General features: G+C 44.4%; 2 protein-coding genes across 2 annotated transcripts in view; both read right to left on the reverse strand.

Moving 5' to 3' along the window:
• Nucleotides 1–17,876: 17,876 nt before the first annotated feature.
• On the reverse strand, nt 17,877–110,118 carry Pfdn6 (prefoldin 6). The gene is made up of 4 exons (XM_068389911.1): nt 109,911–110,118; nt 67,334–67,404; nt 51,239–51,363; nt 17,877–19,241 (listed from the first exon to the last, which is right to left on the reverse strand). Exons 1-4 carry the CDS (start codon nt 109,990–109,992, stop codon nt 19,127–19,129), a joined length of 393 nt encoding a protein of 130 aa, XP_068246012.1. The 5' UTR covers nt 109,993–110,118; the 3' UTR covers nt 17,877–19,126.
• A 28,938-nt stretch (nt 110,119–139,056) lies between these two features.
• LOC137655065 (trypsin-1-like) overlaps nt 139,057–144,179 on the reverse strand; it is a 21,393-nt gene continuing 16,270 nt past the window's right edge. The window contains exons 13-14 of the mRNA XM_068388967.1: nt 139,482–139,602; nt 139,057–139,370 (exon numbers count right to left, since the gene is read on the reverse strand). Coding sequence (XP_068245068.1) covers nt 139,312–139,370; nt 139,482–139,602 — 180 coding nt within the window. The 3' untranslated portion in view covers nt 139,057–139,311. The remainder of the gene's footprint in view (nt 139,371–139,481; nt 139,603–144,179) is intronic.

Below are 144,179 nucleotides of genomic sequence, written 5' to 3' on the forward strand. Positions count from 1 at the left end.
CAATATTTCTTTGGTCTGATGACCACAGAGACATGTGGCATATCCGTCACATGCCACCTCAGATAAGCATATACAGTACCATGTTACTACTTCCTGCCCCCCTGGCAGGGAAGTCCTAATTAGACAGAAGGAACATCCTGAAGTTGCTTGATAGAGGAACTCGCCTAGTTTCGGAAATACCTGCCGGTCCCAGGGCCAGATAGAGAAGGTAAGTATACTCATGTTGGAACAATTCACCTTAATCTAGATGAGTTTGCATCAAGAGAACAAAATTATAAGATTGTTCATAATGATATCAAAATAAAAGGGTAATAAAAGTCTGTAACAGTGTTTTATTTCATGAGAGAGAGGGCGAAATGAGACACACAGGGTAACCTAATACTCTTTTATTCATTAAAACAGAATTAGCATGAAATAAGTAAAATTTTTTCAATAAGCAATGCAATTAAATCATAGACTAAAGACATCAAAAGAAGTGGGTGTGGGATCTTTAAAGGAAAACTTGCCATTACGTGTACACATAAGTTCCAGAGAAACTATAAAGTCTTTCTAGAAAGTCTTGTATACACTTCATGTTAAAACATGTGGCACACGTGTTACTGTCTATGTGACTTCACCTTTGTAGAAGAACAGTCTTTAGTGTCACTAGGTGGCACTCAAAATCACCATGTTTCGCACTAGGGTCAACAGGCACCCGTAGAGTTAGAGTCCCGAATAACTCACTGTTCTACTCAGCACTAAGCAGCAGGTTTTAGCACACTACCTGCTGCCACTACATAGCGCAGCAACTCTTGCACCTGCTTTGCTTAGTGTTTGAAAAACACTCTTGAGGATTTCCAGCCCGTGAAAGAGTGAAGACTCTCGAAGTCCATCGACTGGAAGAAATTCAGGGAAGAGGCAACTTTCCTGGGATCATGACCTGCGGGTGTACTGTCAGGATCCGCTCTGCGAATAAAGTAGGTGATCTTAGCTCTTAATTGTTTGAGTGACAAATCAGACCCTGATGTTTCTCCTTTAAAGAGCTGTCTTCCACCAAAGTCTGAAGTTCTTCGAAGATAGACCTTTAGACTCTCCACTGGGCATAGAGACACATCTTCCTTCAGGGGGCAGATTCTCCCGGGGCCCCACCGTTTGGTGGGAAGCTCGTTCTTGGCGAGAAACGTTGGGTCAGGAAAGAGGGTAAGTTCGGCTGTGTCAGCAAACTGTATCTGGCCCTCTTCTCTCGATAAAGCCACAATCTCACTGACTCGGGCTCCCGAGGAGAGAGCAAAAAGGAAAATAACTTTTTGAATCAAATCTTTCTGAGGGCAAGACTCGTTGTCCAGACTTGAGGCAAACTGGAGCACTTTGTCGAGAGACCAGGAGATGGGTCTCGGTGGAGGTGCAGGACGAAGTCTAGCACATGCCTTTGGCAGCTAGTTAAAGATGTCGTCGGACAGGTCGATCTGGAAGGCATAGAGTAGTGGTCTTGTCAAGGGCGATTTGTAGGTAGAAATCGTGTTGGCTACCAAGCGCTGTCCATGAAGGTGAATAAAGAAGGACAGACAAAAATCTATAGAGATTTTCGTAGGATTTTTAGCCTTGACGAAGGACACCCATTTCTTCCAGGAAGACTCGTATTGCCTTCTGGTAGATTTAGTTTTGTATTCCTCTAGGAAGTCCAAACTTTTCTTCGAGAACCCAAACCTCTTCTTAATGGCTAGGGAGAGAAAATCAAGAGATGTAGGTCTCGGGTTTTCCTTGATGAAGCGAAGACAGTCGACTTCTGAACTTTTTGGGATAGAACTGGGTCCGACAGGGGAATTATCTTGGGTTGTAACTCCAAGATTAGAGGGCACCAGTTGCTCCGGGGCCACTTGGGTGCCAATAGGGCTGCTGTTCCTTGGGAGGATCTCAGCTTGGTGAGGACTTTCAGCAGAAGGTTGGGTGGAGGGAACAGGTAAATCCTGAACCATCTGTTCCAGTCCAGAGACATGGTGTCCACTGCTTCCGCTCTGGGGTCCTCGTAAGGGGCCACGTAACGAGGAAGTTGTTTGTTGTCGCTCGTCGCAAAGAGGTCAATCTGCAGTTCCGGGACTTGGAGAGAGATGAAAGAGAATGAGTCTGGGTCTAGGGACCATTCTGACTCTATCGGGGTTGTCCTTGATAGAGCATCCGCCGTCACGTTGCGGAATCCTTGAAGGTGAACTGCTGAGAGGTGCCATCTCTTCTTGTCTGCTAGGCGGAAGATGGGCAATAACACTTGGTCAAGTTGGGGCGATCTTGAGCCCTGACGGTTGAGACATCTGACCACAACGGCGCTGTCCAGAGTTAGACGGATGTGGGACGAGGGTCGTGGAGACAGCCTCTTCAGAGAAAGAAGGACTGCCATGGCCTCCAAGATGTTGATGTGGAACGTCTTGAATAGGGGAGACCCTGTTCCTTGAACTTGTCGTTGAGGGAAGTGACCCCCCCCCCTCCTTCTAGCGATGCATCCATTTGGATAACGACCGACGGAGGTGGTGGTTGAAGGGGGACTGATCTCTTCAGGTTCTTTGCCTCTGACCATGGGTTTAGGAGTGAACGAAGCCTGGTTGGTAGAGGTCTCTTGAGATCTCTTCGAGCGATGGATGCGTATCTTCTCCAGACTCCGGATGGATCCTTTAGCTGTGCTCGTAGCACTGGGTCTGTCACTAAAGCGAACTGGAGGGAGCCGAGCACCTGCTCCTGTTGACGTCTTGAAATCCGTTTGGATTTTATGAGTCTCTGGACAGATCCTGCTATTTCCTTCCTTTTCATTTGAGGGATGGAAAGATGGTGTGACTGAAGGTTCCAATGGATTCCTAGCCATTGAAACTTCTGAGCTGGAGAAATTCAAGACTTCTTGGTGTTGATTTTGAAACCCAGATGTTCCAGGAATTGGGTCACTTTTCTTGAAGGTTGCAAGCATTCTTCTGAGGATGCGGCCCATACCAGCCAATCGTCCAGGTATGCCATCACCTGGATGCCTTGAAGACGTAGCTGTTGGACGATCGTTTCTGCGAGCTTTGTGAAGATCCTTGGAGCTATGTTGAGTCCGAAGGGTATGGCTCTGAAGGCATATTGCCTTCTTTGAAGCCTGAATCCTAGGTAGGAGGAGGCCTGACGATTCATTGGAATGTGTCAGTAGGCGTCCGCCAAGTCTATCGAGACTGTGAATGCCTTTTGGGGCAGTAGGGCTCTGATGTGCTGAAGAGTTAGCATCTTGAATTTGTTGTTCACGATGAACTTGTTGGGAGGGGACAAGTCCAGAATGACTTTGAGTTTGTCAGAGTCCTTCTTGGGAACGCAAAACAGTCTTCCTTGGAACCTAGTGGACTTTACCCTCTTGATCACCTTCTTGTTCAAGAGTTCTTGGACGTATTTTTCCAGGACCGGGGTGGAGTGTTGGAAGAATTGATGGAAGGTTGGAGGTGGTGTTACCCAACTCCACCCTAGTCCATTTTTGATGATGCTGGGAGCCCAAGGATCGAAGGTCCAACGATCCTGGAAGAGGCAGAGTCTTCCTCCCACTAGAAGCATTTCATTGCTTCTTATTTCTCGAGGGTTTGCCACTTAGGCCTCCTGCTCCCCTCCCTCTTCTCCCTCTGGAAGGGCGTCGAGAGGAGTCTCTGCCGGAGCCTCTACCTTTGGGAGGAAAGGTAGTTGACTGTCTTTCATAAACAGATGTGAAGACTGGTGACTGAGCCACCATCGGCTGAGGGACCAACTGAAAGGTCTGTTGGGGCTAAGCTACCAACTGGGGAGTAGCGGGTGCCGGAAACTGGCGCTTGGCCTGTCGCTTCTGGGGCCTAGGCTTGTTAGACTTCTTCTTAGGTTGGGGCCCTCATCCTGAGAAGATTTCCTCTTTCTAGACATGCCCCACTTGTTGAGAAGATTCCGGTTTTCAGTGGCGGCTCTGTCTACAATCTCTTTCATAAGATCACCGGGAAGAGGTTTTTCCCCCAAATGTTGGAGATCAATTTCCGGAGTTCGTGTTTGACGGTAGCGTCCGCAAACACGAATTCCCTACAGGCTCTCAGAGCCCTGAAGAAGCTGTAGAAGTCCTTCGTCAGGGTGGGGATATGGGTCTTAGCTAAGACCATATACATGTCTGGGGTCCGAGTGTCCCCGGCCATTGTCTCCAATTGCACTTGGAGAAAAAGCTCCCTACGCAGAAGGTATTCGGAGAGCTTGGGGAGGTTCTCAATAAACTGACGTCCTGCTACATCAGCCTCCAACTTTCCTACCATGAAAGTTAACTGGATGTCTTTTCAGTTCTTGTCGTCAGGAGGTAGGGTGAGGGAGAGGGGCCTACATTCCTCCAATGTTGGGCAAGGTTTCCCGTCCTCAACCACTTTCAACACTACCAGCAAGGACTTTTCAGCTAAGGGAAAGACTATAGTGGCAGGAGCAAGAAAGGATGGGTGTTTCTTGCTAAGGGCCGGCACCTTAGAGTTAGTGTAGCCCTTGCTCCTAGCATGGCCGGCCAAAAGAGACCGAGCCTTGGCGTGGTCAAAGACTATGACCTTCTTAGGCTCGGTTTCCTCCTTGGAAGCTGGCTCGGACTTGAGACGGATGTAACAGTCCGGATACGACTCAAAGCTAGGCCAAAACTCCACCTCTTCAAGGAGGACGGCGCCTACCTTGTCATTGACGAAGATTCGTCCACTTGTAATTGGCATGTGCTCGGTATACCTCCAGGGGTTGGTCACTGAGCAAGGTGGAAGATCCTTGACGTTGATCTTCTTGACCGACTGCTTCGACAGACGGAGAATCTCCCTCTTGAGGTCCTCTTGTCCTTTTCGGAACCTCTCGTTCAGGAGGGCCAATAGGGCCTGGAGACTGTCCTGGTTCTCCAGTAACGACGGAGTAGGAGTAGTAATAGGAGAGGTAGAGGGGATCGGTTCCGTTACAGCAACGGAAGTAACAGAGGGGGCGCGGGAGACTTCACCCTCGGAGTCCGGAGCCTCCACACGCTCCTCCTCTTCTTAACCCTCGGCCATCAGGGTCCTTTCGGTGGTGTAAGACACTTCCGACATCCGTTCCACCTCGTCAAGATGGAAGTCTTGCAGTGCATCCGATACATCAGGTTCGACCGTCAGCTGGACGCAGGGGATCTCGGCCTTGGGAATGACAGCATCTGCAGATGCCTTTGGGAAGAGCAAAGCTCTCATCTTCTTGCTCGGGACATAGGGCCCCGTGGCGTTCTTTTTGAAACTACGCACCCATTTGCACAGTTTCTCTCGGGCAATGTCCCTGGCCTCCGCAGAGGGAGGGTCCTCGAATGCCTTGTGGAGCAGGTCCTTGCAGATGGTGCAGACCTGCGGGTCCCAATACCGGAGAGTCCCCTTGGTGATGGAACAGCTGGCGTGGGTTTGGCACGCCAGGTGGCTGTAGAAGTCCGGGCTCCGAACACTGCAGAAGGCGTTCTCTCACCGAATATACTCCTCCTGTAAAAGAAAGGCGGAATGAGTCTGCGGAAGTCATATACAATGACTTTCAATAAAGACTTAAAGTAATCTTAGATTATCATTAAAATTATTTAACTCAATATGATTCCTTTTCATGAGTAAGCTTAGGATACGTAAGCTGGAAAAGAAGCAGAAAAGACACATACATGTGCATCCCACCCAGCCAATTGCTGTGATCCCACACCAAAACTAATTCTAGGGGCTCTTAAAGAGCCTAAGAGATGGAAGGGATATCCATAATGGATTACGCACAGCTTAGACGTCCTCTGGAGAATTAGTCCTGGTAGGGGGGTGGAAACTGAATTCATTCAGTTTAGGATAAAAGGGAGAGAATTGATCCCTCCCTATTCAGATGGTTCCCAGCGAGGGACTGCGCATGGATGCAGGGTATGCTGGAAATATTTTTACTGCATAACTATACATCACAGTTTTCTGTCTAGGGTAAGCACTGTACCATAGATGTACTGGCTACCGTATATAGCTATACAACAGTCACTGCCGGCACAAGGCCGGTAGGGGAGAGGTAACAGTCTACTGAGTAATAGATTAGGTGGCGCCAGCAGCGTGGCGGCATGCCGGAAAAGCGCCGGGCCCCGGCGAACCTCCATCGAGGGTGGTAACCCTTCCGTGTCATCAGTCCATGTGGCAGAGAGAATAGGAGTTTCTGGATGATGGCAGATAGCCGGCCCCCGGCAGTCGGCAAGCGACCGGCGAAGGTATTCCAGCACTGGTGTCAATCTATGAGACAGAGTGGATACTAGGGTACCCTGACAGCTGTTGCCGGCAGGGTAGCGGCAGTGGACCGGCACTGATAGGTAGAGAGAAAGGGTAGGGGAAGATGGAGGGAAGGGTAGTTCGTTACCCTGACCTCATCTTCCCCCGGAAGGAGTGTTCAAATGAAAGAGAGGGGGCAAACTTTCATCCAGCCGTAACGGAGCCGGCAGTCGGCAAGAATTGCAGATGGCGGCCCAAGGGACGACCGAAGAACACTCTAAGATAGGGGAGGTCCCAAGCCGGCCGACCGATTCGTTAAGGCTATCCCATAGTTCTACTATATGCGGGATGCGTAGCAGCTCGGACTAACCCACGAAGGGACCAAGCCGAACCCACAACCCGCCGGCACACGGTGGAGTTGTAGGACGGTGGACAGGGGTGTGATGGCTAGGCCAACACAAAAGGGACAGAGGGGGGGAGCGAGGGTCCTGAGTGGGAGTGTGGGGGGAGGCGTAGCCTTCACCAACACTCCAGGGGCAGGGTTGTCTGTTCCAGAACCAGCCCTATCCCAGGTGTAGGAGACTTCATTCTCCAGCCTAAGGTAGGTTAGTTCAGAGAAGGTTCAGCACTAGTGTACTGTCCTAAACTATAAAGAAACAGAAACCCCCTGGCCTGCCTAACCTAGGCTAGGGAAGCGAGTCCCGAACCAGGGAAGGCAGGTGTAGGACAAATCACTAGGCCACAGGGAGGAAAGGGTCGAAACCCCACCAAGTGTGGACTAAGGGGAAAGGCAGAGCCCTTCCACCTACGCCAACCAGCAGGGCCCCAAAAGGAGAGTTCATTCACCTAGAGGGGGAGCTGGGGGCGAACGACTGGTACTCTGAGGTTCTGTCCCAAACTCAAAGCTCATGTGCTATGGCTAAGAGTGGGGAAAGAAAAATCCTAGCCTAACCCTATCCGAATGCGATTCAAGGTAAGGAGGGCTAGGATGTAGCATAGGCTACCTCAGAGGGAGGAGATACCTTGGGTAAGATAACTGGGGAGGATAGGAAGTATACCACGGCCCTACGTTAGGTTAGGGGCAAGGGAGTCGACTACCAAGATCACTGAAACCCTTAGTATACTTCCTCGAAGGCGAAAACATATGTGCAATCACTGAATCTTATATGTATAAATGCCTAAAATCTTCATTTCATAAATTAACACTAGGAACACTTATTATATCATGCATGAGTAAACAAAAACCACCTAGGCTATCGAGTCTAGGGGCTAGGCTAGAACACTAGCATACGAATCGGCTACCTACGCTCGCCGAAAATGGATACTATCGGCATAATATAACTAATTCCTAGCTATGAAGACTAAATAACTAATGCTGATAATTCGTTATAAGACTGGGTAGGGTTGTTCTGGTTAACTAAATAAAGCATGCGAGGCGAACAACAGCGTCCAACATGACGCCTCCGGTTAAGGCCAGCTCCGCCACAAAACACGGTATTTTAAGAGAAAAAAGCGTTACTTTACAGCTAGAGCTTATTTATACAATACAAGAATATGGTACTCAACTTTCCAGAAGAAGACGAGGCTGAAAATTGCGACATACTGGATCACTTAATGAAAAACTGGGAAAAGCACCTTGTCATAAACGCTACGTGTAAAGGAATGACAATGGTGCGCTACGGCGGCGTCATCTAAGATGGCGGGCAACATGGCAACTGGATGTTGACGTCGCCGAGTACCAAAACAGTAACAGAGGAGTAGAACTTTGTAACAGCTCCTCCTATAACTTGCAACCATTCCCCTCGAAGCGTAAATGCTATGTGGGGTACAGATAGCTATGTGGCGTGTCGAGCATACGTCCCGTTATTATACAATATCCTAAAGGGAAACCTTATGGGTACTCGCGCCAGAAGTTAGAATTCTGTGAAACCTTAAGTTTAATTCTCTGGGAATATCTACAGTAGTCATATAGCCCCTTAGGAAGCTACTGAAAGAACCTTCCATCAGGACGACATGGCTTGAGCCCAAAAAATAACATATAAAAACTCACTGGTGTTAGCAACATCAACTAAGAGAAAACAAGATGTTATGAAGGTCATGAATTGGATGTCTAGGTTATGTATGTTGGAATTGAGAACTTTTCATCTAATTTATGGAGCAGGTCTCCCTTTTATGCAGGGGGAGACTTATTGTATACAATATACAGTACAGTGCTGTAATCTCAAATCCCCGGTACATTACATTCAATGCAATCTTTCCTTTATTCACGACTTAAATAAGCAATTTCCCACATAAATCCAAAGAAAAGCAAGAAAATGTTATTTTCATTAGTAAAATAAATTTTTGAATATACTTACCCGATAATCATGTAGCTGTCAACTCTGTTGCCGACAGAAATCTACGGTCGGGATACGCCAGCGATCGCTATACAGGTGGGGGTGTACACAACAGCGCCATCTGTGGTCAGGTACTCCAGTACTTCTTGTCAACACCACCTCAATTTTTTCCTCGGTCCACTGGTTCTCTATGGGGAGGAAGGGTGGGTCAATTAAATCATGATTATCGGGTAAGTATATTCAAAAATTTATTTTACTAATGAAAATAACATTTTTCAATATTAATCTTGCCCGATAATCATGTAGCTGATTCACACCCAGGGTGGTGGGTGGAGACCAGCATACATGTTAACAAAGAAGCTAAGTATCCCGTATTTTATTTTATTAGTTATTCAAAAATAACATAAAATAAATAAGTACCTGGTAAGGAAGACGACTTGAACCATTACTCTGCCTTTATTAAGTACGTCTTCCTTACTGAGCGTAGTGGTCCTCTTAGGATGCTGAACGACTCTTAGGTGCTGAAGTATAAAGGGCTGCAACCCATACTAAAGGACCTCATCACAACCTTTAACCTCGGCGCTTCTCAAGAAAGAATTGACCACCCGCCAAATCAACAAGGATGTGGAAGGCTTCTTAGCCGACCGTACAACCCATAAAAAGTATTCAAGAGAAAGGTTAAAAAGGTTATGGGATTATGGGAATGTAGTGGCTGAGCCCCCGCCTACTACTGCATTCGTTGCTACGAATGGTCCCAGGGTGTAGCAGTTCTCGTAAAGAGACTGGACATCTTTGAGATAGAATGATGCGAACACTGACTTGCTTCTCCAATAGGTTGCATCCATAACACTCTGCAGAGAACGGTTCTGTTTGAAGGCCACTGAAGTAGCCACAGCTCTCACTTCATGTGTCCTTACCTTCAGCAAAGCAAGGTCTTCTTCCTTCAGATGAGAATGTGCTTCCCTAATCAGGAGCCTGAATTAGTAAGAAACTGAGTTCTTAGACCTTGGAAGAGAAGGCTTCTTGATAGCACACCATAAGGCTTCTGATTGTCCTCGTAAAGGTTATGACCTTTTTAGATAGTACCTAAGAGCTCTAACTGGGCAAAGTACTCTCTCCAGTTCGTTCCCCACCAAGTTGGACAGGCTTGGGATCTCGAACGACTTAGGCCAAGGACGTGAAGGAAGCTCGTTTTAGCAAAAAACCGAGCTGCAAGGAACATGTAGCCGTTTCAGATGTGAAAACTATGTTCCTGCTGAAGGCGTGGATCTCACTTACTCTTTTAGCTGTTGTCAAGCACACGAGGAAAAGAGTTTTTAATGTGAGGTCCTTAAAAGAGGCTGATTGGAGAGGTTCAAATCTTGATGACATAAGGAACCTTAGGACCACGTCTAGATTCCAGCCTGGAGTGGACAACCGACGTTCCTTTGAGGTCTCAAAAGACCTAAGGAGGTCCTGTAGATCTTTGTTGGTGGAAAGATCCAAGCCTCTGTGGCGGAAAACCGCTGCCAACATACTTCTGTAACCCTTGATCGTAGGAGCTGAAAGGGATCTTACGTTCCTTAGATGTAACAGGAAGTCAGCAATCTGGGTTACAGTGGTACTGGTTGAGGAAACTGCATTGGCCTTGTACCAGCTTCGGAAGACTTCCCCTTTAGACTGATAGACTCTGAGAGTGGATGTCCTCCTTGCTCTGGTAATCGCTCTGGCTGCCTCCTTCGAAAAGCCCCTAGCTCTTGAGAGTCTTTCGAAAGTCTGAAGGCAGTCAGACGAAGAGCGTGGAGGTTTGGGTGTACCTTCTTTACGTGAGGTAGACGTAGAAGGTCCACTCCTAGAGGAAGAGTCCTGGGAATGTCGACCAGCCATTGCAGTACCTCTATGAACCATTCTCTCGCGGGCCAGAGCGGAGCCAACCAACGTCAGCCGTGTCCCTTTGCGAGAGGCGAACTTCTGAAGTACCCTGTTGACAATCTTGAACGGCGGGAATGCATACAGGTCGAGATGGGACCAATCCAGCAGAAAAGCATCCACGTGAACTGCTGCTGGGTCTGGAATCGGAGAACAATACAACGGGAGCCTCTAGGTTATCGAGGTAGCGAACAGATCTATGGTTGGCTGACCCCACAGGGCCCAAAGTCTGCTGCAAACATTCTTGTGAAGGGTCCACTTTGTGGGGATGACCTGACCCTTCCGGCTGAGGCGATCTGCCATGACATTCATATCGCCCTGAATGAACCTCGTTACCAGCGTGAGCTTTCGATCTTTTGACCAGATGAGGAGGTCCCTTGCGATCTAGAACAACTTCCACGAATGAGTCCCTCCCTGCTTGGAGATGTAAGCCAAGGCTGTGGTGTTGTCAGAGTCCACCTCCACCACCTTGTTAAGCTGGAGGGACTTGAAGTTTATCAAGGCCAGATGAACCGCCAACAGCTCCTTGCAATTGATGTGAAGTGTCCTTTGCTCCTGATTCCATGTTCCCGAGCATTCCTGTCCGTCCAAAGTCGCACCCCAGCCCGTGTCTGATGCGTCAGAGAAGAGACGGCGGTCGGGTTTCTGAACAGCCAAAGGTAGACTTCCTTGAGAAGAAAGCTGTTCTTTCACCACGTGAGAGTAGACCTCCTCTCTTCGGAAACAGGAACTGAGACCATCTCTAGCGTCATGTCCTTTATCCAGTGAGCAGCTAGATGATACTGAAGGGGGCGGAGGTGGCGTCTCCCTAACTCGATGAACAGGGCCAGCGATGAAAGTGTCCCTGTTAGACTCATCCACTACCTGACTGAGCATCGGTTCCTTCTCAGCATGCTCTGGATGCATTCTAGGGCTTGGTAGATCCTTGGGGCCGACGGAAAAGCCCGAAAAGCTCGACTCTGAAGATCCATACCCAGGTAGACAATGGTCTGGGATGGGACGAGCTGGGACTCCTCAAAATTGACCAGGAGGCCCAGTTCCTTGGTCAGATCCATAGTCCATCTGAGAATCTCCAGACAGCGACGACTTGTGGGAGCTCTTAAAAGCCAGTCGTCTGACGGAGCAGGACACAAGATCGTGGTACTGCTGCACAGTCTGTGAACTGTCAACCATGGGGAAGCGAGGAAGTACAGCGACAACCCGAAACTGTCTAGACTGTCTGGGTCGTACAGACAACTCCTTATCGGGTTGCTGAGGTTGCCGCACTGCGTCACAACAAGTCACTTCTGCTGGTTGTTGAACGTCTTCCCAGTGACACACTGACTCCGTAAACAAAAAATCCTCTAACAAGGACTAAGCTTGGACTGCATGTCTTGCAACAAAGCTCAAGGTCTATGGGAGCAGGTGTGGTAACAGACGGGGTTAGCGACTGAAGTGGAACCATTACCCTCCATGGAAGCATGTTATGCTTAAATAAAAGTCCATAGGAGGCTAAGCAGCTAAAGGCTCCTCTCCAAATGACAGAGTCCTCAAGGGAATATCAGAAGGAGGGAGAATAGCACTTTCTCATCTACAGGAACCATATCCGAGAAAAGCTAAGTTCTCTCAGTGAGGGTTTCACTGGTGCAAAAGCAGCAGACCAGAAGGCAACGTAATGAAACTGCTTGACAGTCTTGTGAGTTGGCAACAACCAAAGATGTGTGACTGAGGAGCATGCGGTAAGGTATGCAGAGCATGCTGTATGCAGAGCATGCTGTATGTAGAGCATGCTGTAAGGTAAGCAGAGCATGTTGCATGGCGTGCGGTTTATGCTGCATGGGATGAGGCTCATGCTGCATGGGATGAGGCTCATGCTGCATGGTATGAGGCTCATGCTGCATGGGATGAGGCTCATGCTGCAAGGGATGAGGCTCATGCCGCATGCGTTGAGGAGGATGCCGCATAGTATGAGGCTCCTGCCTCATGGGTTGAGGCGGTTGCCGCATAGCATGAGGCTCCTGCCTCATGGTTTGAGGAGGATGCCGCATAGCATGAGGCTCCTCATAGCATGAGGTCCCTGCCTCATGGGTTGAGGAGGATGCCGCATAGCATGAGGCTCCTGCCTCATGGGTTGAGGAGGATGCCGCATAGCATGAGGCTCCTGCCTCATGGTTTGAGGAGGATGCCGCATAGCATGAGGCTCCTGCCTCATGGGTAGAGGAGGTTGCCGCATAGCATGAGGCTCCTGCCTCATGGGTTGAGGAGGATGCCGCATAGCATGAGGCTCCTCATAGCATGAGGCTCCTGCCTCATGGGTAGAGGAGGTTGCCGCATGGCATGAGGCTGCTGCCTCATGGGTGGAGGAGGTTGCCGCAACGCATGAGGCTCCTGCCTCATGGGTGGGGGAGGTTGCCGCAACGCATGAGGCTCCTGCCTCAAGGGTTGAGGAGGTTGCCGCATAGCAAGAGGCTCCTGCCTCAAGGTAAGAGGAGGTTGCTGCATAGCGCTGGTACCTGGCAACTCCCAATGCGGCAGCTCACGCATGGAGGCAGGAGGAGCCTCAACATCATACGTCTAGCAGGGTGGACTGCGCAGAGGTGGAGGAGCGCTCGCAGGAGGAGGTGTGCTAACCTTCTCTGCCTGAAACTCCTGCATCAAAACCGCATAGCTGAGACTGCATTGTCTGCAGCATAGACCACTAGGGTCTATGAAAGACAACAACAAACGGAGCTACTGTCCGTTGAGACTGAGGGTCTAAAACAGCTGGTGCGGCAACAGACGGAGTTACTGCCTGTTGCGGTACCACCTTGCCTCTCTGGGAGGTGTGCAGTTGTCGTACTGCAGCAAGTCCGAACTGACCCAGTGCTAATGGCTACACCTAGGAGTTGGACTTGCGCGGAAGGGACCGACTTGCACTTAAAAGCTGCAAGATTGGTCCATGGTTTCTGCGAGAAACCTCTTCCGCAGACGAGGAATAAATGGGCTCTCTCGTCTTTGTGTGGGTGGGGTGATCACGTCGGCTACGTGAGTTGGTTACACCCGAAACCACGGAGGGAAACGTCTGTTCGTCGATCAAGGCCTGATGAACCCATAAGTCCTTCGACGTTACTTCTCCCCTGGGCTTGGGAGCTTGTAAGAGGTCCCAGACTAGGCGAACAACTGGCACGAACAGACGAACCCTCGAACGCAACACTGTAACACTTTGCGCTTATCACTTTATCACTTTTGATTTTCTGTTTGCACTTATTTCACTGAACTCGAAACTTTAAGTGGTTTGTACCTGAAACACGCAATTCTATCCTTCATTAAAAGTTAGTAATTGCGAAAACAGTATTACAATGTAACAGAAAAACATAATGAAAGATAAATAATTCAGTGGCTGGAAAAGAGACTAAACACTAGATCAAATAGACTACGTTTAAAATCTCTCACCGCATAAAGCCTGGGAACAAGAATAAAACTCTAGAAACGTTTACCTTCTTCCCCTAAAGAGACTAGGGAGAAGAGCAAAAACGATAACAACGTTACCCGCTTGAACGAAACGTTTACCCTCCTCTCTCTCCCTCCGTCTCTATCTCTCTCTCTCTCTCTTTTGACTTAGAACCTGAGAGATGAGCCCAATTATATATATCGTTAAAACATATTATTGTTAAAGGAAAAAAACTGAAAGATTTCCCAAATAAAAAGTTCCTTTATTAGAATTAAAACCATTTAAGCTAAGAAAGAATGAACAAAACGCTAGAATCGGTTTACTCTTACTGCAACGTGAAACCGTGAATACTCTCTCTCTCTATCGTAACGATAGAGCGCAAGTTGAACGTTCTGAACGTCAACAACTGCAGAGACAAAACAAAACGTTAGTTCAACTTTGAAAACAGTACGAGACTATCAAAGAAATTCTTTCAAAAACATTAAAATAGCATAAAATGTTAACAGGTAAAAACGAAATGACGGGCTCAATGTTAATTAACTTCGGTTCCAAGAAAAGACCGCCTACTATTAGGAAAGGTCCCATATAAACAAATATAAAAATTAATTTTAATAAGTTTATAATAAAAGGAAGTTAATCGAAGAGGCCTATAAAAGGCGGAGAGATATAAAATAAATCTATAACTTTGTTAACCCTGGATAGGTACGGTGGGTCGTTTGCGACCCCGAGCGTCAAAAAAAAACAGGTTTTTCTCACGTGACTCACCCCTGTGACTGAATTTGTGGGTGATCGACCTGCAGGAGGTGTCTCCCCTACACGCTCTAGTAGTGTCCAGATGTGCATTGCTGTAGCTGTACTCCTTCCCCGATTTCTGAGACGCGTCGGGGTCGTTCGCGTCCGAGTTTACCCTTCTGAGGTAGTTTGCATAATTATCAAAGTTATTACGTATTATGAAATTGTCGTAGAATGGTGCAACTTGTATAGGTTATCAGTTGTGGAAAGTCTTGGTGGATTGTTTGGCTACCATGTGCATGTTTTTTTTTTTAGTTAAAATGTCGTTCATCACCACGAGGACCATTTTACCGCGAGTGCCCCTTTTTCATTTTTTTTCATTTTTTTGCCAAGTCATTTTTCCGTAAGATATTGCCAAATAGTGTCGTAAAACTTTTGCTTGTTTAGTGTTGGAAAGTGTGTCTAGATGATCTGGCTACCCATGCATGACTTTGTTTTTGTCAGATACGACGTAGTTATTGGTATATTGGGTATTTAACTGCGGTTACCAATTTCTGTTTTTTTTCAATATTTGTAAAAATTACTACGTAGTAAGGAATTGCCGTATATTATTCATTTTTTTTTCATGTTTATGTGTTAGAAAGTGTGCCTTGATGGTTGGGCTAACACGTGCATGTCTTTTTTTTTATCTGAGATGTCGTATATTAGAATGTCGGGCATTTTACCGCGAGTGTCCCTTTTTAATTTTTTTAAATTTTTTTGCCAAGTCATTTTTCCGTAAGATATTGCGAAATAGTGTCGTAAAACTTTTGCTTTTTTAATGTTGGAAAGTGTGTCTAGATGATCTGGCTACCCATGCGTGATTTTGTTTTTGTCAGATACGACGTAGTTATTGGTATATTGGGTATTTAACTGCGGTTGCCAATTTCTGTTTTTTTTCAATATTTGTAAAAATTTACTACGTAGTAAGGAATTGCCGTATATTATTGATTTTTTTTTCATGTTTATGTGTTAGAAAGTGTGCCTTGATGGTTGGGCTAACACGTGCATGTCTTTTTTTTTTATCTGAGATGCCGTATATTAGAATGTTGGGCATTTTTCCGCGAGTGCCCCTGTTTATTTGTTTTGCATTTTTTTGCTTAGTCATGTTACCGTAAGGAATTGGCAAGTAGTGTCGCAAAACTTATATTTTTATAGTGTTGGAAAGTGTTTCTAGATGATCTGGCTACCCATGCCTATTTTTTTTTTAGCCAGATATGGCGTATATATAAGTATGTGTTCGATTTTCCTGTGATTGCCATTTTTTCGTTTTTTCCCATTTCTTTCAAAATTACTACGTACTAAGGAACTATCACAGAGTAATATTTCATTTATATGTTTATTTGTCGGAAAATATGCCTTGATGGTTTGCCTAGCACGTGGTTGAAATTTTTTTTTTCTGAAATGCCGTATATTAGAATGGCCATTTTTCCACGAGTGCCCCTTTATATTTGTTTTGCATTTTTTTGCTTAGTCATGTTACCGTAAGGAATTGGCAAGTAGTGTCGCAAAACTTATATTTTTATAGTGTTGGAAAGTGTTTCTAGATGATCTGGCTTCCCATGCCTATCTTTTTTTTAGCCAGATATGGCGTATATATAGGTATGTGTTCGATTTTCCGGTGATTGCCATTTTTTCGCTTTTTCCCAATTCTTTCAAAATTACTACGTACTAAGGAACTATCACAGAGTAATGATTCCTCTAGATGTTTATTTGTCGGAATATTTTGTTTACTTTTTTTTTGATTGAATATCATCAAATTTTTTTAGCTAAAATATTGTTTTACATTTTTTTTCGATTTTATTTCCTTTCAAAAAAAATTTTTTGGGTCAGAATTTTAATTTTATAGTGTAAAATAATCGACAATTATCCAGCAACCCACCATACAATTTTTATGCATATCCAATAATAATTAGATTAGTAAATAACACCTTGAAATTGACATACCCTTCCTACATTTCAAGTGGCAGATTAGGGAGTCTGAGTCAGTGTGGTTGGCGGCCATTTTGTGGACATATCCGAAGCGTAAGCTGCCCTATCTATATATATTCTTGTTCCCTATAGAATTTGTGATATTTTGGTATATTTTTACCTGCATAAATATCATATTATATATTAAATATATGTATTTTTTTACGAAATTTCCAAGTACTCAAAAAATTACCTTTAGATATGGCCCCTGATATAAATGTAATTTACAAAATAATGAAGATTTTTTTACATATTTCTATTTTAGGATAACATATGTATATTCCCTAAAAAAATTAGCCACTTCCTATTTCATTTGGGTACCCAAAAAAATTCATGAAATTTGGACAACTTTTTTGGGCCAAAAAAAGTTACCCTTTTTTTCTCATTTCAGATCTTCACCTCCATGGGTCTGACTTCATCCAAAATACATCAAGATGTGTCCTAAACATTCAAGAATCAATTCCTAAAAGGATTTGTGTATATATGTATAAACTTTTTTTTTATGAATTTTTATGTCAGGTCTTTTTTTTTTCTACTTAATTTTTTAAAATATTTATAATAAATAGTTTTTCTGCAGATGAGTAGTATTCATCTTTACAGTTGTTTTAAGCATTCATTGAAGTTTTTTTTGGCAAAAGAAAAAAGGAGGTTACTGCAAAAACTGATTTTTCATGAATTTTTTTTGACGTCGGGGTCGTTCGCGTCCGAGTATACCCTTAAAGGGGTGTCCGAGGACCGTACCTATCCAGGGTTAAGCAAAATTAAGAAAGAGAGTCTATACTCTCTTCGACACCAACACTTCCGTCTAAGGGAAGGGTCGGCCATTTAAAAGTGAAAGAGAGTTCATACTCTCTTCGTCACCAAAATTAAATCAAATTAATTCCAAAAAACTTGCTAAGCTAATGATAAAGCTTCCTGAATAGCGAAGGCTAAACTCTAGAGCAAATACATCACCAAATCGTGAACAATAACTCCAGAATCAACAGCGTATCCATGTAGGTCTAGCCGGAGGCACGACAGAGGAAAAATTGAGGTGGTGTTGACAAGAAGTACTGGAGTACCTGACCACAGATGGCGCTGTTGTGTACACCCCCACCTGTATAGCGATCGTTGGCGTATCCCGACCGTAGATTTCTGTCGGCAACAGAGTTGACAGCTACATGATTATCGGGTAAGATTAATATTGAAAATTATATTTTTTTTAAGTCATATGGAAACCCTACTTAAATTAGATACTTCCCTATCTCTAGAACAAAGCATATTTACTCACAATGATTATGTAATAAAACAAACAAATAAGTTGGAGGATGATATATTCATGAAAGCTTTAAGGTAGAAACAAAATATTCCAAGTAGCACATGCAGCTTTGAAATAGATACATCACAAAATCAAATCTGCAACAAGACCAAAGAATTTCAAACCTGACACAGATAGACTAGTAGTTATTAATTACAACACTGTATAAGTGTTACAGGTTACCGTACAGTTTCAAAAATATCTGCAGAAAGCTTTGCTTGTTAATCATAAAATACATTTGTCAGAAGTTGATACTTGCAAATTTCAAAGCACAATACTGTATTCAATACAGTAATTAAAGAAATGCAATGATAATATCGGGTTACCTTAGTTGTTACAAAAAATATTTTGAACCTGGCCTTTGGAACTTCCAATGCATAAATGCATTAGTTTTTCATTAGATAAAAAGCCTGATCACACTGATCTTTTCACTTATTTGTTTTCCTTTCAACACCCCTGCTGGGAATAAGCAACCAATTGATCATCAAACAATATACTGTAATTGTTAAGTTTAAATTATTGTATTTGAAATATCTAGATGTCTGTGCCTTTACCGTTACTTCTGAAGCTAGAATACTATATTCACAAAAATTGTAGAACCTATCTTCACTGCATACAAGCCTTGTGTAATGTAATATTCAATTCATGGGAGCAATGCACAATATACCACTGGTAATCATACTAGACATAAAATACAACCTTTTCAGGCTCTATTTGTCTATCTTCATTTATAATAACAAACAAAACCACACTGCACAATTTACAGTATGTCCAACTAAAGGTCTACATTCTTTTTAAATAAAAAAAAAATGTTCACAAAGAATTTAAAAGACTCCAACAAATTAAACATGTCACAGCCATTTTGAGGAACAAAAACATCTGCTAATTCCAAAAAGTAACATAGTTGAAAGTGTATTTTAATTGGTTGTGCAACATATATTAGATGAAAAGACTATAGCAACAGGCAGTAAAAATATCCTGGCTCAACAACCAAGACACTAACATCAGAAACAAAATATTAAGGATAGGAAGATCTCAGAATTTCATAAAGAACTTGAAGGGGAAATATTTTAATGTTAAATTTCGGTCTAGCTTATCCTTTTCCTAGCAGTCATCACCTTTATATTTACTTCATATGTTGAACAAAAACATAGAAATAACAAAGTGTAAGCTGCAAGGTTACAAAATGATGTTCAAAGCAGCAACAAAAGACATTCGGAAACTACGAAGGATAGCCAAATCAACGAGATCATTGAGCTTGTTTCAACATGATTTGCTGCATCTGCTGTTGGAGTTTGGATATACTTTCCCGTTTTTCTTCAGCTTTCTTTTCTAACTCTTCCATTCCACTTTCATGACGCTTTCTGAAAAAGAAAATATCACTTCTTTAACCGAAATGGTTGGGAAAAAGAACTACAGTACACATTGTATGGAGTACGAAAGTATATAAGTCACAACTCCAGAGGTTTCCAGTTACTGCAACTAAAAAAAGGATCACCAAAATCATATTTATTAATTTACAGTCCCATAGAATCTTCATCAAATAGCCACAGATCGAATAAGCAAGGACAATCAAAGTTAAGACAGTAATTCTTCAATATGGCATTTCACAAACAATATGGCATTCCTCTTGGAATGAAGACAAACACAATTTAATCAGGCGTCTGGTCTACTTAATTTGTTATGGTCAGAATCATTACTGCATGAAGCCTTCCACTAAATAAAGATGATACTGTAGGTGTTCAAGATTGTCAAGAATCACAGAAATATGTGGTGTTTTTGAGAAAAACTCACTTAAAAGACACGTTCATATTATTTCTAGTCATAGTAGTCGCAGCTTTGGTTACTTTATAAGGATTTTTATTCATTTAATACCTACATTGTCTGAAAGCAAAATACTTCAGCCTAAATCTGTTGGGAAAATTAATCTTTTATGCAATAACTTTTAAGGCCTTTTGAAACACAGCAAGAGCCACTAATACAAACAACAAATTAATAATAAAATTTAATTTCCTAGTGGATGGTATAATCTAAGAAGATCTGAAAGTAAGGGATGGTTAGTATCATGGTCAATCTTATACAGCATACACGATAAGCTAATTGAACAACATTGCTACAGATTAATATTCAAAGCAGGTGTAAGACATTTGATAAACCTCCACATCCATTCAACAATTTAAGATTCAGAAGACCAAACAGAACATCATTATTCAGCTCAGCATATTTATAGAACAGGAGTCAAGTTAAGTTGATATTGTAATATAAAGTTCATTTAATTTTGAAGCCTTTATCTAATAATAGATTTGCTTCTCTTCTATTGCCGCAGGGGCATGACAACAATTAGAATAACGCCAAAGTATCCTTGCATATCGTAAGAGGTGACTAAAATGGACGGGACAAGGAGACTAGGAATCCCCTCTCCAGTATAGTTACTTCCTGCGAGATATCAAAGAGAAGGAGTTGGAGGGGGCAGAGTGACTGTTTCATGCACTCTAGTTTAGGGGTATCTGAATGTAGTACGATAGAGAATAAAAAGATGTGAGATTGGAAACATACTTTGGAAAAGAAGGATGGTTGTAGTGGCCTTTTGTGAGAAAGATAAAAGGGAAGAGTGAAGTGATATTTGGAGATGCTTGGTGAAGTGACAGGTAGACTGTCAGGGATTCAAAGGTGAAGAACAAGAGACGGTGTGGCTTTATTGGTGTGAATAGATGACAGGTTAAGGGGACTAGGTTATCCTTCTGTGTTGGACTTGCCAGCAAAGTTTATAAGTGTTTTGCCCAGTGTTTTTCGAAGTGATTGTCGTTAATTCAACATGACTGACGTTGATACTTCACCCTTACCAATGTTAAGTACCATAGTTTGTTTTGGCAGCTTTTGACAGTACCGGGCATTTGTTCTGTTTCCAATATGGTGGTTTTTAGTTTTGGAAGCGATTGTCCTGCCGAGGTATCGGCAGCCATTTTGGGTTATGTTCGCTTCGGTAAATATTCTAGTTAATTTTGCCCATCTGGTACTCTGTCATCTTGGTTATATCACTTACGTTTTATGGCCTTTTATTGTTATCATTAATTTTTACTATGGTATTTATTTGCTTGCAAGTCCAATTTGGACCTACGAAGAATAGCGATTTAAAGAATAGCGAATTAAAGTTTAGCGATTTAGTCTGTTAGTTTGTTCTCGCCTCAGAGGCTTCGATTTAGACTATATCCTTGTTTTTTTGTTACGTTATTCTTCGTTCTTGGTTATTACTAAGAAAAGCAATAAATTTTATTAATGTTCTTGTTTTATTGTGTGATGTTAGTTTTTTATTATGTAACCTTGAGAGCGAAAACAGAGACTGCTCGTTCCCTGTTCTACAGATATGAGTTATCCCTTCTCTCGTTTTCTTTGTTAGCTCGAGTAAGAGAGGTGAATTTCCCGTTCTCCGTTTTTATACGATCACGAGTTATTCAAGCCTCCTCTTAGTATCAGAGTTGATGATAGTACGTTTAATATTATAAACGTTTTTTTATTGATGTGGTTACTGTTAATATAGCTAACACTATTAATAGGTACGTTAGTGTATGAGTCATTAATTGGGGTCGTTTTATACCGACACCCTTAGCTCCGGAGTTATGCTTAGCTCCGCCTTGAGTTATGCTCCGCTATATGGATACTCATTGGGTGAGAACTAGTTAACGTTCAGGAGCAGATTTTTGGAGTGCAACGGTGTAATCCGGCACTCGGACTCCGGCTGAAGCCTTTTACACACGAACCTTTGTCATGTTTGATCATAATTACACCGTTACGGCCGGCTTCACGGGAGATAACACAATCATTCATTGAGGTTAATGTTATCGTACCGGGAACGGTCACGATATCACGGTGACGGGCCTTTGCTACCGGATCTCTGGTACAAACAGAGATCAAGCAGACGGCCAGAACCGGAGTTAACAATGTGATACCGATGAAGACTTCACAGTTTCATTATTACGGTCCCTTTTTCATCGAATCTCCGGCTTCACTGGAGATAACACAAACATTCAGTATTAGAGAATGTTATCGTACCGCTGAGGATCACGTTTTCACGATGACGGACCTTTGTCACTAGTTCTCCGTTACAAACAGAGATCAATCAGACGATCAGAATCAGGGTATGAACCCCTTTTTCATAAATAATCACAATATCGTTATTACGATCCTTTTCATCGAATCTCCGGCTTAACCGGATATCGTACAGGCGATCAGCATTGAGGTTAATATTAGTTTTCCTCTGGTGTTCACGTTGTCACTATGACGGACCTTTGTACCGGGGATTGTTACCGGAGCTCCGGTACAGACAGAGCTCACTCAGACCACGGGTGGCCAATCTCTTGTTTTGCTGTAAAGGAAAGGATTTAACATGAATACAAAGTAAACTGTACTTACTTTAATGACACTTTGAATTTGCGTTGGTAATATTCATTAGTTATTCTTGAAAGTCCAAATAAAAATATATGAACATAACTATGCCTATATTTATGCATATATTTAATTCTAACTATGTATAAATATGGATAAATATCCATACAACATCGTGTTCAAATAGAAATAAATTGATTATGCCTATATTTATGCATTTTCAATTCTAACTATGCCTAAATATGAATAAATATCCATACAACATAGTGTTCAAATAGAAATAAATTGATTGTGCCTATATTTGTGCATATTCAATTCTAACTATACCTAAATATGAATAAATATTCATACAACATCGTGTTCAAATAGAAATAAATTGATTATGCCTATATTTATACATATTCAATTCTAACTATGCCTAAATATGAATAAATATCCATACAACATAGTGTTCAAATAGAAATAAGTTTCCACTCAGTACTGGGAACCAAACGTTGGCCCCTTCTAATGAAGGGCCGGGTCGAGACTAACCATGCCATGAGAGGCTATCTACTGTTCCTTGAAACTCTGGTCAGTGAACAGATGAATCAATAGAATACTAATAGCCAGTAAATAATGTTAGACCCGGTTCTGAACGTCTGAGTCAGGGGTGGCCAACCTGTGGCGGATGCGCCAACAGTGTCACATTTCATGAATACAAGTGTCGAACTATACCCCAAAAGATAGTACATTAAATGATTTTTCTTTAAAATTGATTTTTATGAGTTATACAGCTGATCCCAGCCTGTGAATAGGATCACTAACCAAAGTTCAAGGAACATCCAGACTTATGTCCCCTTTCTTTTACAGAAGGTTCGCCTACATGGTTCCCGTCAGGATGATGATGAATCTCTCTGGCCTGCAAGAGAGGCTCTCCGCCCTTGGTTATCAAGGTTGGGAAGAAATGCTCCATCTAGAGGTCCCTATCTCCTCAGAGTGTCCTCTCTAAGGTTGGACGACGACCCCATGGACGGGCAGGTAGGTGGGGATGAATTTTGAGCCTTCAGCTTTGCAATTACCTACGTCACCGACCTAGGACCCTTAATGGATCCTGATGTTCATGTTACCCTGCATAAACCGTGACTGCTAAAAGCAACACATTCTAGGGAAAACCAAGGGGCTATGACGGAGCTCAAAAGTATGGTAGTGAGTCAGATCCGTTCAGGAACTCAGAAGTTTCCCCCTACAGCCCCAGGCATATCGAAGTAACCTCCTTCGATAAAAACAACGCATAGAGATTTGCCTTACATGTTCCATATATAGATGGTACCATAAATCTGGATGGCATAGACATCCTTCCTCTGGGGGACCTAGAATTTACTCCCAGGTACTAGAATTCCCGTTCAATGGATTCATTCGATTGAAAGAGATTGCCTTGGTTAGGTTAGACAAGGTACCGAAGGTAACAGTATTATTTCCTAAAGGGCAGGCCCGATCTGTCTGGACCAGGATGTTGTCAGTCTGGGGGTTACGATAATTCCAAGATCTGCCCTTCCAATTCGACCTACACGTTTGATGGTCTGATCGGGTTAGTTGTGGGAAATACGTTCTGTCTGAGGCCTCTATCAGACAGGAATCGATAGTCGGTTACCCACTCGTCATCACAGCCTCCCTCCGATTCGACGTCTATGCATCCAAATCCCCCTCATCAGGTGGTCTACCTCACTGATTCCCCAGGTACACAGCCCAACCCCGTTGGGATGTTTTACCTGCATACAGCCCTAGATCCGAACCCTCAGGCTCCTCTCGTGGACACCAGAGAGGAAGCTACAGGAGTAGAAGACAGTCTCGCCATCGAGACGGACCTAGAAAAAAGGGGGCTCGGAGAAGGAAAGTACCTAGATTCACCCCCTCACAACGCGGTGGTCCCGGTAGGGGGTAGACTTTACCACTTTCGAGACCATTGGACCTTCGGTCTGTGGGCTCATAGCATAATCTCTAAAGGTTTGAGGTGAAAATGGCCACAAGGTCCTCCTCCTCCACCAGTGACCTTCTCCCAGAAATCCACTTCCATCCTGGAAGAGTACACCACAGGGTTACTCAAGAAGAAGCAATCAAACGGGATCAATCACTGAAGTTCCAAAGCCACCTGTTCACAATTCCGAAGAAAGGCTTGGCGGCATTGAGAGTGGACCTGGACTTGTCAAGCTAAACTCTTACATTCTCTGCGACAAGTTCCGGATGTTGACTATCTCTCAGGTACGGACCTTACTTCCCCGTAGGACCGTCACCACCTCTGTCGATCTTACCGACGACTATTATCTTGCGCCTTTAGCCCGAAACTTCTCTTCTTATCTGGGTTTCCGCCTAAGCAGGAAAGCCTTTGTGTTCAAGACATGCCCTTTGGCCTCAACATTGATCCCAGGATATTCACAAAACTAGGAGAGAGAGTGTTAGAACAACTCAGGAACCAAGAGATACAGATCATTGCTTATCTGGCCGGTTGGCTCATTTGGGCCCGGCCGGTCATAGAAGGCAACAGAGCTACGAAGGAATTATTCCAATTTCTCGACAACCTGTGATTTCGGGTCAATCTCCAAAAAATCTCGCCTGCAACCATCAGTCCGCTTAGAATGGTTAGCCATTCAGTGGGACCTTTCGAAGCACACGTTGTCTCTCCCTTCCAAAAGGTAAGAGGAATAGTTTCCAAGATCAAAAAATTTTCTCAAACACAAACAGGTGTCCGAAGAGCCTTAGAAAGTATCCTCGGACTTTTCCAATTCACTTCAGTAACAGATCTAATAAAAGCCAAACTCAAAGACATCAATCGAGTTTGGAGAAAGAGAGCTACAGTACCTATAAGAGACATGGTCTCGAAGATCCCCTCTGTCTTGAAAATGAGACTACACCCATGGTCCGAACCGAAGGACCTCTCCAAATCGGTTCCTCTACAATTCCCACCTCCACAAGTGACATTCCATACAGCCGCGTCTCTAAGTGGATGGGGGGGATTACTCCGAACATCAGATGTTTCAGGTTCTTGGTCACTCTCCATGAAACAGTCCCATATCATTGTTCTCAAAGCCATGGCAGTGTTCTTGACCCTGAAGAGAGACTCTCCTCCGAGGTCGACCCACATCAGAGTAGTGTCAGACATACAGACGCAGTACACTACGTCAACAGGGGAGGATCCAAGTCACCCAACCTGAATCAGATCCTGGTCACTATCTTCGCCTGGGCAACAGAAGAGAACTGGTTCCTGTCAGCACCTCACCTAGCGGGAGGCCAGAATGTGAGAGCGGACTCACTATCCAGGACGGATCCACTGGAGTCAGAATGGTCTCTAGACATAATTTCATTCCGGTGGATACTCAGGCTCGTTCCAGGCCTCCAGGTAGATCTATTCGCAACTCAGATGAATCACTAACTTCCTTGTTATGTGACCCCAACCCTGGACCCTCGGGCTTATGCCATGGACGCATTACCCCGGGATTGGAACCATTAGAAGAAGATTTCCCTATCTCCCCCAGGGAATCTTCTAAAAACTTTTACACAAACTACGCTCCTTCCCGGGCGCAGTGGCTTTAGTACCACCTCACTGGCCAAGAACAGTTGGTTTCCTCTCCTCCTCGAGTTGAAACTCAGTCCCATCCGGATCCCGTTCCTCAAACTGACCCGAGTATCCAAACTCACTGTGTCAGATTACTCAAGGATAGCCAAAACTCTAACTTTGTGGACTACAGGAAGTTGGCAGCTCGTAGAGATGCGAACATTGAACCGGAAACGATCTCTTCATCGAATGGGACAAAAAGGGACTCGACAATTCGCCAATATGATTCGGCCGTTAACAACTAGTAGGTCCCCTAAGAGTGCAGACCATACTCGTATGTCCCCGCATTTAGCCATCTCTTTCTTGAGGTTCCTATTTGACAAAGGCCTAACAGTTAGCACTTTAACCACCATCAAGTCAGCTTTGAAGAAGATCTACCTTGTTGGGTTCAACATTAACCTAGCTGATTCCTATTTCTCATCAACCCCAAAAACATGTGCTAGGCTTCTACCTTCGGTTCGGCCACAAAAGGACTCTTGGTCTCTGAACGGTGTTCTCAAACTTGCGATGGACACGGACAATGAATCCTGCTCTTATATCACTCTTCTTAGGAAGACTTTATTTCTAACGGCTATGGCCTCAGGTGATGGAACATCAGAACTAGCAGCTCTCACGAAACCCGGAAAACATAGATTTCCTCCCTTCAGCCGAAGTACTCCTTTCCAGACAAAGCTTCCCTAGCTAAAAAATGAGGATCCGCAAAATAGGTGCTCCTCTCGGAAGATTATTCTTCATCCCCAGGATTTTTCTCCGTGTACAGTCACACTCTCAAGCCCCTTTTTAGCTAGAACTGCCACCCGCTCGTCTGGCTCCTTGGTTATCAGGGAACAAGGAGGTACTATTTCCATTCACGGTATCAGGCAACAAATCCTCTACTTCATTAAACATACTAATCCGGAATCATTTCCCCAGGCTCATGATATACGGACAGTAGATGCCTCCAACAATGATTTCCAGAACAGGGACTTTGATGATTTTAAAAAATATACGGGTTGGAAATCCCCTATGGTTGTCAAACGCCAATATCTAAAGATCTTACTGGCCCTTAAATACCCAACGATGGCAGAGGGGAGCCTTATCTCTCCCCATTAATCTCCTCTTCTTCCTTTCTTCCATCTCTTCTCTTCTCCCTCCTACCCGCCACTCACACCATGTCGCCGCTCTCCTTGGTAGTTCGTTAGCCCTATGATATTTGCCATGTTTAATTCCTATGGTTTAACTGTTATTGTAGTTACCGTTCCTTTAATGTTTAGATATACTTAGACATGTAAGGTTTGATGCCTTTTGCGATTCGACACTCAGTTGGTTCCTTGTCGTCATTATTATTTAACCTTACGTTCCCTATGTCATTTGGCTGGTTGGTAATTGGACAATTACTTTATTATATCATAGTATTGTCGTACATGGTGATTGTATTCTCCTCATTATGTTATTAATTTATTGGGCTTGGAAGGCATTCTCTGGTACTTTTTCGCCGGCCGTCACAGGTTCGACCCAGAAAAGGGATTTTGACGAAGGAAAAATCTATTTCTGGGGAGAGACCTGTGACGCCCGGCGAAACCCTTCCCGATTATTTTTGTACGGACCCACCCTTTCCTTGCCAAGCCATATGTTCTTGCAGAAGGATGACCTAGTGAGCGCGAGTGGTGGGTGTCGGTAGGGTAACCCAACTGTATTCTCTAGGGCCTGTCACGGCCCTCCCCCTTTGATGAAGGGATTATCTAAATGGAAGACAGCCTGTGAATAGTGTTTTACAAACGCCCTTGTTAGATATACGACACCAACAAGGTGCTCGCGCGAGGGTTGTAACCTCTGCATTCCATGCTTTTAATTTTCTCTGGTATATTTGGAAGATTTATATCAGAAAAAGTACAAAGAAGGACTTTTTCGCCGGCCGTCACAGGTTCGACCCAGAAATAGATTTTTCCTTCGTCAAAATCCCTTTATTGCGTCTATGTATGCAAAAATCAAAAATTTTAAGTAATTTTTATTTTTCCTAAGATACTTACCGAGAATTATTTTCTTAGGAGTTACCTGTAATCTCCTCTCAACCGACCAGAGTTTTGTGTAGTATACCCTAAAACCCGTTTTCTATGGAGGGCTATCCCGGGCATAAGAGAACGTGCCCCGAGGGTAGCTTTGGCGCTAGGTCGAGGTCCGCCTGGGTCGTGAGCGTCAGTAAGTTCTTTGGATGTTGCACAATTCTCGCAAGGGCAGAGAGGCACTCGGGGAAGGTAAGGAGGGCCATTACCCGAAAGTAGTTCTCGGTAAGTATGTTAGGAAAAATAAAAATTACTTAAAATTTTTGATTTGTTCCAACACGAATACTTACCTCGAACTACTTTCTTAGGAGACTTACACTTTAGGAGGTGGGAGTGCCTTTCTGACCTTCAGACCCAGCAAGCGGAAGCCAAGAGGACTAGGTATAAACAAAACATACTAGGAAAACGGACGATAGGGTAACTACACAAAGAGCTCACGTTAGTGTCTAAGTACTCACCCTTTGAAAAACTTCTTCTGATGTTGAATCCAGTAACGTAGTTGCCGAGAATGTGTTATCCAATGGTTAAAAGAGGGTTATCTCCGATAAGGATAGGGAAAAAACGGGGAATAGGGTGAAAGGGAACGAACCTGTGTCTCCCGGTTTGCTATCCACGATTGAGCCTGGGGCTTTTACCGTTAAATCACTTGGAGCGCGGAGATGACAGTTCCAATGGAGAACCCGTCTAAGGACTTCCTTGAGTAGTCCTTGAGGTAATGGGCAGTAAAGGTTGACTGGTTAGACCAGGTACCTGCCCGAAGGATCTGACCCACTGCCATGTTTTTCTCAAAGGCTAAGGACGTACTCAGACCCCTGATGTCATGGGGTTTGGGGACGCCTGGTAAGGCCAGAGCTTCTTCCCTGTAGGCCCTGGCAATAACTTGTCTCAACCAGAAGGAAATGGTATTCTTGGATACCTGTTTCTTAGTAACACCTGTGGAGACGAAAAGGCTCTTGATGCCTGGCCGGAGATGAGCCGTCCTTTCAAGGCATTTTCTAATGGCACGGACCGGGCATAATCTCAAATCTTCAGCATTCCCCGTCCTAGGGATAGCTGGCAGAGAGAAACCTTCGAATTTTGGATCCCAGACAGCTGGGTTCTGGGTCTTCGCCACAAAAGAAGGAACGAACTTGAAAGATATCTCTTTCTACCCCCTCGAATGAGAGAAGTCATAAGACAGCCCATGGATCTCCCCTACTCTTTTCGCGGAAGCCAAGGCTAGCAAAAAGACTGTCTTGAGAGTGAGATCCCTGTCTACGATATCTTTCATTGGTTCGAAGGGGGGGGCCACTTAACATCTTCAGGACCCTAGCTAAGTCCCACTGAGGCACCCTAACTGCTTGTGGGGGGCAGGACTGCTCAAAGCTCCTGACAAGCATCGAGATGTGCCTAGAGGAACCCAGGTCGATGCCTTTCAGGAGGAAGACTTGACCCAAGGCGGCCTGCACTCCTTTTATAGCTAGGATTGACATTCCTATTTTGTCCCTGAGATATACCAGAAAGTCCGCTATGTCTGGAACCGAGGCTTTGCGGGGTTTAATGCGCCTCGAAGCGCACCACTTCGTGAAGGAGGCCCACTTAGCTTGGTAGACCGCTGCTGACGACCTTCTCAGGTATAGCGACATCCTCTTAGCAGTAGCTGATGAATACTCCTCCTTCTTCAGGAGTCGCTCGATAGTCTCCAGGCGTGAAGACGTAGAGACTGTGGGTTGTCGTGAAACCTGAGAAAATGCGGCTGTCGTAGAAGATCTGACCTGTCGGGGAGTGGCCACGGAGGTTGACTCGCCAGGTCTTTTAGGTCTGCGAACCACTCTCTCTCCGGCCACCAGGGCGCTACCAAAGTCATCCTTAAGTTCCGGGCAGTCCTTACTCTGTTGAGTACTTGCCTTATCAACGTGAAGGGGGGGAAAAGCGTACACGTCTAGGTTGTCTCACCTGTGCTGAAAGGCATCCTCCAAGGCTGCCTTCGGGTCTGGGACAGGAGAACAATACACGGGAAGTTGTGCGTTCAGTTTGGTTGCAGAGGTCCATCACCGGGGAACCCCAACGCTGGATGATGAGCTTGGCTACTTCTGGAAGGAGGGACCATTCTGTCCCTACTATTTGACCCATCCTGCTGAGACCGTCGGCCAGCACGTTCTTTTTCCCGGGGATGAACCTTGCTAATAACACAACCTGGTTCGTTTCTGCCCAATCTAGGATCTCTAGGGCGAGATCGCACAATTCCCTTGATTTCAAACCTCCTTGTTTCTTTATGTACGCTACCACTGTGGCGTTGTCGCACATCAACGCCACAGTGTTTCCCCTTAGTAGATCGACGAAGTGTAGGCAAGCTTTCTGGACTGCTTTCAACTCTAGGACATTGATGTGTAGGTCCTTCTCCCCGTCCATCCAGGTTCCTCTCGCTGTCTCGTCGAGGAGATGGGCTCCCCATCCCTGGTTGGAGGCGTCTGTGAACAGAAGTAACTCGGGAGGGTCGGTCGCGAAGGGCATCCCCTTGAGCGAGTTCGATCGGCAATGCCCCCATTCCAGGGAGGGCATTGTGTTTGACAGGACTGGGATTAGTTCTTGTTGCGAGTCCAGTTGGCACCAGAGGTTCTTAAGGTTCCATTGGACGGCTCTGAGTCTGAGTCTCCCCTGGGGAACCAGTTTTTCCAACGACACCAGATGCCCTATTAGTCTTTGCCAGTCCTTCGCCCTCCTGGGTTGCACCGACAGGAACGGACGAAGGATGAAGGATCTCCATCAGATTGCTTATTCTGTCCTCCGAAGGAAATGCTTTTCCCAGAAGGGTATCTAGTATCATCCCCAAATAGGTCATTCTGGTGGAGGGGGATAGGTTCGATTTTTCCGGGTTGATCATGATACCCAGATCCTTGCAAAACTGGAGAAGTTTCATCCCTTGCTCCTTCAAGACGTCCTTCGAGGAGGAAAGAAGCAACCAGTCGTCCAGGTACCGGATGAGGCGAATGCCTCGTTCGTGAGCTCAGACTGAGACTGTCTTGAAGACTCTCGTGAATACCTGGGGAGCTGTTGACAATCAGAAGCAAAGGGTCTTGAATTGCAGGATCTGGGTACCCCATTTCACCCAGAGAAACTTTCGACTCGAGGGGTGGACCGGAATTTGGAAGTAAGCGTCCTTGAGGTCTATGGTCATCATGTAATCTTTCTCCCTCAAGGACAGCAGGACTGACTTCGGAGTGTCCATTTTGAAGTCTGTCTTCCTTATGAACTTGTTGAGAGCCGACAGATCTATAACCGGCCTCCAACCCCCTGTCGCTTTTTCCACTAGGAACAGTCGACTGTAGAAACCTGGACCTGGTTGTAGGATCTCCTCCATGGCGCCCTTCTCCAACATGGTGGACACCTCCTCTTGAAGGGCGGCCCTCTTCAACGGATCCTTGGGTACCAGCCACTCCGACCGGATGGCCGGAATTAGAGGGGGGGGGGGTTCTGCTAAGAACGGTAACCTGTAGCCCCCCTTCAGTACGGACACTGTCCAGGGCTCTGCTCCGTGAGCTTTCCATGCTTGCCAATATAGTCTGAGGCATCCCCCAACCTGAGGCTTGGGCAAGAATAGGGGGCCTTCCACTATCTTCTCCTGGAGGAGCGGCCTGAACGGACTCTCCTGGAGGCAGAATAACCTGTCCTAAAGGAGGCTGAAGCTGCTGGGGCTCCTCTACGGGGGGGCTGAGGCGCTGAGGCCCAGGAGGAAGAAGGAGCTTCTCTCTTCGTCAGGCTAGGCGAGGCCTGAGACGTCACGGCATTGTCTGAGACTGACCTCTTGTAGGGAGGTCTCCTTACCGGCGTAGGCCTGGGCGCGTTTAATTCTTTCCTTTTAGACACCTTCTCCATGATCGCCTCCAAGTCCTTTAAGGGGAACAAGAAGTCACCCCACAAAAGGAAGGCTCCTCATGGCCCTCGCCTCTCTGTCTGGGACCTTCCGGGACACCTTCGCCAGGATGGTGTCTCTTTTGCGAAGCACCCAATTCGCTGTCAGGGCGAGAGACTGGTAAGTGAGGAACTTGAGAGTCTTGCCCCTGGAGGTGATAAGCTCCCTCAGGAGGCTTTGCTGTTCCGGGTCTGTCGAGTCATAAGTAGCTTGCACCCCTACTAATGTGGAAGCCCACCAGTCTGGCCAAGAGGAGACGTGTACTAGGTCCCTAGACATTTCCTCCATCACCGCAGCCTCCGATGGAGAAAAACAGACCGGGGCTGAAGAGGCTCTGTCCTCCGAGGCACCCTGTCCCAGAATGTCGAGAGAAGGTTACACTTTGCAGGCTTCCGGCCATGGTCCTTCTGGCACATAGAGCCTGCTCTGCGTTTTGAGCCCCTGGAGCAACTTAGAAGAGCTCTGAGTCTTGGGAGCTTCGGCATTACCTGCCACCACTCTATCCACGTGCTCCTGTCCAAGGACGAGATCCCGGGCCACAGGAAGAGCCAGGGAGGCTTTTGGTTGGACAGGAGCCTGCATCAACCGGATAAGGCTGGACCTCCAATAGTCCTCATCGGTAGCAGCCGGTTCTTCGATCTTGTGATGTCTCCTGATCAGGCTAATTACTCTTCTATAGGCCGAGTCCTCCGTCGGGAAACCCTCTCTACCGTCGGCCGAAGCCTCGGCTTGAGTCCGGGGAGCCGGGTCACCGGGCACTCCCACCGGGCGCCTTGGTCCTGGCACAACAGGCACTCCCCTGCGGAGGTACTGGTCCTCCCCGGCGGAGATCTCCGCACTAGGGACGGGGGTTAGGACAGGCATCGCCGAACCGGCGAGGACTAGTGTCCGATCATGTTCCCTGGGGTACGAGGACGCGGATCCCGTGGGCTGACCTGACAGCGGGAACCGTTCCTTAAGGTCCGAGGGCCGCACCAGCTGGGCTGGTTCGGCCAGGCTGCCCGTAAGGAAGCGCGGTTCCCCCCGTTGGGCGGGGTGAACCGGAGGCTTTGCGGTCTTATGCCTGCCTGCAGAGGCCTTCTCGCGTTTCTCCCTGCGAGGGTCATAACCATGTCTGGAGGATGGTCTCCTTGGCGAGAAATCCCTAGACCACCGGTCCGGGGAACACTGTATCTCCGACTTACGGGGTACGAAAACCCAATCGCCATCGGGTGACCTACTCCTCCTGTGTTTCCTCCGTGGAGAACGGGAGCACCTCCTGCTGTACCTGGAACGTGATCTTGAGCGCGAACGCCTGCTCCTGGACCGCTCCCTTCGACGCCGATGTTTCCTCCTGGTTTCTTCTCCCGACGAGAATGACTCCTCCGAAGAGCCCGACGTCACTGTACCTACTGTACGGGAGCGGGGGCCGCGGGGGACTTCGCGACTCGTTGCGTACCCGAGGTAGAGGGTTGCAGGAAGGCTTCAGGAACTTCCGTGAGAGGGGTTGGAAATGAGGGTTGGCGCCCAACACTAGGGAACCAGGAATCCAGGCCCTCTTCCATCCGCATAGGGGACCTACCTGGTGTCTTAGGAAGCTTCCATCCGAAGGCATCGCTCCCTGCGGAACCTAACTTACCCTGGTTGTCACCGCCTGCCGAAGAACCTGAAACACAGGCCCACGAAGGGGGCGAAGACACAGAAACAACATTGCTACACCATAAGGGGTCATCAGAGGAAACGTGCCCCCCAAGCACAAGGGCTGAGTCTCCAGAGCTCCCTGACACAGCACTATCAGGCTCCTCACTAGCCCGAGAAGGTCCCGCAACTCCCACTTCACACTCACCAGACTCCTGGGGAAGAACGCCCGGCTCTTTCCCCACGATGGACTTACCTCGTCCCCTACTCTGGGTAGGGGAAGGAGAGACAGAAGCCCCGTCGGACCGTTCACTGGGCGACGGTAGCGGCGAAGAAACACTAGCTTTCCTGGGTGAACGTTTCGATGATTTCTTTTTCTTCGTGCCGTAACGCACCCACTGAATATCACTCCAACCAACACACTCGAGGCATGTATCCGAAGACAAACAAACTTTGCCCCTACAGGAAGAGCAAAGGGAGTGAGGATCCACTTCAGGTTTGGAGAGGAACGCTCCACACGATTTTCTGGCTCTAGGCCCAGGACAACGGCGGATCTGCTCCATAACGCACAAACACAAGACACAGGAACGCAGGGAATCAAAGGAATACCCTTGGGAAGCACGAGGAAGGGTAGTGAACACACAGGAACACAAGGGATAAGCACAAGTTACCACGCGGTAAACACGTGGGAGACATGCGGCGCACACAAAGGGTCGAGAGAGACGACCACGTCGCAACCAGAGAACTTACCGACGCTCACGACCCAAGCGGACCTCAACGTAGCGCAAAAGCTACCCTCAGGGCACGTTCTCTTACGCCCGAGATAGCCCTCCATAGAAAACGAGTTTTAGGGTATACTACACAAAACTCTGGTTGGTGAAGAGGAGATTACAGGTAACTCCTAAGAAGGTAGTTCGAGGTAAGTATTCGTGTTGGAACAAACATGTATATGATCTCCAGAAGTTTCAGTCAATTATTTTGACACATACGTTAGATAAAGCGGTCTTTAAATGATGACGTCATATTTACTGCGTCATCTGCATGACTGAGTTTGACAGAATCATCTTTGTGTGTTTATTTTTACATACATATAGAGATTTTTTCTGCTCGTGTTTTCAATTCTCATACGTCTGGCGGAGATGGAAGGCACTGATCTACGAGAAGAACAGCCAGTTTCGAAAGACGTATAAAAGTTACGTTGCATGTGTGTTACTTTACTTGCAGTTCGTATGTACAATTGTGTTTTCACAACACCATTTTGAACTTTATAGCAAGATCAATGTAACTTAAGGTCAAAGAAAGAACAAAAAGTAAGTAGAGAGCAACAAACGAGAACCAATGAGAGAGGGAAACATGAAAAAGAATATAAAGCTGGAACATTCTAACTAAAACTCTGGCAACAATGAGAGGCAGCTGGCAACTCATGACACCCTTACACCAAGTGTACTGTATTAGTAAACTTAGGGTTTAAATACCTTGTTTAGGGAGCCCTCATGCAGGAATAAACAATAAAAGCACAAAGTAAGGTTATAATAATAATGTTATCTTGATTTTTTTAATAAAAAAAGCAAAAATTTATAGCAAGTCTTTAGGAGCTCACCTTATAAACATACTTATTCACACTTAGGCACATTTTTATCACATTTATTGTTCAGTTTTAGAGAGAAAGATATCATTGAAAAGAGGAATAAATATCCGACAATTTTGTGTACCAGAATTTTTATTTTCCTTTTTCTCTTTTTTCATGATTATTTTACGTCTAGACGAAGAAAATTAAGAAAAATTCATTAAAAAAAAGAAAAGGAAAAATATAAAATCTGTCACACTCAATTATATGATTTATAAAGTTCTGATGGTACTGTATGATTTTCAATACAATTCGCATCATATTAGGAGAAAAATGTATCAATTTTTTTTTTTTTTAATCTGAGTTTTTCTAATATATCAAAAAGTTTTTGATCAAATGTCTTGAAATTTTTATATGATGAAGGTATTATATATGCCTAAAACATATTGTGTATTTTTAATCATTAGAAAAAAAACGCAGGACATAGCGGACAGTCCCCTTGAAGTGGCCAAATGGAAGGTGTCATCTAGGTTAATGTAGGTAAGGTTTAGGTTGGGTAGGGAATTCTGGGCATTTGTTAGTGAGTATGGGGCATGTTGTCAGGAAAGTGAATAAGAGCGGAATGAATTCTGGAAAGAATTAACTAATTGTGTAGGACTTGGTAGAAAAAATTATGTAGTTGGGATGGGTAACTTAAATACCAGAGTGGGTGCTAGAGCAATAGAAAGTGTTATTGGGAAGTATAGCATTTCAGGTGAAAATGAGAGTGATGAGAGGCTCCAAGAAATGTCTGTTTAACAAGAGCTACAGAAGTATTCTTAAGAGAAAATATAAATAAGTATACATGGGTAAAACTGGCTAATGAAGGAGTTAGAAAGGGCATTGATGGATTATGATCATTATGAGTTGATTACAAGAAAGATGTTTGGAAAATAATTTTTGGGTTGAAGGAAAATTAGTTGTAGCAAAAGTGTGTGGAAATAAAATAAGGGGATGTAAAAGGGAGGTAGTGAAGGTGGAAGTTTAAAAATGTTATTTTCATTAGTAAAATAAATTTTTGAATATACTTACCCGGTGATCATATAGCTGTCAGCTCTGCTGCCCGACAGAAAAACCTACGGACGGAATACGCCAGCGATCGCTATACAGGTGGGGGTGTACATCAACAGCGCCATCTGTCGAGCAGGTACTCAAGTACTCGATGTCAACACAGAACCAATTTTCTCCTCGGTCCACTGGGTCTCTATTGGGGAGGAAGGGTGGGTCCTTTAATTTATGATCACCGGGTAAGTATATTCAAATATTTATTTTACTAATGAAAATAACATTTTTCAATATTAAACTTACCCGGTGATCATATAGCTGATTCACACCCAGGGGGGTGGGTAGAGACCAGTATATATGTTAACATTAAGAGCTAAGTATTTCGTATTTCATTTTAGCAGTTATTCAAAATAACAAACATAAAATTAATAAGTACCTGGTAAGGAAGTCGACTTGAACAATTACTCTGCCTTTTTAAGTACGTCTTCCTTACTGAGCCTCGCGATCCTCACAGGATGCTGAGCGACTCCTAGGAGCTGAAGTATCAAGGGTTGCAACCCATACTAAAGGACCTCATCAAAACCTCTAATCTAGGCGCTTCTCAAGAAAGAATTTGACCACCCTCCAAATCAACCAGGATGCGAAAGGCTTCTTAGCCTTCCGGACAACCCAAAAAACAACAATAAAAAACATTTCAAGAGAAAGATTAAAAAGGTTATGGGATTATGGGAATGTAGTGGTTGAGCCCTCACCCACTACTGCACTCGCTGCTACGAATGGTCCCAGGGTGTAGCAGTTCTCGTAAAGAGACTGGACATCTTTAAGGTAAAATGATGCGAACACTGACTTGCTTCTCCAATAGGTTGCATCCATTACACTCTGCAGAGATCTGTTTTGTTTGAAGGCCACTGAAGTCGCGACAGCTCTAACTTCATGTGTCCTTACCTTCAGCAAAGCCTGGTCTTCCTCATTCAGATGGGAATGAGCTTCTCGAATCAAAAGTCTGATATAATAAGAAACTGCATTCTTCGACATAGGTAAAGAAGGTTTCTTAATGGCGCACCATAAAGCTTCTGACTGGCCACGTAATGGTTTAGTACGTTTCAAATAGTACTTAAGAGCTCTTACAGGGCATAGTACTCTTTCTTGTTCATTTCCAACCAAATTAGAAAGGCTTGGAATCTCGAACGATTTGGGCCAAGGACGAGAAGGAAGTTCGTTTTTGGCTAAAAAACCAAGCTGTAAGGAACATGTAGCCGTTTCAGATGTAAATCCAATGTTCTTGCTGAAGGCGTGTATCTCACTGACTCTTTTAGCTGTTGCTAAGCAGACGAGGAAAAGAGTCTTCAAAGTGAGATCTTTAAAAGAGGCTGATTGAAGTGGTTCGAACCTTGCTGACATAAGGAACCTTAGTACCACGTCTAAGTTCCAACCTGGTGTGGCCAACCGACGCTCCTTCGAGGTCTCAAAAGACTTAAGGAGGTCCTGTAGATCTTTGTTGTTGGAAAGATCTAAGCCTCTGTGACGGAAGACTGTTGCCAACATGCTTCTGTAACCTTTGATCGTGGGAGCTGAAAGGAATCTTTCCTTCCTTAGGTATAAAAGGAAGTCAGCTATCTGAGTTACAGAGGTACTGGTTGAGGATACTGATTTTGACTTGCACCAGCTTCGGAAGACTTCCCACTTCGACTGGTAGACTTTGAGAGTGGATGTCCTCCTTGCTCTAGCAATCGCTCTGGCTGCCTCCTTCGAAAAGCCTCTAGCTCTCGAGAGTCTTTCGATAGTCTGAAGGCAGTCAGACGAAGAGCGTGGAGGCTTGGGTGTACCTTCTTTACATGCGGCTGACGCAGAAGGTCCACTCTTAGAGGAAGTGTTCTGGGAACGTCTACTAGCCATTGCAGTACCTCGGTGAACCATTCTCTCACGGGCCAGAGGGGAGCAACCAACGTCAACCTTGTCCCTTCGTGAGAGGCGAACTTCTGCAGTACTCTGTTGACAATCTTGAACGGGGGGAACGCATAAAGGTCTAGATGGGACCAATCCAGAAGAAAGGCATCTATGTGAACTGCTGCTGGGTCCGGAATCGGTGAGCAATAAATTGGGAGCCTCTTGGTCATTGAGGTTGCGAACAGATCTATGGTAGGCTGACCCCATAAGGCCCATAGTCTGTTGCAAACATTCTTGTGAAGGGTCCACTCTGTTGGGATGATTTGACCCTTCCGGCTGAGGCGGTCTGCCATGACATTCATGTCGCCTTGAATGAACCTCGTTACTAGGGATATGTTTCGATCTCTTGACCAGGTGAGGAGGTCCCTTGCGATCTCGTACAACGTCATCGAATGAGTCCCTCCTTGCTTGGAGATATACGCCAAGGCTGTGGTGTTGTCGGAGTTCACCTCCACCACCTTGCCTAGAAGGAGGGACTTGAAGCTTCTCAAGGCCAGATGAACTGCCAGTAGCTCCTTGCAGTTGATGTGCAGCGTTCTTTGATCTGCATTCCACGTGCCCGAGCATTCCCGACCGTCCAATGTCGCACCCCAGCCCGTGTCCGATGCGTCCGAGAAGAGAAGGAGGTCGGGGGTCTGAACAGCCAGTGGCAGACCCTCCTTGAGGAGAATGTTGTTCTTCCACCAAGTCAGTGAAGACTTCATCTTCTCGGAAATAGGAACCGAGACCGCTTCTAGCGTCTTGTCCTTTCTCCAGTGAGCAGCTAGGTGAAACTGAAGGGGTCGGAGGTGGAGTCTCCCTAACGCGATGAACTGGTCCAGTGATGAAAGCGTCCCTATCAGACTCATCCACTGTCTGACTGAACATCGGTCCTTCTTCAGCATGGACTGGATGAATTCTTGGGCTTGACTGATTCTGGGGGCCGACGGAAAAGCCCGAAAAGCTTGACTCTGAATCTCCATTCCTAGGTATACTATAGTTTGGGATGGGACGAGTTGGGACTTTTCCAAATTGACCAGGAGACCCAATTCCTTGGTCAGATCTAGAGTCCACTGTAGATTCTCCAGACAGCGACGACTTGACGAAGCTCTTAAAAGCCAGTCGTCCAAATAGAGGGAGGCTCTGATGTTTGCTAAATGCAGGAATTTGGCAATATTCCTCATCAGTTTGGTAAAAACTAGAGGTGCCGTGCTTAGGCCAAAGCACAGGGCTTGGAACTGGTATACAACCTTCCCGAAAACGAACCTTAGAAAAGGTTGGGAATCTGGGTGGTTGGGGACGTGAAAGTAAGCGTCCTTTAGGTCTAACGAGACCATCCAGTCTTCCTTCCTGACCGATGCTAGAACCGACTTTGTCATCTCCATGGTGAACGTCTGCTTTGTGACAAAGACATTCAGAGCACTGACATCTAGCACCGGTCTCCACCCTCCTGTCTTCTTCGGCACTAAGAAGAGGCGATTGTAGAAGCCCGGGGATTGATGGTCCCGGACTATGACTACCGCTCCCTTTTGTAGTAAGAGAGACACCTCTTGCTGTAAAGCTTGTCTCTTGTCCTCCTCTCTGTACCTGGGAGAGAGGTCGATGGGAGTTGTTGCTAGAGGGGGGTTGCGCAAGAATGGAATCCTGTACCCCTCCCTGAGTAACTTCACAGACTGTGCGTCTGCACCCCTGTTCTCCCAGGCCTGCCAGTAGTTCTTGAGCCTGGCTCCCACTGCTGTCTGAAGAAGGTGGCAGTCAGACTCTGCCTCTAGAGGACTTGGAACCCTTCTTCTTGCTCCCACGTTGACTTCCGGCACGAGCACCTCCTCTGCTGGAGGCTCTGCCACGAAAGGGCGGAATGAACCTTGACGCTGGAGTGTCCATCCTGGGTCTAGGCACGGAGGGCAAAGGGGTGGCTTTGCGTGCGGATGACGCCACCAGGTCATGAGTGTCTTTCTGGATCAAGGAGGTGGCAATCTCCTTGATCAACTCTTCAGGGAAGAGACACTTCGAGAGGGGAGCAAACATAAGCTCCGACTTTTGACATGGGGTGACTCCAGCTGACAAGAAGGAGCAAAGGTGATCCCGCTTCTTGAGGACCCCGGACACGAAAGAAGCCGCAAGCTCACTAGAACCATCCCGAATGGCTTTGTCCATGCAGGACATAATGAGCATGGAAGTTTCCTTATCCGAAGGGGAGGTCTTCCTGCTCAACGCTCCCAAACACCAGTCCAAGAAGTTAAAGACTTCGAATGCACGGAAAACTCCCTTCATAAGATGGTCCATATCCGAAGGAGTCCAGCAAATCTTGGAGCGTCTCATTGCCAGCCTGCGGGGAGAGTCTACCAGACTTGAGAAGTCGCCCTGGGCAGAGGCAGGAACTCCCAAGCCGAGAACTTCTCCCGTGGCATACCATACGCTAGATCTGGAAGCAAGCTTGGCCGGGGGAAACATGAAGGATGTCTTCCCAAGTTGCTTTTTGGACTGCAACCACTCTCCCAGTACCCTTAAAGCTCTCTTGGACGAGCGAGCGAGTACGAGCTTCGTAAAGGCAGGTGCTGCTGACTGCATGCCTAAAGCGAACTCAGAGGGAGGTGAGCGTGGTGCTGCAGACACAAACTGATCCGGATATAAATCCTTGAACAGCGCAAGCACTTTCCTAAAGTCTAAGGAGGGAGGCGTGGTCTTGGGTTCGTCGATGTCCGAGTGTTGGTCGTCAAGATGTGCAGCTTCGTCATCATCAGAGATTCCACCGTCTGAATGTTGAGGAGGAAGAGGCAACGGAGTATGTAAAAGCTGGACGGCTGAGTCCGGCAGCACGGGTGCATGCGTGGCTGCACTGGACCCAACGTCATGCCACTGTTGGTCAGTCTGAGAACTGGCAACAACCATAGCTGAGTGGGTGCGCAAAGCGTCTACTCCCGACTGTGGAAGGATAGCGGAGACCACCGTGGGTTGCGGAGGCTGACGCACCGCGTCAAAACACGGCAGCTTAACTCCACCCTCCTGTTGTTGTGGTAGCTCACGAACGGCAACGGAGGGTTCCGTGCATCTGTGAACGTCAGCATGCGTCTGGCAGGGTCGACTGCGCATGGGTGGAGGAGCTCTCACAGCTGGAGTGTGGGAGCAGGCAGCCTCAGCGTCTGCTGGGCGCACAACCGTGGTAGGTTGTAGGCTAACGGGTGCAGCGTCAACCTTCTCCGCACGAAACTCCCTAACTGAGTCTGCATAGACTGCAGCAAAGACCACTTAGGGTCTACAAAAGCGGGTGCGGCAACAGACGGAGTTACTGTCTGTTGTGACTTAGGGTCTACAACAGCGGGTGCGGCAACAGACGGAGTTACTGCCTGTTGCGGTACCACTTTGCCTCTCTTAGGAGGTGTGCAGTCGTCGGAGGACTGCAGCGAGTCCGAACTGACCCAGTGGCTACACCTGGGCCGTTGGACTTGCTCGGATGGGACCTTACGTTTAAGAGGCCATGAGACCTTGGTCCATCGTTTCTGTCGAGAAACCTCTTCCGCAGACGAGGAATGAACGGGCTTACTCGTCTTCTTGTGGGTGGGACGATCTAGGAAAGATACGTCCGAAACCACGGAGGGAACGTCTGTCCGCTGATTAAAGCCTGTCGAACCCTTTGGTCGTACGACATTGCTTCTCCCCTGGGCTTGGGAGCTTGCAAGAGGTCCCGGACTGGAAGGACGACAGGCACGAACAGACTCACCCTCATGCGTAACACTGACACTTTTCACTGCACTGACACTCACTTCACTTCCCACTGCACTAATACCTTTCAACTCCCTGACGTCAGCCATGAGTTGATTGCGGTCATTCGCCAATGACTCGACTCTCTCACCTAGAGCCTGGATGGCACGCATCATATCTGCCATTGAAGGTTGATGAGAGCTAGCAGGGGGGTCGGGTGCAACCACTACAGGGGAAGGAATAGGTTGTGGGGCATGGGGAGAGGAAAAATCAATTGAGCGAGACGAACTCCTCCTGATCCTATCCTTCTCTAGCCTACGTGCATATTTAAGGAATTCTTGAAAATCGAATTCCGAAAGCCCAACGCATTCCTCACATCGATCTTCCAATTGACAGGCTTTACCCCTACAATTGGAACAAATGGCGTGCGGATCGATAGAGGCCTTCGGAAGACGCCTTGAACAGTCCCTAGCGCTACACTTCCTGTACTTGGGGACTTGAGAAGGGTCAGACATCTTGAATTAGTCAAAGGGGGGAATTCAAAATCTATCCAAGTCGTCAACAAATAATCCAAAATCCAATAAAAGAATGCAAGGAAGTATTGAAGATAACTTCTGCACAGCGATAGCTAATAACCAGAAATGAATACTTCACCAAATAACGTGAAAATCAATCCAGAAAACAAGAGCGTATTAAGTAGGTCTTGCCGGTGGCACGACAGAGAGAAAATTGATTCTGTGTTGACATCGAGTACTTGAGTACCTGCTCGACAGATGGCGCTGTTGATGTACACCCCCACCTGTATAGCGATCGCTGGCGTATTCCGTCCGTAGGTTTTTCTGTCGGGCAGCAGAGCTGACAGCTATATGATCACCGGGTAAGTTTAATATTGAAAAAACCACTTGTAAAAAGTGAATATCAAAGGTAAGGGATATAAGCATGAGTGTTGTAACTCGAAGGGTATTAGTTTGTTGAGTGTGGTTGGAAAAATGTACGGTAGAGAGTTAATTATTAGGATTAAGGTAAAAGAAAGCAATCTTAGAAGTGCAGAGTGATTTTAGAAGAAGTAGGGAATGTATGAATCAGCTATTTATAGTTAGGCAGATATGCGAGAAATATTTAGCTAAAGGTAAGGAGGTATGAGCTGCATATAGGGTTCCAGAGAAAGCTTAAGATAGAGTTGATAGGGAAGTGATGTGGAATGTGCTGGGTTGCCAGTTTTCAAGATTAGAATTCCGAGACACTTGAAATTTATAACAACATATACAGCTGAGCAATGTACTGTATTATAGAACATAAGAGATAATTATCACATACGTGAAAAAAAATAAAGATAGAATTTTAATGGGGTATAATGAAAACAAAAGGAAAATAAGGAAAATCCAAATTCAATGCAAACAATAAAGAAATAAAAATAAATTGAAAAATTCATAATGAATTCAAATGATAAAGATAGTAACTAACTTTTTTTTATTTGGAGAACATGAGAAGAAATATTAAGAAATTTCCAAAAACTCAAATCATTACTCTTTAATTATATTTCTCCGATGATTATTCTTTTTCTTAATAGATCCATATTTTCTAGCACCTGCCTATAAAATTCTTTACTCTGAAAACTAGGGCTCCATGTGCAGTTGTGAGATAGCTTCTACAGAAATCATATCAAACTTTTTATGCTCATCACTCCACTGGATATTCATGAGTGAGAATACATGCTCAACACTAGCATTAGCAGATGGAATGCTAAATAAGTCATCATCAACATCTCCTCCAACACATATTGACCCAGAAGGCCTCGGTTAGATTTCACCAGTCGTCTCTATCTTGAGATTTTAACTCAATACTTCTCCATTCATCATCTCTTACTTCACGCTTCATACTCCTCAGCTATGTAGGCCTGGTTCTTCCAACTCTCCTAGTGCCTTGTGGAGCCCAGCTGAACGTTTCATGAACTAATCTCTCTTGTGGAGTGCGAAGAGCATGACCAAACCATCTCTACCTGCCCCTCATTATGATCTTATCCACATATGGTACTTAAATAATCTCTTATAAATTCATTTCTAATCCTGTCCTGCCATTTAACTCCCAATATCCTTCTGGGGGCTTTGTTCTCAATTCTACTAAATTTATTGGAGATTGTTTCATTGTCATAGCATCACTCATGTCCATAGAGTACCACCGATCTCACTAGATTGATAGATAGTCTGATTTTTATATGTTATTTCAGACAATTTGATTTCAAAATTTTACTTAACTTAGCCATTGTCTGATTTGTTTTTTTCAATCTTTCACTGAACTTTAATTCTAAAGATCCTGTACTGGAGATCATAGTTCCTAAATACTTAATGATTCTACCTCATTAATCCTTTCTCCTTCTAATGATATTTCATCGTCCATTGCATACTCTGTTCTCATCATCTCTGTCTTTCTGCTATTTATCTTCAGCCCAACCTTGTGTGATATTTCATGCATTCTGGTAGACAAGCTTTGCAAATCATGTGGTGTTCTGCTAACAAGGACAGCATCATCAGAATACTCTAGGTCTTCTAAATTCCCATCACCAATACAGTCCAATCCTTCTCCACCATCTCTGACTGTTCTATGCATTACAAAATCCACGAGGATAAACAACATAGGTAATGTGGAGGATTAATTTTATTTTTATTTATTTTTTTGTTTGCCAAATCAAGAGTGAGAGTGAGAGAGAGAGAGAGAGAGAGAGAGAGAGAGAGAGAGAGAGAGAGAGAGAGAGAGAGAGAGAGAGAGAGAGAGAGAGAGAGAGAGAGAGTGTGTGAGTGTATTTATTTAAGTTTTGTCAGAGAGAGAGTGTTTACAGTATTGGCTTTAGTTTTGTCACACAGAGAGAGAGAGAGAGAGAGAGAGAGAGAGAGAGAGAGAGAGAGAGAGAGAGAGAGAGAGAGAGAGAGAGAGAGAGTGTTGTTTTAGTATTGTTAAATCGAGACATTTTATTTGCTTTAGCTTTGTCATTGATGAGAGAGAGAGAGAGAGAGAGAGAGAGAGAGAGAGAGAGAGAGAGAGAGAGAGAGAGAGAGAGAGAGAGAGAGAGAGAGTGTGTGTTTATTTACTTAAGTTTTGTCAAACCGCAAGAGAGAGAAAGTGTTTATTTGCTTAGTTTTGTGAGAGAGAGAGAGAGAGAGAGAGAAAGAAAGAAAGTGTTTATTTGCTTTAGTTTTGTCAGAGAGAGAGAGAGAGAGAGAGAGAGAGAGAGAGAGAGAGAGAGAGAGAGAGAATTTCATGTGCTTTAGTTTCGTTAGATCGCGCGTGCGCGAGAGAATGTGTGTGTATGTGCGTTTGTGTGTGCGTGTTTTGTGTGTCCGGGGTGCGCGCTGAAGAAAAAGGGTAATTAGCGAATGATTGTTTGAAGTTGGAAAGATTGTTGGTATATTTGAGGTTGTTTGTTTACATTTTTTTTAGCTAGGATAGGGTGGTGATGAATGTCTTGGGCGAAAGCATTAGATCTTGGACGATAGAAGGAGTCGGTTCTGCATTTTTTTTGTTCTTCGGAAGCCGGCTGTTTAGTGTTTTTATGTTCTGAGCCGTAGTTCCTCCTTTAGGCTCCTTTAGACTCCTTGGAGGTTTAGTTTGGCCTGGAAGGTGGTGTTTGCCAGCCGTGTGCTTTGTATGAATAGCTTGATGATGACGACCTGGACCGTACAATGAACATAGTTAGACTGCGGATATTTATATAAATAGAGAATTTGAGCGTTGACGAACCGGCTGGAAATAGATTTATTCCTTATGATGATGATGATGATGACATAATGATGATGAACACCGATAATGTGAATGGACAGTCGAATTGACTAGTTATTGTTTGCCTGGAAGTTGTGGCAATTGGCTACAAGGATTGTTGCCAGTGTGTGGAGTCTGTGGACTACGGTTACCACACAACATAAATATTTAATATTTTGGCGTTCTCGCTTATGTTGGTGTTAGATGTGATTTATTTCTGGGTTGTGGTATACGATTGGGTTTAATATTAAGTTATTTATTTTAGTGTGTGGGTAAGTGTATTTCGGTACTGTGTGCGGGTAAGTGTTTTTCGGTACTGTGTGTGGGTAAGTGTTTTCGGTACTGTATGTGGACTGACGGTGTTGGGTTTATGTAAAGGATACTATTTTTTTTCGATTATTGGTGAGTTTTGTGTACCCTCACACACAGCTATAATATATAAATATAAAAGTGCTATTTCTGTTTGTTTTTGTGTTAAGTTTGTTTAATAATGTGTGATTTTTGTTTTTCTTTGTTGCAGTAAATATAGTTTTAAGGTTATGTTTTGTTTGTTTTTTCCCTTCGAGCAACAGTCCAGTTTGAAGTAGAGTCAGGGGAAAGTTTGTATTGTGGGATATTGAGAAAGTAAGAGTGATTAAGGGTGTGGGGGGTTGTTTTTGTTGACATCCCGCCACAGTGACAACACATTCCCTTGGAGTACTCCGCTATTCACTGGAAAATCATTTGATAAGACTCCATTAACATTAACTTTGCACTTGCTACGCTCGTGAACGGACTTAATCAAATTTATATGTTTAAGAGGAATTCTATACTAATGCAGGACTCTCCACAAAATTGAAAATTGGCCGGTGCACACTATCAAAGGCTTTTTCATAGACCACAAATGCTATCAAGAAAGATTTCTATATTCTACACGTTGTTGTACAACGTCTCAAAACGAAAATTTTGTCAGTGCAACTTCTACCTTTTCTAAATCCTGCTTGTTCATCTGCCAGCTTTTCATCAATCTTTCTCTCCAGTCTCTTTAGAATAAGCATAATTTACTATATATTTTCATAACTGTTGTAATTATTATGCATCTGTAATTATTGCAATCAGTCAGGTCTCTTTTTTTTTTTTTTTTTTTTTTTCACCAACACTCCTAACTCACATTCATCAGACTTTGCCTCTTCATGCCACATTCTACTAACTAACCTTGTAAGAATTCTGGAGTCACTTTATTTTCAGCCAGTATCATCTCGACGGTTATTCCATCATATTCCATGATAGCTTTGACTTAGAACACACTGGGCACATCAAGGTCAATGGAATCTCTCTCCATATTCCTGAAGGTCATGCCTTGCAGGAAGTGGGCGATTAGTCATTTGATGCTTCCACAAGCCCGCTGACAAGGCTAGTATCACATTAGTTTTCATAAAGGCTATGGGCGTACTCATGCCTCTAACGTTATGACTTCTAGGTCTCCTCTATAAGGAGAAGCATCAGGATTCAATGCTCGATCCATAACCTTGCTAATTCAAGCCGAATACTTGTCCTTGGTGATCCCTCTCTTGACCTTCCCCGGGCTGACTAAGAGTGCTGACACTTGGGTCAAGCTTTCATTGTTCTATCCCGTGGACGGGAAAAGGAGACCCTCATCTACTACCGTTGTTGGTGATTCTTTCTGCAAGCAAGAAGATTGCTGAACAGAAGCTGAACGAAGGACTTTCCCTTGGAATGGGAGTGGACGAATCCAACTTCCGCTGGAGGAATCCCCTGAAGGAGTGAAAACTTCGACTGGAGGAATCCCCTGAAAGGGAGACCAAACAGGGGAAGGAAGTCTTTCCCATGGACGGGAAAAAGTGACCAACATCTGCTGCCACTATGGGCTATTCTCCCAGAAAGTAAGAAAATTGCTGACAACTGGCTGGTGGAGAAACCTTCCCTCGGAAGGAAAAGTTCCAACACTTGGAGGCGAACTTTCTGGCCGCACTCTCTGTTTCCCCATCCATGAGCTCTAGCTCAAGTTGAGGGTAGACATCGAGTGTTGCCTGAGAAACGTAACCCACGAAGGGTTTACCCCTTGCCCATTAGGAAGGCTGCATCTGAAAGGAATATCAAATCTGGGAAAGGGAACGAGAAGGTCAAATCCTCGACTGAGATTCTCAGTTGTCAACCATCTTTTCAGGTCCATCTCCTGACCAGGTTCCATAGAGACCAGAGAAAAGGGAGATCCCTTGTGCTGAACCACTTGAGATCTGGCTGCCCCTGAAGAGGCTAGATTCGAAGGAGTTGGATGCGAGCTTGATGAACCAGAGGGAAACGGTGACCCATGAGACATAACCACTGCTGGCTGAAAGTGCTTCTCAAAGAAGGAAGAGACTACTGTACCGCCACCCTCCACCTGGGACCCCGTTATTCTGCGGAAACTTCTGCAGGCCGATGACGATGAACATGTCTAAGGATATCCGTCTCAAATAAGGAAGCCAGGACATTTCTAGAGATTTACTTCAATCCTGATATCGTGGTAAACTCGAAGAGTTATCTCAGTGGTGATGAAGGTAAGCCAAGTCTGTTAGGATCAGCCAGTCATCCTGAATTCTTTCGAGAACAAAGCCGATACTGTAGGGCCAAGTTGGTACTAAGTAAAAACTCTCGTGAAAACCTGAGGTACTGTCAAAACCGAAGCAACGCACCTTGACATGGAATACCTGTATAAATGTAGATCCTTCCTCGATGTTGGATGATCATGAAAGTAGGAGTACAAGTCCTATTGGTCAAACGTGCACAGAAAGTCCTGTGGACTAGCTGCTTGTTTCACAGTAGGCCTTCTCCTTGCAGGACAGAGTTTGATGAACTAACTTATTCCTAGACGAGAGGAAGAACTAACTGTAGAAGCTCAGAGATACCTAGATGAAAATCGTCGTTCTGCCCAAAAAGATGTAACGCTTGGGTCAGGGCATCCGACTGGATGTTAGGATTGCGAAGGTTAAAGAGAGAACCGCCCTCACACCTCAGCTGCTGGGCTGCAGATTCTGTCTTTGTCAAAAAGAGAGGAGTACTCTGAGCTCGTAGGAGGGAATTACCCACTACAGGGAAAACCTCCCTTGAGCATGAGAAAAGGAATTATCTCTAGAAAAGAACATCGGCCGATGGGCGAACTCAGGCTGCGAAAGAGCATCATTGGCCAAGGTTTGACGAACAAGACCGAGTTCAAGTTAAGGGTTGGTCATATATGCCTCTCTGGGGGATGATCCCACAGATGAAAAGCTAAAGATGCTTGTACAAAGATTCTAGGGAGCATAGACTGACAGAGACAGAGAGCAAGAAGAGATGCTAACAGCCTCTGGTGTTCTTAGGAGGTCACATATCCAAGGGCTGACCAGACCCCACGTTGCATGACTTCACTGGTCGGAAAAATCCTTGCAACCAAGCTGCTATAGCCATGGCAATAGCCAGCGCTTAATTCAATCTATTAGAATCGAGGGAATGAAAAAGGGAAGAACCCCACAGGGTTATATCTCCCCAAGCAGGTATGAAGGGCCGAGGAGCAAATCCAAAGAAACGGCCCAAAAACTGTGACAGAAATTTGACAAGTTCTAAAACTTGTGAAGAGAAGCAAATACTGTAACCCCAAGGGACTATTTTCACAAAATTCGTTCCAACTCACTGGAGAAAGACGGCAGAGGCGAGTGGTCAGAAGACTTCTGCTGCAGCAACCGCTGTGAAGAACTATGTTCTACCTGCCAGGAGGCAGTGAATGGATGCAAGCGCATACGCACCTAACGCAGGTCTTATCAATGAAGACGCCAGCTTGTAAAGTAACCATACACCATAAAGTGACGTAAGGAAAGAGGTAGCGAACAGAGGCAGCGACTTCACCCTGAGGCACATGGCATGAAAGCCATTCAGTAGTAGAAAAGAAGAACTAGAAGTGGTCATGGACCGAAGAAAAAATTTCATGAGGGATGAACGTTCGTGTCAATTGTATACACAGGCACATCAAAGCTCGGAGAAGTTTATATCATCGGGATCCGAAAACGCTGCTTGCGTGAAACAAAAAGTTCCAAGGTATGAGTGTGGTACTAAGCACAATAGTTAACATTTGTGCTTTAACCCACCTGTTGTTGGAGAGTGCTGGGTTAGGTTCCAAGAAGGGAATGTGCTAAACTCCTTCAATTGCATGTGGGAAGCACTACCAAAGTAGCACAACTCGAAGAGACAGGGAAGACGATCTTTGTCGTCTCAATGAGGATACTCTCTGATGACCAGAGACGCAGAAGAATCTTGCTGGGAAGAGCAGTATCCCTATTTGGAGTAAGGGTCTCAGCTTGAGCAGATCGTCACGGAGAGCAACTTTACCACGGAAGGAAAAGTAGCTAGAGGAAAATGTCAGGTGCAAGAAGCAGTTGCTGGTACTACAGCAACATAGAAGAGAGTTGACTAGTGACTATCACGAGCTGGTGAACAACAAACAAAAGCAGCCGAGACAATCACCAGATGGTGAGCAAGAGCTGGAGAGAGAATCACAAGCTAGCGAACAGCCAGCTGAGGAATGGCGAGTGACAATCGAGAGCTGGCGAATGGCGAGCTGAAGAGTAACAGTCCCGAGCTGGCGAACAGCGAACTGGCAAGTAATGATCTCAAGCTGGCGAACAGCAAGCTGGAGAGTGACAATCACGACCTGGTGCTCACAAGCTGACGAATGAAAAGCTGTAGGTCAGTCTTTGGAGGGTGCTGGGTTAGGTTCCAAGAAGGGAATATGTGCTACACTCCTTCAATTGCATGTGGGGAGCACTACCGAAGTAGTGCAACTGGTGGAAGAGACCAGGGGAAGACAATCTTTGTCGTCTCCATGAGGATACTCTCATATGACCAGAGAAGCAGGAGAATCTCGCTGTATGGGAATCAAAGGGCCACCACTAATACTCAACCAATCATCAGAGGAGACCAATCGGACAGTCAGTGATGGGAAGGATCGGGCAGTTAGAGCAACAAGAACATTCTGGCAGAATCAGAGCAACAGGAACACTCGGGCAGAGTCAGAGTGACAGGAACAATTGGATCAAATTGGATCAGATTCAATGACAGGAACGAGACGAGGATGAACTTGAAGAGAAACAATACCTCTTTCCTTTCTGCCACTTACTGTATCACTGTCCCAGTGAGGAAGGCCACACCCTACACTCATTACAAGGAGGCGCTTGTGAACAGGTGTGACCCACTGCACACAGGACAAAGGCTGTGAGGATCTGTCTCCATGGATGACAAAAAAGGTACCGCAACAATGCTGCCCTTCTATGCCAGGACGAAACTGCAAGGTAGATCCTCACGTACAAGCACTTTGAAAGAGAAAAGTTAAGTCTTTACAAGTTTTAAGCTGGTTTGAATTTATTCGGAAGGAGTAAATATGTTTACAGGAGAAAACGACAGCATGTCTGTTCTCTACCGAGACAAAATGAAAAGTGACGCAATATTACCGGTGCAGGTGTGAGCAGGGTGGCCAGTCAACACCTCACTAACACTTAAAGCTAGCTTCACCTGTCGCCAAAAAATATCTCCACTGTAAAGAGTGAAATGGTTGTTATATCGTTCCAGAACAAACATCAGTGAAATGAAAGATATGAAAAACCAATTCTACTGCACAATTAATGTTGTACTACTTTATACTGAAGATGGGTGGTAAATTTTGAGGTCTTATATCATAGGAGTATATTTTAACCCCTTGGAAAACAAGATCGTAACATTATTTGCTTTGTACCGACTTTAGGTTTCTAGTTAGGCTATAACATAGTTCATAGTTCATATGAATGGTATTTACCATGCTGTAGCATTAAAATTTTAGTATTGAAAAAATTGAAACTTACATTTCTTGTTGAATATAATCGATCCTCTTGCCCACATTCTGCCGAGCTTCTTCCAAGTCTTGCTTGATAAGTGCAGGTCCAATAAGCTTATATACAACAGCATTTTCCTCTAAAAGATCCAATTCCTGTAACAAATAAAAAAAAATAGTCAAGTTATATAACCTGCCCAGATACATTAATGACGTTAAACGTGGGCTGACATGCCTAAAATAACTCTGAAAAAATAAACTATATTCAAAATTCACATGGAACATTAGATTATTAGACACTCGGATGCCTTTTCGATTGTTGATACAATTAATTACACCAGCTGTTACAGGCCGCAACCACACTCACGAGATTTGGCAAAAGCTGCTCCGCCATTGTATAACATCGCGGAGAGACAAGTAGACTCTACCACCCGTTTTTTTTTTACAATTGGCTAATGACATGAAAATGGATTCAGACAGCAAACATAAGAGATTCCAGTAATTTCTCCATAGATTTGGATGATGTAAATGAAGAAGATATAGCAGATAAAGAAGGTCAGTCAAAAGCAATTCTGGAACCATATTGGTTTGAGCCACATGAAGAAATTAGCCAGGAAAATAGCAGCGAAGTTGAAATTTGTCCATTAAGAAATAGGAGATGGAAAAACAAAAATATTTCTTCATAAAATAAAAATTAATGTCAGATTTGAGGGGACATCATACATATACCAAGGCACTTCCCCCAATTTTGGGGGGTTGCCAACATCAAACAAATGAAACAAAAAAAGGGACCTCTCCTCTCTACGTTCCTCCCAGCCTGACAAGGGACTCAACCGAGTTCAGCTGGTACTGATAAGGTGCTACAGCCTACCCTCCCCCTTATCCACCACAGATGAAGCTTCATAACGCTGAATCCCCTACTGCTGCTACCTCCGCGGTCATCTAAGGCACCGGAGGAAGCAATAAAGCCTACCGGAACTGCGTAACAATCGCTCGCCATTCATTCCTACTTCTAGCACATTCTCTTGCCTCTCTCACATCTATCCTCCTATCACCCAGAGCTTTCTTCACTCCATCCATCCACCCAAACCTTGGCCTTCCTCTTGTACTTCTCCCATCAACTCTTGCATTCACCACCTTCTTTAGCAGACAGCCATCTTCCATTCTCTCAACATGGCCAAACCACCTCAACACATTCATATCCACTCTAGCTGCTAACTCATTTCTTACACCTGTTCTCACCCTCACCACTTCGTTCCTAACCCTATCTACTCGAGATACACCAGCCATACTCCTTAGACACTTCATCTCAAACAAATTCAATTTCTATCTCTCCATCACTTTCATTCCCAACAACTCCGATCCATACATCACAGTTGGTACAATCACTTTCTCATATAGAACTCTCTTTACATTCATGCGCAACCCTCTATTTTTTACTACTCCCCTAATTGCCCCCAACACTTTGCATCCTTCATTCACTCTCTGATGTACATCTGCTTCCACTCCACCATTTGCTGCAACAACATACCCCAAGTACTTAAACTGATCCACCTCCTCAAGTAACTCTCCATTCAACATGACATTCAACCTTGCACCACCTTCCCTTCTCGTACATCTCATAACCTTACTCTTACCCACAATAACTCTCAACTTCCTTCTCTCAAATTTCCTTCCAAATTCTGTCACTAATCGGCCAAGCTTCTCTTCCGCGTCTGCAACCAGTACAGTATCATCTGCAAACAAAAACAGATTTACCTCCCTTTCATGGTCATTCTTGTCTACCAGTTTCAATCCTTATCCAAGTACTCGAGCATTCACCTCTCTCACCACTCCATCAACATACAAGTTAAACAACCACGGCGACATCACACATCCCTGTCTCAGCCCCACTCTCAACGGAAACCAATCGCTCACTTCATTTCCTATTCTAACACGTGCTTTTTTACCTTTGTAGAAACTTTTCACTACTTGCAACAACCTTCCACTAACTCCATATAACCTCATCACATTCCACATTGCTCCCCTATCAACTCTATCATACGCTTTCTCCAGATCCATAAATGCAACACCTCCTTACCTTTTGCTAAATATTTCTCATATCTGCCCAACTGTAAAATTCTGATTCATACAACCCCTACCTCTTCTAAAACCACCCTGTACTTCTAAGATTGCATTCTCTGTTTTATCCTTAATCCTATTAATCAGTACTCTACCATAAACTTTTCCAACTACACTCAACAAACTAATACCCCTTGAATTACAACACTCATGCACATATCCCTTACCCTTATATAGTGGTACAATACATGCACACACTCAATCTACTGATACCATTGACAACACAAAACACATATCAAACAATCTCACCAACCATTCAAGTACAGTCACACCCCCTTCCTTCAACATCTCAGCTCTCACACCATCCATACCAGATGCTTTTCCTACTCTCGTTTCATCTAGTGCTCTCCTCACTTCCTCTCTTGTAATCTCTCTCACATTCTCATCTCCCATCACTGGCACCTCAATACCTGCAACAGCAATTATATCGGCCTCCCTATTATCTTCAACATTCAGTAAACTTTCAAAATATTTCGCCCACTTTTTCCTTGCCTCCTCTCCTTTTAACAACCTTCCATTTCCATCTTTCACTGTATCTCCAATTCTTGAGCCAGCCTTCCCTCTTCACTTCTTTCCAAAACTTCTTCTTATTCTCTTCATATGAATGACCCAATCCCTGACCCCACCTCAGGTCAGCTGCCCTCTTTGCCTCATTTACCTTGCGCTTTACTTCCACATTTTTCTCTCTATATTTTTCATACTTCTCTACCCTATTACTCTGCAGCCATTCTTCAAAAGCCCTCTTTTTCTCTTCCCCTTTTATCTTCACTCCTTCATTTCACCATTCACTGCCCATCCTCATTCTGCCTCCAACAACCTTCTTGCCACACACATCACTTGCAATCCCAACAAAATTTTCTTTTACTAACTTCCACTCCTCCTCTAAATTACCAGTTTCTCTTACTTTCACTTCGTCATATGTCATTTTCATCCTTTCTTGATATTTACTTTTTACCCCCGGGTTTTATTAGCTCTTCAACCCTCACTAGCTCCCTTTTACATCCACCTACTCTATTCCCCAACTCTTTTGCTACAACTAATTTTCCTTCTACCAAAAAATGATCAGACATACCGTTAGCCATACCCCTAAACACGTGCAGCTTTCAATCTTCCAAACATTCTTTTAGTTATCAACACATAATCCATTAATGCCCTTTCTACCACTCTTCCATTTGACACTCTTACCCATGTATACTTGTTATTATCTTTCTTTTTGAAGAAGCTAGAACTTATCACCATCTCTTACTCAACACACATATCTACCAGTCTCTCACCACTCTCATTTTCGCCTGGTACGCCATACTTCCCAATGACACCTACTTCTCCAGCGCCCATTCTAGCATTTAAGTCACCCATGACAACTACATAATTCCTTCTACACACCTAGTTAATTCATTCTAGAACTCATTCCGCTCTTCACTTTTCTCACAACCTGGCCCATACGTACTGACAAAAGCCCAACATTCCCTACCCAACCTAACCCTTACCCACATTAACCTAGATGATATCTCCTTCCATTCCACTACTTTACCTGTCATCCATTCACTCAGCAATAAAGCCACACCCTCTCTTGCTCTTCCCCTTTCAATCCCAGACACTCTACCAGTCATTTCACAAAACATCACTTCACCCTTCCCGCTTATCTTCGTCTCACACAAGGCCAATATATCCATACTTCTATTCCTAACCATACTTCCAATCTAAAAATAAATCACGCTGGGTGTTTTAGGATAGAACTTTCATATACGGGAGAGAATAATACAGGGTAAATTGATTTTTACAAGTTCTGCAATTAATAGAATGTCACACAGTGAAATATTCTATACAAAATCTGTATTAGATAATATAACCACATGAAATATTGTGGACTACATAGTAAAGTTTAATTCTGGGTATTTGAACTAAAGTGTTTGTAATCTATTATGCAGGAAGGAATAAAATATTTTGAGAGAGAGAGAGAGAGAGAGAGAGAGAGAGAGAGAGAGAGAGAGAGAGAGAGAGAGAGAGAGAGAGAGAGAGAGAGAGAGAGAGAGAGAGAGAGAGAGAGTGTGTGTGTGTGTGTGTGTGTGTGTGTGTGTGTGTGTTACAAGGATTTTGCATGTCTCAAAACTCTTTTAGTCCATTTGTAGAGACTCCATTTGCTCTTGAACTCATTAACGGTGTTGCTATTTATTACATCCATTGGAAGTCTATTCCAAGTATTTGCTATTTTAAATATAAAGAAAATGCTACATTGAGTGGTGTTGTATCTCCAATTTCAGTTTGTATCTATCACCTATGGACTGATTTGTGCTAAGTGTGAGTACACTGTTGTAATCTATATTTGTTATTCCTTTAGGAATTTTGAAAGCCTCTATTAACTGTCCCCTTAGTCGTCGAGTTTGTAGATCAAATAAGTTCATACGTTCCAGCCTCCATCTATATCCAAGTTGCCTTGGTGTTGGAACTAGTTTGGTGGGCATTGCTTATACTGCTTCCAGTGTATCTATATCCTTCTGAATACTTGGAGTCCAGAATTGGACTCTGTATTCCAGATGGGGACTTAGTAGTGATGTGTACAGCTGTAGTACAGTGTCTTTGTTTCTGTATTTGAATTGCCTCTTTATGTGATCTATTAGTTTTTGTGCTTTCTCTTCAGATTTTATGCTCTGTTTGGATAACTTCAAATCCTTACTGATAATAATACAGATCTCCCTCGTGGTCCACCCTTCCCATTTCATAACCCAGCAGTGAGTAATTGGATATTGGGTTACTATAACCTATAAGCATGACTTCACATTTTTCAGTTGATAGGTATTTGCCATTTTCTGGACCATTCTCCTAGCCTCATTATTTCCTCTCTTAAGGCTTCTACGTCTTCTGAGTTCACAGCATTTATGCCTAGTTTAGTATCGTTGGTAAATTTGGCTATTCTTCTAGTATCTAGTTAATCCTACATTCATGTCATTAATGTAGATCAGAAATAGAAATGGGCCAAGGAGGGATCCTTGGGGTACTAGGGATAAAACAGCTGCCCACTCTGAAGCTTCTCCATTGATTACAACTCTGTTTTATGTTTTTTAGCCAATCTTCGATCCATTCAGCTGGCTTGTCAATGATACCTATTTGCCCTGCTTTTGTCATAAATGCTAAACAGGTTGTCGAAAAATTCCAAAATATTTATCACACATGATCTCTATTGTCTAAAACCATGTTGGCTGTCTATTAGAAGATTATTTTTCTCAATACTATATGTTCTTCTATGGAATCTATTATAATTGATTAAAAATTTTTGCAAGGCACTGAAGTTAGACACACGGGTCTGTAGTTTTCAGGTTCTTCTTTTGGTCCCTTCTTGTAGATTGGAGGACCATTGCCTAGTTTCCGTCCTTGTGGTACCTTTCCTTAACTGGCGGTCTTTCGGAACATTGGGTAAAAGTGTGGGGTTATCTCTTCTTCTAGTTCTATAATCTCTCATGGATGAATATCATCTGGACCTGGTGCCTTAGACTTACTCAGTACTTTTATTTTCTTTTTGACATTATCCATGGTAAAGGCAATTCTATTCAAGGGGAGAGTTTGAAAAAATTGTGTTCTATTAATAACTCATGTGTTATTGCATATGAGAATATGGACAATAAGTGTACGAGTCTGTATGTGATATATCACAGGAAATTTTATTTCTTTTTTAATTTTTTCTTCAAACGCTCCCCTTAATGGCTGTGACCCTTCATATTTGATAGCCGATTCAGGGATGGTCGTTGATTCTTCCCTAGTGAATAGTTGTGAAAAATGCATTCAATGGTTCAGCTTTTTCCAAATCCTTCGTTATAAAATTACCGTAAGTCTTTTAATTGGCTAATGTTGTTTTTGATTGGTTTTCTACTGTTCACATATGCAAAAATATCTTTTGGGTTTTCTTTACTAGCTGAAGCCACTATTTTCTCTTCATTAATCTTGGCCTTTCTAACTAGTTTATCTACTTTTTGGTTTCTTGTGCGCGTTAATTTCATGAATTGATGGCTGTGAACATGTTATTTTCATTAGTAAAATAAATTTTTGAATATACTTACCCGATGATCATGTAGCTGTCAACTCCGTTGCCCGACAGAAATCTACGGTCGGGATACGCCAGCGATCGCTATCCAGGTGGAGGTGTAATCAACAGCGCCATCTGTGGTCAGGTACTAAAGTACTTCTTGTCAACAAGAACTCAATTTTCTCCTCGGTCCACTGGTTCTCTATGGGGAGGAAGGGCGGGTTCTTTAATTCATGATCATCGGGTAAGTATATTCAAAAATTTATTTTACTAATGAAAATAAAATTTTTCAATATTAATCTTACCCGATGATCATGTAGCTGATTCACACCCAGGGTGGTGGGGTGGAGACCAGCATACATGTTAACAAAGAAGCTAAGTATCCCGTATTTCATTTTATTAGTTATTCAAAATAACAAACATAAAATAAATAAGTACCTGGTAAGGAAGTCGACTTGAACCATTACTCTGCCTTTATTAAGTACGTCTTCCTTACTGAGCGTAGCGGTCCTCTTAGGATGCTGAACGACTCTTAGGTGCTGAAGTATAAAGGGCTGCAACCCATACTAAAGGACCTCATCACAACCTCTAACCTAGGCGCTTCTCAAGAAAGAATTGACCACCCGCCAAATCAACCAGGATGCGGAAGGCTTCTTAGCCGACCGTACAACCCAAAAACAACAATAAAAAGTATTCAAGAGAAAGGTTAAAAAGATTATGGGATTATGGGAATGTAGTGGCTGAGCCCTCACCTACTACTGCACTCGCTGCTACGAATGGTCCCAGGGTGTAGCAGTTCTCGTAAAGAGACTGGACATCTTTGAGATAGAATGATGCGAACACTGACTTGCTTCTCCAATAGGTTGCATCCATAACACTCTGCAGAGAACGGTTCTGTTTGAAGGCCACTGAAGTAGCCACAGCTCTCACTTCATGTGTCCTTACCTTCAGCAAAGCAAGGTCTTCTTCCTTCAGATGAGAATGTGCTTCTCTAATCAGAAGCCTGATGTAGTAAGAAACTGCGTTCTTAGACATTGGTAGCGAAGGCTTCTTGATAGCACACCATAAGGCTTCTGATTGTCCTCGTAAAGGTTTTGACCTTCTTAGATAGTACCTAAGAGCTCTAACTGGGCAAAGTACTCTCTCCAGTTCGTTCCCCACCAAGTTGGACAGGCTTGGGATCTCGAACGACTTAGGCCAAGGACGTGAAGGAAGCTCGTTTTTAGCCAAAAAACCGAGCTGTAAGGAACATGTAGCCGTTTCAGATGTGGAAACTATGTTCCTGCTGAAGGCGTGGATCTCACTTACTCTTTTAGCTGTTGCTAAGCACACGAGGAAAAGAGTTTTTAATGTGAGGTCCTTAAAAGAGGCTGATTGGAGCGGTTCAAATCTTGATGACATAAGGAACCTTAGGACCACGTCTAGATTCCAGCCTGGAGTGGACAACCGACGTTCCTTTGAGGTCTCAAAAGACCTAAGGAGGTCCTGTAGATCTTTGTTGGTGGAAAGATCCAAGCCTCTGTGGCGGAAAACCGCTGCCAACATACTTCTGTAACCCTTGATCGTAGGAGCTGATAGGGATCTTACGTTCCTTAGATGTAACAGGAAGTCAGCAATCTGGGTTACAGTGGTACTAGATGAGGAAACTGCATTGGCCTTGCACCAGCTTCGGAAGACTTCCCATTTAGATTGATAGACTCTGAGAGTGGATGTCCTCCTTGCTCTGGCAATCGCTCTGGCTGCCTCCTTCGAAAAGCCTCTAGCTCTTGAGAGTCTTTCGATAGTCTGAAGGCAGTCAGACGAAGAGCGTGGAGGTTTGGGTGTACCTTCTTTACGTGAGGTTGACGCAGAAGGTCCACTCCTAGAGGAAGAGTCCTGGGAACGTCGACCAGCCATTGCAGTACCTCTGTGAACCATTCTCTCGCGGGCCAGAGGGGAGCAACCAACGTCAGCCATGTCCCTTTGTGAGAGGCGAACTTCTGAAGTACCCTGTTGACAATCTTGAACGGCGGGAATGCATACAGGTCGAGATGGGACCAATCCAGCAGAAAGGCATCCACGTGAACTGCTGCTGGGTCTGGAATCGGAGAACAATACAACGGGAGCCTCTTGGTCATCGAGGTAGCGAACAGATCTATGGTTGGCTGACCCCACAGGGCCCAAAGTCTGCTGCAAACATTCTTGTGAAGGGTCCACTCTGTGGGGATGACCTGACCCTTCCGGCTGAGGCGATCTGCCATGACATTCATATCGCCCTGAATGAACCTCGTTACCAGCGTGAGCTTTCGATCTTTTGACCAAATGAGGAGGTCCCTTGCGATCTCGAACAACTTCCTCGAATGAGTCCCTCCCTGCTTGGAGATGTAAGCCAAGGCTGTGGTGTTGTCGGAGTTCACCTCCACCACCTTGTTTAGCTGGAGGGACTTGAAGTTTAACAAGGCCAGATGAACCGCCAACAACTCCTTGCAATTGATGTGAAGTGTCCTTTGCTCCTGATTCCATGTTCCCGAGCATTCATGTCCGTCCAATGTCGCACCCCAGCCCGAGTCTGATGCGTCCGAGAAGAGACGGTGGTCGGGGGTCTGAACAGCCAAAGGTAGACCTTCCTTGAGAAGAATGCTGTTCTTCCACCACGTTAGAGTAGACCTCATCTCTTCGGAAACAGGAACTGAGACCGTCTCTAGCGTCATGTCCTTTATCCAGTGAGCAGCTAGATGATACTGAAGAGGGCGGAGGTGGAGTCTCCCTAACTCGATGAACAGGGCCAGTGATGAAAGTGTCCCTGTTAGACTCATCCACTGCCTGACTGAGCATCGGTTCCTTCTCAGCATGCTCTGGATGCACTCTAGGGCTTGGTTGATCCTTGGGGCCGACGGAAAAGCCCGAAAAGCTCGACTCTGAATCTCCATACCCAGGTAAACAATGGTCTGGGATGGGACGAGCTGGGACTTCTCTAAATTGACCAGGAGGCCCAGTTCCTTGGTCAGATCCATAGTCCATCTGAGATTCTCCAGACAGCGACGACTTGTGGGAGCTCTTAAAAGCCAGTCGTCTAAATAGAGGGAGGCTCTGATGTCTGCCAAGTGAAGGAATTTCGCAATATTCCTCATCAGTCTCGTAAACACAAGAGGTGCCGTGCTTAGGCCAAAGCACAGGGCTTGGAACTGGTACACAACCTTTCCAAAGACGAATCTTAGGAAAGGTTGGGAGTCTGGATGGATGGGGACGTGAAAGTATGCGTCTTTCAGGTCTAACGAGACCATCCAGTCCTCCTGCCTGACCGCTGCTAGGACCGACTTCGTCGTCTCCATCGTGAACGTCTGCTTGGTGACATAAGCATTGAGAGCACTGACGTCCAGCACCGGTCTCCAACCTCCTGTCTTCTTGGCTACCAGGAAGAGACGGTTGTAAAAGCCCGGGGATTGATGATCCCGGACTATGACCACTGCTTCCTTTTGTAGCAAGAGCGACACCTCTTGTTGCAACGCTAGCCTATTGTCCTTCTCCTTGTAGTTGGGAGAGAGGTTGATGGGAGATGTAGCTAGAGGGGGATTGCGGCAGAACGGAATTCTGTATCCCTCCCTTAGCCACTTCACAGACTGAGCGTCTGCACCTCTGCTCTCCCAAGCTTGCCAGAAGGTCTTGAGTTTGGCTCCTACTGCTGTCTGGAGAGGAAGGCAGTCAAAACTTGCCTTTTGCGGACTTGGAACCCTTCTTGGACTTGCCACGGTGACTGTCTGCACGGGTACCTCCTCTGCTGGAGGTTCTGCCACGAAAGGGCGGGATGAACCTAGAAGCAGGTGTATCAACTGCTGTAGGGCGGAAGGGTCTAGGCACGGAAGGTAAGGTTTTAGCCTTACGTGCAGAAGAAGCCATTAGGTCATGAGTATCCTTCTGGATAAGTGAGGCAGCCATCCCCTTAATCAACTCCTCCGGAAACAGACACTTGGAGAGAGGAGCAAACAGCAACTCTGACTTCTGGCAAGGAGTGATACCAGCAGATAAGAAGGAGCACAAATGTTCTCTCTTCTTGAGGACTCCTGATACATATGAAGCCGCAAGTTCACCAGACCCATCCCGAATTGCCTTGTCCATGCTAGACATGATCAGCATGGCCGAGTCCTTATCTGAAGGGGAAGTCTTCCTGCTTAAGGCTCCCAAACACCAATCGAGGAAGTTGAATATCTCGAAGGCACGAAAGACTCCCTTCAACATATGATCAAGATCGGAAAAGGACCAGCAGATCTTCGAACGTCTCATAGCCAACCTGCGGGGAGAGTCAACCAGACTTGAGAAGTCGGCCTGGGCAGAGGCAGGAACCCCCAAGCCAGGTTCCTCTCCCGTGGCATACCAGACGCTCGACTTAGAAGCCAGCTTGGGAGGAGGAAACACAAAAGAGGTCCTTCCCAGTTGCTTCTTGGAATGCAACCAGTCCCCCATAACCCTCAAAGCTCTCCTAGATGATCTGGCGAGAACAAGCTTGGTGAAGGCAGGCGCAGCAGACTGCATGCCCAGAGCAAACTCGGAGGGAGGAGAACGAGGGGTTGCAGACACAAAATGTTCAGGATACAAGTCCCTGAACAAAGCAAGGACTTTGCGAAAGTCTAAGGAGGGTGGCGAAGACTTGTGTCCTTCAACATCAGAGTGAGGTTCATCCAGATGAGCAGCTTCATCATCCGATACATCATCATCCGAAAGTTGAGTTGTGAGTGGCAAAGGCAGAGCAGCAAGCTGAACGGCTGAATCCTGCAGAACGGGTGCATGCGTACCTGCGGATCCATCATCATGCCTCTGCTGAACAGTCTGCGAGCTGGCAACAACAAAAGCAGAGGGCTGGTGTGTGGGAGGGTCTGCGGTGGGCTGAGGAGCATGCGGTATGGTATGCAGAGCATGCTGTAAGGTATGCGGCTCATGCTGCATGGTATGCGGAGCATGCTGTAAGGTCTGCAGAGCATGCTGCATGGGCTGAGGAGAAAGCCGCATAGTGCTGGAACCCGGCAACTCCTGATGCGGCAGCTCACGCATGTTAGCAGATGGTGCAGCAAGAACATGCGTCTGGCAAGGAGGACTGCGCATCGGTGGAGGAGCTCTCACAGGTGGGGTGTGGGAGCAGGCAGCCGCAGTATCTGCTGAGCGCACAACCTCTGCGGGTTGTAGGTTAACAGAAGAGGTGTTAACCTTCTCGGCATGATACTCCTGCATGAATGCCGCAAGCTGAGACTGCATAGTCTGCAGCATGGACCACTTAGGGTCTACTGTGGTTGGAGCAACAACAGACGGAGCAGAGGCCTGTTGAGGGACCACTCTACCTCTCTTGGGAGGTGTGCAGTCATCAGATGACTGCGGCGAGTCCGAACTGACCCAGTGGCTACACCTGGGCCGTTGCACTAGCTCGGAAGGGACCTTACGTTTGAGCGGTCGTGAGACCTTGGTCCACCGTTTCCTCCTGGAAACCTCTTCCACAGACGAGGAATGTAAGGGCTCATTCGTCTGTAAGTGGATGGGACGATCCTTAGCAGATACGTCCGCAACCACTGAGGATACATCCGTGCGCCGATCAAGGCCTGCCGAACCCTTTGGTCCTTCGACATTGCTTCTCCCCTGGGCTTGGGAGCTTGCAAGAGGTCCCGGACTGGGAGGACGACTGGCACGCACAGATGTACCCTCATGCGCAACACTGACACTGACACTATGCACATCACTAGTACTAACACTTCCCACTGCACTCTTCGCTTTCAGCTCTCTGACATCTGCCAAGAGCTGATTGCGGTCACTAACCAACGACTCCACCTTCTCACCGAGAGCCTGAATGGCACGCAACATATCAGCCATTGCAGGCTGAGCACTCGTAGCAGGTTCGGGAGTCACCACCACAGGGGAAGGAAAAGGTTGAGGGGCATGGGGAGAGGAAAAATCCACAGAGCGAGAAGAACTCCTCCTATCTCTCTCCTTCTCTAACCTACGTGCATATCTGAGGAATTCATTAAAATCGAATTCCGAAAGCCCAGCACATTCCCCACATCGATCTTCCAATTGACAGGATTTACCCCTACAATTGGAACATACGGTGTGAGGATCTATAGAGGCCTTCGGAAGACGCCTAGTACAAGTCCTAACACTACACTGCCTGTATTTAGGAACTTGGGAATGGTCAGACATCTTGAATTTAGAAGTAGTCAAGGGGGAATTCCAAAATTAAGCAAAGATCGTTAACCAATGAATCAAATTAATTCCAAAAGCTTGCTAAGCTAAGGATAAAGCTTCCTGAACAGCGAAGGCTAAACTTTAGAGCAAATACATCACCAAATCGTGAACAAAAGACTCCAAAATCAACAGCGTATCCAAGTAGGTCTTGCCGGCGGCACGACAGAGGAAAAATTGAGTTCTTGTTGACAAGAAGTACTTTAGTACCTGACCACAGATGGCGCTGTTGATTACACCTCCACCTGGATAGCGATCGCTGGCGTATCCCGACCGTAGATTTCTGTCGGGCAACGGAGTTGACAGCTACATGATCATCGGGTAAGATTAATATTGAAAACTATAGATTAATGGTTCCTCTCTCTACTGCTTATTGCATTGGCTATTTCTCTGTAGATCCACTTAGGTTGTGGAGTTCCATTTGGTAGAATTTTTCTACTCGGTATACATTTAGCCCTTTTCTTTTCTTTATATATTTCTACAAAGGATTCCCATTGTGTATCTATGTTCCCTGTTTGTAGTCTGTAGGCTAACTTATAAATTTTCTTTCTTTAAAATGAGGAATATTTACCTGAAACCGAACTACTTTGTGGTGACTTTTGCCAATATTTTTGCCTACTGAAACACTGGATACTAATTTTTTTCTGTTGTTAGCACAATATCTATAGTCAATTTATTTTAACGAGGCAGATTTTCACCGACTCGCAGGGGTGTCCTTTTAGCTCGGAGAATTTCCTAATACAGTAGCTGATTGGTCGGAGGTATTTTTGTCCGAATACCATCATTCTTTTCAAATGATTACCAAGTACTGTAATGTAAATCAAGACTTTTTTACAAACCTAAATTTCCCTCTCAGATATAGGTTTTGTCAATAAATAATGTAAACAAATAGATATATTATGAAGTATCATGATAATAAATCTATATATAATAACAAAACCCGCCGAAGACAACGACAGGATCTTGTTTTCGGATGCACGCTGCATAATTTTTTTACTTTTCACATATTTCAAAACAAATTGAGATAAATCTCACTAGGAATAAGAAAAACATGTTATCATAAACTTATTTTGAATACCAGAATCTAGTAAAAACCTGGAATTAATAAAACACACTATTGGTGAAAATAGTGGTTCGGTAAAAGCAAGACTCACATAGAGTGGGTCCTGGGTAAAACGAGCATTCTACAGTCAAACACCAAAGAGAGAATGGAACGGAGATTGTAACTCGGCGGTAAAATTATGAATTCATTTAATTGTGATTTTCATGCAAATTATGCAACACTACAGTATCCTCAAACTGAAAATATTGGTAATAATAAAATCTAAACCTTTACAAAAAAAAAAAAAAAAAAAAAAAAAAAAACAAACCTTTTCTAAACGGACTTACATCATAGGTCTATGATGTACAATAAGTCTGTATAGAAAAGGGTTTTCTATTTTCGTTTACATTATTTATTAACAAAACCTATATCTGAGAGAGAGATTTAGGTTAGTAAAAAAAGTTTCGATTCACATTACTTGGTAATCATTTGAAAACAATGATGGTATTCGGACAAAAATACTTCTGACCAATCAGCTATTAGGAAATTCTCCGAGCTAAAAGGGCACCCCTGCGAGTCGGTGCAAATCTGCCTCACTAAAAAATTTGACTATAGTATGTTGTTTCCCATAGCCTAGTTGGTTTATCGATCCACTGATGAAGGAATTCATTGTAAACAAATTCTAGTAGCCCGAGACAATTGGTTTTCAAACTCAAACAGTTGAGAGTATGTGGGTCTTTTCTTAGCATCACTATTGAATGGGCACCAAAATGATTATAGGAATGTGATATTAGGTACATAGGTAGTAGGTTGGCCAGGGCACCAACCACCCGTTGAGTTACTACTGCTAGTTATTGGGTCCTTTGACTGGAAAGACAATACTACATTAGATTCCTCTCTCCTGTAACGGCTTATTTTGTCTACACATACACTGAATAGTATGGCCTATTCTTTCCACATTCTCCTCTGTCCTCATACACCTACCAACACCGAGATTACCAAATAATTTTTCTAACACTCAAGGGATTAACTACTGCGTTGTTCAGTGGCATTTATATCTTACCAGACTGTTCCATCCTGTACATAGTACCAAGTATCATTATCAATATTACTAGCCGAGCTACAAACCTAGTTGGAAAAGCAAGATGCGATAAGCCCAAGGGCTTCAACATGGAAAAATAGGCCAATGAGGAAAGGAAACAAGGAAATAAATAAACAAAATAAGAAGTAATGAAAAATTAAAATAAAATATTCTAAAAAAACATTAACAACATTAAAACAGACAATTCATATATAACTATAGAAAGACTTATGTCAGCCTGTTCAACATAAAAACATTTGCTGCAACTTTGAACTTTTGAAGTTCCACTGATTCAACTACCCGTTTAGGAAGATCATTCCACAACTTGGTCACAGCTGGAATAAAACTTCTAGAATACTGTGTAGTATGTAGCCTTAGGATGGAGAAGGCCTATTAGAATTAACTGCACGCCTAGTATTACAAACTAGGATGGAATTGTCCAGGAAGATCTGAATGTTAAGGATGGTCAGAATTATGAAAAATCTTATGCAACATCCAGTTAATTCTAACTGTCAAGCCTTCTCCATCATAAGGCACAATACCACACAGTACTCTCAAAGTTTTATTCTTCCTGTGACCAGATTGTGAAATTCAAACTTGCAGCAAATGTTTTTTTGTTGAACATACTATTAGTTTCTCTTCAAAGTTTATATACGGCAGATCTATTTCAAAGTTATTACTGATCTTACAACATTAAATGTTATTTTTCATTACTTCTCACAGTTCTGCATAAGACTTTCATAATTCTGATTATTCTTTGCACCATCCTGTATATAGTACAGTACTAGGTATGGAGTTAATTCTGACTGTCAAGCCTTCTCCATCACAAGGCATAATACTACACAGTATTCTCAAAGTTTTATTCTTGCTGTGACCAGATTGTGGAATATCTATCTGATTGGGCATTTGAATTGGTGGAACTTCATAAATTAGAACTATTTCAACGTTGCTACTGATCTAAGAACATTATATTATTAATTACTTATTACATCGTTTTATTTCCTTTCCTCACTGGGCTATTTTTTCCCTGTTGGAGCCCTTGGGGTTATAACATCCTGCTTTTCCAATAAGGATTGTAGCTTAGGTGGTAACAATAATAACAATGGCTAGAACCAAGCACTTGGAGACAGTTTTCCTAATCCTCACATATACTCCCCAATAACAGAGCCTTAGGAGTAAATACAAATAAAACAGTGGGAAAGAGTTGACAGGGGAAAAGACTAAAAAGGTTACATGGTACCAATAAGCACGTATTCCTGCCCAAGAATACTAGTGGGAATAGTTCTAAGCTTATCCATTGCGAACTACAGTTCAAAGCCATACACAGTAGTGATGTAGAGGTAATATAAAGAAAAAGTGAAAAAGATTTAACAGTAAGCAAAGATTCATAGTTCAGCAGAACGTGTTCTCTATCAGGCAAGTGAGCGAGTGGATGATCACCTTCAAATCCCATAATTACCAAACTATCTTATTAATGAATTAATAACTGTTAAAACCACTGAGACAATACTTTGAAATAAAAGAATAAATGGTTTTGTAGCCTATCTAAATAGAAGCAATATGATTTGTATCTAATAGTAATAAACAGTAACTAGTTTCAAGAATAACAACCTGTCATTCATATATCAAATCTAATTCAGGACTACAAACTTATCTTCCATACCTCTTTGACGACTTTGTTTTCATTGAGTTGTCCATCAAGTTGAGATCGTAATGTTGTAGTTTTTGTCAGATCTGGAAAAAATGATATTTTAATTATAAAATAAATTTTTGAATATACTTACCCGGTGAATATATAATAGCTGCAACTCTGCGGCTCGACAGACAACATACTCAAAAAACTCGCGAGCGATCGCTATGAAGGTTGCGGGTGTGCCCACCAGCGCCAACTGTCGGCCAGATACCACTCTTGTATGTAAACAAAACCTTCAATTCTTCTCGTCCCGCTGCGTCTCTATTGGGGAGGAAGGGAGGGTCATTTAATTTATATATTCACCGGGTAAGTATATTCAAAAATTTATTTTATAATTAAAATATCATTTTTAAATATTTAACTTAGCCGGTGAATATATAATAGCTGATTCACACCCAAGGAGGTGGGTAGAGACCAGAGTTAATGATGTTTACAGCGTATAAGCTAAGAGTTTTTTCATTTTGACAGTTATCAATATAACAAAACCAAAATAAATAGGTACCTGGTAAGGAAGTTGACTTAGACGATTACTCTGCCTTGTAAGTCTGTCTTCCTCATGGAGCCCAGCGATCCTCTTAGGATGCTGACAGACTCCCAGGAGCTGAAGTATCAAGGGCTGCAACCCATACAACAGGACCTCATCAAACCCCTAATCTGGGCGCTCTCAAGAAATGACTTTGACCACCCACCAAATCAACCAGGATGCGAAAGGCTTCTTAGCCTTCCGAACAACCCATAAAAACAATATTAAAAACATTTCAAGAGACAGATTAAAAGGATATGGAATTAGGGAAGTGTAGTGGTTGAAACCCTCACCCACTACTGCACTCGCTGCTACGAATGGACCCAGTGTGTAGCAGTCCTCGTAAAGAGTCTGGACATCTTTCAAGTAAAAAGACGCGAACACTGACTTGCTTCTCCAAAAGGTCGCGTCCATGATAATTTGCAGAGATCTATTTTGCTTGAAGGCCACGGAAGTTGCTATAGCTCTAATCTCGTGCGTCTTAACCTTAAGCAAAGATCGGTCTTCCTCACTCAAGTGTGAATGAGCTTCTCGTATTAACAATCTGATGAAATATGACAAAGCATTCTTTGACATAGGAAAGGATGGTTTCTTAACCGAACACCATAACGCTTCAGATTTACCTCGTAAAGGCTTAGTACGAGCTAAATAGAACTTAAGAGCTCTAATGGGGCATAATACTCTCTCTAATTCGTTGCCTACGATCTCTGATAAGCTAGGAATATCAAACGATTTAGGCCAAGGACGAGAAGGCAGTTCATTCTTGGCTAGGAAACCAAGTTGAAGAGAACAAGTGGCTTTTTCTGTCGAAAAACCGATGTTCTTGCTGAAGGCATGAAGCTCACTGACTCTTTTAGCCGAGGCCAAGCACACCAGGAAAAGAGTCTTAAGAGTGAGATCCTTCAGGGAGGCTGAATGTAAAGGCTCAAACCTGTCTGACATGAGGAATCTTAGGACCACATCTAAATTCCATCCAGGTGTAGCCAAACGACGTTCCTTAGAGGTCTCAAAAGACTTAAGGAGATCTTGTAGATCTTTATTGTTGGAAAGATCTAAGCCTCTATGCCGGAAGACCGAAGCCAACATGCTCCTGTAGCCCTTGATCGTGGGAGCTGAAAGGGAGCGAACTCTTCTCAGGTATAAGAGAAAATCAACGATTTGGGCTACAGAGGTACTGGACGAGGATACAGATACTGACTTGCACCAGTCTCGGAAGATTTCCCACTTTGATTGGTAAACTCTAATGGTAGAAGCTCTCCTCGCTCTTGCAATCGCACTGGCTGCCTCCTTCGAAAAGCCTCTAGCTCTCGAGAGTCTTTCGATAGTCTGAAGGCAGTCAGACGAAGAGCGTGGAGGTTTTGGTGTACCTTCTTTACGTGTGGCTGACGTAATAGGTCTACTCTTAGAGGAAGACTTCTTGGAAAGTCTACCAGCCATCGAAGTACCTCGGTGAACCATTCTCTCGCGGGCCAGAGGGGAGCAACTAACGTCAACCTTGTCCCTTCGTGAGAGGCGAATTTCTGCAGTACCTTGTTGACAATCTTGAATGGTGGGAATGCGTATAGGTCTAGGTGAGACCAATCTAGGAGAAAGGCATCTATATGTATTGCTGCTGGGTCTGGGACTGGAGAGCAATAGATTGGAAGCCTCTTGGTCATAGAGGTTGCAAAGAGGTCTATGGTGGGTTGACCCCAAGTCGCCCAAAGCCTCTTGCATACATCCTTGTGGAGGATCCATTCGGTTGGAATTACCTGACCTTTCCGACTGAGACAATCTGCTAGAACGTTCAAGTCGCCCTGGATAAACCTCGTTACGAGGGAGATGCCTCGATCTCTTGACCAGATGAGCAGGTCCCTTGCGATCTCGTACAGTGTCAGGGAGTGGGTACCTCCTTGTTTGGAAATGTACGCCAAGGCTGTGGTGTTGTCCGAGTTGACCTCCACCACTTTGTTTCGAAGGAGACTCTCGAAGCTCATCAAGGCCAGGTGAACTGCCAAAAGCTCCTTGCCGTTGATATGCATGCTCCTCTGACTTGAGGTCCACAGACCTGAGCATTCCCGACCGTCCAGTGTTGCACCCCAACCCAAATCCGATGCGTCTGAGAAGAGAACGTGGTTTGGTTTCTGAACTGCTAGGGGAAGTCCCTCTCGTAGACTGATATTGTCTTTCCACCAATTCAGACAAGTCTTTACTGTTTCGGAAATCGGGATCGAGACCGCCTCTAGCGTCTTGTCCTTTTTCCAGTGAAAAGCTAGATGGAATTGTAGAGGTCGGAGGTGTAGCCTTCCTAGCGAGACAAACTGCTCCAGGGATGATAGAGTTCCTACTAGAATCATCCAATTCCTGACTGAGCAACGTTCTGTCTTCAACATCCTTTGGATTACGAGCAGGGCTTGATCTATTCTGGGGACAGACAGAAAAGCCCGAAAAACTGGACTGCGAATCTCCATCCCTAAATACAGAATAGTTTGGGATGGGATCAGCTGGGACTTTTCCAAGTTGACCAGAAGTCCCAATTCCTTGGTCAGATCTAAAGTCCAATTGAGATCCTTCAGACAGCGATGACTGGACGAGGCTCTGAGAAGCCAGTCGTCCAAATAAAGTGAGGCTCGGATACCCGATAAATGGAGGAATTTTGCCACATTCCTCATAAGCCTCGTAAACACGAGAGGAGCAGGACTTAGGCCAAAGCAAAGGGCCCGAAACTGGTACACCACATTGTCGAACACAAATCTCAGAAAAGGTTGGGAATCTGAGTGAATGGGGATGTGGAAGTAAGCGTCTCTTAGGTCGAGAGAGACCATCCAGTCTCCCTTTCTGACCGCTGCTAAGACTGACTTCGTGGTCTCCATGGTGAACTTTGTCTTTGTGACAAAGACATTCAGAGCACTGACGTCTAGCACCGGTCTCCAACCTCCTGTCTTCTTCGGTACTAGGAAGAGACGGTTGTAAAACCCCGGTGATTGAACGTCCGAGACTTTGACCACCGCTCCCTTCTCTAGCAAAAGAGACACTTCTAGTTTCAGGGCTTGTCTCTTTGCTTCCTCTCGGTACCTGGGAGAGAGATCGATGGGGGAAGTCGCTAGAGGAGGTTTGCGTACAAATGGGATTTTGTACCCCTCTCTGAGCAACCTCACAGACTGTTGATCTGCGCCTCTCTTCTCCCAGGCTTGCCAGAAGTTCTTGAGTCTGGCACCTACTGCTGTCTGAAGCTGTGGGCAGTCAGACTCTGCCACGCGAGGACTTGGCTCCTTTCCTCTTTCCTCTCTTTCCTTCGGCACGAGTACTTCCCCTGCTGGGGGCTCTGCCACGAAAGGGCGGAATAAACCTGGACGCTGGAGTGTCTATCCTAGGTCTAGCAGACAAGGCAGACGAAGGGGTCCCTTTGCGAGCCGAGGACGCAACCAAGTCATGGGTGTCCTTCTGCACTAGAGACAACGCTATTTCCTTAACTAAAAGTTCAGGAAATAAGAACTTAGACAAAGAGGCAAAGAGTAGCTCAGATCGTTGACAGGGCGTCACTCCTGCTGACAGAAAAGAGCACAGAGACTCTCGTTTCTTTAGGACTCCTGACGTAAACGAGGAGGAGAGCTCATTGGATCCATCACGGATGGCCTTATCCATGCAGGACATAACGAGTAAGGAGACATCTCTATCGGCTGATGAGATTTTCCTACTCAAGGCTCCCAAACACCAGTCAAGGAAGTTGAAAACTTCAAAAGCCCTAAAAATGCCTTTAAGTAGATGGTCAAGGTCTGAGGATGACCAACTAATCTTCGAGCGTCTCATGGCTAGGCGGCGGGGAGAGTCTACAAGACTTGAGAAGTCGCCCTGGGCAGAGGCAGGAACTCCCAAGCCGAGAACTTCTCCCGTGGCATACCATACGCTCGATCTAGATGAGAGTTTAGATGGGGGGAAGGCAAAGGCCGTCTTCCCTAAACTCCTCTTGGTTTCCAACCAATCGCCTAACAGCCGTAAAGCTCTCTTGGATGAGCGAGAGAGAACGAGTTTTGTAAAGGCTGGCATGGCAGCAGATAAGCCTAAAACAAACTCAGACGGCGGCGAACGAGAAGCCACAGAGACAAAGTGTTCAGGAAACAATTCTTTAAAAATGAGCATGACTTTTTTAAAGTCCATAGATGGCAGAACTGCTCTAGGCTCATCAATATCTGAAGGATGATCCTCAGGCTGAGGGTCAGCAACGTCCTCATCCGAAAGTTCCTCATCTGATGAGAAACAAGCAAAGGGGTTGGCAATGCTTGACACGCAGCGTCCGCCCGCACTGGTGCATAAGTGGCGGAGCAGGACGCAGCGTCCTGAAACTGCTGAACAGTCTGGGAACTGTCAACAACAACAGGTGCGTGAGGACGCACAGCGTCCACTCGAGACTGCTTAGACCGTCTGGGTTGTGCAGTCAAAACAACTCTAGGTTGCGGAGGTTGACGCACCGCGTCAAAACAAGTCAACTCTGATGGTTGGCGAACGTCCTGAACGTCACCAGGCGCATCAGCGAGTTGCCTAACGTCCACATGCGGCTGAAAATCCACACGAGACCGCATCGGGTGTGGTACAACCCCAACTGGTTGACGTGAGATGGCTACACCAACGTCAACAGGACGCACAACAGAACGCTTGGGTGGCTGAAGGCCAGGATCTCCATGAGATAAACGGCTAGGTTCAACGGAAACCTTCTCTGCGTTGTAGTCTTCAATAAGGGACGCAAGCTTAGACTGCATGTCCTGCAGTATAACCCATTTAGGGTCTACGGTAACGGGTGCGGTAACAGACGGGGTTAGCGTCTGAGACGGCACAACTTTGCCTTGCTTAGGCGGCGAGCAGTCATCCGATGACAGCAACGGGTCCGAACTGTCCCAATGACTACATCCAGGACGTTGGACCTGTCCTGAAGGGACCGACTTGCGTTTAAGAGGCCTAGAAACCTTGCTCCATGGTTTCTTGCGTGAAAAGCCTTCGGAAGACGAGGTAAAAATGGGCTCTCTCGTCTTATGGTAGGGGCGATCTTGACGAGATACGCCTGATACCATAGAGGGAACGTCTGTTCGCTGATCAAGGCCTCTCGAACCCATAAGTCGTACGACATTGCTTCTCCCCTGGGCTTGGGAGCTTGCAAGAGGTCCCGGACTAGGTGAACGACAGGCACGAACAGACGAACCCTCGGTCGCAACACTGTTCACAACACTTTGCGCACTAACCACTTTCCCACTTTCCGCCGTGGCACTTTGTCAGCCATGAGTTGATTACGGTCACTTGCTAACGCTTCAACTCTCTCCCCCAAGGCATGAATAGCACGTAACATGTCTTGCATAGACGGTTCCTGAGTGCTAGAAGGGGGGTTAGGAACAACCACTACAGGGGAAGGATTAGGTTCAGGGGCATGCGGAGAGGAAAAATCTACGGACCTAGATGAACTTCTCCTTACCCTATCTCTCTCTAGTCTGCGTGCATATTTATCATATTCGAGCCAATCGAATTCCGAAAGGCCCACGCATTCCTCACACCGATCTCCCAATTGACAGGTTTTACCCCGACAATTGGAACAAACAGTATGAGGGTCGAGAGAAGCCTTTGGAAGACGCCTATTACAGTCCCTAGCATTACACTTTCGAAATCTAGGTACTTGAGAAGGGTCAGCCATTTTGAATTAGTCAAAGAAAATTCCAAAAACAATCCAAGTCATCAACAAATAATCCGATTCAATAAAGAGTTCAAGAGTTTATGTTGAGGAAAAACACCTGTACTGCTAAAGCTCAAACCAAAATAAAGTACTTCACCAAATATGATGGAAAACTCCAGGTTCTACAGCGAGTATGAATACGTCTTGTCGTCAACGTCGACAGAGAAGAATTGAAGGTTTTGTTTACATACAAGAGTGGTATCTGGCCGACAGTTGGCGCTGGTGGGCACACCCGCAACCTTCATAGCGATCGCTCGCGAGTTTTTTGAGTATGTTGTCTGTCGAGCCGCAGAGTTGCAGCTATTATATATTCACCGGCTAAGTTAAATATTTAAAAATCAAATATCTGTACACTGATGTCTAAACATTTCTAAGTACAACAATAAGTATATATTCTCAGTACAATACAATCAACAATGAAAAACATGCATTAAACACCACAATTTTTCCAATGATTTGTATTTTCCCAACATTACAAACCTCAGAACTTTAATAGACGTATGACTCAGCAAAGCTGGAAAAAGTTGTTAAAACTTTAAAACAAGGTAAACAACAGTTTTCTGTTAGGGTGCTCACCCCACAGATTGAGCAAACCTCACTAACTTTTAACTTAGGACTTGCGAGGTGGTTGAGGCAGGCAGTGGGACCTGAAGGCCTGTCTACACAGTTACGAAAAATTTTATTTTTAAAATAAAATAAATTTTTGAATATACTTACCCGGTGATTATATAAGCTGCAGCTCTGCTGCTCGACAGAAAAACTCTACGTTCAAAATCCGCCAGCGATCGCTATGCAGGTAGGGGGTGTACTTCAACAGCGCCATCTGTCGTGCAGGTACTCAGTACTCAATGTAAACACAGAACTCAATTTTCTCCTCGGTCCACTGGGTCTCTATTGGGGAGGAAGGGAGGGTCCTTTAATATATAATCACCGGGTAAGTATATTCAAAAATTTATTTTATTATCAAAATAACATTTTTCAATATTAAACTTAGCCGGTGATTATATAAGCTGATTCACGCCCAGGGGGGTGGGTAGAGACCAGTATATATGTTAACATTAAGAGCTAAGTATTTCGTATTTCATTTTAGCAGTTATTCAAAATAACAAACATAAAATTAATAAGTACCTGGTAAGGAAGTCGACTTGAACAATTACTCTGCCTTTTTAAGTACGTCTTCCTTACTGAGCCTCGCGATCCTCTTAGGATGCTGAGCGACTCCTAGGAGCTGAAGTATCAAGGGTTGCAACCCATACTACAGGACCTCATCAAAACCTCTAATCTAGGCGCTTCTCAAGAAAAGAATTTGACCACCCGCCAAATCAACCAGGATGCGAAAGGCTTCTTAGCCTTCCGGACAACCCAAAAACAACAATAAAAAACATTTCAAGAGAAAGATTAAAAAAAGGTTATGGAATTAGGGGAATGTAGTGGTTGAGCCCTCACCCACTACTGCACTCGCTGCTACGAATGGTCCCAGGGTGTAGCAGTTCTCGTAAAGAGACTGGACATCTTTAAGATAAAAAGACGCGAACACTGACTTGCTTCTCCAATAGGTTGCGTCCATTATACTCTGCAGAGATCTATTTTGTTTAAAGGCCACTGAAGTTGCGACAGCTCTAACTTCATGTGTCCTTACCTTCAGCAAAGCATGGTCTTCCTCATTCAGATGGGAATGAGCTTCTCGTATCAACAGTCTGATATAATAGGATACTGCATTCTTTGACATAGGCAAAGAAGGTTTCTTAATAGAACACCATAAAGCTTCTGACTGTCCTCGTAAAGGTTTAGTTCGTCTTAAATAGAACTTAAGAGCTCTAACAGGGCATAAGACTCTTTCTAGTTCATTTCCAACCATATTTGAAAGGCTTGGAATATCGAACGATTTCGGCCAAGGACGAGAAGGTAGCTCGTTTTTGGCTAGAAAACCAAGCTGTAAAGAACATGTAGCCGTTTCAGATGAAAATCCGATGTTCCTGCTGAAGGCGTGAATCTCACTGACTCTTTTAGCTGTGGCTAAGCAAACCAGGAAAAGAGTCTTTAAAGTGAGATCTTTAAAGGAGGCTGATTGTAGTGGCTCGAACCTTTCTGACATAAGGAATCTAAGTACCACGTCTAAATTCCAACCAGGTGTAGCCAAACGACGCTCCTTCGTGGTCTCAATAGACTTAAGGAGGTCCTGTAGATCTTTGTTGTTGGAAAGATCTAAGCCTCTGTGACGGAAGACTGCTGCCAACATGCTTCTGTAACCTTTGATAATGGGAGCTAAAAGAGATCTTTCCTTCCTCAGGTATAATAGGAAGTCAGCTATTTGGGTTACAGAGGTACTGGTCGAGGATACTGATACTGACTTGCACCAGTTTCGGAAGACTTCCCACTTCGACTGGTAGACTCTAAGAGTGGATGTCCTCCTTGCTCTTGCAATCGCCCTGGCTGCCTCCTTCGAAAAGCCTCTAGCTCTAGAGAGTCTTTCGATAGTCTGAAGGCAGTCAGACGAAGAGCGTGGAGGCCTGGGTGTACCTTCTTTACGTGTGGCTGGCGTAGAAGATCCACTCTTAGAGGAAGAGTTCTGGGAACGTCCACCAGCCATTGAAGTACCTCGGTGAACCATTCTCTCGCGGGCCAGAGGGGAGCAACTAACGTCAACCTTGTCCCTTCGTGAGAGGCGAACTTCTGCAGTACCTTGTTGACAATCTTGAACGGGGGGAATGCATAAAGGTCTAGATGGGACCAATCCAGTAGAAAGGCATCTATATGAACTGCTGCTGGGTCCGGGATTGGTGAGCAATATATTGGGAGCCTCTTGGTCATCGAGGTTGCGAAGAGATCTATGGTAGGTTGGCCCCATGTGGCCCACAGTCTTTTGCACACATCCTTGTGTAGGGTCCATTCTGTTGGAATGATTTGACCCCTCCCACTGAGGCAATCCGCCATGACATTCATGTTGCCTTGGATGAACCTCGTTACTAGAGAAAGGTTTAAATCTTTTGACCAGGTGAGGAGGTCCCTTGCGATCTCGTACAACGTCATAGAATGGGTCCCTCCTTGCTTGGAGATGTACGCCAAGGCCGTGGTGTTGTCCGAGTTCACCTCCACCACTTTGCCTTGAAGGAGGGACTTGAAGCTTTTCAAGGCCAGATGAACTGCCAGTAGCTCCTTGCAGTTGATATGTAACGTTCTTTGATTCGAGTTCCAAGTTCCCGAGCATTCCCGACCGTCTAATGTCGCACCCCAGCCCACGTCCGATGTGTCCGAGAAGAGAACGCGGTTGGGGGTCTGAACAGCCAGGGGCAGACCCTCTCTGAGGTTGATACTGTCCTTCCACCAAGTCAGGGACGACTTCATCTTCTCGGAAATGGGGATCGAGACCGCTTCTAGCGTCTTGTCCTTTTTCCAGTAAACAGCTAGGTGAAATTGAAGGGGACGGAGGTGTAGTCTCCCTAACGAAACGAACTGTTCCAGGGATGAAAGCGTCCCTATCAGACTCATCCACTGTCTGACTGAACATCGTTCCTTCTTTAGCATGTTCTGGATGCATACCTGGGCTTGACTTGTTCTGGGGGCCGACGGAAAAGCCCGAAAAGCTTGACTGTGAATCTCCATCCCTAAATACACTATAGTTTGGGATGGGACCAATTGGGACTTTTCCATATTGACCAGGAGACCCAATTCCTTGATCAGATCTAGAGTCCACTTTAGATTCTCCAGACAGCGACGACTGGAAGAAGCTCTTAGAAGCCAGTCGTCCAAATAGAGGGAGGCTCTGATATCCGCTAAATGCAGGAATTTGGCAATATTCCTCATCAGCCTCGTAAACACAAGAGGAGCTGTGCTTAGGCCAAAGCACAGGGCTTGAAATTGGTAGACAACCTTTTCGTAAACGAATCTCAGAAAAGGTTGGGATTCTGGGTGGATGGGGACGTGAAAGTATGCGTCCCTTAGGTCTAAAGAGACCATCCAGTCTTCCTTCCTGACCGCTGCTAGAACGGACTTTGTGGTCTCCATGGCGAACGTCTGCTTTGTGACAAAGACATTCAGCGCACTGACGTCTAGCACCGGCCTCCACCCTCCTGTCTTCTTTACCACTAAGAAGAGACGGTTGTAGAAGCCCGGGGATTGATGGTCCCGGACTTTGACTACCGCTCCCTTTTCTAGTAAGAGAGACACCTCCTGCTTCAAAGCTAGTCTCTTGTCTTCCTCTCTGTACCTGGGAGAGAGATCGATGGGAGACGTTGCTAGAGGGGGTTTGCGTACAAACGGGATCTTGTACCCTTCTCTGAGCAACTTCACAGATTGTGCATCTGCGCCCCTTTTCTCCCAGGTCTGCCAGAAGTTCTTGAGTCTGGCTCCCACTGCTGTCTGAAGAAGGTGGCAGTCAGACTCTGCCTTTAAAGGACTTGGTACCTTTCTTCTTCCCACGTCTCCCTTCGGCACGAGCACCTCCTCTGCTGGAGGCTCTGCCACGAAAGGGCGGAATGAATTTGGACGCTGGAGTGTCCATCCTGGGTCTAGACAAGGTAGGCAAAGGGGTGGCTTTGCGGGCAGAGGACGCAACCAGGTCATGGGTGTCTTTCTGAATCAAGGAGGCAGCAATCTCCTTTATCAAGTCCTCTGGGAAAAGGCACTTTGAGAGAGGAGCAAAAAGAAGTTCCGATCTCTGACACGGTGTTACTCCAGCTGACAGGAAAGAGCATAGGTTTTCCCGTTTCTTGAGGACCCCGGATACGAACGAAGCCGCAAGCTCACTGGATCCGTCATGTATGGCCTTGTCCATGCAGGACATAATGAGCAAGGAAGCTTCCTTGTCAGACGGGGAGATCTTCCTGCTCAAAGCTCCCAGACACCAGTCCAAAAAGTTAAAGACCTCGAAGGCTCTAAAGACTCCTTTCAACAGATGGTCTAGGTCTGAAGGAGACCAACATATCTTAGAGCGTCTCATGGCTAGCCTGCGGGGAGAGTCTACTAGACTTGAGAAGTCGCCCTGGGCAGAGGCAGGAACTCCCAAGCCGAGAACTTCTCCCGTGGCATACCAGACGCTCGATCTGGAAGAGAGTCTCGCAGGGGGAAACGTAAATGCTGTCTTCCCTAGGTTCTTTTTGGACTGCATCCAATCTCCTAAAACTCGTAAAGCTCTCTTGGACGAGCGGGCGAGGACGAGTTTCGTAAAGGCAGGCGCGGATGACTGCGTGCCTAAAGCAAACTCTGACGGAGGAGAGCGTGGAGCCGCAGACACAAACTGATCAGGATACTTCTCTTTGAACAGAGCAAGAACTTTTCTAAAGTCCAAAGAGGGTTGCGTGGTCTTGGGTTCGTCAAGGTCCGTATGTGGGTCGTCAATGTGTGCAGCGTCGTCATCCTCAGAGAGTCCATCATCTGAAAATTGAGGAGGAAGCGGCAAAGGAGTATGAATCGGCTGGTCAGCTGAGGCCGGCAGCACGGGTGCACGCGTGACTGAACCGGACGCAACGTCATGGAACTGTTGCCCAGTCTGTGAACTGGCAACAACCATAGCAGCGCGGGGACGCAAAGCGTCTACTCCAGACTGTCTAGTCTGATGTGGGCGAGTAGAGGTAACCACACTGGGTTGCGGAGGTTGACGCACCGCGTCAAAACAAAACAACTTAGACTGTTGTTGTACCTCGCGAACGTCAACGGAAGGTTCTGTGCGTCGCTGAACGTCAACATGCGGCTGGCAGGGTACACTGGAACGCATGGGTGGCGGGACTCTCACAGCTGGAGTGCGGGAGAAGGTAGCCTCAGCGTCCACCGGACGCACAACCGTGGGTGGTTGTAGGCTAGAGGTTGGTGCAGCGTCAACCTTCTCCGCACGAAAGTCCTGCATCAACGACGTTAACTGAGACTGCATGGTCTGCAGCAAAGACCACTTAGGGTCTACAGGAGCAGGTGCGGCAACAGACGGTGTTACTGCCTGATGCGGTACCGCTTTGCCTCTCTTAGGAGGTGAGCAGTCGTCGGAAGACTGCAGCGAGTCCGAACTGACCCAGTGGCTACAACTGGGCCGTTGGACTTGCGCGGAAGGGACCGACTTGCGCTTAAGAGGCCGCGAGACCTTGGTCCATGGTTTCTTACGAGAAACCTCTTCCGCAGACGAGGAATAAATGGGCTCTCTCGTCTTCGTGTGGGTGGGGCGATCTTGGGTAGATACGCCCGAAACCACGGAGGGAACGTCTGTTCGCTGATTAAAGCCTCTCGAACCCTTTGGTCGTACGACATTGCTTCTCCCCTGGGCTTGGGAGCTTGCAAGAGGTCCCGGACTGGGAGGACGACAGGCACGAACAGACGAACCCTCAAGCGCAACACTATCCACAACACTACCACTCACTTTATCACTACCCACTGCACTCTTACACTTCAGCTCCTTGACGTCTGCCATGAGCTGGTTACGGTCACTAGCCAAGGACTCGACTCTCTCACCCAGAGCTTGGATGGCACGCATCGTATCTGCCATCGAGGGTTCTTGAGTGCAAGAAGGGGGATCAGGAGCAACCACTACAGGGGAAGGAATAGGTTGTGGGGCATGAGGAGAGGAAAATTCAACGGAGCGAGATGAACTTCTCCTGACTCTATCTCTCTCTAGCCTACGTGTATATTTCTGGAATTCGATAAAATTGAATTCCGAAAGCCCAACGCATTCCTCACATCGATCTTCCAATTGACAGGTTTTATCCCGACAATTGGAACAAACGGTGTGAGGATCGATAGAGGCCTTCGGAAGACGCCTTGAACAGTCCCTAGCATTACACTTCCTGAATTTAGGGACTTGAGAAGGGTCAGCCATTTTGAATTAGTCAAAGGGGAATTCAAAAACTATCCAAAGTCATCAACAAATAATCCGGTATCAACAAAAGAATGCAAGGATGTATTGAAGATAAAGCCTGCAAAGCGAAAGCTCAAAACTAGAAACGTGTACTTCACCAAAAAGTTGTGAAAACCAATCCAGTTAGCAACAGCGAATTTAGTAGGTCTTGCCGGTGGCACGACAGAGAGAAAATTGAGTTCTGTGTTTACATTGAGTACTGAGTACCTGCACGACAGATGGCGCTGTTGAAGTACACCCCCTACCTGCATAGCGATCGCTGGCGGATTTTGAACGTAGAGTTTTTCTGTCGAGCAGCAGAGCTGCAGCTTATATAATCACCGGCTAAGTTTAATATTGAAAAAATTGAGTTCTGTGTTTACATTGAGTACTGAGTACCTGCACGACAGATGGCGCTGTTGAAGTACACCCCCTACCTGCATAGCGATCGCTGGCGGATTTTGAACGTAGAGTTTTTCTGTCGAGCAGCAGAGCTGCAGCTTATATAATCACCGGCTAAGTTTAATATTGAAAATTACATTTACTTTAAAAATTTGTGATTCATTCCAAGACGTTTCATAAACAATCAATTTTTAATAGGATACTCATCCATATGAGGAACTTCTCCATAACCAATCATGCTGATTAACTAACCCTAGAAATTTCACTGTACTTTACTCCTATAGAGGAGTAAAAGGCATGACCCCTGTGAACCCCCCTAACTACCTAAGCACAAAGATGTTGCAGGTGTTATGCCAAGCCCCTACCAGAAACTGGTAGGTGATCACTGAAGAATCTATATTCCTAAAGATATTAAGTCCAAATATTGGAGTATTATAAGAGAAGTAGGCTACTGTGGGTGCATATGCATTCCATCAATCCTTCCCCTTGAACAGGAGGATGGGGGAGATACTTCAATACACATAGTGGCCGATGTGGTAACACCCCTGACTGATGAATGCCAGACTGGGGTTTGAGTTCCCCCTCAAACTCGTTAGTATCTTTGGTCGTTGCAACCTCACCATCCTTGAGAGCTAAGGATGGAGGATTTGTGGGAGCCTATAGGTCTATCTGCTGAGTCATCAGCAGCCATTGCCAGACCTTCCTTGGTCTTAGCTTGGGTGGGGAGGGGGCTTGGGTGCTAATTATACAGGAAGTATATATGGTCAGTCTCTAGGCCATTATCCTGCTTCATAGAGCAATGTCCCTGTCCCTTGCTTCTGCCATTCATGGGTGGCCTTGAGACCTTTAAACCTTCAATTGAAATGAAAAGTTACCCTGTTATATAGTGTAGCCTAACTGCCTCTAGCATCTTGTCTACCAATACAACAGAAAGACTGCTGTGCTGAAGTAAAGGGGAAAAAGAGAGAGAAAATGACAAATTTGAAAGTAATTTGTATTTTTCCTAATGATACAAACTATGAGCTATTTATATGAAATGATAAATTCTTAGATAATTTGTATTTTTCCTAACTATACAAACCTTAGCTATTTAATAGGGGTATTACTTTCGGCGTAGCTGAAATGACGAGCCAATAATTTTTAATGAGGGTTTACTACCCACACCACTAGTTAGGGGGGGTAGGGGAGGGTAGCTTGCTTAACAACCCCCCTTCTCACACAACTGTGCTTGAGCTCACTTTGCTTGTAGGTAGGACTTCAAGGGGGATAGGGCTGGCGGGCAAGCTTGGTTAAATAGCTAAGGTTTGTATAGTTAGGAAAAATACAAATTATCTACGAATTTGTCATTTGTTCCGTAACTGAAATACAAACCACGCTATTTAATAGGGGTGACTCACCCATTAGGAAGGGTGGACGTCCCAGCCAGTACTGGCTTTTTGGCTTTGCCCGGGGACTCGTTATTTGAGTGTGTCAGCACCCAAGAAATAAGGAGTCCCTGCACCTCGCTAGAACCTTGCTATGCAAGGACTGCGGCCTACGCAAGCTGTGTGTGAAGGTATAATGAAGTGTAACTCGTCCTAGGAAATTGATCTGAAGTTCTTTAGATGGAAACTTGTAGACTAGGACTTTCCCAATACCACCTCATCAGGGTATGGGGACGTGAAAGTATTAACTTAATACAGGGACCACAAGGGAACATGGTTTACCTGCAGTGGTTTGAGGTCAGCTATGCAGAGAACCTAGGATGCTGCTTTCCCCAAGAGAGGGAATGATGAAGAAAAGAATAAGGGCCAGTCAAACCTTTTCATTCATGCAGACTAAAACCGGGTAACAATGCCCTCAACCTTCTGCTACTTGTCCAATAAGGAGTTTGAGGTTTTAAACCAGCTGTTGTGCAGCCACCACAGGACCGATAGAGAACGTATCGAGCCTCCTGTGGGTCACGTCTTGCAGGTACAGTGGAACCTCTACATACGAATTTAATCCGTTCCAGAACCAACTTCGGATGTAGAAATTGATCGGATGTCGAAACGAATTTTCCCATAAGAATACATTGAAATAGGATTAATCCGTGGTTGAGCCCAAAAACCTATGATAACTTCTTAATAAACTACTACACATAACTTTCCCATGAGAATAATGAACACTAAATTAGATAATAGACATGTAAATAAGAAGAATTAGCAAAAAATGATAAATAAGAAACGGGTTTTTAGCATCACTTTACCTTAGAAACTCCAGCGCAGGTGTTGTTCGTCTTCGCTACGCAGAGAGGAGAGAGGAGACGGACGGACGGCGAGGAGGTAGAGAGGTTAACTACGATAAACGTAACACTACCGTAACTTATTCTAACTTACACTAAGTGAACTTTAACATAACTTAGCTTATTTTTTTTTTTATTTTTATATTTTATATTTTTTTTTACATTTTCTTTTTTTCTTTTTGATGATTACGTAATTTTAATCACTATCACTTACATTTAAAATTGACTGAATTTCTTTTGCTTCACTTTTCCGTTTTCTGTGTTTCACTTTCTTCCTCTTCACTCTTTGCCGTTTTCTTCGGTTCACTTACATCCTCTTCATCGCGAGTTCGCTTCGCAGTTTTTTTAAAGAAAGCATCGATAGATAATTGCTTCGTACGGCTTTTCAGAATGTTTCGAAAGTGCGTTAGGCAAACATCATCGAATTGAGAAACTACACGACAAACCTGCAATTTCTTTGGATGGTATTTGTCGATGAAGTCGACCACGTCTTGATATTTTCCTAACACCTCTTTTATTTGCGCTGAACCTAACACATGTTCTACCTCCTCGCTCTCTTCCTCGTCATCACTCATGTGCTCCGACATAGCATGGAGTTCCTTGAGCTCATCCGTCGTCAGTTCGTCGTGATGTTCGGCGACGAGTTCCGTAACGTCATCTGCGTCGACCTCCAGACCCATGGACTTGCCAAGGGAGACGATTTCCTCTACGGCTTCCGCTGCACCGACCACGGGATCAGGTTCGGGGTCAAAACCCTCGAAATCTCGGGGAGAAACTGCATCAGGCCACAGCTTCTTCCATGCAGAATTGAGGGTCCGTCGAGTTAATCCCACCCAAGCCTGATCAATGATCTTTAAGCAGTGCACGATATTGAAGTGGCCCCTCCAAAATTCACGCAAAGTTAAGTTGGTGCTTTGCGTGACATTAAAGCACTGCTTGAATAAGTGCTTGGTGTACAGCTTCTTAAAATTAGAGATGACTTGCTGGTCCATGGGCTGGAGGATAGAGGTGGTATATGGTGGAAGATACAGCACCTTTATGAACTTGAATTCATCGAAGATATCATCTTCAAGTCCGGGGGGGTGAGCGGGTGCATTGTCAAGGCATAGCAGGCACTTTAAAGGCAATTTCTGCTCATGAAGATACTTCTTCACAGAAGGACCGAAAACTTGGTTTACCCATTGCACAAAGAATTGCCTAGTGACCCAGGCCTTCGAGTTGGATCGCCAGAAAACATGAAGCTGATCCTTATCGACGTTGTGTGCTTTAAAGGCCCTAGGGTTCTCCGAATGGTAAACAAGCAAGGGCTTGACTTTAAAGTCCCCGCTAGCGTTGGCACATAGAGCAAGAGTCAACCGATCCTTCATTGGCTTATGCCCAGGCAATTTCTTCTCTTCAGCAGTGATGTAGGTTCGACTCGGCATCTTCTTCCAAAACAGCCCGGTTTCATCACAATTGAACACCTGCTGCTCTACGTAGCCTTCTTCCTTTACGATATTTTCGAATTTCTTAACAAAGTCAGTTGCAGCCTTTGTGTCCGCACTAGCAGCCTCTCCGTGGCGAACAACTGAATGAATCCCGGACCGTTTCTTAAATTTCTCGAACCAGCCACGAGATGCCTTGAAATCATCTGAGGAAGGCTCGGTTGAACTCTCCCCAGCATCACCCACAGAGCTCTCCTCCTTCAAGTCCGTAAAGATGGCGTGCGCCTTCTCGCAGATAACGGTTTCGGTGATGGTGTCGCCAACGATCTCTCTATCCTTAATCCACACTAGTAGAAGTCGTTCCATCTCTTCTATGATAGGGGTACGGCGTTTGGAAATTATAGTGATCCCCTTAGAAGGTTTCACTGCTTTAATAGCTTCCTTCTGTTTAAGGATTGTCGAGATCATCGACATATTACGGCCATACTGTTTAGCAAGTTCACTCACGCGGATGCCACGCTCATGTTTTTCAATAATTTCCTGCTTAATTTCTATAGAAAGCATTTCCTTCTTCCTTTTCTCACCACTACCACTACCACTGGCAAAACTAAGCCTTTTTGGACCCATGATTTACGTAAATTATCGTTAATGGATGCACGTAAAAAATCACGATTAATTCACAGTTAATATCACAACGCAAAGAGCACAACCGCACGAAGCCGACGAGAACAGAGGACTGACCCAAGCCGCGCTAATTGAGCGTCCCTCCGAGGTCGATGTGCTGCCTTCTATCGGCGGAAATAAAAAACACTTCAGGCGCTATGAGCACCGACTACGCGTACGAGTATTGTTTACTTCGGGTGTCGAAAAAAACATTCGGGTGTAGAGTCGGAACGTGATCGAATTGTACTTCGCGTGTCGAAAAATTCGGATACAACCGGTACGACGAAAATTGCTACTTCGTGTGTCGAAATAAAATTTGGGTGTACTGTAGAGTCAAAAATTTGCTCGAATTTTACTTCGGATGTTGGAAAATTCGGATGTAGATACGATCGGATGTAGAGGTTCCACTGTAGTGGGCTGTGAAGGTTGTCTGAATCTTCCACACCCCAGCTTGAAGAACCTGCGTCACTGAAAAATTTCTTTTGAAGGCCAGGGACGTAGCTATGCCCCTGACATCATGTGCTCTAGGGCGACGTGACGGAGGAGGATCTGGATTCAAGGCCATATGAATCACCCTACGAATCCATGCCGAGATGGTGTTCTTGGTGACCATCCTCTTAGTCCTCCCTGTGCTGACGAATAATGCTGGCACATGAGGACGGACTGCAGCTGTTCTTTTAAGATATAGCCTCAAACTTCTTACTGGGCATAGTAAGATATGGTCTGGGTCATCTGTTACAGAACTGAGACTAGAAATCCGGAAGGAGTCGAACCGAGGATCCGCTACCCCAGGATTCTGAGTCTTAGCAATAAACTCAGGGACGATTGATTGATTGATTTAAAGTTTTCAGGCATCCCGACATCTGAGGTCATTGACGCCGGTAACATTTAGCTTATGTATACAAAAAATAAAAAAATAAATTAAATAAAAGAGTATTCAATTAAAATCATAAAAGTTGAATGTCATAAAAGTTAAATATTTTTCAGAAGACCTGCTTCAGAAATAAATCTAAAAATGCCACTTGCATGGTAGGACACATCATTTCCAAGAATCTTGGCAAGGATGAACCTGCCACCCTCACCTCGAGCCTCAAACAAATATCTATTCCTTAAGTTGTTATAATTGGGGCATTCGGTCAACAAATACCTTACTGTTAGAGGTACTAAACAGTCGTCACAATACGGTTGGTGTTGGCCCTTCAGCAGAAACTTGTGTGTCAACCGAGTGTGACCAATACGGAGACAACAAAGAGACGTCTCCCATTTTCGGGGCATCATATTATACCTCCAAGGAGATATGTCATTTGTTATCTCTCGCATTTTATTGCCATCTTGACTATCCCATTGCTGTTGCCATTTATTGCAAACCAATTTCTTGATGTCAGGTAAGAAATCATTACAGGGAATGGGATACCTTCTTGGCAGCAACTTGGATGCAGCCTCCTTAGCCAGTGAATCTGCCTTCTCATTCCCGGACACACCTACATGTGCTGGAACCCAACAAAATTGAACTGTTATACCTCTCCGTCCAATAATGATAAGCCATTCTAAAATCTTTAAAACTAGAGGGTTATTAGAATTAAAAACTTCCATAGCTTGAAGGACACTCCTTGCATCACTAAAAATTGTAAAATTACCCTCCTTCTCCAACGCTATTTTCTCAATAGCGGTTAATATGCCATACAGTTCGGCAGTAAATATGGAAGCGGTCAGAGGAAGTGCACCTCTACAATTAAAACCATTACTATGTACTCCAAATCCAACGCCAGCATCAGATTTGGAGCCATCAGTATAGATAAAAGTTGATCCTCTATGTTCTTTAACACGTTCATTAAAAAGAGACCTGGCTTCTAGGTCTGACATATTCTTCTTATCTCCGACAAAATATTTACAAAAAGATATCTCCGGTAACTTCCATGGAGGCGTTGATGATACCTTGAATGGAAGTACCTTATTTCTAGTTATATCCAGACTATTTAATAATCGTTTCAACCGAAAGCCATAAGGTTGAGGAGATTTTGGGTGCAACTCAAAGTATGATGCGTGTCTTACAAGGCTTGCAGTCTGAAATGCTAGAGAGTTAGGGAGTCTTTGCAATCTAAACCAATACCGAAGAATGGAAGACATTCGGTAAAAGTCTAGAGGTAACTCTCCAGCATCAACAAGGAGACTTGGGATAGGCGAGGTTTTAAAAGCAAGTAGACAATCTAATACCTGCATGATGTATCGAGTCTAATATTTTTAACCGGCTTGGGGTGGCTGAAGAATATAACTCACAACCATAACTAATTTTGGAAAAAATCAAGGCCTTGTATAATTTTAAAATAGTATTGCGGTCTGCCCCCCACGGATGTATGGGACAATACTTTTAAGATATTCAGAGCTTCAACACATTTAGCTTTTAATGCTTTTAAGTGAGAAACCCATGTCAGCCTACAATCAAATATCAAACCTAAAAATTTAGCTTCTCTTGCACATGGTATCCGTTGACTTTTAATGTATATATCCGGGTCTGGATGTACTCCCCGGATACGACAAAAATGGACAACGGTAGTTTTACTTGTCGAGAACTTAATTCCATTCATGTCAGCCCACTGGATAATTTTATCAATAGAGAGTAGGATTTTTCTCTCAACCATTGCCATTCTGGTGCCAGCAAATGATATTGAGAGATCATCCACAAATAATGTTGAGAGAACATCCCGGGGAATGGCTGAGGATATCCCATTAATTGCTAGTGCAAAAAGGGTTACACTCAGCACACTACCCTGAGGAACTCCTTCTTCCTGGCACTTACTCTCGGATAGAGTTTCCCCAACTCTCACTTGAAAAACTCTACGTGAAAGAAATGCCTGAATAAATAGTGGCAGCTCTCCTCTCAATCCCAATTCATGAATGGTTTTAAGTATACCATATCTCCATGTGGTATCATATGCCTTTTCAAGGTCAAAAAATACTGTAACATGGTGCTGTTTGGAAGCAAAGGCTTCACAAATAGAAGACTCTAGTCGTATCAACACATCAGTCGTTGAGTGCATTTTTCGGAATCCACATTGAATCGGTGATAAAATACCTTTCTTTTCAAGGTACCACATCAGCCTTGCATTGACCATCTTCTCCATGATTTTACATAAACAAGATGTCAATGCAATAGGACGATAGTTTGCTGCTAAAAACTTGTCTTTACTGGGTTTTAAAAAGGCTAAAATAATGGCTAGTTCCCAAACACTAGGGTAACTATGATCATGCCATATTCTATTAATAATACTTAAAATAAATAGCTTTGTATTAAAATGTACATGTTTAATCATTGCATATGGAATTCCATCGGGTCCAGGGGCTGTATCATTGCAATGAACAAGTGCGGAAGCAAATTCTCTTTCAGTGAAAGGAGAATTATACGACTCTTCCCTTCTTGTTGCAAAATTTAAAATTTTCTTTTCTTCAGTGCTCCTATACTGGTGACCAGGAGCTCCTTCACACTTGCTGGATACTTTTGAAAAATGATTAGCCAGGGCATTGCTAACATCATTTGCTTCAGTTACATACTGGCCATTCACCCTCAACACTGGTGGTGGGTTGGGGGTGAATTTGCCAGCTATCTTTTTTACTTTCCTCCACACAGAAGATGGTGGTGTTCTACTGTTAATGGAGGAAACAAAAGACATCCATGACTGGCGCCTTGCTTCTTTCATGGCACGACGGAACTGTGCTCTACATTTCTTGTACATAATTAAATTCTCATCAGTTCTGCGTCTATGCAATCGTGTTAAAGATCTTCTTGTGGCTCTGTGCAGGGCAGTTAGTTCTTAAGACCACCACGGGACTGGTCGTCGTTTGAATAACCCTGTTGTTTTTGGAATTGAATTGACTCCTGCTGTATGGAGAGTTCCATTCAGTAAGTCTATGGCATCATCGATATTTTCAACTTGTCCTGCATCCCCTCAATTTCGCTTAGCTCACGAAATTTATCCCAGTCCGCCTTGTCAAGATTCCATCGTGGCGATCCCTGTAAAGGTGGACCATTGTTGGTGTTTATAATGATTGGTGCGTGATCACTAGTATGCCAATCATCTAATGTTCTCCAATCGAAGTCGAGAAGGCAATTAGAGCTTACGATTGATAGGTCAATACATGACAAGGTACCTGTCTGGACATGAAAGTGTGTGGGCTCTCCTGTATTAAGGAGTCCCACATCTTCATTTTCCACAATTGATATATGATATTTCCCCTCGTGTTTGCTAAAACATCACCCCACAAAGGGTGTCTACCATTCAAATCTCCAAGTAAAAGAAAAGGTTGAGGGAGTTGTTGAATCACCTCCACTAAGTTGTCATACAAAATGTTATCATTTGGAGGCAAGTACAGAGAACAAATTGTATATTTTCGCCCTATGTCGATCTGTACAACCACTGCCTGCAGAGGTGTACGAATAGACAGAGAAACTTGGGGAACATCTCGACGAACGTATATGAGACTTCCGCCATGGCTCCCCACTTGGTGATCATATGGTGTCCTATAACTAATGTATTCGCGAGGGCAAGGGGTATTATGATCAAGTTTGCTCTCCTGTAGACAAATAATTATGGGGGAATGCTCATGAATAAGGAGCTTAAGTTCTTCATATTTGGCCCTTAAACCCTGACAATTCCATTGCAAAATGGAGGAAAAAACTATGGTTTATAATTTGGTAGACCCCTTGGATGGAGTCTTCCCATTAGCAGTTTTTGATCTAACACTATTTTTAGGTGGTTTTATTAAAGAGGGTCTTGATAGATTGGGTTTAGAATTTATGATTTTCTTTTTGTATTTTTGATCTGATTGTTGAGGAGGTTGGTGGACCTCCACTTGAATTTCCGATTTATTTAAATTGACTTCCAGATCAGAAATATCAACAGACAAATCATCATATTTATTTGACGTCGTAATTTTGATATTTCTTATGGAAGGGGGCGAGAGAGATGGAGGTCTCTCTCTTTTCCGATTAGTAGGTTTTGAGCTACCAGGTTTTTGCACCTTCCCCAATACAGGTGCACCTGGTAACTTGGTGTCAGGTGGCATCTCCATCAAATCAGGCAAGGACATGGCCTGGGAGAGGTTAGTACTATTGTTGGTAATGGGGGACGAAGGCTGTACAGAAATGGGCAATGACCCATTTTTAATATGCTGTGGCAAAGCCTCAGAAGGCAATATGATTACCTTGTCATGCAGAACTTTATTATCAGAGGTTGTATTTCTTTTCTTAGGATTACTGGCAGTGCTAGGTGGGGTTGCTGTCTCCTGTGGTAAATTTACCTTTGATTCTAAGGCCTTTGCATAGCTGGTTGATTTATTCAACAGTCTTTTTGCATGTCCCACACTTATGTGTTCTAAACTTGATTTGTTTAGGGCAGCTTCCTCCAACTTATACAGTTCGCATCTCCTATCAGTTGATTTATGATTCAAATTGCAATTTGAACACCTGGCCTCATGTGTACATTCTCCATGATAAGTTTTGGAGCAAATACCACACATTTTTCCATTTTTGCAAACTTTGGATGGGTGTCCAAATTTAAAACAATTAAAACATTGCAGGGGCTTTTGTTTGAAAGGCCGAACTTTAATCTTTTCATTTTCAATAAAAATATGGAAAGGTACATCAGCATCCTGGAAAGTGAGTATAATCATTGAAGTTCCAGGAACCTTATGCACTTTCCATACATTTAATGGACACATAGAAAGTATCTCCTCCTCTGTAAATTCGTATAGGTCCTTATTAAAGACCACTCCCCTTCCATAACTAAAATTTAGATGAGGTTTCATTTCCAATGTAATTTCATCACTGCCCGTCTGTAAGTTAGACAGTATTGCAGACTGAGTCGAAGATTTGGCATGGATGAGATAACTGTTCTTCCCAAAACGAGATATATCTCCAGGTGCTATGGTTCCTACCTTTTTTTGGATAAACTTACATATCTTAAAATAATTCCCTATTATCCCTTTAGATTCAGCTAAGAGCCACATTGGTGGTTTGGGTTTTCTCTGTGAAGGCATGGGTACATTTCTATCTTTTTCAAACCAATCAGCAGGTTTGTACCCATCTAATTCCTTTGGGACCTTATCACAAAGAGCTCCCATGATGTTCAATTCGTTAATTTTGATACTACTAATACTACTTATGGCATTAAACGCCTCATCGTGACTTTCAAAAGATATCCAAGAGTCCCATTTTTCATCTCCAAGTCACATCCTTATTTCCTTTATCAATCCATAGCACTCAAATGCTCTATATATATCATCATAATTTGTCTCTAATGTTTGGGAAACATGAAGGAATCGTAGTTTCCCTGTGTTACCCAAATTGCTAGATTTTTTAACATCAGTAGAGTGGTCCTTTTTAGTTCGAAGGTCGTCAACAGAGTTTTCCTTAATTACAGTAGCAGAAGTCGTCAACAGTGCCAGGGGGGAGTCAGCAAATCCAGGGGATGGGGAGTCAGTATTTGAAGGGTCCATATTTAAGGGTGGGATTTTCAGGTTTTTTGTTGTTTTGTTGGGGTACCTGCTTGAGAATTATAAGAAAGTATCATACGTTGGAAAGGAAATTTGCATTCTCCACTATCGGCACAATGAGAGTATACTTCCCCGATGGTCCACTCCATACCCTACCCAAAGGATAGCATCAAAACAGATATAGAGGCACAGGTGTAAGCTAAACCCACCTGTTAGGACTGAGACCAAAGTAATATGGAATCATCCTCCCCATATCTGTAATGATGGGCTTCCGGCCAAAAGCCAAGAGTCCCACCTCAAGGATTGGATCCCCCTAGATTCCGATGACCCAACCCTTGAGAGTAGTTCCTCCAAAAAGGTCCAAACCATCTTTGGGATGGCTGAGATCATCCAATACTCTCATATATAGCTTTGAATGCGAATACCTCCCAACCGTGATCCCTTCTCCCATTCATCTAAGCAGGCAGTAATAACGAATGTGGAAATATCCACGCCATTTAAATAAAATAGAAAAAAAATAGATAAATGAATAAATGAACAAATAAAATAAATAAATATATATATATATATATATGCATACATCTACATATATATATAACTAAGAAAAATAATAATCATAGAGATAGGACAGCAAGATGAAAGAAAGTTAATAAAATTAGGAGAAGGTCGAAGTAATATTAAGCAGAAGAACAAGATGAAAGAGAGAAATTTAGATTCGAACTGGGGGAGCAATTTCCCGAAGTTCGAGAGCCCTCTTGCCCGTCACCAAGATTCAGCACGGGAATGAAATGCTGTGCTGAAGCTCAATGACTTCATCAAGGCATTCTCTCATTAAGAGGGACTCAGGGACGAACCTGAACGTTACCCGCCCCCATCCCCTTGAATGGGCGATGTCATACAAGAGACCATGAAGTTCGCTAACACACTTGGCCGAAGCCAAAGCTAGTAGGAACACCATCTTCCAGGTTAGGTGGCGATCTGATGCCTGGCGTAATGGAGGTCTCTTAAGAGACCTGAGAACTCGAACCACATTCCATGGAGGAGGTCTCACTTCCGACTGAGGGCAGGTAAGTTCATAACAACGTATGACTAGAGAAAGTTCTAGCGATGAAGAAATGTCCATTCCTTTCAGTCTGGAAGCTGGACTCAAGGCAAAGCGATAGCCTTCCACTGCTGAGACTGAAAGGCGCATTTCTTCTCACAAATACAGAAGGAACTCCGCTATTGCTGAAATAGTGGCATCGAGTGGAGAGATACCTCTCCCACGACACCAACCACAGAAGACTTTCCACTTTGCCTGGTAGACCCTGCGGATGAATTTCACAGATGTCCAGACATCCTGACAGCAACTTGCTGCAAAAATCCTCTCTAAGTGAGGAGATGCTGGATAGTCTCCAGGCGTGAAGTCGCAGTGAAGCTACGGCTTTGTGGAAGATGTTGGCATGTGGTTGTCTGAGCAGATTGTGCCGTGGAGGGAGTTCTCTCAGTAGCTCCGTTAGGAGTTGCTGAAGGTCCGGAAACCATTCCGCGTGATGCCATAGCGGAGCTATGAGGGTCATTGAGAGATTGACCAATGTTCTGGTCTTGTTGAGCACCCTCCTCATCAGACAGAACGGGGGAAAGGCGTAAACGTCGATGTTGTCCCACCGTTGTTGGAAAGCATCTTGCCAGAGAGCCTTGGGATCTGGGACTGGGGAGCAGTACAGCGGAACCTTGAAGTTCAGGGCTGTTGCGAACAGATCCACAGTCGGAGAACCCCACAAAGTCAGGACTTTGTTGGCTACTAGATGATCCAAAGACCACTCGGTACTCACTATCTGAGACACTCTGCTCAGATTGTCGGCGAGCACATTCCTTTTGCCTGGAATGAAGCGTGCCGATAGTGGAACCGAGTGGGTTTCAGCCCATCTCAGTATCTCTACTGCAAGATGGGATAGCTGCTTCGAAAAGGTACCTCCTTGTTTGTTGATGTAAGCCACTACTGTGGTGTTGTCGCTCATCAAACCAAAGAGTGACCAGCCAGGTATTGTTGGAACTGTTGAAGGGCCAGGAAGACGACCTTCATCTCTGGGAGATTTATATGGAGGTACTTTTCTGATTCTGACCACAGGCCTGAGGTCGTGTGGTGCAGAACGTGGGCCCCCCCCCTCTTTCTTTGAGGCGTCCGAAAACAGCATCAAATCCGGGGGTAGGTTCTTGTCTGTCACCCACCACTGGAGGTCCGTCCGTTCCGCAGGTCCCATAAGGATCATGACGTCCGGGGAATCGTAACCTTGATTCCACCGGGACTTGAGTCGCAACCGAAGGGATCTCATCCTGAGGCGACCGTTGGGAACTAGACGAGCCAATGATGAAAGGTGACCGAGGAGACGTAACTACGATTGGGCTGGAAGTTCTTCTCGTCTGAGAAAAGGGCTTGCGACCTTCCTCAGCCTTGCTATCCTGTCATCTGATGGGAAGGCTTTCTGGAGATTGGTGTCTATAACCATGCCTAGATATTCCAGTTTTTGAATGGGAAGCAGAGAGGACTTCTCGAGATTTACCATGATCCCCAGATCCTGGCAAAATCTCAGAAGTTTGTCCCAGTGTTGAAGAAGGGATGACTCCAAGTCTGCTAGGATCAAACAGTCGTCCAGATAACGAAGGAGACGTATGCCGATCCTGTGTGCCCATGAAGATATTAGGATGAACACTCTGGTGAAAACTTGTGGTGCTGTGGAGAGACCGAAACACAGCACCTTGAACTGGTACTCTTTGTTGTCTAGGCTGAATCTTAAGTACTTCCTTGAAGACGGATGGATTGGGATCTGGAAGTACACGTCCTATAGATCCAGTGTACACATGAATTCTTGTGGTCTCACTGCTAGTCTGACCGTGTCTGCAGTCTCTATGCTGAACCGAGTTTGTTTGACAAACTTGTTCAGGGCCGAGAGGTCGATGACTGGTCTCCAGCCTCTAGACGCCTTCTTTACAAGAAAGAGTCGACTGAAGAAGCCCGGGGACCCATCGAGGACCTCTTGGAGAGCGCCCTTCTTCAAAAGGGTCTGGACTTCTGCCCGAAGGGCTTGCCCCCTTGCTGATCCCATGGCAAGGGAGCTCAATGACACTGGATTCATCGTCAGGGGAGGTAGAGATGATGTGAACGGGACGCGATATCCCTGACTGATTACGGAAATCGGTCCCGAGTTGCTGCCACCTGTCTGCGCAACTTTGTAGGCATCCCCCCACTGGTGGACATGCGTGGGGACTGCCAATCCTAGCGTTTGCGGCCTTGGCTGCTCCCTCTAGGATTCTTACCTCCTCTGGAAAACTTTTTGCCTTTCCTATCCTTGACAGGAAAGGGCTTAGACACTACTGTCTTCGCTGCTGCCGTTGGTTTCGTGGTCTTGGCCAGATGGGACTGCTGGGGTGCTGGAGGCTTATAGGGCTTAGATGTCAAAGCCCTATGAAGGAGCGAGTCTTGGTGGGACTTCCTCCACCTCTCAGTGGCCTGTTCCACATCCTTCGGCTCAACCAGGTTCGTTTTTTCTAAGAATGCCTGAGCCTATTGATCTCAGTGCTAGGGACCTTCTGATGGAACCTCTCAGCCACCGCATCCCGACGTTTCAGGATGGTGTTTGCCCACAAGTTAGAGACTTGGTGGGCCAGAAACTCGATCGTGCGAGTGCCTGAGAGGAGGAACGTCTTCATATCTTTCCTGGTACGTTCTTTGGAGAAATCCTCAGAGCGTATCAGGATACCTAAGGTCCCTAACTAGATGTCCAGCCACGAAGTAGCTTGCATAGCACACTTCGCAACCTTCTCCTGGTTAAGGATCTCGGTTGCCGGGAACGAGACCTGCCGGTTGAAGTGTCTCAAGAGGGACTCCCCTGGTAAGCTCTTCCAACGAATGGTGGAGAGGAAGAGCTAAACAAGGCTCCTCCAAGATCTCTAAGTAGCCTATCTCCTTTGCTGTACGCGAGGAGGTGGGAGAAGCTTGTTGCCGGCACTGGAATGGTTGGAGGAGGACAACTCGGAGAGCTGTACAGCAATCTTTTCCCTGGTACTCTTAACCCCGAGACCAGGGCAGAGCCGCACTGGCCTTGGAAGCTTTTTGAGTACCAAACACACGGTCCAAGACCGTGTCCTTGCCCTCTCGAGGAGGGATCTCTGGGTCGGCAAACCCATTGAGAGCCCTCATTAGAGTCAGAACTTGCCAAAATGCATGCTCTGACTCTTGTAGTTCTCCTCCTGACGTCGGACTTGCAGCGAAGTCTCCTGCCCCCAAAAGGCTCTTCTTGGGGAGGTTTGCGGACGTTCTCCGAGTGGCTAGTTGGCTCCGTCCTAGGTCTTGTAGAGGACTTTAGTACCGTCTACGAGTCCTTCGATTCCTTCCTGGGAAAGATGATGGACTCCAACATAGACGATGGCAAGTTCTTTTCAGCCCCTACCCGGGAAGACTTCTCAGCGCGAGGTGGGGTTTCCCCCATTGGTGCAATGGGGGAACGTCTCACCTCACGTGATTCCAATGAGGACAGGAAGTACTCGTCCGACAGGGAAGGAGAAAAAGTCTGGGGGGTGAAGGAACCTGCCTCGAAGGCTTGCGTGGAGTCAACTTAGCTCTCGGAGAAGCTAACATGTACGGAACTCCTCTTTTTCTCTTCAGTGGAGTAGAAACAGCCAAGGATCTGTGACCCAATTCAGAGAACAGGCTTGAAAGCCGGCGTAACCGCTCTGATTAGAGCAACGAACCATGGTTATTGGTTGACAGTCGCGCTGTCAGACACTCCCTCTGGAAGGACAGGGATCGACGGATCCCTGGGAGGAGTTCCCAAAGGTGGGTTCACCTGAAAAAAAAAAAAAAAAAAAAAAAGGGATCCTGGACCTTTCTGGATGTTTCCCTTCCGCCGCAATGTGCCCTGTTATGCGTTTGCGGGGATGGGAATGCGGCGATGGCGACCTTGCCGTGCATTGTCCCACAGCCTCGCGCGCGGGAGGGTATTAACGCTCACGCAATGAAGAATACCCGGGGTCGAGCGTGGGAGATTGCTGATGCGCGTGAGGGTGCGAAGGAGAATGATGGCGCGCAGGAGAATGATGGCGCGTAGGAGAATGATGGTGCGAAGGAGAATGATGGCGCGTAGGAGAATGATGGCGCGTAGGAGAATGATGGCGCGTAGGAGAATGATGGTGCGTAGGAGAATGATGGCGCGTAGGAGAATGATGGCGCATAGGAGAATGATGGCGCGTAGGAGAATGATGGCGCGTAGGAGAATGATGGCGCATAGGAGAATGATGGCGCGTAGGAGAATGATGGCGCGTAGGAGAATGATGGTGCGTAGGAGAATGATGGCGCGTAGGAGAATGATGGCGCATAGGAGAATGATGGCGCGTAGGAGAATGATGGCGCGCAGGAGAATGATGGTGCGAAGGAGAATGATGGCGCGTAGGAGAATGATGGCGCGTAGGAGAATGATGGCGCGTAGGAGAATGATGGCGCGTAGGAGAATGATGGCGCGTAGGAGAATGATGGCGCATAGGAGAATGATGGCGCGTAGGAAAATGATGCCGCGTAGGAGCGCGTTTGGGAGACTGTGGGCGCACAGGAGATCATTTGGGAGACTGTGGGCGCACAGGAGAGCGCGCGGGAGACTGTGGGCCCACAGGAGAGCGCGCAGGAGACTGATGGCAAGCGTGAGCGCGCAGGATCAGGGGATTGAACACGCGGGCGCGAGTTCGCGTGCCCCAGCGGATGTCGGAGGGTGCACGCACAGGAGAGATACCCCTGGCACGCAGCCGTGCAGTTGAAGCCTGTGCGCGCATCTTGTGGGCGTGCGTCAGCATGCGCCGCGCAACTGCAGGAGAGAATGGGCGTGTGCGCGTATCCTCGTAGGCGCAAGTAGGAGACTGCTCGTGTCAGCGCGATAGCGCGCTAGAGACAGCTGTTGGCGCGTTGGTGAGCACCGGCGCGTAAGAGAAGTCACCTTAGACTTCCCAATAGCGCCCAGATCCAAAGATTGTGGGCACGCAGGAGATCGCTGTCGTACAGGAGAGCAAGGGCGCGTTGGAGAGCGCTGACACGTAGGAGAGCGCTGGTGCGCAGGAGGTTGATGGCGCACAGTGGCGCGCTGACGCGCAGGTGAGCATGGGCGCATACTACCTTAATGCCCCGTATTAGGGTTTGATGCCTGACGAGCATGAAAGTCAGGATTCGTTGGCGAGTAGCGCGCATCAGCCCTCAGGAACGGAGACGGCAGGTCGGCAGGTCTGACGGGTGGAAGGTCGACATGCCATTTAAAAGGACGACCTTCCACCGAAGGGGATCGCGAACGATCCGCTGAGAGGTCCAGGACCAGAGCAGGAACAGTCAGAGATCGCTGAAGAGGCTCCTCTGCAGTGGACTGCAACGAAGATGACAAACCAAAGAGGCGCCTCCTCACCGCAGTTGAAGGAAGGCCTCTGGCCAAGAGGAAGGAGAGCTTTGCGGCGGATGCGCCCTCTGGGAACCGTTGGATCAGCAAGCTGACCTTCTGCAGTCCTCTGAAGAGGAGTCTCTGTAAGTGAACTCCCCAGAGGGAAAGAAACACCAGCAGGAAAGACCGTTGGAGTTAGTTTCTCCCTCGTAGGTTGAGCAGGAAAGGGAGAAACTAAGCCTTCAGCTACTGCGAGATTTGAAGAGGCAGAGGTATTAGGAGATACCGCATTGGATACCTCTGACACCACAACGTCGACAATCGACAGAGGATCAACCTCTGCCGCAGTCAGCAATTGCTTGACAGCGGCACCCAATCGGATATAGTCAAGAAATGCTTCCTTGGAGGGCGAACCCTTAAGCCCCAAGGAAGACCAAAGCTGCACAAGATGGGTTAGCGACACATCCTCCCCCGGGGGGAGAGGTGGAGCTGCCTCGCTAGGGGAGGCAACGCCATCTCTCGAACCCCGGGCTTGGAAAACAGTACAATGGTCTACGCTACCACTCGCCGGTCTCTCGAAAGAGACCGACCGAGTGGGAGCTTCGGAGGAGGTTTGAGCAACGGAAGAAGTGTCTGGGTTTTTCTCCTTTCAAAAAACCTTTCGAAGGAGAAACATCCCGCCTGGACTACTTCTTACGTTGCCGAGAAAACCTCTCCCACTGGGAGGTAGACCACTCCCTACACTCTCCACACTTGTTATCACAATCATACCGTTGACCTCTATAGTATGGGCCTGTCTCGACCGCCGACGTGAATGTTCTGCAGGGGTGGTCGAGTAATCCAGGGCAGGTGCGCATAATCGCAGAGGCCAACTTCACACACAAACCTGTCACAAAGAAAAAGCAAAAAAAAAGCATTAATGGCTGCCAATGAGCGGCGAAGATGAAAGCGGACACGTCCGACTACCATCCGAGCTGAGAGCAAAGTGAGCTCAAGCACAGGTGTGTGGGGGGGGGGTAACAAGCTACCCTCCCCTACTCCCGCTAACTAGCAGTGTGGGTAATAAGCCCTCGTTAAATTTTAATGGCTCGTCATTTCAGCTACGCCGAAAGTAATACCACTATTAAATAGCGTGGTTTGTATTTCAGTTACGGAACAAAGTAGTTTTTTCCCTAGGTTACAGTGCCCTGTAATAAAGTAAAATAATACCATGAAATGTCCGCTGGCATTACGAACTTCTGTTTGGTTGACTATGAAATCAGGATATTTCTTCTTTTTTTATAATTCTATACTTTTATATAAATTTAACACGTTGACTGCGATGTGCTCCACATCTGGCTCACAGAGGACTCTCTGAATGAGCGATGTGTACCCTATCTGGTACACATGCTAAGAATTATATATTTTTTCAAGTATCAAAATTTTATCAAAATAGGCTTTTTTTTACCAAAATATTATTGTAATATATTGGAAATTATTCAAAATAAACTAGAACATTAACTAAACACTTTTATTTATTACTGAAAATAATCTTCATTTGCTAGCAAAAGGGGCATATTTTTTTTTTTAATTCTTTCTTTCTTTCAGTAAAAAAAATAGAAAACATGACAAATTCGAAGATAATTTGTATTTTTCCTAACCATACAAACCTTAGCTATTTACAAAGGGTATTACTTTTAGCGCAGCTGAAATGACGAGCCAATAGTTTTTAACGAGGGTTAATTACCACCGCGCTAGTTAGCGGGGGGTGGGGAAGGGTAGCTTGCTACCCCTCCCCCCTCCACACACCGGTGACTTGCTTCACTTCATTTAGAGGTAGGACTTGACTTGGGGGTCAGGGATGGCGGGCACATATGTGTAAATAGCTAAGGTTTGTATGGTTAGGAAAAATACAAATTATGTTCGAATTTGTCATTTGTTCCGTAACCGAAATACAAACCACGCTATTTACAAAGGGTGACTTACCCCTTAGGAAGGGTGGAAAGTCCCCAGCCTTACTGACTTCGGCTTGCCCGGGGGCTCGATCCCTCAGTGAGCAGCACTAGAGAGAGGGAGCCCCTGTACCTCACAGGTTCCTAGCATCGCTAGGAACGAGTGGCCTACATAAGCAGTGTGAGGAGGAGGAGAGTGTGACTCGTCCTATGAAGTTGACCTTGAGACCTTCAGATAGGAATTCTAGGATAGGACGTTCCCCATACCACCTCGTCAGGGTATGGGAGACGCAACAGTATTAAGCTTAATACTAGGAGCACAAAGAAGCATGGGTTACCTGCAGAGGTCGAGGTCAGCTATGCGAGGACCAGGATGCTGCTTCCCCAAGAGAGGGGAGAATGAAGAAAGAAGTAAGGGTCAGACATACTCTTTCATTCACACAGACTAAGACCGGGTAACAACGCCCTCAACCTACTGCTACTTGTCCAAAAAGGAGCCTGAGGTTAGACCAGCTGTTGTGCAGCCACCACAGGGCCGATAGAGAACGTATCGAGGCTCCTGTGGGTCACGTCTTGCAGGTAGTGGGCTGTGAAGGTCGTTTGACGCTTCCAGACCCCAGCTTGAAGTACCTGCGTCACAGAGAAGTTTCTCTTGAAGGCCAGGGATGTAGCAATACCCCTGACATCGTGGGCCCGAGGGCGACGTGACGGAGGAGGGTCAGGATTCAGGGTGGATAACCCTTCGAATCCAAGCAGAGATGGTGTTCCTGGTGACCCTTCTCTTTGTCCTGCCTGTGCTCACAAACAAAGCTCGCACATGAGGACGGACTGCAGCCGTTCTCTTCAAGTAGTACCTCAGACACCTCACTGGGCATAGTAGCAGCTGGTCTGGGTCGTTTGTTACAGAACGGAGACTTGCGATCCTGAAAGAGTCGAACCGAGGATCCGGCACTCCAGGATTCTGAATCTTGGCCACAAACTCAGGGACGAACCTGAACGTTACCTCCCCCCATCCCCTTGAATGGGCGATGTCGTACGAGAGACCATGAAGTTCACTAACTCGCTTGGCCGAGGCCAAGGCGAGTAGGAAAGCCGTCTTCCAAGACAGGTGGCGATCGGAGGCCTGGCGTAATGGCTCGAAGGGAGGTCTCTTGAGAGACCTGAGGACTCGAACCACGTTCCAAGGAGGGGGTCTCACTTCCGACTGGGGGCAGGTAAGCTCATAGCTACGTATGAGTAAAGAGAGTTCTAGCGAAGAAGAAATATCCACGCCCTTCAATCTGAAGGCCAAGCTTAAGGCTGAGCGAAAGCCTTTCACTGCCGAGACAGAAAGGTGCATTTCTTCTCGCAGATACACGAGGAAGTCCGCTATTGCTGGAATAGTGGCATCGAGTGGAGAGATACCCCTTCCACGACACCAACCACAAAAGACTCTCCACTTCGCTTGGTAGACTCCCTCAGAGGACCTTCGCAGGTGCCGAGACATTCTCTCCGCAACCTGTTGCGAAAAGCCTCTCTCCGCGAGGAGACGCTGGATAATCTCCAGGCGTGAAGCCGAAGCGAGGCTACGGCCCTGTGAGGGACACCGGAGTGGGGTTGTCTGAGAAGCTTGTGTCGTGGAGGAAGCTCCCTTGGGAGTTCCGTCAGGAGTTGCAGAAGGTCCGGAAACCATTCCGCGTGATGCCATAGCGGAGCTACTAGAGTCATGGAACAGTTGACCGATAGTCTGGTCCTGTTGAGCACCCTTCTCATCAGACAGAATGGTGGGAAGGCGTACACGTCGATGTTGTCCCACCGTTGCTGGAAAGCATCTTGCCAGAGTGCCTTGGGGTCCGGGACTGGTGAGCAGTACAGGGGCAGCTTGAAGTTCAAGGCTGTCGCGAACAAGTCCACCGTCGGGGAACCCCACAAAGTCAGGACTTTGTTGGCTATCTGAGGATCCAAAGACCACTCGGTACTCACTATCTGCGAAGCCCTGCTCAGACTGTCGGCGAGCACATTCCTCTTGCCAGGAATGAAGCGAGCTGATAGTGTTATCGAGTGGGTTTCGGTCCACGTCAGAGTCTCTACTGCAAGATGGGATAGCTGTTGCGAAAAAGTGCCTCCCTGCTTGTTGATATAAGCCACTACCGTGGTGTTGTCGATCATCACCACCACGGAGTGACCCGCCAGGAACCGTTGGAACTGCTGAAGGGCCAGAAAGACGGCCTTCAATTCTAGCAGGTTGATGTGTAGGCACTTTTCTGATTCTGACCAAAGGCCTGAGGCCCTCTGGTTCAGAACGTGCGCCCCCTACCCTTCTTTTGACGCGTCCGAAAACAGAGTCAATTCCGGGGGGAGGACGAGAAGACTCACTTCCTTCCGCAGGTTCTCGTCGGCCAGCCACCACCGCAAGTCCGTCTGTTCCAGAGACCCCATTGGGATCAGAATGTCCGGGGAATCGGATCCTTGATTCCACCGGGACTTGAGCCGCCATTGAAGGGATCTCATCCTGAGGCGGCTGTTTGGAACCAGACGGACCAGGGAGGATAGGTGGCCTAAGAGACGCAACCACGATTGGGCGGGGAGTACTTTTCGCCTGAGGAAAGGTTCCGCCACCCTCCTCAGCCATGCTATCCGGTCGTCTGATGGAAAGGCTTTGTGGAGATTGGTGTCTATTAGCATGCCTAGATAAACCAGTCGTTGGGACGGCTGCAGAGAGGACTTCTCGAGGTTTACCACGATCCCCAGATCCTGGCAAAGATCTAGAAGCCTGTCTCGGTGCCGAAGAAGGGTCGACTCCGAGTCTGCTAGGATCAGCCAATCGTCTAGGTAACGAAGGAGACGAATGCCGTTCCTGTGCGCCCAAGTCGAAATCAGGGTGAACACACTGGTGAACACCTGAGGAGCTGTGGAGAGACCGAAACACAGCACCTTGAACTGGTAGATCTTGTTGTCTAGGCTGAATCTCAGGTACTTCCTGGAAGACGGATGGATTGGGATCTGGAAGTACGCGTCCTTTAGATCCAGTGTACACATGAAGTCTTGTGGTCTCACCGCAAGTCTGACCGTGTCTGCTGTTTCCATGCTGAACCGGGTTTGTTTGACAAACCTGTTCAGAGCCGAGAGATCGATGACGGGTCTCCAGCCTCCAGTAGCCTTCTTTACAAGAAAGAGTCGACTGAAGAAGCCTGGAGAGCCGTCCACGACCTCCTGAAGAGCACCCTTCTCGAACATGGTCTCGACTTCGGCCTGAAGGGCCAGCCCCTTTGCCGATCCCATGGCATAGGAGCTCAACGACACTGGATTCGCTGTCAGGGGAGGTTGAGATGACGTGAACAGGACGCGATAACCTTGGCCGATCACTGAGACCGTCCAAGCATCGGCCCCGTGATGCTGCCACCTGCGGACGCAACGCTGAAGGCATCCCCCCACTGGTGGACACGCAGGGGGACTGCCACCCCTAGGGCTTGCAGCCGTGGCCGCCACCCCTAGAAGTCTTGCCTCCCCTGGAGGACTTACAGCCCCTCTTGACCTTGGCTGGAAAGGGCTGGGGCTTAGACACCACTTCCTTAGCTGCCGGTGCCTGTTTGGGAGCCTTACGAGGCTGTTGCTGCTGTTGTGGCGGGGCTGGAGGCTTATAGGGCCGAGTTGTAAGGGCCCTGTGGAGGAGGGAGTCCGTGCTGGATTTCCTCCACCTCTCAGCCGTTCGTTCCAAGTCTTGAGGCTCAAACAGGCTCTCCCCCAGGAGGGAAGCATGTCGGAGCCTACACACATCTACGGCGGGGACCTTCGGATGGAATCTCTCGGACACAGCATCGCGACGCTTCAACACCGAGTTGGCCCACAGGGTGGTAACCTGGTGCGCCAAAAACTCGATGGAGCGGGTGCCCGAGAGTAAGAGGGTCTCCAGGGCCTTCCTATTGGTCTCCTTGGACAAGTCCTCCGATCGCAATAGGATGCCCAGAGATCCTAACCAGAAGTCCAGCCACGAAGTGGCCTGCATGGCACACTTAGCGACCTTCTCGTGGTTAAGGATCTCTGCCGCCGAGAACGACACCTGCCGGGCAGAGAGTTTCTCCAAGGGAACTCCCTTCGCCAGCTCCTCCACTGAGTGATAGAGAGGAAGAGCGAGGTTGTGCTCACCCAGGATCTCGAAATACCTCCTCTGCTGAAGGCGAGGAGGAGGGATGAGTTTGTTCCCGGCAGTGGAACGACTGGAGGAGGCAAGAAGTGCGAGCTGAGCGTTGGCCCTAGCTCTGGCACTCTTCAGCCCCCGAGACCAGGGCAGAGCTGCACTGGTCTTAGGGGCTTTCCGAACGTCAAACACTTCATCCAGAATCGTGTCTTTGCCTTCACGGGGGGGGGGGATGACTGGGTCCGTAAGTCTGTTAAGTTGCCTTATCAGGCTTAGGACCTGCCAGAAGGCATGTTCGGACTCTTGCTGTTCTCCTCCCTGCGGGCTGGCAGCTAAGTCTCCTGCCCCAGGAATCTCTTCCTGGGGTGATACGTGGACATTCCCCTGGGTAGTCGTGGGTTCCCGACGAATCCTTGCAGAGGATTTAGGGATGGTCTTGGAATCCTTGGGTTCCCTCCTGGGAGGGATACAGGATCCCAACAACGAGGTTCGAGGGGCCCCTTCCTCACGAGACGATTCTCCTGCCTGAAGCGAAGTCTCCCCTCCTGGTGCCGAGGGGGAGACTACCGCCCCACTGGACTCACCTGAGGACGGAAAGGCCTTGTCCACGGGAGAAGGAGAAAGTACTCGTGCAGGAGAGAGGACCCTCGAGACCGACCTCTTGGGAACCAACTTCGCCCTGGGGGAAGTCACCACGAAGTCCACTCCTCTCTTTCTCTTCAGCATAGGAGAGACAGCCGCTGGTTTGTTACCCTGGCCGGCGAGCGCTGGTTTCATAACCCTCACTAACGCCCGTGCCAGCGGACCAAACCAAGTCTGCTGCTCCAAGGACACAGAGTCCGAAATCCTCGCTAAGGTGAAAGGGATCGGGCGATCCTTTGGAGTGGACACGACGGTACCTGCCTGAAAAGAAGGTGGGGAAGAATGCTGTACTGACCTGTCTTAGTCCTGCACTACCAACCTGTGCTTGGATGGAGGTGATCCCGAGTGCCGTCTAGGAGCACGCGTCCCTGCTGCTACCACCGGCTGTGGAATTCACCGCGAACGATGGTCGCGCGAAGGCGAATGGTCGCGGGGGAGTGCGGGCGAGCGATCGCGCGGGCGTGCAGGTGGATGATCGCGCGGGCGCACAGGCGAGCGGTCGTGCGGGCGCGCAGGCGAGTGGGCGCAAGGGTGGTCAGGTAAATGAACACGTGTCCGAGGCGACGAACGCAAGCGTTGGCGCGACGGCGAGGGATCGTGCTGCCGCGTAGGCGAGGAAGATCGCTGGCGATGTAGATCCACAGGCGATCGATGACAAGCTGTGGTATGTCGATGCACTGATGTGCGATGGTGAGCAGCATGCGCAGGTGAATGACCGCGTAATGGTAAGCGATGGCGAGCAGCATGCGTAGGTGAATGATCACGTGATAGGGTGCGATGGTGATCAGCATCCGCAGGAGGGCGATCGTTCAGGGTTGTGCGATGAGGAGCAGCATGCGTAAGCGGGCGATCGTGCAGGGTTGTGCGATGGCTAGCAGCATGCGCAGGTGAATGATCGCGTGAAAGGGTGCGATGGTGATCAGCATCCGCAGGAGGGCGATCGTTCAGGGTTGTGCGATGAGGAGCAGCATGCGAAAGAGGGCGATCATGCAGGGTCGTGCGATGGCGAGCAGCATGCGCAGGAGGGCGATCGTGCAATGGCGAGCGATGGCGAGCAGCATTTGCAGGCGGGCGATCGCGCGATGGCGAGCTAGAAGCTGGCGAACCATGTTCCTTCAGGGGCGATGGCGAACGTCGGCGCGCTAGTTGTCGCTGTTGAATAGGCGATACTAAGATCGCCTGTGCGCGCTGGCAAGCAGGTGAACGCTGGCGAGGAGGTAATCGCTGGCGTGTAGGTGATCGCTGGCAAGCTGGTGATTGCTGGCGAGCAGAAGGTCGACGCGTGAGAGGACAGGTGGTGCGGCGCGTTCACGAGCAGGAACGGGAAGATCGCTGGCGCGTTGGCGAACATGTGTTTCTGACACACGCGCAGCACGATGTTGCGTAGCCACAGGACCAGGCGGATGGTGAGCAGGGAGTTCAGCAGGAACTAAAGGGTGGTCAGAGACCGCAGGGCGATGGTAATCAAATGAGCGCTGACGCTCGGAAGAGAGCTGACGAGCAGGAGAGCGCTGGCGAGGGGGGCCAACATCAGGAGAGAGCCGACGAGCATGCGAGCGTCGGCGAGCAGGAGAGTCTTGGCGAGCAGGAGATCGTCGACGAGCAGGTGAGCGCTGGCGAGCAGGAGAGCGCTTGTGCGCTAGCCCTGCTCGCGTAAGGGAAGAATCCCTTAGCCCCGAAGGGACCGTTGCCCGTCGGGTGACGAGTTCTCCAGAAGGCGAAGATCCGGCAGGAGATGGTGAGCGGTTTGCAAAGAGGTTCAAGGAGTCGAGGAGAGTCCCCCCCGGAGGACGAAGACCCAAAAAGGCGCCTCTTAGTCCCCCTGTAAGGAGAAGGGAGGCCCTTGTGGCGTAGAGGGCGGTGAGCCTTACGGCGGAGGCGGCCTCGGGGGAGATCGTCGGGACCATCGGTCCTCCGAAGGGGAGTCTCCGTCAAAACACTTCCCTCAGAAGGAAGCTGGGCAGCAGTCGAGACCGAAGGACTCACTTCCCCCTTCGAAGGATGTACGGAAGGAGGAGGAGAGCCTTGAGCACCATCATCAGCAACAGCACCTGCGGCGGAAGGCCCAGCCACGTCGGAGGCCTCTGTCACCACGACGTCGACAATACACAGAGGGTCTACCTCTGCTACCACCGGCGACTGTTTAACAGCGCCCCCCAACGAGACAAGGTCAATAAGAGCGACCCTGGAGGGCAAGCCCCTAAGCCCCAGGGACGACCAAATCTGTAAAAGATCATCACTGGATAAGGCATTATTATCAATAACCTCCCCCGGAGGAGGAGGGGGAACCGCCTAGCTATGGGAGGCGACGCCCTCTCCCCCCACCAAAGGTAGGGAAACAGAACAAGGGCCTGCGCTCCCACTCGGACGACTCTCCTTAAGAGGCGGACGAGGGGGAGCTTCGGAGGAGGTTTGGGCGGCGGAAGAAGAGTCCCGAGAACCTTCCTCCTTCAAGGCTAACCCCGGAGGAGAACGGTCTCTCTTGGACTTCTTCTTACGCTGACGGCCAAACCTCTCCCACTGGGAGGCAGACCACTCCCTGCACTCACGACACGTTATCCTGGTCGCACCGTCGGCCCTGACATAGAGGGCAGAGGGTGTGTGGATCCGTAATAACGTCCGACATGAAAGTCCCACAAGGACGGCCGGCAACTCCAGGGCATGTACGCATAGTAAAGAAAAAAAAAAAAAAAACTGAAGGTCAACTTCCAACCAATCACACACGCTGAAAAGAAAAAGCAGAAAATTAAAGGCTGTCACGAAGGCGATGAGCAGACACGTCTGATCACCGCCGAGCCAAAAGTGAAGTGAAGCAAGTCACCGGTGTGTGGAGGGGGGAGGGGTAGCAAGCTACCCTTCCCCACCCCCCGCTAAATAGCGCGGGGGTAATTAACCCTCGTTAAAAACTATTGGCTCGTCATTTCAGCAGCGCTAAAAGTAATACCCTTTGTAAATAGCGTGGTTTGTATTTCGGTTACGGAACAAATTATCATTAGATCAATAAAAATGCTATTCTTTTAACCTTAGATCATATTAATATAAATTCAATAGAAAAATAAATCAGTTTGGTAAACATTTTACATCTGAAAAAAATAGTGTCCTTTTCTTGGTGAAAAAAAATATCCATGTATGATGAGGGAAATCATGTAGTATTTAGAGTACAAGTATAAAATTAACATTTTTTTTCTGTTTTTTTTCTACATAAGGAAAACCAATAAAATACACAAATTTATATTCTTCAAACTGAATGTTTCAAGTTGAAACAACTGACACAGAGGAAAGGTTTACCATCACAATTCTCACATTGTGTCTACTCTTCGTGCTTTCTTTTGAGCTACAGAACTCCCTTTATTTTGTGACAGTATCTCATAACAGGAACGACAAAGCCTTCTTGTCTTTGCTTTGGGGCCATTAACTTCAGTCAGGGAATATTTTCTGTATGCATATGTACGCTTTTGCGTATATACAGTGTGTATATATGTGATATAAAGGAATAAGTAGAAATAGAGAAAATAATACTTATATACATACACATATATACATACATACATATATATGTATATATATATATGTGCATACATACATACAGTAAATATACGTACATACATATGGTACTAAAAGGAAGGCAAGAATTCAAATATTCTCTGGGATGTTAATTTTTCATCATATTGGGACAATGGGTAATTTGTATTTCAGTCCGAATATGCAAGTGTGTGTGTGTGTATATATAGATATATAGAGATATAGATATATATATATATATATATATATATATATATATATATATATATATATATATATATATAAACTACCCATTTTGTGTATGTGTCATTCCTTTTTCTGTTACTTCCTTTACCTAATTTTCTAATATTTTACATTATAATATATTCTCTTATACAGACATAAGGAAGAGTTCTTTTCCACATTTTATTCCACTCTCGCATACGTGTGAATATATGTATGTATATACGTGGATAGACAGGTACAAAAAGATGGGCTACCGTATACAGATGGACAGATATATATGAAAATCTGAAGAAGACCTAAATCATTTACTTGTATGTAAATACTTTTATCTATGCAAAATATAAATTTATATTGCCAAAAATACAGCCTGTATATATGTTTCTTAATGTGTATGTCTGTAACATGTATGTCATCTTATATGTATTATATTCAAGTGTATGTTTATATATATTCCTATATACACACGTGTGTACTACAAATTTTATGTGCACATATGAAAACATACAAAGGTGTTATATATATGTGTCTGTCAGACTGAGTATGAGCCACGTCTGGTACATGCTGCATACAGTAATTCCCTAGATCAGTCTGAGCGATATGCACCATAACTGAACATCCAAAGTGTGACCATATTCGGCACACAACGCCAGCAGAACTATCTCTAATCGTTCTGGGCGACTTGAGCCATATATGACCCCATCTATTATGTCTATATTAGGTACACAACGCCTGTAATGAAGACTTTTATGTCAGGCGAAGTGTACCACATAAAGTCACGCTTTTTACACTGGCTGAGCACTTGGCTTACCTTACAGATACACCATAACAATTCTCACGTCAATAGCTAGCTGGTTACTGATTTTAATTGGGGTTAAAGATAACGCCCATTGGGCAGTTTCACAGCATTGCCAATCGCAGTCAACGTGTTAACTTGTTTCCAATCTGGCAAATTATTTTAAATTGTGAAAAAGTAATAGAGGAAAACATTAGCTTTGCATAATTTGGCAGTATATGAAAACGTGGTTTTGTAAACAAATACCAAAAACAAATCCGGTCACATTAGCTACAATAAACATTTATTTACCCACCTTCTCATTACTGAACCAGCCCGTCCCAAGCAACTACAAAGCTTTTCACAGGGTTAAAAGTGAACCATCTCATTGATTTATTAAATCGTAACAATGTGGCATAGTCTGGGGTGCGAGGAAACTTTCCAACGCAGAGGTATAACCATGGAAAAAACACATACCGGTAAAATATAAAAACCATCTAATGGCATTAATGTGGAAAGGCACAGAGGCAGGCGGCTAAAAACCGAATCCATATACAATTCAGGCCTAAGGTAAGAGACAATGGTAAATTAATGGCGAAAGTAAAGAACGTCTAGCAGACGTGAGTCATGAGTTCCATCCACCCCAAAATAGGGTCTCCTCCTTACTTACCTTTCTGCAATTTTTTGAATGACACCAACTCCCCTTCAAATTTTTTCTGCATCTGGCTTGCTTCTGCGCCACCTGGACCCATGGTTATGAAATCAGATTAATGTATTACTACGAAATAATATCAGGTGCCAATAAATTCTACGATGAGTAGACGACACGAAGGCCTAAGAAGAATAACAAAGAAACGTAGCCAATGTTCCCCAAACTAAGGTTCTTCAACTTCTTCTTCTTCTTCTTCTTCAGCTACTGATGTGATGATCTGTTTCAAAAGGAGGCTGGGGAGAAAACTTAAAAAATTAAATTTCTCCTTGGTCTCTTCGCAACACTTAGGTTACGAGCATACTACATTTGTAAATACAAAGAGGTGCAAACACCATAAGTTTCCCTATCATTAGTGAGCTGACTTGGCTCCTACACAGGGTACATTACCGGTTTAGATTTATTTCTGAACCTCTAATCATCTAGGACTGTCTGATATATTTTCTTTACTTAATTTACTTAAAGGGTTGTGACAGGTAAACGTGGACTTGTCTTTTCAGTCAGCAGGGGAATCCAACTCTCTACATGACCTCCACAATTATTTTATCAAGTTTGTTCGAAAGCATTCAACATTTCGCACCATATATTGATTGTCTATTGTCAAATCTACACTATACACATAGATACCGCGTTTCAAAAAGAATTACCTATATACTGATACTGAAATTTTAATATTTTTTTTACTACTTGCATTTCAATTTAATAAATGTTCTACTGTGCCTCTCCCACTACATTTCGAATATTGCTTACCATCTCCATACCTACTTTTAAAACACCCTTAACATATAATATGAATTCGGTGTCATAATACTAGGTTATTAATATCTCAGTTTTTCAATACAATCTCTTTTGCAATATCCTAATAATTTCTTCCAAAAGATTGATAAGAAAGGAAGGGAAAACTACACATAGCATTATGATTTCGGCGAACCTCGATTTTCAATATGGTTACCCTAGGCCTAGGACAACAGCCCGACCCAGGGATACCACTCTAAATAGAAAATATAAAGCTCAGTGAGGAAAACTTATAATGTTAACACTATTGCAGATATTTTATATAGTTTGAAATGGGACATGGTAAAAAAAAATAGGAAGGTGAAAATTATTATAATGTTGAAAAAAAAATATAAAGGAAAATCATAATGGAAAAATAAACATGGAGAAATGAAGCAGATAATATTGAAGATATTATAAGAAGAATGTAAGAATAAAATACTGAAGACGAAGCAGATAGGAGACGTGGCTAAAAGTGGAAAAGGGGATCAGAATCATAGTGCAGGTTTATATCATAGTTTTATACTAAGGACAGAAGATGAAGGAAAGCCTTTTGATATCAATAGATAAAACAGTGATCACTATTTCTTCAATGTATCATTTGACAGTAGTAGATAGAATAGAAGATGCAAATTTCAATATTAAACTTTTATTAGAAATGGAAGGAAAGTAATGCTTATGTATAAACAACTAAAATTAAATGAGAACAAAGCTGAATTCATGGTGGTGGGCAAGAGACACAGTGTGAGAAACTTAGGTGATATTCAAATGAACATAAATAATGACTCGGCGCCGATATCTAGTAAAGTTCGAGATCTAGGTATATTTTTTGACTGTAACCTGTCTCTAAATGCCCAAATAAATAATGTAATAAAAAGTGCGGGTTATCATCTAAGAAATATTGCGTTTATAAAAAAGTACCTGGACGAAAACTCTGTTAATAAACTTGTGATAAACTGTGTTATTAACAGGATTGACTACTGCAACTCTATCTACTACAATTTACCAAAAGTCCAACTTAAGAAATTACAAAACATAATAAACAGAGGAACAAGACTGATAAAAGGTGTCCCACCTAGAGAAAGGATCACCCCTATACTAATTGATTTACACTAGCTGCCGATTAAAGCGAGAATTGAATTTGAAATATGTACAATAACCCACCAAGTTATCAGAACCGGGCGTTAAAAATACTTAAGAGAATTGCTACATATTGCGCAGCCAACAAATCGTGTCGACACGAGAATAGTTACGGATGGCTTTAAACTGTTGGAACCTAGATTTATGTCCACATTGGGCTCCAGAGCCTTTAAATATGTGGCCCCGAGACTATATAATAAGCTCCCACGAAACATTTGAATGATTGAAGACATTAAGGCTTTCAAGAGGAAACTGAAGACTTTCTTATTTCGTGAGTCTTTTGACAGAGACGATTTAACAGTAAATGAACAATGTGTGACTTGAAAAGAGAAATATTGCGAACAAACAAGGTAAAGCGACAGTGGAGGTCCTGTAGAGAGTGGGGTTCCCCTGCTGTATGGTGTTGTGTGTTCGGTTCGACTTGTTATGTATCAACTCATGTAGCCTAAATTATAATATCGAGGAAATAACAACACACGATTCCAAGATAAGGTAACCGGAACTGGTCTTTATTTTCATACGAAACAACGTATACTACAGAAAGTATGGCAAGCCATATGCCATCTGCCTCCCTTGAATAATAAGCATAATGAAGAAAGCATATTTCCAGAAGATTCACAAATGGGAAAAAAAAAAAAACTTTCAACACATTCATGATGCATGTGATCAGTATTTAACAGTAGCACAATAAGTATATATTCAATTGGGTTACTACTACAATCAATGATACATAAGGTATGCTGTTTACCTCATAGCCGTGTGTTCACGATATCAAGTCATGTTACGATATTTTTATGGCCAGATTCAATTTATCAGGTTTTTTAATAAGGCGTCCATAACTTCAGTATCTGGCGCCCTGTGATTGAGTATTAGGGATGTGTGTCTCGGGGGCCATCGTTTTAGGGGTTGTCGTGTTGTTGATTGGAGCATCTATCTGGTCATCCGCAACGTCCTCTGGCACAGTATCAGTGTTGAATTGGAATTTCTCACCAGTGGGCCTCAGGTGTCTCCTGTTCCGTTGGTATTTCACTCCGTTGTTGGAAATCACATCATATGAACGTGGCTCTTCCCGTCTTTACTGGACTTTCGCCGATATCCAACACTTGTTGCTGTGGTCCATCATGCGGACATCTTGGCCTTCACTAAGTTCTGAGAGTTGTTTAGCGGATTTATTGTAATGCTCCCGCCACTTGCATGTTTGTTCCCTCTGTGTGACTGTTTCTGAGCATGTGGGCAGGTTGGATTTCATCTTCCTTCCGTAAAATAGTTCTGATGGCGATGGTTCTCCAGCCTCAATAGGTGTTGTTCTAAGGCATAAGAGGGCCATGGTTGGGACCTCATTGCTCTCTGCAGCCTTGGTCAGTGTCCGTTCAACGGTGCCTACGAATCTCTTAGCTTTCCCATTACTCTGTGGGTATCGCGGGCTGCTAGTTTGATGCTGAAACTCAAACTGCCTCGCGAAGTCACAGAACTCCTGTGAGCTGAACTGAGGTTCATTGTCGCTGATAAGAGTGTTGGGAACCCCATGTTCTGCAAATATTGACTTGAGTTTCTGGATTATAGACTTAGATGTGGTGCTTGTAAGGCGTCTTATGAAGAAGAATGAACTGTAGTAGTCGACATCATGTAGGTATTCCACCCCCTTGAGTTGAAATAAGTCAGATGATATCTTGTCCCATAGATGTTCGCTTTCTACGCGTATCAAAGGTTCCTTCTGTTGAGCTGTTTGGTTTCTTTGGCATGTATTACACTATTTCACTAACAACTCAATGTCATCATTTAATTTGGGCCAGTATACACATTCACGAGCTCGTAATCGGCACTTCTCGATGCCTTGGTGACGGTGTGTATGCGCTTTAGGATGTTAGACCTCAGACACCTTGGCACTATTATCCTAGACCCTTTTAGGATGATACCGTCTACAACAGCTAACTCGTCTCTAAAGTTCCAGTAGGGCCGCAGAATGACTGGACATTCCTTTTGTATTTCTGGCCATCCTTTGTGGACCATCTCCTTTAGTAGTGTCAGGTCACTATCCGTGATTGTCGCTGACTTTATGCATTTGAGCTCCTGTTTAACAGCATCCTTCAGTGACTCAGGCACACGTCTGGGTGGGTGTTTCACTGGCTCGGCATTTGGTTGTACCTCAATTTGATATTCACCAGGGAATAGTCTGATGCCTGTCCCACGATACGTTTTGTATGACATGGATGGTTACGTTCACATCCTGTATTTCCTGGCCTTAGACTGGCATCCTCGAGAGTGCGTCGGCTATGCATACCTCCTTGCCCAGCTTGTACCGAATATCTTATGAATATGGTGGTATCCGTAGCAGCATGCACATCAGTCTCTGTGGTGCCTGCTCGATGCCTTTCTTGGCAATGGATTCCAATGGCTTGTGGTCTATCTCCACTATTACTGGGCGGCCGTACACGTAGTGGTGAAACCTATTTAATCCGAATACCACCACAAGCATCTCTCTCTCTATGTTACTGTAATTGCTTTCTGTCTGCAAAAGACTTTTGCTGGCATAGGCCACAGGTCGACCGTTCTGTAGGAGTGCAGCGCCGCCACCTCTCCTGCTAGCATCCGTTTGTATGGTGACCTCTTGCTTAGCGTCAAAATATTTGAGCATCGCGCAGTTTTGAATGCCTTTTTGTGTTCTGGGCTCCACACATATTCCACATTTTGTTTGACAAGGTCTCTCTTGGTTACAAGGTTTAGGATGAACCTGGAGAGATAGTTCACCATGCCCAAGAAGGAATTCATTTCCTGTACGTTTCAAGGATGCTCCATGTTGACAATAGCGGTTATCTTGTCTGGGTCCGGCTTCAGATCCTATGATGTTAGATAGTTTCTGAAGAATTTTATCCTGTTTTGCCGTACTCTGCATTTGTTGGGATTGAGACAACAGAGGCCGACTTCTTTCATTCATTCCATCTGGTTGTGCTGTTCTTGTGTAGTTCCAAACACGATAATGTCATCTGCGATTGCGACTACCCGTTCTAGGCCCTCGAAGGTTTGGTCCACCTTCTTCTGGAACACGTCTTGTGCCGATACTAGGCCAAAGGGCAACCTGCGGAAACAGTAGCGACCGTAAGGAGTGCTAAAGGTTGTCAGAAACTTGGATTCGTCATCGAGTTTCACATTCCAATACCCTGAACGTGCATCCAGATGGTAAAGAATGCAGCCCCCTGTAGTTGGGGTAATGCGTCATCAAGTGTTTGGCTGTAGCAGTGCGGTCTTTTTACCCACTTGTTTAGGTCTCTGGGGTCCAAGCAAAGTCTAAGGTCTCTCGATTGTTTTGTGACATATACGATGTTGTTCACCCAGTCGGTTGGCCTGTCAACTTTTTCAATTACGTCTATGTCAATCATGCGTTTGAGCTCCTGTTTAACAGCATCCTTCAGTGACTCAGGCACACGTCTGGGTGGGTGTATCACTGGCTCGGCATTTGGTTGTACCTCGATTTTATATTCACCAGGGAATAGTCTGATGCCGTCCAATAAAGTAGGATATTGTTTGATTAACTCCTCCGTTTCATCACTAAGTTCACTTGTTTCGATGTTAGCAACCTCTCATGTCTGTTGGCAGCTGGAGCAGTGTGCCTCCTTGCAATTGAGTGTTATAAATCCAAAGCATAAGCTGGACGACAGGCTTAGCATCGATGTACCACTATCATCAGTAACGTAAAACTCACACATCTCAGATCGTTGGTGACAGCACCGTATGTTACAGACACCGTATTGTTTGATCTTATGATTGCCATATGCTGTCAGCACTATGGGGCTTGGTCTAAGTGATTTCGGCTCACCGTTTTCTCCAATGTCATTAGGAAATAATAGCCTGTAAACACGTAAGAGCATAACATTAACCTCCGCGCCGCTGTCAATTTTGCATTTTACGGTGACCGGTTGCTCTCCGATCATTTTGATGTTGGCGTGTGCTGGGGGCGTTGTTGTTATGCCGTGTATTTTAGCCTCATGTCATTCCAAGTGGAAACCATCATCTTTGGAGTCTGTTGAGTCTCATCATCATTTCCGGTCAACTCATGCACTTGTTGGTGCCTGGCTGATGGGTTTGTCGTCGTTGGTTTATTTGCATTTTCTCCTGCCTCATTGCACTTTTTCTTGAAGCACATGTTTCTCCAGTGTCCTTTACCCTTACAGTGTTGACACTCGCTGTCTGCGGCTGGACAACAAGTGCCCTTCTTGTGCTGTGTTCCGCAGTTGAGGCATCCAGATGATCCTGTTTGTTTTGCTCGGTGTCAGTCTTGTCTTTTTGTGATTGTATGTATTGGCCTCTGGCCTTCAATATCAGATAGTTGTTTCTGTGGGCCTTCATACGCACTGGCGATGTTTATTGCCTCACCTAGGGTCAGTGTTACATCCTTAGCAATCAATTTCCTTTGAATCTCTGAGCTACAGACTCCTGCAATAAGCGTATCAAGTAGTTGTTCTTCTTTATTTGTGTATTCACACTCTGCCGCAATGACCCTGGGTCTTGTCATGAACATGTCAACAGTTTCCGTGGTCTCCTGTTTTAGGGCCCGTAGCTTGAAACGAGCCACCCGGAAACTTGATTTGGGCCGCGCATACGCCTCAAAACCATCCCAGTGCGGTTTGAGTTTCTCTTTGTCTTCTGCCGTAAGGGCCCATCCATCTCGAATATCGCGCCCTGTTTCTCCAGCCCATAGCATCAAGTATTGCACCTTGACCTTTTCATCCTTCTCTTCGAGAGGCTCATCGAAAATTAGCTCGCATGTACGGCGGAATTTCCATAATGCCTCCGGCAGGTTTGTTGCATTCCAGTCTATAATGGGAATGGGAATGCCAGTTAGCTCCACCATGTTTAGTTACAGTAATACAGTAAAGAAATGTAATGTATGCGACAAAAATAAATGTACACGTGCGCGTGTCACACAGAAATGTAAGACCGAGTATGTGTTGTTAACACATCATACAAATGTAAAATAAGAATTGTGTGTGTTTATACATTAGTGCACAAGATCCTCAGTTCATGACACCCATGACAAATATACGCACATACAAATAAATGTAAGACCGAGTATGTATTGTTAACACATCATACAAACGTAACATAAGAATTGGGTGTGTTTATACATTAGTGCACAAGATCCTCAGTTCATGACACCCATGACAAATATACGCACATACAAAAAAAAAAAAGAAAAAAAAAATAGGCAGTGTAATGAGTTGTTCTTTTGCCAACCTCACTGTTCGAGTACTGTGTTTGCATATTGATATAGGGGAGAGGTTACCAGTACATCACCATAGAATGATTTACACAATGGTACAACACAATGTCACCATCAATTTCACGTCTGAATGATGGCTAAGAGGAATGTTTGACTTCCATGAGTCCCTGTCGAGGTGGAAGGAGGCGAGTATCAATCACTGGATAAATGCTCGTGAATGTATACACAGGTGAGTGGGCGTTGAGGGCCTAAAGTGATTAATGGCACATACAATACCCCAAAATGTCTTTGGTTGCGCCGTATTTACTGTGTTCTAGACGATTGGCGGTCGTCTTGGGTAGTGCCTGTCGTAGGCGTCGCCATGATGGATTCTTGAACGGCGTTGCACGATGCGGTATTTTCTTCTAATTGGGGCATGTATTCGACATCTCTGTTGTTTCTCTTCAGGCAATAAGTGTCACGGACCCCACACCTGACACCATGTTGTGTGTTCAGTTTGACTTGTTATGTATTAACTAATGTAGCCTGAATTATGATATCGAGGAAATAACAACACGTGATTCTAAGATAAGGTATCCGGAACTGGTCTTTATTTTCATACGAAACAACATATACTACAGAAAGTATGGCAAGCCATATGACATATGGGTCCGGAAAAGCAGCCATCAAAGTAAAGTAAAGTAAAGCAAAGGATAAAGTGCATTATGTCAAGTAGTATAAAAAGAACATACAACTCCTCATTTGAAAACTATTGAAAAGGAAATTAAATAATGAACAAGTGTATTCTGGCCAATCTTCTTTTTTTCGGCTTTTAATTCTAATGTAAAAAAAGAGTGTAGCCTCCCCCCCTCCCCCCCTCCCTCACCATTGGAGACTGAATGAGATCAACAATTTTGTCAAAATGAAGTTTTCAAAGGATAGAAAGATATTTCAAGAAATGTTCGACCTACTGATTTTTAATGGTAGAAATTAGTCAACAAATACAAATTAATTTACTATAATATTAAAACAAATACAAATTTTGAGAAAACGCACAATAATAAAAAGAATTGCCAATGTGTTTCTTCCCATTAATTTTGGCTAAAAGTATTCCATTCAGATACTTGAAATTTTTGCATGCGTATTCAGTTATATGTGCATTGCAGAGAAGTTATTTTATTTTGTTATAATTCTGAGTGGGAACTCCTTCCGGGAATGTCTCCCGACAACATGCAACAAAGAATTATCAGGGGAGGATATGAGCACTAACACTCAAGGGTAGCCTACAACACCCTGGGAATAACTTTGGTGATACAGTTCATAAACCTTCACTCTAGGAAAAATCTTCATCTATCAAGAGACCTAAACACTCCTACGTGGCTAAGTATTTTGATGGTCTACTTTAGCTTTGCCATTATTAAAGCCATCTTACTCTTAGGCTCTATTTCGGATCCATCCTAGCAACTCCATTGAGATGCTGGACAGGAATTTACGTTGATATAGACAATGGTAATAGATGGCAGCAGTGATGTATTGTAGTTAAGTTAAAATTAGGATTTTTACCTTTCCAACACTGAGAAAGAAACACTCACTTACCTATGTTTAAGTAAATTTACTCTTCTTAATACCTCAGTTATAAAAGGGTTGAAGGATACAAGTAGGTATAACCTAATCTAATTTCTTTATTATACAAATTTGCAGTACTAAAATGGACATCTTAACAAGAGCAAAACAATAAAAGCAAACACAATTAAAAGAAATCAAAAACATACAAAATCCTAGCAAAAATCAATAGTGATGAAAATGGTCTTACTTTAAGACTCGGGATCTTTTGCAATATCAATTAATAAAATAAGGTCGAACATGTGGTCCTGTGACCCGAGACTTTACTGGTCCCTGAGGAAAAAATATACACAAACGTTTGTACAAATATCCCACGCACTCAGCCCTAATTGTCTAAATAAGCCATCAATATCTAAATAATGTAAAGTGAAGAACATAATCTAAAATGGAGCAATTTTACTGTAGACCTACATTACCTGTACTCACTTCAGGACTTGATGGAGGGTCCCTTGCCCAGAAAATGGCCGTTAAATAGCTTGCATCATTAAGCTGACTGGCCCATCCCTCTGTGTTCCTCGATTTTTGGTCGATCAGGATCACTGGCACAGGTTGCAGACTCGTCTGTCCTCTCTCTCTCGGCGTCATGAAACCGGGACTCGTCCATCCTCCTCTGGTTGTTACTGCACCGAAGGAACCCTTGTTTTGGTGTGAACCGAACCTTAGCCTGCCAGGTAAATGTGGACCTGTCTTATCAGGCCGGTGTCTCGCTAGCAAATGGGAGTGATTCAAAGGTCGAATCGGTCCACCTGGGTTAAACCTACGGTTTAGCTCCTGGTAGGTGAGTCTTGTTGAGTTGAGATGCCAAATCGGGAAATTTGGGCAGGGCATTATATTTGTTTGAGGAATGAGGTTGAAGCAGGATTTTGTTGAAAATACAGAGTAATCTTGTAACTTTAAGGGAACATACATAATGATAATCTTATCTAATATGGCATAAAAAGATAATTAATTTAAAAGAGTAATTAGCAAAGGGCTGGTGCGTTGGGCAAAACATCCAAAGATTAATCAGACCTGAATTAGTACTGAGAGATCAAAGCTGCTTATAGGTCAACAATACTAAAATTATATTCAAACCAGTGTGATAATTTATCTCAAAACACGTAGTCTAAGGAAAGAACCAATGTACGCAGCGTATGGCCTTTGCCCAAGATCTACAGATAGAGTTCACCTTTGAACCAAAATTCGACCCAGTCTGCACATGACGTAGCTCAGGTGAAAGGCAGGTAGCCGATTAGCCAACAGTAGCAGTTTAGGGTATCAAGTCTTACGGTTTTAATACAGAATTTCTTGAACTCTTAATTATAGTATACTTATATAGAAACTTGAGGTAACCATACAGATGCCGAGGAATTGCACAATTTACGGGTGCATCTCCAATTGTAAAAGGAATGGAGATCTTATGAGTCATTCCTTCTCCAAACATGAAGAAACAAAGAGAAAATGTGTTAACGCCTGTAAGAGAGCGAATTACATAAAAACAGATCATGCCAAGATATGCAACTTACATTTATAAGCCTCGGCATGTACAAGAAATCTCCAGTATGAGTTGCTAAGAATACCTCTCCCATGTATGCTAAAGCAATTAGAAGCTAAAGCAATACCAACACTTCATTTCAACATCAGGTAAGACGAGTTTCTTTTCAGTATGTTGAAGGGGTGATGGTTGGTATAATCTAATGGAGTATTCATTACACTATGTAATATCTTCATAGTGCAATGTTCATTAACCTCTTCATAATTGGTACGTAATTTCACTGCAAAAAATACCATGAGTGTGAAAAAATATGAGAAGACAACGATAACACTAATATTCAGATATTGTAAAGTCTAAAGTTTGTTAATGCAGATTCCTCTTATTGTTTTCTTTAACTGTTGATAAATATCACTTACTAACCCAGTGACACCCATAAAGGATATGTTCTGTGTAACTAATATGTACCTAGGATATCAAATTGGGGCTCATAAGCCTTAGATATTTAAGAAGTGAATTATCTTTGGAATTTCATTACCATGAAGATGTGTACTGCAGTTACGTTAGCGTACCTGGAAACTCAAAAAGCTTAATGTTTGATCTTTTTATCATAATTCCTTAATTGAATTCTCAAACCACACCCTTAATATCATAAGTTCCTGGGGTGGGGGGGGGGGTTTGAGAGAAACTTTTTTTTTAATATAAAATATTTGGTTTCTTCTCTGTTCGTTTTCTTGATAGAGGTCATTCCAATATTGCAAGCAAGGGTGGGTCACTAACACGGAAATTACGTGCCGAGAAAAGAGGACCCAAAAGACTTGTTAATGATATTAAGTCCTCCTTTATTTTGGATGAGGAACCTGAAACTCACGAGGAGCAAACTTCATCTGTTTTTGGGGAGAATTTGCAACATCAATTATTAGATATAAAGCGAGAAAGAGATTCTTTTTATATAGATGAAGCCTGTAAAGAATTTTGCTTTACTCTTCTTCTTTCCATTTATATTTGGGGGCTCGCTCACAATATTGTAGTCACCCCTACGACTTTCGTTCTAATCCTTTACGTTTTCTTTATTGAAATACAGGTAGACTACGCTAATTTAACTTCTTGACACTACCGTACGCCATGTTCGTGACGTGACTGCGTGGGAGCACAAAACAAAAGCCTTACGCCGGCGCACGATGGTTCTTTCCTTAAAATACGCATGTTAAGATAAATCATTACACTAGTTTTGATTCTAACGTTAGTACTGCTGACTTATAAGCAGTTACCGCTTATTTTATCTCTCAGTAGCCTACATATTCAGGTTTGATTAATTTCAAGATGTATTCCCATCGCACCAGCCCACTGCTAATTGTTCATTTAAGCTAGTAATTTTCAGTAATCCAGAATACATAGGATTATTATGCAAGTATATTCCCTTAGAGCTGTGTGAAGAATTTTTTTCACTCTTCTCTCCTTTTGTAGTTTGGTCTCACTCGCAATATTGTAGTTACTCCTTAAACTCCTATCCCCATACTTACTTTACGTTTTCTTTACCAAAATCGTTGGGAAAACTGTTCTAAATTAACTGAACTCGTTGACAACAGCATATGCCATGTTCGTGACGTAACATCGTAGAAACCCAAAATAAAAGCCTTACGCTGGCGTACAATGGTTCCTTCCTCAAACTACGAGTGTTGAGATAATTTATGATGACGATGAGGGTTGTATTAAGGTAACCTGCAAATTGTAAGGTTGGTTGATTAATTAAAAGAAAATTTGAAAAGTTTTCAGTTGTAGAGACAGTTGTGAACAGGGTAAGGATGATGGTGGTAGTAGGAAAGGGCCATCATGTTACGGATAGTAATAGTTAGAAAAAGAGGGGTGCAAGGCCTTTGAATAGTAGCTAAAGGTTGCAGGTGGGGTCCCTGCGGGAAGTTTTTAGTAGTAGAGTGAGTTCAGAAAAATACAGAAGATGATGTGAATAGGGCCTTACGGTGAGGGGATGGGATGGTTTAATGAGCTTTCTGAGGTCGTTACCTTAGTGGAGGTAGTCTTGCAAGCAATTGTCTGTGTGTCTCTATGTTTTCGACAATTGCTTTTCCCAGTGTGGCAGCAGCCTGCCAGGCCTGTGGTGAGTTGGTGTCTATTTATAGGTCACCTCTCAGCTCTGTTGTTTCCCTACACTCTAATAGGTAGTGCAGGAGGGCCTGTTGTGGTGTGACATCATAGTGTTTACATGGTCTTTGGATATTATCCACGATTTCCCAGTTAGCCTTGTATACCAGTCTGAGCCTCTGTATACATACAGCCTTCTCTCTTGGGGGGCATCTGTCTATGGGGGGAGGCTCTAGCTCCGTGACCCATTTGTACCATGTAGCGGAGGGAGAGTCATTCCCTATCCACTTGTGTAGCTCCTTGATTGAATTGTCTTTGAGCTGTGACTTGATTTTATTTTTAACCTGCTGTAGAGCAGGCTGTATGTGCACCTATACACTTTGTATGTGCCTGGTGCTTTTGGCTAGTTCATCAGCCTTCCCATTCCTTGGTATCCCAATGTGACTAGGGACCCAGTTTAGAGTTACATGTCTGTCTCTTTCATTGTGCTGATACAAAAGTGTTTTGATATCAGCTAGCAGGACCTTGTTTTCTTTATTCTTTTCATGTTGCAAGGCTTGCATTGAGGATCTTGAATCAGTATGTATGACTACTGGTCCTTCCTCATTTCTAATGGAGTATTGTAGTGCTTGTTTTATTGCAACAAGCTTTGTCTGCATGGTGGAAACATTATTGGATGTCCTCCAGCAGGCTGTAAGGTTATTGGAGAATACTTCAGCTCCCGCTATTTGGGTTCTAAGGTCTATTGTACCGTCAGTATAGCAGATATGTGGCTCTGCTGTTTCTGCTAAGCGGACTGCTGCCTGGGCTGCATTTCTAAGTTCCTCCATTGTGCAGTCTTCCTTTGTTCTTGGAAGGGTATATCTGAAGGTTGCTACTTGTTTCTTCCACGGTGGAATGTGTAGTGGGCCCTGTGCTGAGTCTGGGCTTAGCTGCATGATATCCTCAGTTAGGCCCAGGCTCTTTATGGTGTTACTATGGTCTTTGCCACAAGAGCTTGGGGTTTGAGCCTCAGGGTTCTTTGATAGTTCCTCTCGTACCCTCCTTTTGATTATAGAGTCTCTGTCTGAGAGGAACATCTTTGCAATTACTGATGCATTTCTATGTGCAATCCTGTCTTCTAGGGATGGTAATCCACTCTCCATCCTTATGTTGCACAGTCTTGTCCATATTGCGGCTCCTAGCATGAGCCTCATGGCATTGTTTTGAATTACCTCTACTGAGGCTTTTTGAGTGTCTGTCAAGTTTGTAAGGGTTGGAGCGGCATAGTCCACTAGCGTTCTGGAACAGGCTAGGTAGTACTTCTTTTGAATATGCTCATTTGCTCTGTCATTGAGTTTAGTCATGTATCTCATGGCTGCCAGTCTGGCATCTGCTTTTTCTTTGAGATACTTGATTTCCTCCTTGAAGGTGAGTTGCTTGTCTATTACAACTCTCAGGTATGTGTAACTGTCAACCCATTCTAGGGACTCCATTCCTATTGTGAGTTGATGCAGGGGGTTTGGGGCTTTGATTGTCATAGCCTTGGTTTTGCTAATGTTCATTTTCAGTCCTAGCTCATTGGACTTGTGACTGATGGCATTCAGTGCTCTCTGCATTCTGACCATTCTGATTGGTCCTCGAGCTATTACACATACGTCATCTGCACAGATAAATATCTCTACTCCTTCAGGGAGTTGGAGTGAGGCTATATTTTCCATGAGGATGTTGAAAAGGATGGGGCTGAGAATCCCTCCTTGTGGTGTGCCATTTTCCAATTCGTGAAAAGTCGAAATCACTCGTTGGAATTTGACCCTAGCTTGTCTTCCTAGCGTGTATTTTTAGTCCATGCTAGTAGGTGACCTTTTAATCCTTTTCTGGCCACTGACTGCAGCATTGCTGCTGGGCTTGCAAGCTCAAAAGCTTTTTCAAAGTGTATGAAAACTATTGTTGCCTTCTTTTGATTGATTCATCTGAGAACGTCAGTAATGCATTCAGAAGTTCCAGTTCCCTCCTGATATGCATACAGCTGTTTGTGTAGGGGGCCAATTTTGTATTTCATTCTGTTTAGAACCATTTTTTTCTCCTGTCTTTTACATGCAGGATACTAAGGCTATTGTTCTGGGATTTCCTGGATCCTTTGGCTTGGGGATCGGCTGTGTGACTTGTTGCCTCCAGGCTTAAGGCCTTATGTGCTCCAGGTGTGATCTGTTCATCAACCTCAGGAATATGGTTCCTCCTGCTGGACCCATGTGTTTGATCATTGTGTAGGTGATCCTGTCTGCTTCTGGCGCAGTGTCTTTTCCTGTCTTGTGTACTGCTCTCAATTCCTTAATTGTGTATGGGGTGCCTGGTTTTGAATATAACGTTAGTACTGCTGACTTATAAGCAGCTTATTTTATCACTCAGGTCTGTTAATTTTAAGATGTATGCCCATCGCACCAGCCCATTGCTAATTGCTCATTTAAATTATCATATTTTAGTAAGCCAGAATAGGTATGATTATTAAGAATGTATATTCCCTTAGAGCTGCAAGATTTTTCTTTGTCTTTAACACAAAATCATGCCTCCTCCTCGCTCCTTACAACGTTGCATTGCCCTGCCCTAAGTCCTGATGGCACACGGAATTTTGACTTTTTCCCCTGATATATATTTTCATTCGACATTAATAGATTTCGATGTTCCTGCATGGATGGCGCAGGAGAACCGGAGAAGGTAGTGGAACGATGGGTCCTACCTGCTGACTTCAATGGCATCTGAATATATTATTATTCAACCTTACTTTCTAAGTTCTCTTGTGTTATATTTTTCTTTATTCAACTTAAGGGGTTGTACACTCTTCCATATTTTAATCTCCCAAACAGGTTCCCTGTAATTATTACTGTCATTTGATTTTTTTATTCTTTAAATATTAATGGCTACTTCTTTATAATAACATAAAGAAAAAATATAATTATTATGTTTGTTTAAAAAAAAAATACAGCATGACACTTCTATTTAATAATTTTACAATTTTATAAAACAATAATTTTAAATTTTTTTAAAGAATAAATAATATATGTGAAAATAGAGTAGGTTACCTTTAAGGTTTAAGAGGCAAAGGAAATCTTACCGGACTAAGCGAGGTAAATTAGGCTAATTTGCAATTTAACGCAATATTGCATACGCTAGGCCTCTTCAAACATATTTAAAAATACTCTACTTAAGGTTTGTATGCAATTTTAGGTTAGGCTATAGAAGGTTACTGTAGGGACTGTGCCTAGGTTAAGTAGGGTATACGAGGACATAGGCTAACTCCTATATCTAACTATTTTGAATAATTTTCATAGCCTAGATTATTTTCCAAAGGAAATATAACTATTCATTTGATAAGAAAAATATCTCTTAGGCCTTCAGAAATAATTGTATAGCCCAATTCAAGATCGTAAACAATAGAATTTTCATGGGAGAGAGTTGGAGGCGGAGTCCCGAGGTGTCCTACATGTCGGCTACTTCGTGACACCCTCTTGGCATTGAAAATAAATATACATACATAAGAAACCATTACTTTTCATACAGTTAATACGGTTTTCAGGAAAACAAGGTCATAATGTTACTAACATGTTCATACCACCCTTTTCCTAAAATAAAAGAATATATCATACCCAGGGAATAAATAGGGTGTCTTGTAAAGTTATGCAACGTGACCACGAGTGTGTATGCAAAAAAAAAATACAAAAAGGATAATATTTTCCCATTACACCGATATGGCACCTCAACTGCGTTATTCCATGCACCACGACCCTCGCCTGGTTTGGAACCTTGAACCCAGGTGAGCCCATGCAACCTAAGGGTCGCCCCATTCGCACACGAGCCATAGTTGTGACCGGCTGACCGACCTGGCCAGTCAATCAGTGCACCTCTGGTTCACCCCACCCTCCAACTTGACTCCCACCAAACAGAGGAAAGGAGTGCTTACGACCTGTCAGCTGGAGATAGGGAAGAAGACAAGCATGGGAAACCCTATCTACCGGAAGCGAAGATTCCAGGGATGGGCCAGTCAAGGGTGCAACTATTTGGTCAATGGCAATTTAAAAGCAAACTAGCTGTGACAGCCATGTAAGGACAAGGGCTCTCTTTCAAGTAAGGAATGCAGGTAAAACCACGTGGTCACATCGTTTTTCCCCTTTAGACTAGATTAGCTTTCGTTTGACTCGATTTAGTTTAATTGGCTTTTTATATATTACGGACTGAGTGCGTGGGATATTGTGTACAGATTTTGCGTAAATTTTTTGCTTTAGAGACTAGTACATTCTTGGGCCAAACGACCAACTGTCCGACCCACACTTTAATCATTTATGATATTGCAAGAGACCTCATGTCGTGCATATTTTGATTGCCTTTTGATTTGTCTTTTTTTTTTATTTCCTTTTGTGTTTGTTTGAACCTCTTTGCTTGGTGTTAAGATGTCCGTTTCTTTCAATGTAAATTTTGTGTAATAAAATAATAGGTTAATTACACCTCTTCGTATTTTTACTCCTTCATATATTTGATTATGTCTATTATGAATATTTAATCTCGGGATAGTATAATCGATATATTGGAAGGAGTAAGTAAGTCTAAATAACTTAGGAGTAAGAGTGTGTTAGCGAGTGACTTAGTATTGAATCTATATGCTCCAAAGGTAAAGATCCTTATTTTCAACTTTTACTTTACAACAATACATCACTTCTCCCTCCATTGCCTTTGTCTATGTTAACATAAATGCCTGTCCTGCATCTCACTGGGGTCACTGGGGCGGAGCCAAAACAGAGCCTAAGAGTGTAGATGACCTTAGATTGACAGAGCTAAGGTAGACCAACAAGTAATTACTTAGTCACGTGTGGAGTTTTTAGGTCTCTGGACGAAGAAGACTATTATCAGAGTGAAGGTTCGTGAACTACGTCATCAAAGTTATTAATAAGGTATTTTTGCCTTGAGTGATAGCGCTCCTTTTCCTCCCCTGCTGATCTTTGCGTACATGACGTAAGGAGACTTTCCCGGAACAACAAGTTCCCACTCAACTAATAAAAATATAACATATTTCTCCACAAGCTGCAAGATTTTTCTTCGTATTTTACACAAAATCCTGCCTCTTACTCACTCCTCACAACGTTATATTACCGTGCCCTAAAGTCCTGATATGGCGCCTTAACTGGGTTATCCTATTCCCAATGACCCCCACTTGTTTGGAAGCTGAACCCAGGTGAGCCAATGCGACCTAAGGGTCGGCGCATTCGGGCGAGAGCTGTGGTTGTGACCGGCTGACCGACCTGGTCAGTCAATCTGTGCATATCTGGTTCACCCCCCAATTTGACTCCTACCAAACAGAGGACAGAGGAAAGAAGTGCTGGGTCCTGTCGGCTGGAGATAGGGAAGAAGACAAGCCTAGGAACTGTTCCAGCGAGACCCTATCTACTAAGAACGAGGATTCCAGGGGTGGGCCAGTCAAGGGTGTACACTATCCATTCCACGGCCATTAAAGTAATGAGTGCAGGTAAACTACGTGGCCACATAGTTTTCCCCCTTTTATACTAGATTAGTTTTCCATTTTATTTGATTTAGTTTAACTGGCTTTTACATAATTCGGGCTGAGTGTGTGGGATTTGGTGTACAAATTTTGTGTTTAATATTAGCTTTAGAGATCAGTACAGTCTCCGGTCAAAAGACCACGTGTCCGACCCCATTACAGTCGTTTATCATTGCAAGAGACCTCGATTCAAGCATATTTTGATTGCTTTTTGATTTTGTTAAGTTGAATGGGTTTTATTTCGTTTTATGGTTATTTAACCTCTTTTGCTGCTGTTAAGATGTCCGATTTTTCAATGTAAATTTTGTGTAATAAAATAACTAGATTAAGTTAATTGCACCCTTTCATATTATTACTCCCTGTTTTGATTGATTATGTTTAACATGAATATTTAATCTCGGGACAGTATACCCGATATATTGAAAGGAGCACGTCTAAATACCTTAAGAGTAATAGTGTGTTAGCGAGTGACTTAGTATTCATTATATGCTTTAAAGGTAAAGATCCTTATCTTTAACTTTGACTTTACTACAATACATCACTGCTCCCTCCATTGCCATTGTCTTAATAATTTAATGACGTAAAATTCCTGTCCTGTGTTTCACCGGGATCCCCGTGCCGGAGCCGAAGGCATGTGAACTGCATCATCAAAGTTATTAACAGGGTTTTTGTGCCCTGATTAATAGTGGTCCTTTTCCTCCCCTGCTAATCTTTGCATAAATGTTGTAGGGAGACTTTCCCGGAACAGAGAGTTCCCACTCAACAATTAAATGAAAATAAAATATTTCTCCACAAAGCCAACACGTGAATTTGTTGAAAGCTAAAGATGATTGAATATCTGTTTAAGATCTGTCATTGAGAGAAAGCATCAATTATGACATTAGCAGGCGGCATTGCAATGTATTATCAATTTCTAAAAATGTGAACCTTTCCTTCTTTTTTTTTTTTTTTTTTTTTTTGTAAAATGTCGAACGCTTTTCAGAATTTGTATCTTAGATCAAAATATGGCAAAGGGAAGAAGGGAAATACACGTAATGAGTAATATGACAATGAGTAAGATGAAAAAATGAATAGGATGACAAAATAATTAATGTATTAAATACGGGTACAACTTTGTGCAATGTTTGTTTCTTTCTTTTCACCATTCCTCTTGTATGTTCACCAGTAACTATCTACTGTAAACTGAATTAGATTGAATATTATTTAAGCATAAATAATTTTTTTTTAAATAAGTATGATTATCTTTTTAATAAAATTATTTTCAAACACCTTTGATGTGTATATGACAACCCTCAATTAAAGAATATATTAATAATGTACTTAGATCTTCATAAAACTCTTAAATAATGGATATTGTGAGGCACGTAATGAGAAGCAGCTGAGAACCGACTTGATTATCATTTGGGAAATTCTGTTTATATACAGGAGTGCGGACGGAAAGCACGTACCCGGGTCAGGGCGAACGACCTCCTATGTGCAAAGGTCATGCCTGACCAGGTATTTGTGTTTCTTACAAAAGTTTACATACAATGTGTATATACATCGGCTGAAAGGCCGGAAAGATCTACATTCATTAGTATATACAAAAAGGCCGTAGTAAGTACGGTTATGAAATGATAAGTATAAAACTCAGATTCGGCGAACCGATATCCGAAAGAATTATGTCTTTACAAGTGCTCCCCCCCCCCACAGACAAGGATAATTTTTACAATAATTACTGTCGACAATGTGAAATTTTCAATCATGGTATCTTCGAGGAGGGTGAAGGCACCCCCTGGTTTTTGAGATCTGCGGACGAGGGCCGTTTTCTGAGGCTGATACCTCTGATGCGTCGAACGACAGGATGCCTCCCCAGGCCGGGTTCCCAGGGGATTCGACTGTCTGTCGTCAGGGCTGGTTACACCGAGTGGGAGGAGGCTTGTTTTGAGGTGGCACTCGGGGATGCCCCTCTTCGATATTTGCGGCGTCGCTGTCCACCGTCAATAATGAGGGTTTCATCCTGTCGATCGTGACCCAATCTTCTTGGTCGTGGATCATGAGGAAGTATGCCTTAGGGGCAGTCTTCACAACGCTGTATAGACCCTAGTATGGCCATGTCAGGGGGGGTCGATGCGCGTCGTTCGTGAAGGAGATGTAGCTGCAGGTGCCCAGGACCTTTAGTTTGAAACACCTGGGTTGTCTGTGAAAGTTCTCAGACACAGTATGAATTTCCCAAGGACCTCACGAAGCCCTGTGATCGTCGTGTCCTGGTTGTTGGGAAGAACTCCCCAGGTACAGTCAATGTCTCTCGGTACACTTTTTCCGCCGGGGAAATCTTGTGGTTTGCTCTGGGGGTGGTCCTGAGGCCGAGGAGTACCCATGGTAGTTGTGTTTTCCAGCTTTCATCAGTGCAGCAGTTCATGAGGGAAACATCAGTGAATGGTGGACTCTCTCTACCATGCCGTTGGGCGTGGAGTTGTACAACGTCATACTGTGAAGGGATGTTCCTAGTAGGCGAGCTAGGAGGCCCACAGCTTGGACAGGAATGCCGGCCCGCGGTCAGTCGTGATGTCATCAGGTACTCCAAAAAGGCTGATCCAACTTGACAAGAAGGCTTCTGTGCAGGCGTTGGTTGTGGCTTCCGTCATGGGGGTGGCTTCTGGCCACCTGATGGATCTGTCTATGATCGTCAGGAGGTACCTGGCATCTCCACATTGCGGGAGGGGTCCCATGATGTCGATGTGTAAGTGCCCAAAGCGGCACCTTGGTTGAGGGACATTTCCGACACCGGATTCTGTGCGACGACTGGTCTTGCTGGTCTCGCGCCCCATGCATGTCCTGGCCAATTCGTGTGAATCCTTTTTTAAGCTGTGCCAGACGAATTTTTCATTCATCAGCCGTGCCGTTGTTCGTCCAGAGGGATGCGATAGTCAGTGGATGATCTCCAACACCTGTTTCCGCCAGGGGGCGGGTACCCAGGGAGGAGGGTGACTGGTGCTGGTATCGCAGAGGAGCGTTGTGCCCGTCGGGTCCAATGGGATGTCTTCCAGTGTCAGCGAAGTGGACGTCATGCGGTACGCTGCTGTCTCTAGGTCAGCAGCTTGTTCTCAGACGAGGTCCACATAGTCCATGCCCAAGTGGACGGAGTTGATTTCTACCCGTGACAGAGCGACAGCCCCGGGGTTCTTCTTGCCTGGAAGATAGCGGATGGTACACCTGAACTTAGCGATGGCGGCCAGGTGTCGTTGTTGTCCCACCGACCACGCGTCGGCCACCTTCGTGAAGGCATGGACCAGCAGTTGGTGGTCCGTTTGAATGGTGAAGGAGGTCCCTTCCAAGAGGTACCGGAAATGCCGAACGACATAGTAGACAGCCAGTAATTCTCGGTCAAACATACTGTAACGCATTCCAGGCGGCTTGAGTTTGCAGCTGAAAAACGCTAGCAGCCGGGGTGATCCATTTACTATCTATTTCAACACTGCTCCGCCGGCGACGTAGCTGGCGTCGGTGGTGAGTCTGAGGGAGGACTTGGGTCCTGTTAGACTAGCGTAGCTGCATCGGCGAGGGCAGCCTTTAGCTGATTGAATGTCTGCTGCTGTGACATTTCCCATTTCAACTTCTTTGCATTCCCCTTCAGGACGTCGTTCAGTGGGGACATGATGCGAGCAATGTCTGGAATGAAACGTCGATAACAATTGACCATGCCAATGAATTCCTGGAGGGTCTTGATTGTCGTAGGCGGGGGAAAGGTCCTTACAGCTTACAGCTTGGAGGTTGTGGGGCGTACTCCCATCGAGGAGACCTCGTGTTCTAGGAAAAATCCACCCTCTCTGCGCCAAACGTGCATTTGTTGAAGTGGATGACCAACCCGTTGTCCTGCAAGTGTTTCAGGACAGCTCGAATGTGGTCCTTGTGCTCTCCCCACGATCTAGAGAACATCAGCATGTTGTCCACATAGCAGCAGCAGAACGGTAGATTGCCGAGGATACGGTCCATCAGGCGCTGGAAGGTGGCCCCCATGTTTCTGAGGCCGAAGGTGGAGAAAGTGAATGTGTAGGTCCCAAAGGGCATGATGATGGCTGACTTTGGGTTATCGTCCAGGTGGACAGGGACCTGAAAGTACGACTGGAGGAGGTCCATCTTCGTAAACATCTTCGCTCTGTGCAGGGTGCCGGTGAAATCCTGCATGTTTGGCAGGAGGTAGTGATTGGGCGTTGTGATTAGGTTGAGGCGGCGATAGTCCCCACAAGGTCTCCAGGTGCCATCGGGTTTCTTTACCATGGGGAGGGGGGAAGCCTATGGGATTACCGCTTTCTTGTAAATCCCCATCCACTCCATGTCGGCGAACACGTTCTTGGCATCACGGAGTTTCTGGGGCAGTAGTCTGTGAAACTTGGCATACGTGGGGGGCGGGTCCCGTAGTTGAAATGGGGTGATATACGCCGTGTCTGGCTGGTGAACCAGCTGACTGGTGAACCAGCTGACTGGTGGAGTTCCGGCTTAAATACGTCGGGAGAAATCTTGCAGGAGGTCAGCGTAGCGATGAGGGGTAATGGAGCACACGGTGGGTATGCCTGGGCCAGCAGTGAGAGGTCAGGAACGGCATGTTCTCGTGTCGAGAAGGCTCTTCCGGGTGACATCCACCAGCAGTCCATGGTGGGCCAGAAAATCTGCTCCCAGAAGAGGGCGACTGACGTCGGCAATGGTAAAGGGCCAGGTGTAGGAGTGTCTCATGATGGAGATCTCTAATGTCCTGGTCTCGTAGCAGTGGATGGGGCTTCCGTTGGCGGCCAGCAACTGGGTGGTGGCATCGGTGGGGTTATTGTGGTCCTCCTTTGTCAGCGGGAATGTTGATTGCAAGGCGCAGGTGTCGACCATCATCATCTGACCTGACAGTGTCGCAGAGGTAGAACCCCACCTGTTGGGGTCCTGTGGTGTTAGCAGCCACGGTCGATGTTTTGGGTGGCCGCCGTCCTGGTTTTTTGGGAACTTGCATGCGGGTCTGCATTTCATGGCTTCTTTGCCGAGGGTCTGGTGAAAATAACACCAGGACGGGTTAGGTTTCTTCGTCTGCCGAGGCGGTGATCTTCTCCGATGCACTGCATTAACCTCTCGCCCGTCCATTCCGTCTAACCAGTCTGTGTTGTTGTTCTCTTCATCAACCATGTAGACGAACGTTGGTGTTGCTGCATGCCTAGAGGTCTGAGAGGCCTCATGCAGCTTCTAGGCCTTGTGTACCAGATCCTCCATTTGATGTGTGTCTGCATCAGCGAGCTGGGCTCTAACATCCTGCAGTAGATGACACAGGAAGATCTGCCTGGATAAGCTGACCTCTTTCCATTGTCCATCTGCGTCGACTTCCGGGAGCATCAGGAGGCCCACCAGTTTATCCCAGGCATCCACGGGAGAGTTATCCCCCAGAGGTTGGTTTATCAAGTCCAGGACTCGCTGGGCCCTCAGGAGAATAGGGAGAGAGTATGTAGCGATGAATTTCTTTCGCAGGTCGTTGTAGTCCACCCGCCCTGACCGTGTGTCCAGCCATGAGGAGATCCGGTCGAAGATATCCTCGGGTAAGGATGACAGGACGATGTCTGCCTTGGCTCTCCCGTCCTTCATTCGTGCCACTCTGAAGAGCACATCTGCCTGAAAGAACCATGATGCTGTGAAAACGGCGGCAGCTTCACGCTCGAGGCAAGCGACAATTGTGTCCTAGCGGCGTCGGGTAGCGTTTGTGTCACAGACATAGTGTCGGGTGCAGGATCGGTTGAACTTTGTATCTCAGTGCTCATTGTGTTGTCTCACACCAAAATGCGGTATGCACTGTATTTAGTTTGTTAATGGTGTCTGGTTCCCGTATGGTCATAAATACGTAAATAGCAGTACCAAACCACTCGGGAAAACGCCAGAATGCAAGAGTTTTACACCGTATTATGTCCGTTAGTGGCAGTGTCAACCCATGAGAGAAACTTTCAGAAAACCTAGCTAAGGCGTCATAAGGTTCCGTTGAAAGTTTTCTGAAGGTAACGCAGCCGTAGTGAGTCCGTTAATGGTGTAGCCAAAACTGCAAAGTTACCGTCCAATCTGGAAGGTCACCAGTTTTGAGGGCACGTAATGAGAAGCAGCTGAGAACTGACTTGATTATTATTCGGGACATTCTGTTTATATACAGGAGTGCAGACTGAAAGGAAGTTCCCGTGTCGGGGCGAACGTCCTCCGTCGCGGAAAGGTGAAGCCTGACTAGGCGTTTGTGTTTCTTACAAAAGTTTACATACAATGTGTGGAACATAAAATACAGGAAATGGCATAATATATACATTGGCTGAAAGGCCAGAAAACTCTACATTCATTGTTATATACAAACAGGCCATAGCAAGTACAGATAAGAAAAGATAAGTAAAAAACTCGGATTCGGCGAACTGAAATCCGATAGAATTATGTCTTTGCAATATAGCAAAACTCAAGTAAGAAAATAAAGGGGAAGCTCGGGACGGCCGGTCAGAATCACCTGCGTGACGTGGGCTAAGCTCTCCTTCGTTACATGTGAACAGACCTACTCTTTCCGTAGGTCTTGCCTTTATCTCTCTCTAATCTTATACGCAGTGACGTCACGAAAATTTAGCATATTTGTCAACAACTTTAACGTAGTCCACCTGTGTCTCGGTAGAAGAAAACGTAGTGCTAACCAAATCTAAGAAGATGGAAAAAGAATGAAGAAAACTCTCTACATGCATAAAACATAATAAAATTCATAAAAGAATAGAGTGAGTTGTATCTATTTTGCATTCATAATAATTTTACTGGTGTAAGCTAATAAAAGTTTTGCAACAATGTCCTAAGTTAACTGAAAAAAAAAATTCAATATGTGATTCAAAGAAATATGAATTTGCATTTAAAATTAACTGAGATAGATAAATCAAGTCCAGTTATCATAATCAAAATAGAATTTCCAATGCCCCACAAAAAGCAAAGGAAATTGACACTTGAATACTTGCGACTCAAATCAAAATTATTTTGTTCACGCTCTTTAAAATGCAAACGTTCTATTATGGTTTAATACTGAAGGATAGATTGTAATGGAGTATTACTTGTGTGTATGTGTGAATATATATATATATATATATATATATATATATATATATATATATATATATATATATATATATATATATATATATATACAGTATATTACAACTGGCTGAATTTTGATGACTTTTGTGGACTATGAAAAAGCCTTTGATAGTGTACACCGGCCAATTTTGTGGAGAGTCTTACGTTATTATGGAGTTCCTCTTAATTAAGTAAATTTGATTAAGTCTGTTCATGAGCATAACAAGTGCAAAGTTGATGTTAGTGGAGTTCTTTTAAATGAATTTCCAGTGTTGTTTGCCCCGAATTTGGAGTGGTAGTGGTATAACTGCAGCCAATGGGCATTAGGAAGTAGGAGTAGAGGTCTGGAAGGTGTGGGAAGAGGATGTCCGTAAGGGCGTTGACTTTGGTCATCAGGTCCTACAGGGGTAAAATACTGACATCGGGGATAGCAGCACGCACAGGTTCAGTTAGGCTCCATACCCAAAGGGCACAAAGTAGATACACTTCACGAGGAGAGCCGTGTGCAGCAGGTTGTAGGCGAGCGATACTGGTCATTTCTCTGAGGGCAAGCGAAGCCTTTTGGTCCCCCAATGGTTGTTGAAAGAGCTGAAAAAGTTTTGCTATGTTGGCGGCTGCCGATGGTGAGTACTGTTCCAGGAGGTATGATTTGAGGGCATTGTATGTTATTGGCGTGTCTCCTTGACACACAGACAATCAGAGATTTCCGGGAATGTGTCCTTGGGGATCGCCACGAGAACGTAATCTGGTTTGGTAGTTGACCGAGTCACACTCTTGATGCGAAACTGGACTTCAGCATGCTGGAACCAGGCAAACGCTTCTCCGCTGGCAAAGGACGGTAGTTTCAGGGGTGTGGCACTGATAGCAGAGTCAGTGTCTGACAGCAAAATCATCAATCAATAAGACACAGCAGTGCAGGGAATTGCGGGTGGGAGCTGTACACTCCGGTGGTCACTAACGTGCAGATGCACCAGTAGTTGGTAACTGAGAGATGGCATAATTGTAATTAACGTTATTTTTGCAGACATTGAGCTTTCATAACAACGGTTTCAGTGAAAGGTCACAAAAATTCAAACAGATTAATACATGCACATACAGGCATAAACAAGTTATCAGTGCAAGGGCAGAGTGATAACGACAATATACAAAAAATAGAATTACCGTTACAGTGTACGAGTGTGTGATACACGTGTGGTACAATATCATCAGCTGTATCTAGTCCACTGCAGGGCAAAGACCTCAGCCATGTCTTTCCAATCTCGTCTGCTTATGGTATTTCTATGCCAGCCTATATCCGCAAATTTGGGTTAGCTCATCAATCCATTGTTTTCTCTTCCTTCCCTCACTTCTTTTGCCATCTCTAGGGACCACATCTATTATCTGTTATTTTCATTACATGACCATTTATTTCTTGGTTATTGTTAGAATATCTTCTACTTTAGTTTGCTATCATATCCATGTTGCTCTTTTTTGTCTTTTAGTGTTATTCCCATTATTATTCTTTCCATACCTCTTTGAGATGTAACTAGCTTATGTTTTAAGGCTTTAGTAAGGCTCCAAGTTTCTGATGCATAAGTTAATACTGATAAGACCATCTGATTAGATGTCTTTATTTTTAGAGAAAGTGACATTTTAATTTTCATAATCTCATTTTGTTTACCAAATTCTTTCTATCCTACACTAATACTTCTTTTAATATTGTTCTCATTCCTTGGAGAAACAGTTACTGTCTATGCAAATTACATATATTAATTAACAATCTCTATAGGTTCGTCCAATACCATTATTTATTGTCTCTCCATTTTCACTGAATATTATCTTAGTTTTATTCTTATTCATTTTCAGTTCAAAATTTCTGATTTCTCTTTCCAAATCTCCTATTATCTTTTGTAATTTATCCCACTATTCACTAAACAAAACTATGTCATCTGAAAATCCTAAGTTATTAAGGTATTCACCATTGATATTAATTCCTACATTTTCCCAATCTAAATTCTTAAAAACTACTTCTTGGCACGCTGTGAGTACTTTAGGAGAGATGGGGTCTCCCCGTCTAACTCCTTTCTCATTCAGGATTTTCTCACTATTTTTGTGTAGTTTTAGGATGGCTGTACTTCCTGTATAGATATCTTCACGTGTTCTAATATCAGATTCATCTATTTCTTGTCTTTGAAGGTCTTTCATTACAGCTGAGCTTTTGACATATTCAAAGGCTTTCTCATATTCTATAAAAGCCATACATAGTGGTTTGTCATACTCTGTTGATTTTTCTATTAGCTGGTTAATTGCAAGGATATGGTCCGTTATTGAATACCCACTTCTAAATCCTGTCTATTTTCCCGGTTGATTAAAATCTAGCTCTCTTTCTGTTATTATTATTATTATTATTATTATTATTATTATTATTATTATTATTATTATTATTACTTGCTACGCTACATCCCTAGTTGGAAAAGCAAGATGCTATAATGCCAAGGGCTCAAACAGGGAAAATTGTCCAATGAGGAGAGAAAATAAGGAAATAAACTACAGGAGAAGTAATTAACAATTAGAATAAAATATTTTAAGAGCTGCAGCAAAGTTGAAATAGATATTTCAAATCATATAAACTATTAAAACTTCCAAAATCAAGAGAAAGAGACATAAGATAGAATAGTGTGCCCGAGTGGACCCTCAAGCAAGAGATCTCTACCCCAAAACAGTGGAAGACCCTGGTACAGAGGCTATGGCACTGCCCAAGAGTAGAGGACAATGGCTTGATTTTGGCGAGTCTTTCTCCTAGAAGAGCTGCTTACCATAGCTGAATAGTCTCCTCTACCCTTACCAAAAGGAAAGTAGCCACTGAACTATTACTGTGCTGTAGTTAACCCCTTGAGCGAAGAAGAACTGTTTGGTAATCTCAGTGCTTTCAGATGTAAGAGGACAGAGGAGAATATGTAAAGAATAGGCCAGACTATTCAGTGTATGCATAGGCAAAGGGAAAATAAGCCGTAACCAGAGAGAAGTATCTGATATAGTACTCTATGGCCAGTGAAATGACCCAATTACTCTCTAGTCGTAGTATCTCAACGGGTGGCTGGTGCTATGGCCAGCCTAATATCTATTCCGCCTGATATAATCTTCTGGTCTTTTATGTCTTCTTTTATGTGAATTGGTATATTGATTGCAATCTGTAAGTAGGCAGAGAGAGGATTATTGCTGACATTTTGTGTAAAGTTCAGCCATTTTACTACTATGAAATCTACTCCATCTATTATTAAATCAATTGTCAGGACATCTTCTCCTGCTACTTTACCTATTTTCATGCCTTTTAATGCTTTCTTTACTCCTCTTACTGTTATGTCTGGTACGGGCTCAACTTTTCATTGTTTCCATTGGCAAAGTTATTCTTATATCACTAATGTATAGCATCATATAAAAATGCTCTGCATTTTTTATCGTTCCACCTCTTTTCATTTTTTAAAGCAGAATTCTGTTGGCACCCCCATTTCAAGTCTTCTTTTCCATCAATTTAATATTTCTTCCTTTCTTTAGTGTTTTCCCCAGTTCGGTCTGATTTTGTTTACGAATATCATGGGTTTTTACACACACACACACTCATATATATATATATATATACTTATATACATACACACACGCACACACACACACACATATATATATATATATATATATATATATATATATATATATATATTATGTATAGCTCTGCTAATGTTATTTCATCTCTTTTTGATTTTACCATTATCTCCTAACTTTCCTTTCTTAGCTTTTTGGTCTTTTCCGGGAGTTTCCCATGATCCTGTTTAGGAACTCTTCCACTAATCTTTTGCTCTGATTGCAATATATATATATATATATATATATGTACATATATATATATATATATATATGTACATATATATATATATATATATATAAAACCTTAAGCAGATTGAAATAGAACTTTGAGTGATTCTTTTCGTCTGAGCTGGTCACAGTGGTGTAAGGAAATTTAGTTAAGCTGATAGGAAGACTTACGAAACAAAGGGGGAAAATCATTTTGAATAGAATTATAGGATATTTACTTAAATAATTAATAGTTTCATCTTTATTCCAAGGAATTCATATCCCCCACATAGTTATAGGATACATTTTAAAAGTCTATTGATCAGTAACATGATATACAGAAAAGAGGCATTTAATCAAGACTTATTCATGGGGTCTTTAATCGGGTGCTGCCAGCTTTATTCGAGTAGCAGTCTGTTTCAAAAATCGTGACTACCAATTGAGAACGCTCGAACTTGGGGTCCAGGATTCTCATGTCAATGAAAAGAAATTAATTCCCAGATTCATGGAGGGCAATATCTATAACATAGACATGGCAACGAAAGAAAGAAAATGACGTTGCAAAGTTATAATTTTTTTCCTTCTCCTCCTGGACGACATGTAGGCTAATCTAGTGTTAAGAGTTTTGACATTTGATTCCATAAGCTATTTCTTGTTTTATCCAGTCAATGCTTCCTGCCAAAAAAGAAGATAGAATCAAAATAAATTATTTATGAAACCACAGATAGGTAAAGGTAAAACTTATGATCAGCATATTTCGAAATGGAAAAAAAGGCTTCAAATCACCTGAAACTCGTGAATAGACTCCAGGCCAATTTGGAAGGGCACATCGATGTCCGAAAGATACAACGCCTATCAAGGTGTGTTGTGTTCCGTTGTCTACTGTTAATGGACTTCCACTGTCACCCTGAAAAACCAGTTGTGTATTAAATTGTATTTAAAGTAATGGGCAAAAACATCCATAATATAAATTGATATATACACCTACACAAAAGGATGCAGACCATATATTTACCATTCAGCATTTGAATATACGTTTGCATTATATAGATGTCAACGCCCTTCATTTCCAATGCACTTTCCCCCAACCAATTCTGAAGTAGGCGCACTTTCTGCCAACCTACCGTACTCCATTCCCAGTGCATGATTAAACCATCACAACCAAGCTAATCATATCTCTCACCCACAGTAACCTAATATATCCCTTCTGAATCTTAATTAGTCTTACTTAACAAAGATCACTAACAACACCTTCAGCCTTCTTTATTTTATCTGCATTCAATGCACTCACTAAACTTCATACATTTTCTTCAACTGCTAATTCAAATCTCTAACTAACCCATCATTTGTTATATTTATTCCTATAAAGATGTCTGAATCAACCTCTTCCATTTGGTCTACCATCCATATGAACAATCATTGGTCTATCTTTATGGTTCAATTTACCATAACCTTATTCTTGCCCCTCTATTCTCAAATTTCTCATTTTGCAAATGCTTTCATTAGTTCCTGTAATTTCCCTTTCATCATCACCACCTCCTCATACACCTATTGACGCTATCTTATTAGTTTTCGCCAGTAGTTTTCGCCTTGAGCTTTTAAATCAATCCTTCTCCATTCATCATCTCTACTTCACGCTTCGTTCCTTAGTCCTCAGCCACATAGGCCTGGGTCTTTCAACTCTTCTAGTGCCTTGTGGAGCCCAGTTAGAAGTTTGGTGAACTAATTTCTCTTGGAGTGTGTGAAGAACATGCCAAACCATCTCCATCCACTCATCACCATGATCTCATCCACCTATGACACTCGAGTATTCTCTCCTATAGTTTCATATTTAATCCTGTCCTGCCAATTAACTCCTAATATTCTTCTGGGGGCTTTTTTCTCAAGTTTACAGAATCTGTTGGATATTGTTTCATTACCATACCATGACTCATGTCCATACAGCAACACATATCTCACTAAATTGATATATAGCCTGATTTATATATGTGCCTGCAGACGATTTCATTTCTAAATTTTACTTAATCTAGTGGTTATTTAATTTGCATTTTTCAATCTTTTATTTAACTCCAATTCTAAAGACCCTGTATTAGTTGTTGTTTCGGATTGCCTGGCCCTTACGGCCAGTCACAGGCTCTTGCACACTTGCATCCCATAGCCTGTGTTGGAGATCATAGTTCCAAAATATTTAAATGATTCTACCTCAATAATCCTTTCTCCTTCTCATGATATTTCATCTTCTATTGCATATTCCGTTCTCATCATTTGTCTTGCTTCCATATATCTTCAACCCAACCTCCTGTGATATCTATTAAGCAAGCATTGTAAATCATGTGGTGTACTGCTAATAAGGACAGTGTCATCACTATACTCTACACTGTTAGAAAAAAAACCGTAATTTTAATCGGAAATTCGTCGTAAAATATACTGTTCTCAACCGTATTTCAGTAAAATACAGGTGACCGTAATTTTACTTTATTTTGTTATTATCTTTTACGGGTTAGTGACCGTAATATTACTCTTTTACGTCAATATATCCGTTTTTAAAACGATACAAATCCTGGATAAATGTTACCAGACATTTACCGATTTTTAATGCAAATTTTCAACAGTTTAGATCAGTTAATCTCCTATTACCAATCCAGTCCAATCCTTCTCCACCATCTACAATTGTTCTATGCATTAAAGATTCCACGAGGAGGATAAACAACAAGGGTGAAAAAAACATTCCCCTGGCGTACTCTACTTTTCACAGGAAATCATTTGATAGGACTCTACTGACATCAACTTTGCTGTTGCTTTGCTTATCAACATACTTAATCAAATTTATATATTTAAGAGGAATTCTCTAATAATGCAGGACTCTCCACAAAATTGTACACTATCAAAGGCTTTTTCATAACCCACTAATATCATCAAAAGTGGATTTCTATGTTTTACACATTACTGCAAACCATACCTTGAAAAGAGCATTTGGTCAGTACAATTTCTACCTTTTTCTAAACCCTGCTTGTTCATCTGTCAGCTTTTCATCAATCTTTCTCTCTAGTCCCTCTATAAGAAGCATACTACATATCTTTATGACTGACATAAGTGTGATGCCTCAGTAATTTACGCATCAGTCAGGTCTACTTCTTTGCCATTTGCTAACACTCCTAATTCCCGTTCACTAGGTTATGCCTCTTCATGCCACATTCTACAAAATAATCTTGTAAGTATTATGGTGGTCACTTCATTTTCGGCCAATATCATCTCAGCAGTTATTCCCATATCCAGGGACTTTCCATTTTCTGATTTTTTTAATGATAGTTTTGACATCAAACACACTAAATTCATTCATGGGTACATCAAGGTCTTCCTCAGCTTCAGGTATATTAATCAAATTATTCTCTGCATATATCCTATTCATGACCTCACTAAAGTGTTCCATTCAACGTTGCCTTTCTCCATCTTCTGTTGTTATAACATATCCATCTCTCTTTTTGATGGGCAGATGCTTCTTCTTCTTTGCCCATAAGATTCCATTATTAATTCTTTGAGCAAGTCTTACACTGTAGCCACTCCCCAAATTAATAACTTTGTCAGTCTCATCTGTTTTTCTTTCTAAATATTCTTTCCATTCATTCCTGGAATTTGTTTTGACCTCACTATCAATAATGGAATACTTGGCATGTTCTACCTTGTTATTTTCATTACTACCTTGAAAACTTTCTAGCCTCCTTTTTATAGTAGCCTAAGTATGTTCTGATATCAATAGCTTTCTCCTTGTAATTGCATGTCCCAAAACTTCTTAACTAGCTGATTGATATACAATATGCTCATAATATCACACCATTTTTCATTAATTTTCTTCTCTTCGTCTCTTAGTCTCTAACACTGCAAATAGATTCCTTCATTCAGTTGTAAATGTTTCTCCGTTTTCATCTTCTAGAAGCTATGGCTGTATCAAACCTAGGTATTTTTTCTACATTTCTGTTGGGTGCTTTCAGTTTTAATTTCCGTGTAACAATGAGGAGCTGGTGATCACTACCAATATCCGCACCTCTACTGTATAGCTTCTTACTTTTCTCAGAAACTTCATTCTCTATTTGATATTTGCAATTACCACATAGTGAAACCCATGTATATTTGTGGATGTCCTTGTGCTGAAAAAAGATTACCTCTAATAAAAAGATTGTTTAATGGACAGAAACTTATAAAAAGTGCTCCATTTTCATTTGCAACTTCGCCAAGACCCTATCACATTCTCTATACCTTTATCATTCCTTCCAACTTTAACACTGAAGTCACCAGTCACAATTTTCATATTTCTCTCTGGGATCTCATCTATTACATTGCCGTTCTTCCTAGTATTCATCTTTCCTTTCTTCAGGGGAATAATTTTTTGGTGCATAGTAAAGTATAATACTCAAAATGCGCTGCTTCGATTTAGACTTTGCAATTAACAATTTACTATCTCCAGCTCTCCACTCAGTTAATTCCTTTTCTGCTCTTGGTGTCATCATCAGTTCTACCTAATCTTATATAATTCCATCTGTTCTTCCTGAAAAGATATACATTTATACATTGCCTTGATCTAAAATTTCCTTACCAATCCCCTTACAACGTGTTTTACTTAGGGCTAAGATATACAAACCATATTTCATAAATTCATTCTCTACCTGCTGTAACTTCCCAATTCAATTCATGGTTCTAATATTTCAATTACCTATTTTCTATTTTTCTTCAGTGTTTATAAACCGGGAGATTCCTAGCACTATACTACACCCGTAGTTCGGTGGCCATTCTTTCATCTTCTCTTTCTATTGACTGACTAAATCCATAGAGGATTCGTAGGCTAAATTCATCAAAGGATGACCAGTATCTTGTCTTGCACAGTGCTTATCTAACTAAAGCAAGTGATTAGTTGCTGGTCCATGCTAATACCAGTAAGATCATCCGTCGGGTATCAAGAGTAGCAGCCGGAAAGATAGCTTGTCTATAGCTTTAAACATAATCCATCACCCTGCTGAAGTAACTTCCTCGAATTTTAGGGGGGCATTTCCTCCAAACCCAAAGTTCTCGTTTAATCCACCAGGTTGCTCATCCTCTCATATAACTGCTGACAAACATGGATTTCTAAAATATACCGCAAATCAGTTTCCAATTAGTTCTTCATCATAAAAAAGACATCACCTATTCCACACTCCCCTCACTCATGACCCTTTATCTTTTCTCATAACTTTGCACCCTCATCTATGGAGCCTGCATATTCCTACAAACACTTACCTTTTATTCTCCTCGAACAACTCATTTTCTGAGTCATGCATCCTTATAAGCCTCCTTATTACCTCCCTATAGATTCATAACTCCTTTCTATTCTTTGTGCTTCACATATACCCTTTTCCCTCTACTTTTAAAAACCATTTCAATCGATTGATTCCCAACCCTCTTTTATTTCTAAATCCCCTGCTGTTCCACTAATAATTTCTGAACAAAATTCCC

This window comes from Palaemon carinicauda, chromosome 16, assembly GCF_036898095.1.
Source record: "Palaemon carinicauda isolate YSFRI2023 chromosome 16, ASM3689809v2, whole genome shotgun sequence".
Taxonomy (NCBI): domain Eukaryota; kingdom Metazoa; phylum Arthropoda; class Malacostraca; order Decapoda; family Palaemonidae; genus Palaemon; species Palaemon carinicauda.

Excerpts from the sequence above, each read along its gene's own strand:
- Pfdn6 (XM_068389911.1), bottom strand. The coding sequence starts at position 109,992 with ATGGGTCCAGGTGGCGCAGAAGCAAGCCAGATGCAGAAAAAATTTGAA. Across the intron at positions 51,364-67,333 it reads AAAACAAAGTCGTCAAAGAG|GAATTGGATCTTTTAGAGGA; the intron begins GTATGGAAGATA and ends TATTTGTTACAG. Across the intron at positions 19,242-51,238 it reads GATTATATTCAACAAGAAAT|AAAGCGTCATGAAAGTGGAA; the intron begins GTAAGTTTCAAT and ends TTTCTTTTTCAG.